The sequence below is a fragment of the Leptodactylus fuscus genome, chromosome 6 (genome assembly GCF_031893055.1).
Source record: "Leptodactylus fuscus isolate aLepFus1 chromosome 6, aLepFus1.hap2, whole genome shotgun sequence".
NCBI classification, from domain to species: Eukaryota; Metazoa; Chordata; class Amphibia; order Anura; family Leptodactylidae; genus Leptodactylus; species Leptodactylus fuscus.
In genome coordinates, this window is record NC_134270.1 from 4,044,381 (window position 1) to 4,188,559 (window position 144,179).

General features: G+C 38.3%; 1 long non-coding RNA gene across 1 annotated transcript; it reads right to left on the reverse strand.

Annotated features, from left to right (window-relative positions):
• Window positions 1-107,315: 107,315 nt before the first annotated feature.
• On the reverse strand, window positions 107,316-110,803 carry LOC142209228 (uncharacterized). The gene is made up of 3 exons (XR_012716931.1): window positions 110,735-110,803; window positions 109,263-109,309; window positions 107,316-107,398 (listed from the first exon to the last, which is right to left on the reverse strand). It is a non-coding gene; the product is annotated as an uncharacterized LOC142209228 (long non-coding RNA).
• Window positions 110,804-144,179: the final 33,376 nt, after the last annotated feature.

Sequence of the window (144,179 nt, forward strand, 5' to 3'; positions counted from 1 at the left end):
GACTGTATATAATATAGGTGACAGTACAGACTATATACAGGAGTAGGTGACTGTATATAATATTATAAGTGACAGTACAGACTATATACAGGAGTATGTGACTGGATATAATATTATAGGTGACAGTACAGACTATATACAGGAGTATGTGACTGTATATAATATAAGTGACAGTACAGACTATATACAGGAGTAGGTGACTGTATATAATATAAGTGACAGTACAGACTATATACAGGAGTATGTGACTGTATATAATATTATAGGTGACAGTACAGACTATATACAGGAGTATGTGACTGTATATAATATTATAGGTGACAGTACAGACTATATACAGGAGTATGTGACTGTATATAATATTATAGGTGACAGTACAGACTATATACAGGAGTATGTGACTGTATATAATATTATAGGTGACAGTACAGACTATAAACTGGAGTATGTGACTGCATATAATATTATATTTGACAGTACAGACTTTATACAGGAGTATGTGACTGTATTTAATATTATAAGTGACAGTACAGACTATATACAGGAGTATGTGACTGTATATAATATTATAGGTGACAGTACAGACTATATACAGGAGTATGTGACTGTATATAATATTATAAGTGACAGTACAGACTATATACAGGAGTATGTGACTGTATATAATATTATAGGTGACAGTACAGACTATATACAGGAGTAGGTGACTGTATATAATATTATAGGTGACAGTACAGACTATATACAGGAGTATGTGACTGTATATAATATAAGTGACAGTACAGACTATATACAGGAGTATGTGACGGTATATAATATTATAGGTGACAGAACAGACTATAAACAGGAGTAGGTGACTGTATATAATATTATAGGTGACAGTACAGACTATATACAGGAGTATGTGACTGTATATAATATTAGAGGTGACAGTACAGACTATATACAGGAGTATGTGACTGTATATAATATAAGTGACAGTACAGACTATATACAGGAGTACGTGACTGTATATAATATTATCAGTGACAGTACAGACTATATACAGGAGTAGGTGACTGTCACGGAGCAAAGGTATACGTCTTCCTCCGGATGGTCTTTTGAATCAACACGGACGCAAGAGGTCGGGAGACAACAGCAATTTATTGTAATCCACAAAGTTAGTAGCCGGCGGCGGTCACATCAACCGTAATAACAATAAGTCCACAGAAGTCACAATCCAATGATAACTTTGGTTCCTTGGTCCTGTAACTATATCCTGGCTCTCTGCAGAGCTGTGCACAGGCCGGCTAACACATACTAACTGCTAGCTACATCTATATACTAAACTGTTACTTCCTATATCTGGAGGTGGGAAGGGCTGAGTCACAGATCCTTCCCCCCTCACCTATGCCAAGGAGAGCAGACTCCCTGTCTCTTTTGAACAATGCACAGTCCAACATCTTCTTGGAGACACTGATCAGATTATCTCCACCCATTGTCCTCACTAGTTAGAGGTATTTGCATACAATGTGCTAACACACTAGACCCTAATCAGCCAACTACACACTGATGTTTACAACAGGTTAGAGAATACATTCCACATGAAATATATATTACACATTGCCTATTGCCGGACTCTAACCATCCCGTGACAACCCCTCCCCCTCTCAAAACATGTGCATGACACAATTGGCCTACACAGGTAAATTGGGGAATGCACATCAGTCTCTATAGCTCATATGTCCTCCTGCCGGGATAACCCATCCGCGTTCTGGTGTTGGCTCCCTCGGCGGTACTGAATGGTAAAGTTGTAGGGTTGAAGGGCTGGCATCTGTCAGAAAATCCGGTGGATCCATGTTGGCTTCTCCCTGAGCTTGGCTTCGGGTCACTGCTTCCACAAAGTGGCACTGTAGATTTCCAACATCGTTGCCTAACAGAACATCGGCCGGCAGCCCGCTCATCACACCAATTGTGCATCGTTTTGGTCCATAACCATAGTCGAGTTCCACGGTAGCTTTAGGAATACGTTTCCGAGTACCCCCTGCCAACTTGATAGAAATGCCAGGGCCCTCCTCTAGGGCCTCGGGTCGCACAACTCGGGGGTCCGCTACCGTTAGGAAAGCTCCCGAGTCCCGGAATCCAACAACTGTTCGGCCATCCAGTAGGACCTCCTGCAAGTGCTTCCGCTGAAGGTTTGCGGGATGTGTGGCGGAGGGCTGAATCCCATAGACCCCTGGAGGTGGAACAGATGGGTCATTCATGGAGTCATCTGGAAATGGGGCCAAACTTTCTGTCCTAGGGGTGGTTCCCAGGTAGTGAATAGGCCGGGATGCCACGGTGGCCCGTGCCCCCATGTTAGCAGGGCAACTAGCTTGCAAATGTCCAGGCCCTCCGCACCCAAAACATCTGCGCTCTAGCATTCTTCCAGTGGGTCGTTGTCTAGGGACAGGGTTGTTCATAGCTGGAGGCCGATGGGCTGGGGCAGGGGTAGAGGGGGAATTGTAATCCTGAGGCCGGACACGAAAGGTGGGTGGCTGGCTGAAGGGTGTCTGGCGGACTGTGGTAGTTTTCCGCTCCTCTGCAAACAACCTCTTCCACTGCGGCTTGATGGTCAGGCCCTCATCTGCAAGGGAAGCAGCTTGCTCCACTGTGGCTGGGTTCCGTTCCAGCACCCACTCACGGATCTCAGCGGGGCACTGGGAAAAGAACTGTTCCTTAAGTATGACTTGGAGGATCTTATCGACTGTGACAGCCTCCTCTCCTTCTAGCCAGCGCTTGCATGCTTGCTTCAACTTGTGGGCGAACATGTGGAAGGAGCTTCCCCCATTGTAAGACAAAGAGCGGAACTGAACTCGGTAGGTCTCTGGAGTGACTGCATAATACTTCTGCACCGCTCTTTTAATGGCCTCATAGTCCCGCTGATCACTAGGGTCCATGGCTCTGAGAGCTTCCGCAGCCCCATCTCGTAGGTGCCCCACCAGATACCGGACCCAATCCTTCTCTGGGACTTCCATCAGGCGGCACTGGTGTTCGAAGTCCTGAAAATATCCATCAACATCCCCAGCCGCTTCATCAAAGGTCTTGAAGTGTTTATGGGAGACATATGGTGGTTCTCTCACTGTTGGGCTGGGGGTCGACGTTTGATTATAATTCCGCGTAGTTATCTCAGCCATTCGCATTTCATGCGCCATTCTTTCCTTTTCATGCGCCATTCTCTGTTCCTCCTTCTCCGTTTCCTGAGCCCTCTGTAACGCTCTACTCCTTTGCTCTGCAGTTGCTCCTAGCCCCAGCACTGCCAATTCCTCCTCATACAAAACAACCCATCTGCTCTTTTGGGTCTGTACCTGCCACTCCCGTATCTCTACTGTCTCCTGGGGGCAGCCCTCCTCATGGTCGCTTTGCAGGGTCATCTCCTCCAGTGCCTCGATCAGTTGATCTTTCGTTCTTCCCTGGTAACTCAGGTTTAGTTCCCGGGCCCTTACTTGTAGACTTGCCATAGTCCAGTTCCTGTATTCTGAGGTTGTGGCTCCATTAATCGCTGGGCTGCTGTAGTCCATCTCGCTGTCCGCTGTTGATCCCACCGCTGCCACCAGTTGTCACGGAGCAAAGGTATACGTCTTCCTCCGGATGGTCTTTTGAATCAACACGGACGCAAGAGGTCGGGAGACAACAGCAATTTATTGTAATCCACAAAGTTAGTAGCCGGCGGCGGTCACATCAACCGTAATAACAATAAGTCCACAGAAGTCACAATCCAATGATAACTTTGGTTCCTTGGTCCTGTAACTATATCCTGGCTCTCTGCAGAGCTGTGCACAGGCCGGCTAACACATACTAACTGCTAGCTACATCTATATACTAAGACTGTTACACCTATATCTGGAGGTGGGAAGGGCTGAGTCACAGATCCTTCCCCCCTCACCTATGCCAAGGAGAGCAGACTCCCTGTCTCTTTTGAACAATGCACAGTCCAACATCTTCTTGGAGACACTGATCAGATTATCTCCACCCATTGTCCTCACTAGTTAGAGGTATTTGCATACAATGTGCTAACACACTAGACCCTAATCAGCCAACTACACACTGATGTTTACAACAGGTTAGAGAATACATTCCACATGAAATATATATTACACATTGCCTATTGCCGGACTCTAACCATCCCGTGACAGTGACTGTATATAATATTATCAGTGACAGTACAGACTATATACAGGAGTAGGTGACTGTATATAATATAAGTGACAGTACATACTATATACAGGAGTATGTGACTGTATATAATATTATAGGTGACAGAACAGACTATATACAGGAGTACGTGACTGTATATAATATTATCAGTGACAGTACAGACTATATACAGGAGTAGGTGACTGTATATAATATAAGTGACAGTACATACTATATACAGGAGTATGTGACTGTATATAATATTATAGGTGACAGTACAGACTATATACAGGAGTATGTGACTGTATATAATATTATAGGTGACAGTACAGACTATATACAGGAGTATGTGACTGTATATAATATATGTGACAGTACAGACTATATACAGGAGTATGTGCCTGTATATAATATTATAGGTGACAGTACAGACTATATACAGGAGTATGTGACTGTATATAATATAGGTGACAGTACAGACTATATACAGGAGTATGTGACTGTATATAATATTATAAGTGACAGTACAGACTATATACAGGAGTATGTGACTGTATATAATATTAAAGGTGACAGTACAGACTATATACAGGAGTATGTGACTGTATATAATATTATAGGTGACAGTACAGACTATATACAGGAGTATGTGACTGTATATAATATTATAGGTGACAGTACAGACTATATACAGGAGTATGTGAATGTATATAATATTATAGGCGACAGTACAGACTATATACAGGAGTATGTGACTGTATATAATATAGGTGACAGTACAGACTATATACAGGAGTATGTGACTGTATATAATATTATAGGTGACAGTACAGACTATATTCAGGAGTATGTGACTGTATATAATATTATATGTGACAGTACAGACTATATACATGAGTATGTGACTGTATATAATATTATAGGTGACAGTACAGACTATATACGGGAGTATGTGACTGTATATAATATTAAAGGTCAAAGTACAGACTATATACAGGACTATGTGACTGTATATAATATAAGAGACAGTACAGACTTTATACAGGTGTAGGTGACAGTATATAATATTATAGGTGACAGTACAGACTATATACAGGAGTATGTGACTGTATATAATATTAAAAGTGACAGTACAGACTATATACGGGAGTATGTGATGGTACATAATATTATAGGTGACAGTACAGACTATATACAGGAGTAGTTGACTGTATATAAAATTATAAGTGACAGTACAAACTATATGCAGGAGTAGGTGACTGTATATAATATTATAGGTGACAGTATAGACTATATACAGGAGTAAGTGACTGTATATAATATTATAGGTGACTGTACAGACTATATTCAGGGGTATGTGACTGTATATAATATTATAGGTGAGAGTTCAGACTATATACAGGAGTATATGACTGTATATAGTATTATAGGTGACAGTACAGACTATATACATGAGTATGTGACTGTATATAATATTATAGGTGACAGTACAGACTATATACAGGAGTATGTGACTGTATATAATATTATACGAAACAGTACAGACTATATACAGGAGTATGTGACTGTATATAATATTATAGATGACAGTACAGACTATATACAGGAGTATGTGACTGTATATAATATAAGTGACAGTACAGACTATATACAGGAGTATGTGACTGTATATAATATTATAGATGACAGTACATACTATATACAGGAGTATGTGACTGTGTATAATATAAGTGACAGTACAGACTATATACAGGAGTATGTGACTGTATATAATATAGGTGACAGTACTGACTATATACAGGAGTATGTGACTTTATATAATATTATAGGTGACAGTACAGACTATATACAGGAGTATGTGACTGTATATAATATTATAGGTGACAGTACAGACTATATACAGGAGTATGTGACTGTATATAATATTATAGGTGACAGTACAGACTATATACAGGAGTATGTGACTGTATATAATATTATATGTGACAGTACAGACTATATACATGAGTATGTGACTGTATATAATATAGGTGACAGTACAGACTTTATACAGGTGTAGGTGACAGTATATAATATTATAGGTGACAGTACAGACTATATACAGGAGTATGTGACTGTATATAATATTAAAAGTGACAGTACAGACTATATACGGGAGTATGTGATGGTACATAATATTATAGTTGAAAGAACAGACTATATACAGGAGTAGGTGACTGTATATAATATTATAAGTGACAGTACAGACTATATACAGGAGTATGTGACTGTATATAATATTATAGGTGACAGTACAGACTATATACAGGAGTAGTTGACTGTATATAAAATTATAAGTGACAGTACAAACTATATGCAGGAGTAGGTGACTGTATATAATATTATAGGTGACAGTATAGACTATATACAGGAGTATGTGACTGTATATAATATTATAGGTGACTGTACAGACTATATTCAGAGGTATGTGACTGTATATAATATTATAGGTGAGAGTTCAGACTATATACAGGAGTATATGACTGTATATAGTATTATAGGTGACAGTACAGACTATATACATGAGTATGTGACTGTATATAATATTATAGGTGACAGTACAGACTATATACAGGAGTATGTGACTGTATATAATATTATACGGAACAGTACAGACTATATACAGGAGTATGTGACTGTATATAATATTATAGATGACAGTACAGACTATATACAGGAGTATGTGACTGTATATAATATAAGTGACAGTACAGACTATATACAGGAGTATGTGACTGTATATAATATTATAGATGACAGTACATACTATATACAGGAGTATGTGACTGTGTATAATATAAGTGACAGTACAGACTATATACAGGAGTATGTGACTGTATATAATATAGGTGACAGTACTGACTATATACAGGAGTATGTGACTTTATATAATATTATAGGTGACAGTACAGACTATATACAGGAGTATGTGACTGTATATAATATTATAGGTGACAGTACAGACTATATACAGGAGTATGTGACTGTATATAATATTATAGGTGACAGTACAGACTATATACAGGAGTATGTGACTGTATATAATATTAAAAGTGACAGTACAGACTATATACACGAGTATGTGACTGTATATAATATAAGTGACAGTACAGACTATATACAGGAGTATGTGACTGTATATAATATAGGTGACAGTACAGACTATATACAGGAGTAGGTGACTGTATATAATATTATAAGTGACAGTACAGACTATATACAGGAGTATGTGACTGGATATAATATAAGTGACAGTACAGACTATATAAAGGAGTATGTGACTGTATATAATATAAGTGACAGTACAGACTATATACAGGAGTATGTGACTGTATATAATATATGTGACAGTACAGACTATATACAGGAGTATGTGACTGTATATAATATCATAAGTGACAGTACAGACTATATACAGGAGTATGTGACTAGATATAATATAAGTGACAGTACAGACTATATACAGGAGTATGTGACTGTATATAATATAAGTGACAGTACAGACTATATACAGGAGTATGTGACTGTATATAATATCATAGGTGACAGTACAGACTATATACAGGAGTATGTGACTGTATATAATATTATAGGTGACAGTACAGACTATATACAGGAGTAGGTGACTGTATATAATATTAAAAGTGACAGTACAGACTATATACAGGAGTATGTGACTGTATATAATATAAGTGACAGTACAGACTATATACAGGAGTATGTGACTGTATATAATATTAAAAGTGACAGTACAGACTATATACAGGAGTATGTGACTGTATATAATATAAGTGACAGTACAGACTATATACAGGAGTAGGTGACTGTATATAATATTATAAGTGACAGTACAGACTATATACAGGAGTATGTGACTGGATATAATATAAGTGACAGTACAGACTATATACAGGAGTATGTGTCTGTATATAATATAAGTGACAGTACAGACTATATACAGGAGTATGTGACTGTGTATAATATAGGTGACAGTACAGACTATATACAGGAGTAGGTGACTGTATATAATATTATAAGTGACAGTACAGACTATATACAGGAGTATGTGACTGGATATAATATAAGTCACAGTACAGACTATATACAGGAGTATGTGACTGTATATAATATAAGTGACAGTACAGACTATATACAGGAGTATGTGACTGTATATAATATTATAAGTGACAATACAGACTATATACAGGAGTATGTGACTGTATATAATATTATAGGTGACAGTACAGACTATATACAGGAGTATGTGACTGTATATAATATTACAAGTGACAGTACAGACTATATACAGGAGTATGTGACTGTATATAATATTATAGGTGACAGTACAGACTTTATACAGGAGTATGTGACTGTATATAATATTATAGGTGACAGTACAGACTATATACAGGAGTATGTGACTGTATATAATATTATAGGTGACAGTACAGACTATATACAGTAGTATGTGACTGTATATAATATAGGTGACAGTACAGACTATATACAGGAGTATGTGACTGTATATAATATTATACGTGACAGAACAGACTATATACAGGAGTATGTGACTGTATATAATATTATAGGTGACAGTACAGACTATAAACTGGAGTATGTGACTGTATATAATATTATATTTGACAGTACAGACTTTATACAGGAGTATGTGACTGTATTTAATATTATAAGTGACAGTACAGACTATATACAGGAGTATGTGACTGTATATAATATTATAGGTGACAGTACAGACTATATACAGGAGTATGTGACTGTATATAATATTATAAGTGACAGTACAGACTATATACAGGAGTATGTGACTGTATATAATATTATAGGTGACAGTACAGATTATATACAGGAGTATGTGACTGTATATAATATTATAAGTGACAGTACAGACTATATACAGGAGTATGTGACTGTATATAATATAGGTGACAGTACAGACTATATACAGGAGTATGTGACTGTATTTAATATTATAGGTGACAGTACAGACTATATACAGGAGTATGTGACTGTATATAATATTATATGTGACAGTACAGACTATATACATGAGTATGTGACTGTATATAATATTATAGGTGACAGTACAGACTATATACGGGAGTATGTGACTGTATATAATATTAAAGGTCACAGTACAGACTATATACAGGACTATGTGACTGTATATAATATAAGTGACAGTACAGACTTTATACAGGTGTAGGTGACAGTATATAATATTATAGGTGACAGTACAGACTATATACAGGAGTATGTGACTGTATATAATATTAAAAGTGACAGTACAGACTATATACGGAAGTATGTGATGGTACATAATATTATAGTTGAAAGAACAGACTATATACAGGAGTAGATGACTGTATATAATATTATAAGTGACAGTACAGACTATATACAGGAGTATGTGACTGTATATAATATTATAGGTGACAGTACAGACTATATACAGGAGTAGTTAACTGTATATAAAATTATAAGTGACAGTACAGACTATATGCAGGAGTAGGTGACTGTATATAATATTATAGGTGACAGTATAGACTATATACAGGAGTAAGTGACTGTATATAATATTATAGGTGACTGTACAGACTATATTCAGGGGTATGTGACTGTATATAATATTATAGGTGAGAGTTCAGACTATATACAGGAGTATATGACTGTATATAGTATTATAGGTGACAGTACAGACTATATACATGAGTATGTGACTGTATATAATATTATAGGTGACAGTACAGACTATATACAGGAGTATGTGACTGTATATAATATTATACGGAACAGTACAGACTATATACAGGAGTATGTGACTGTATATAATATTATAGATGACAGTACATACTATATACAGGAGTATGTGACTGTGTATAATATAAGTGACAGTACAGACTATATACAGGAGTATGTGACTGTATATAATATAGGTGACAGTACTGACTATATACAGGAGTATGTGACTTTATATAATATTATAGGTGACAGTACAGACTATATACAGGAGTATGTGACTGTATGTAATATTATAGGTGAAAGTACAGACTATATACAGGAGTATGTGACTGTATATAATATTATAGGTGACAGTACAGACTATATACAGGAGTATGTGACTGTATATAATATTAAAAGTGACAGTACAGACTATATACAGGAGTATGTGACTGTATATAATATAAGTGACAGTACAGACTATATACAGGAGTATGTGACTGTATATAATATAGGTGACAGTACAGACTATATACAGGAGTAGGTGACTGTATATAATATTATAAGTGACAGTACAGACTATATAAAGGAGTATGTGACTGTATATAATATAAGTGACAGTACAGACTATATACAGGAGTATGTGACTGTATATAATATATGTGACAGTACAGACTATATACAGGAGTATGTGACTGTATATAATATTATAAGTGACAGTACAGACTATATACAGGAGTATGTGACTAGATATAATATAAGTGACAGTACAGACTATATACAGGAGTATGTGACTGTATATAATATAAGTGACAGTACAGACTATATACAGGAGTATGTGACTGTATATAATATCATAGGTGACAGTACAGACTATATACAGGAGTATGTGACTGTATATAATATTATAGGTGACAGTACAGACTATATACAGGAGTAGGTGACTGTATATAATATTAAAAGTGACAGTACAGACTATATACAGGAGTATGTGACTGTATGTAATATAAGTGACAGTACAGACTATATACAGGAGTATGTGACTGTATATAATATTAAAAGTGACAGTACAGACTATATACAGGAGTATGTGACTGTATATAATATAAGTGACAGTACAGACTATATACAGGAGTAGGTGACTGTATATAATATTATAAGTGACAGTACAGACTATATACAGGAGTATGTGACTGGATATAATATAAGTGACAGTACAGACTATATACAGGAGTATGTGTCTGTATATAATATTACAAGTGACAGTACAGACTATATACAGGAGTATGTGACTGTATATAATATTATAAGTGACAATACAGACTATATACAGGAGTAGGTGACTGTATATAATATTAAAAGTGACAGTACAGACTATATACAGGAGTATGTGACTGTATGTAATATAAGTGACAGTACAGACTATATACAGGAGTATGTGACTGTATATAATATAAGTGACAGTACAGACTATATACAGGAGTATGTGACTGTGTATAATATAGGTGACAGTACAGACTATATACAGGAGTAGGTGACTGTATATAATATTATAAGTGACAGTACAGACTATATACAGGAGTATGTGACTGTATATAATATTATAGGTGACAGTACAGACTATATACAGGAGTATGTGACTGCATATAATATTACAAGTGACAGTACAGACTATATACAGGAGTATGTGACTGTATATAATATTATAAGTGACAATACAGACTATATACAGGAGTATGTGACTGTATATAATATTATAGGTGACAGTACAGACTATATACAGGAGTATGTGACTGTATATAATATTACAAGTGACAGTACAGACTATATACAGGAGTATGTGACTGTATATAATATTATAGGTGACAGTACAGACTTTATACAGGAGTATATGACTGTATATAATATTATAGGTGACAGTACAGACTATATACAGGAGTATGTGACTGTATATAATATTATAGGTGACAGTACAGACTATATACAGTAGTATGTGACTGTATATAATATAGGTGACAGTACAGACTATATACAGGAGTATGTGACTGTATATAATATAAGTGACAGTACAGACTATATACAGGAGTATGTGACTGTAAATAATATTTTAGGTGACAGTACAGACTATATACAGGAGAATGTGACTGTGTAAAATATAATAGGTGACAGTACAGACTATATACAGGAGTATGTGACTGTATATAATATTATAAGTGACAGTACAGACTATATACAGGAGTATGTGACTGTATATAATATTATAGGTGACAGTACAGACTATATACAGGAGTATGTGACTGTATATAATATTATAGGTGACAGTACAGACTATATACAGGAGTATGTGACTGTATATAATATAAGTGACAGTACAGACTATATACAGGAGTAGGTGACTGTATATAATATTAGAAGTGACAGTACAGACTATATACAGGAGTATGTGACTGGATATAATATAAGTGACAGTACAGACTATATACAGGAGTATGTGTCTGTATATAATATAAGTGACAGTACAGACTATATACAGGAGTATGTGACTGTGTATAATATAGGTGACAGTACAGACTATATACAGGAGTAGGTGACTGTATATAATATTATAAGTGACAGTACAGACTATATACAGGAGTATGTGACTGTATATAATATTATAGGTGACAGTACAGACTATATACAGGAGTAGGTGACTGTATATAATATTATAAGTGACAGTACAGACTATATACAGGAGTATGTGACTGGATATAATATAAGTCACAGTACAGACTATATACAGGAGTATGTGACTGTATATAATATAAGTGACAGTACAGACTATATACAGGAGTATGTGACTGTATATAATATTATAAGTGACAGTACAGACTATATACAGGAGTATGTGACTGTATATAATATTACAAGTGACAGTACAGACTATATACAGGAGTATGTGACTGTATATAATATTATAGGTGACAGTACAGACTTTATACAGGAGTATGTGACTGTATATAATATTATAGGTGACAGTACAGACTATATACAGGAGTATGTGACTGTATATAATATTATAGGTGACAGTACAGACTATATACAGTAGTATGTGACTGTATATAACATAGGTGACAGTACAGACTATATACAGGAGTATGTGACTGTATATAATATTATAGGTGACAGAACAGACTATATACAGGAGTATGTGACTGTATATAATATTATAGGTGACAGTACAGACTAAAAACTGGAGTATGTGACTGTATATAATATTATATTTGACAGTACAGACTTTATACAGGAGTATGTGACTGTATTTAATATTATAAGTGACAGTACAGACTATATACAGGAGTATGTGACTGTATATAATATTATAGGTGACAGTACAGACTATATACAGGAGTTTGTGACTGTATATAATATTATAAGTGACAGTACAGACTATATACAGGAGTATGTGACTGTATATAATATTATAGGTGACAGTACAGATTATATACAGGAGTATGTGACTGTATATAATATTATAGGTGACAGTACAGACTATATACAGGAGTAGGTGACTGTATATAATATTATAGGTGACAGTACAGACTATATACAGGAGTATGTGACTGTATATAATATTAGAGGTGACAGTACAGACTATATGCAGGAGTATGTGACTGTATATAATATAAGTGACAGTACAGACTATATACAGGAGTAGGTGACTGTATATAATATTAAAAGTGACAGTACAGACTATATACAGGAGTATGTGACTGTATATAATATAAGTGACAGTACAGACTATATACAGGAGTATGTGACTGTATATAATATTAAAAGTGACAGTACAGACTATATACAGGAGTATGTGACTGTATATAATATAAGTGACAGTACAGACTATATACAGGAGTAGGTGACTGTATATAATATTATAAGTGACAGTACAGACTATATACAGGAGTATGTGACTGGATATAATATAAGTGACAGTACAGACTATATACAGGAGTATGTGTCTGTATATAATATAAGTGACAGTACAGACTATATACAGGAGTATGTGACTGTGTATAATATAGGTGACAGTACAGACTATATACAGGAGTAGGTGACTGTATATAATATTATAAGTGACAGTACAGACTATATACAGGAGTATGTGACTGTATATAATATAGGTGACAGTACAGACTATATACAGGAGTATGTGACTGTATATAATATTATAAGTGACAGTACAGACTATATACAGGAGTATGTGACTGTATATAATATTAAAGGTGACAGTACAGACTATATACAGGAGTATGTGACTGTATATAATATTATAGGTGACAGTACAGACTATATACAGGAGTATGTGACTGTATATAATATTGTAGGTGACAGTACAGACTATATACAGGAGTATGTGAATGTATATAATATTATAGGCGACAGTACAGACTATATACAGGAGTATGTGACTGTATATAATATAGGTGACAGTACAGACTATATACAGGAGTATGTGACTGTATATAATATTATAGGTGACAGTACAGACTATATACAGGAGTATGTGACTGTATATAATATTATATGTGACAGTACAGACTATATACATGAGTATGTGACTGTATATAATATTATAGGTGACAGTACAGACTATATACGGGAGTATGTGACTGTATATAATATTAAAGGTCACAGTACAGACTATATACAGGACTATGTGACTGTATATAATATAAGTGACAGTACAGACTTTATACAGGTGTAGGTGACAGTATATAATATTATAGGTGACAGTACAGACTATATACAGGAGTATGTGACTGTATATAATATTAAAAGTGACAGTACAGACTATATACGGGAGTATGTGATGGTACATAATATTATAGGTGACAGTACAGACTATATACAGGAGTAGTTGACTGTATATAAAATTATAAGTGACAGTACAAACTATATGCAGGAGTAGGTGACTGTATATAATATTATAGGTGACAGTATAGACTATATACAGGAGTAAGTGACTGTATATAATATTATAGGTGACTGTACAGACTATATTCAGGGGTATGTGACTGTATATAATATTATAGGTGAGAGTTCAGACTATATACAGGAGTATATGACTGTATATAGTATTATAGGTGACAGTACAGACTATATACATGAGTATGTGACTGTATATAATATTATAGGTGACAGTACAGACTATATACAGGAGTATGTGACTGTATATAATATTATACGAAACAGTACAGACTATATACAGGAGTATGTGACTGTATATAATATTATAGATGACAGTACAGACTATATACAGGAGTATGTGACTGTATATAATATAAGTGACAGTACAGACTATATACAGGAGTATGTGACTGTATATAATATTATAGATGACAGTACATACTATATACAGGAGTATGTGACTGTGTATAATATAAGTGACAGTACAGACTATATACAGGAGTATGTGACTGTATATAATATAGGTGACAGTACTGACTATATACAGGAGTATGTGACTTTATATAATATTATAGGTGACAGTACAGACTATATAGAGGAGTATGTGACTGTATATAATATTATAGGTGACAGTACAGACTATATACAGGAGTATGTGACTGTATATAATATTATAGGTGACAGTACAGACTATATACAGGAGTATGTGACTGTATATAATATTATATGTGACAGTACAGACTATATACATGAGTATGTGACTGTATATAATATAGGTGACAGTACAGACTTTATACAGGTGTAGGTGACAGTATATAATATTATAGGTGACAGTACAGACTATATACAGGAGTATGTGACTGTATATAATATTAAAAGTGACAGTACAGACTATATACGGGAGTATGTGATGGTACATAATATTATAGTTGAAAGAACAGACTATATACAGGAGTAGGTGACTGTATATAATATTATAAGTGACAGTACAGACTATATACAGGAGTATGTGACTGTATATAATATTATAGGTGACAGTACAGACTGTATACAGGAGTAGTTGACTGTATATAAAATTATAAGTGACAGTACAAACTATATGCAGGAGTAGGTGACTGTATATAATATTATAGGTGACAGTATAGACTATATACAGGAGTATGTGACTGTATATAATATTATAGGTGACTGTACAGACTATATTCAGGGGTATGTGACTGTATATAATATTATAGGTGAGAGTTCAGACTATATACAGGAGTATATGACTGTATATAGTATTATAGGTGACAGTACAGACTATATACATGAGTATGTGACTGTATATAATATTATAGGTGACAGTACAGACTATATACAGGAGTATGTGACTGTATATAATATTATACGGAACAGTACAGACTATATACAGGAGTATGTGACTGTATATAATATTATAGATGACAGTACAGACTATATACAGGAGTATGTGACTGTATATAATATAAGTGACAGTACAGACTATATACAGGAGTATGTGACTGTATATAATATTATAGATGACAGTACATACTATATACAGGAGTATGTGACTGTGTATAATATAAGTGACAGTACAGACTATATACAGGAGTATGTGACTTTATATAATATTATAGGTGACAGTACAGACTATATACAGGAGTATGTGACTGTATATAATATTATAGGTGACAGTACAGACTATATACAGGAGTATTTGACTGTATATAATATTATAGGTGACAGTACAGACTATATACAGGAGTATGTGACTGTATATAATATTAAAAGTGACAGTACAGACTATATACAGGAGTATGTGACTGTATATAATATAAGTGACAGTACAGACTATATACAGGAGTATGTGACTGTATATAATATAGGTGACAGTACAGACTATATACAGGAGTAGGTGACTGTATATAATATTATAAGTGACAGTACAGACTATATACAGGAGTATGTGACTGGATATAATATAAGTGACAGTACAGACTATATAAAGGAGTATGTGACTGTATATAATATAAGTGACAGTACAGACTATATACAGGAGTATGTGACTGTATATAATATATGTGACAGTACAGACTATATACAGGAGTATGTGACTGTATATAATATCATAAGTGACAGTACAGACTATATACAGGAGTATGTGACTAGATATAATATAAGTGACAGTACAGACTATATACAGGAGTATGTGACTGTATATAATATAAGTGACAGTACAGACTATATACAGGAGTATGTGACTGTATATAATATCATAGGTGACAGTACAGACTATATACAGGAGTATGTGACTGTATATAATATTATAGGTGACAGTACAGACTATATACAGGAGTAGGTGACTGTATATAATATTAAAAGTGACAGTACAGACTATATACAGGAGTATGTGACTGTATATAATATAAGTGACAGTACAGACTATATACAGGAGTATGTGACTGTATATAATATTAAAAGTGACAGTACAGACTATATACAGGAGTATGTGACTGTATATAATATAAGTGACAGTACAGACTATATACAGGAGTAGGTGACTGTATATAATATTATAAGTGACAGTACAGACTATATACAGGAGTATGTGACTGGATATAATATAAGTGACAGTACAGACTATATACAGGAGTATGTGTCTGTATATAATATAAGTGACAGTACAGACTATATACAGGAGTATGTGACTGTGTATAATATAGGTGACAGTACAGACTATATACAGGAGTAGGTGACTGTATATAATATTATAAGTGACAGTACAGACTATATACAGGAGTATGTGACTGGATATAATATAAGTCACAGTACAGACTATATACAGGAGTATGTGACTGTATATAATATAAGTGACAGTACAGACTATATACAGGAGTATGTGACTGTATATAATATTATAAGTGACAATACAGACTATATACAGGAGTATGTGACTGTATATAATATTATAGGTGACAGTACAGACTATATACAGGAGTATGTGACTGTATATAATATTACAAGTGACAGTACAGACTATATACAGGAGTATGTGACTGTATATAATATTATAGGTGACAGTACAGACTTTATACAGGAGTATGTGACTGTATATAATATTATAGGTGACAGTACAGACTATATACAGGAGTATGTGACTGTATATAATATTATAGGTGACAGTACAGACTATATACAGTAGTATGTGACTGTATATAATATAGGTGACAGTACAGACTATATACAGGAGTATGTGACTGTATATAATATTATAGGTGACAGAACAGACTATATACAGGAGTATGTGACTGTATATAATATTATAGGTGACAGTACAGACTATAAACTGGAGTATGTGACTGTATATAATATTATATTTGACAGTACAGACTTTATACAGGAGTATGTGACTGTATTTAATATTATAAGTGACAGTACAGACTATATACAGGAGTATGTGACTGTATATAATATTATAGGTGACAGTACAGACTATATACAGGAGTATGTGACTGTATATAATATTATAAGTGACAGTACAGACTATATACAGGAGTATGTGACTGTATATAATATTATAGGTGACAGTACAGATTATATACAGGAGTATGTGACTGTATATAATATTATAAGTGACAGTACAGACTATATACAGGAGTATGTGACTGTATATAATATAGGTGACAGTACAGACTATATACAGGAGTATGTGACTGTACATAATATTATAAGTGACAGTACAGACTATATACAGGAGTATGTGACTGTATATAATATTATATGTGACAGTACAGACTATATACATGAGTATGTGACTGTATATAATATTATAGGTGACAGTACAGACTATATACGGGAGTATGTGACTGTATATAATATTAAAGGTCACAGTACAGACTATATACAGGACTATGTGACTGTATATAATATAAGTGACAGTACAGACTTTATACAGGTGTAGGTGACAGTATATAATATTATAGGTGACAGTACAGACTATATACAGGAGTATGTGACTGTATATAATATTAAAAGTGACAGTACAGACTATATACGGGAGTATGTGATGGTACATAATATTATAGTTGAAAGAACAGACTATATACAGGAGTAGATGACTGTATATAATATTATAAGTGACAGTACAGACTATATACAGGAGTATGTGACTGTATATAATATTATAGGTGACAGTACAGACTATATACAGGAGTAGTTAACTGTATATAAAATTATAAGTGACAGTACAGACTATATGCAGGAGTAGGTGACTGTATATAATATTATAGGTGACAGTATAGACTATATACAGGAGTAAGTGACTGTATATAATATTATAGGTGACTGTACAGACTATATTCAGGGGTATGTGACTGTATATAATATTATAGGTGAGAGTTCAGACTATATACAGGAGTATATGACTGTATATAGTATTATAGGTGACAGTACAGACTATATACATGAGTATGTGACTGTATATAATATTATAGGTGACAGTACAGACTATATACAGGAGTATGTGACTGTATATAATATTATACGGAACAGTACAGACTATATACAGGAGTATGTGACTGTATATAATATTATAGATGACAGTACAGACTATATACAGGAGTATGTGACTGTATATATTATAAGTGACAGTACAGACTATATACAGGAGTATGTGACTGTATATAATATAGGTGACAGTACTGACTATATACAGGAGTATGTGACTTTATATAATATTATAGGTGACAGTACAGACTATATACAGGAGTATGTGACTGTATATAATATTATAGGTGACAGTACAGACTATATACAGGAGTATGTGACTGTATATAATATTATAGGTGACAGTACAGACTATATACAGGAGTATGTGACTGTATATAATATTAAAAGTGACAGTACAGACTATATACAGGAGTATGTGACTGTATATAATATAAGTGACAGTACAGACTATATACAGGAGTATGTGACTGTATATAATATAGGTGACAGTACAGACTATATACAGGAGTAGGTGACTGTATATAATATTATAAGTGACAGTACAGACTATATACAGGAGTATGTGACTGGATATAATATAAGTAACAGTACAGACTATATAAAGGAGTATGTGACTGTATATAATATAAGTGACAGTACAGACTATATACAGGAGTATGTGACTGTATATAATATATGTGACAGTACAGACTATATACAGGAGTATGTGACTGTATATAATATTATAAGTGACAGTACAGACTATATACAGGAGTATGTGACTAGATATAATATAAGTGACAGTACAGACTATATACAGGAGTATGTGACTGTATATAATATAAGTGACAGTACAGACTATATACAGGAGTATGTGACTGTATATAATATCATAGGTGACAGTACAGACTATATACAGGAGTATGTGACTGTATATAATATTATAGGTGACAGTACAGACTATATACAGGAGTAGGTGACTGTATATAATATTAAAAGTGACAGTACAGACTATATACAGGAGTATGTGACTGTATATAATATAAGTGACAGTACAGACTATATACAGGAGTATGTGACTGTATATAATATTAAAAGTGACAGTACAGACTATATACAGGAGTATGTGACTGTATATAATATAAGTGACAGTACAGACTATATACAGGAGTAGGTGACTGTATATAATATTATAAGTGACAGTACAGACTATATACAGGAGTATGTGACTGGATATAATATAAGTGACAGTACAGACTATATACAGGAGTATGTGTCTGTATATAATATAAGTGACAGTACAGACTATATACAGGAGTATGTGACTGTGTATAATATAGGTGACAGTACAGACTATATACAGGAGTAGGTGACTGTATATAATATTATAAGTGACAGTACAGACTATATACAGGAGTATGTGACTGTATATAATATTATAGGTGACAGTACAGACTATATACAGGAGTATGTGACTGTATATAATATTACAAGTGACAGTACAGACTATATACAGGAGTATGTGACTGTATATAATATTATAAGTGACAATACAGACTATATACAGGAGTATGTGACTGTATATAATATTATAGGTGACAGTACAGACTATATACAGGAGTATGTGACTGTATATAATATTACAAGTGACAGTACAGACTATATACAGGAGTATGTGACTGTATATAATATTATAGGTGATAGTACAGACTTTATACAGGAGTATATGACTGTATATAATATTATAGGTGACAGTACAGACTATATACAGGAGTATGTGACTGTATATAATATTATAGGTGACAGTACAGACTATATACAGTAGTATGTGACTGTATATAATATAGGTGACAGTACAGACTATATACAGGAGTATGTGACTGTATATAATATTATAGGTGACAGAACAGACTATATACAGGAGTATGTGACTGTATATAATATTATAGGTGACAGTACAGACTATAAACTGGAGTATGTGACTGTATATAATATTATAGATGACAGTACAGACTATATACAGGAGTATGTGACTGTATATAATATTATAGGTGACAGTACAGACTATAAACTGGAGTATGTGACTGTATATAATATTATATTTGACAGTACAGACTTTATACAGGAGTATGTGACTGTATTTAATATTATAAGTGACAGTACAGACTATATACAGGAGTATGTGACTGTATATAATATTATAGGTGACAGTACAGACTATATACAGGAGTATGTGACTGTATATAATATTATAAGTGACAGTACAGACTATATACAGGAGTATGTGACTGTATATAATATTATAGGTGACAGTACAGATAATATATAGGAGTATGTGACTGTATATAATATTATAGGTGACAGTACAGACTATATACAGGAGTAGGTGACTGTATATAATATTATAGGTGACAGTACAGACTATATACAGGAGTATGTGACTGTATATAATATAAGTGACAGTACAGACTATATACAGGAGTATGTGACTGTATATAATATTATAGGTGACAGAACAGACTATAAACAGGAGTAGGTGACTGTATATAATATTATAGGTGACAGTACAGACTATATACAGGAGTATGTGACTGTATATAATATTAGAGGTGACAGTACGGACTATATACAGGAGTATGTGACTGTATATAATATAAGTGACAGTACAGACTATATACAGGAGTATGTGACTGTATATAATATTATAGGTGACAGAACAGACTATATACAGGAGTACGTGACTGTATATAATATTATCAGTGACAGTACAGACTATATACAGGAGTAGGTGACTGTATATAATATAAGTGACAGTACAGACTATATACAGGAGTATGTGACTGTATATAATATTATAGGTGACAGTACAGACTATATACAGGAGTATGTGACTGTATATAATATTATAGGTGACAGTACAGACTATATACAGGAGTAGGTGACTGTATATAATATTAAAAGTTACAGTACAGACTATATACAGGAGTATGTGACTGTATATAATATAAGTGACAGTACAGACTATATTCAGGAGTATGTGACTGTATATAATATTAAAAGTGACAGTACAGACTATATACAGGAGTATGTGACTGTATATAATATAAGTGACAGTACAGACTATATACAGGAGTAGGTGACTGTATATAATATTATAAGTGACAGTACAGACTATATACAGGAAAATGTGACAGGATATAATATAAGTGACAGTACAGATTATATACAGGAGTATGTGACTGTATATAATATAAGTGACAGTACAGACTATATACAGGAGTATGTGACTGTGTATAATATAGGTGACAGTACAGACTATATACAGGAGTAGGTGACTGTATATAATATTAAAAGTGACAGTACAGACTATATACAGGAGTATGTGACTGGATATAATATAAGTCACAGTACAGACTATATACAGGAGTATATAGAAAAAAGGGAAGGAAGGGAAAGGAAAATATACTCAGCCAACTTGTAGTGAAAATCACTCTCCCATATATCGCTTCCCACTCTGAGATCCGTGGATCTATAGACCGGCTCGGAAAAAATATGCTCCCTCGGTCCGGAGCCAAACGATAGTACATCCAACAAGAAATTGATTCCAGCCAGGTTACGTGGAAAGATGCAAAAATACTTCTTCTTTATTGTTAAAAAGTTTACAAAATCACAGCAGCATGAAAAACAGGAATGTGGGCGTCAGACTGACGCGTTTCGGATATGTAATCCTTTGTCAAAGTCTGATCACTTACGACTTGAGTCCCCTCTGATATAGTGCTCAACCACACCTCAAATCAATCAACCTGGTATATGCTAACAGGTGATTTACTAACTGCACAATAATACAGAGAGGACTCAAAATATATAAATAGTTAAAAAACACAAAAACAACCAAACATATTTAAAACCAAAAAATAAATATATAGACCACACGATTGTAGAAAAAAGCTATATCTCCATTCACATAATATAGAATATATACGTATGTGTGATCTCATATTACCAGATATAGACAATATTGAAGTTTAAACAAAAAACACAGCAACACATATATACACAATAAATATAAAACAAACTGAGAAAGACTACAAAAAATATACAGACCATCAGGATCACAATACATGCAAAAAAGAATCTCCATTATAAACGAAATGTGTTCCCACGGACCATCCCGGGATGCCCTGAATAAAAATGGAGGCTCCTCCAACTCACACGAATATGAGCATGCGTGAGGATAAATCATGTGATAAGCCTTCTCCTGTTCTATTAGATGGAATATTTCCTTTGAAATATCCGGCTATATTTCCAAAACAGACACATGTAGCACAAGACATTCTTCTTAATATAGAGGAATATGACAGGAACACATGATATCTACGTCCTCACTTCATTGGATGGAAATGTCCAACATTACATGTGATCCGGAATCATTCATTGAATGGAGATGTTCAACATTGTATGTGATCCAGAATCATTCATTGGATGGAGATGTCCAACATTATATGTAATCCGGAATCACTGTTAAGGTAAGTGCAAAATAAATGTGAGTTTATCACGTATAATATTGAGAAAATTACACCTTTCAACATGGTATAACTTAAAAATTCTTTTATAATATCACAAACCTATATTGTCAATGCCATCTTGTGTGTGTACACACGGTGCATGATATTACACACGGTACATGAAGATATTATATAACTATGGTGAAATTGTTCCACAATATAGATTCGTTCAGAGGATTACAATAGATGTTTAATAGATATAAGATATATCATTTCTATTATTCATGCCCAATGGATACCGTGTTCTCAACTTGAGAATCCAATGGACTTCTCTGATTCTTAAAATACGCTCCCAATCACCACCCCTAATTGGGCGCTTCACTTGTTCTATGCCCCAAAATATCAAACTGGACATGTCACTCTTATGTTTTTCTTTAAAGTGTCTCGACACCCCTGTATTTCTAAGGTTATCCGGATTACTTATACTACGTAAGTGTTCAGAAATACGCGTTTTCAAAGGCCTGATGGTACTGCCAATATATTGTACTTTACACTCCTGACATGCAATCATGTATACAACATGACTGCTGTTGCAATCCATATGATCTTTTATTTTATATGAATGATGCATCTCAGCGTCAGAAAACTTTGTTATTTTCGATGTCCACTGGCAAGTGGAACAACGTACATGTCCACATTTGAAAAAACCCACCATATGTAACCAATTTTGTGTTCCTTCTTCCTTCTTATTAACCAAGAGACTAGGTGAAATATAATTCCCCAGTGTCTTACCCCTCCTGGATATGAAACTACAACCTTTTTTAATCACTTCCCCCAAAATTGGGTCCTGATCCGAAACGCGTCAGTCTGACGCCCACATTCCTGTTTTTCATGCTGCTGTGATTTTGTAAACTTTTTAACAATAAAGAAGAAGTATTTTTGCATCTTTCCACGTAACCTGGCTGGAATCAATTTCTTGTTGGATGTACTATATACAGGAGTATGTGACTGTATATAATATTATAGGTGACAGTACAGACTATATACAGGAGTATGTGACTGTATATAATATTAAAGGTGACAGTACAGACTATATACAGGAGTATGTGACTGTATATAATATTATAAGTGACAGTACAGACTACATACAGGAGTATGTGACTGTATATAATATTATAGGTGACAGTACAGACTTTATACAGGAGTATGTGACTGTATATAATATTATAGGTGACAGTAAAGAATATATACAGGAGTATGTGACTGTATATAATATATAGGTGACAGTACAGACTATATACAGGAGTATGTGACTGTATATAATATAGGTGACAGTACAGACTATATACGGGAGTATGTGACTGTATATAATACTATAGGTGACAGAACAGACTATATACAGGAGTATGTGACTGTATATAATATTATAGGTGACAGTACAGACTATAAACTGGAGTATGTGACTGTATATAATATTATATTTGACAGTACAGACTTTATACAGGAGTATGTGACTGTATTTAATATTATAAGTGACAGTACAGACTATATACAGGAGTATGTGACTGTATATAATATTATAGGTGACAGTACAGACTATATACAGGAGTAGGTGACTGTATATAATATTAAAAGTGACAGTACAGACTATATACAGGAGTATGTGACTGTATATAATATAAGTGACAGTACAGACTATATACAGGAGTATGTGACAGTATATAATATTAAAAGTGACAGTACAGACTATATACAGGAGTATGTGACTGTATATAATATAAGTGACAGTACAGACTATATACAGGAGTAGGTGACTGTATATAATATTATAAGTGACAGTACAGACTATATACAGGAGTATGTGACTGGATATAATATAAGTGACAGTACAGACAATATACAGGAGTATGTGTCTGTATATAATATAAGTGACAGTGCAGACTATATACAGGAGTATGTGACTGTGTATAATATAGGTGACAGTACAGACTATATACAGGAGTAGGTGACTGTATATAATATTATAAGTGACAGTACAGACTATATACAGGAGTATGTGACTGTATATAATATTATAGGTGACAGTACAGACTATATACAGGAGTAGGTGACTGTATATAATATTATAAGTGACAGTACAGACTATATACAGGAGTATGTGACTGGATATAATATAAGTCACAGTACAGACTATATACAGGAGTATGTGACTGTATATAATATAAGTGACAGTACAGACTATATGCAGGAGTATGTGACTGTATATAATATTATAAGTGACAGTACAGACTATATACAGGAGTATGTGACTGTATATAATATTACAAGTGACAGTACAGACTATATACAGGAGTATGTGACTGTATATAATATTATAGGTGACAGTACAGACTATATACAGGAGTATGTGACTGTATATAATATTATAGGTGACAGTACAGACTATATACAGGAGTATGTGACTGTATATAATATTATAGGTGACAGTACAGACTATATACAGTAGTATGTGACTGTATATAACATAGGTGACAGTACAGACTATATACAGGAGTATGTGACTGTATATAATATTATATTTGACAGTACAGACTTTATACAGGAGTATGTGACTGTATTTAATATTATAAGTGACAGTACAGACTATATACAGGAGTATGTGACAGTATATAATATTATAGGTGACAGTACAGACTATATACAGGAGTATGTGACTGTATATAATATTATAAGTGACAGTACAGACTATATACAGGAGTATGTGACTGTATATAATATTATAGGTGACAGTACAGATTATATACAGGAGTAGGTGACTGTATATAATATTATAGGTGACAGTACAGACTATATACAGGAGTAGGTGACTGTATATAATATTATAGGTGACAGTACAGACTATATACAGGAGTATGTGACTGTATATAATATAAGTGACAGTACAGACTATATACAGGAGTATGTGACTGTATATAATATTATAGGTGACTGAACAGACTATAAACAGGAGTAGGTGACTGTATATAATATTATAGGTGACAGTACAGACTATATACAGGAGTATGTGACTGTATATAATATTAGAGGTGACAGTACAGACTATATACAGGAGTATGTGACTGTATATAATATAAGTGACAGTACAGACTATATACAGGAGTATGTGACTGTATATAATATTATAGGTGACAGAACAGACTATATACAGGAGTACGTGACTGTATATAATATTATCAGTGACAGTACAGACTATATACAGGAGTAGGTGACTGTATATAATATAAGTGACAGTACATACTATATACAGGAGTAGGTGACTGTATATAATATAAGTGACAGTACAGACTATATACAGGAATATGTGACTGTATATAATATTATAGGTGACAGTACAGACTATATACAGGATTATGTGACTGTATATAATATAGGTGACAGTACTGACTATATACAGGAGTATGTGACTTTATATAATATTATAGGTGACAGTACAGACTATATACAGGAGTATGTGACTGTATATAATATTATAGGTGACAGTACAGACTATATACAGGAGTATGTGACTGTATATAATATTATAGGTGACAGTACAGACTATATACAGGAGTATGTGACTGTATATAATATAAGTGACAGTACAGACTATATACAGGAGTATGTGACTGTATATAATATTATAGGTGACAGTACAGACTATATACAGGAGTAGGTGACTGTATATAATATAATAAGTGACAGTACAGACTATATACAGGAGTATGTGACTGGATATAATATAAGTGACAGTACAGACTATATACAGGAGTATGTGACTGTATATAATATTATAGGTGACAGTACAGACTATATACAGGAGTAGGTGACTGTATATAATATTTTAAGTGACAGTACAGACTATATACAGGAGTATGTGACTAGATATAATATAAGTGACAGTACAGACTATATACAGGAGTATGTGACTGTATATAATATAAGTGACAGTACAGACTATATACAGGAGTATGTGACTGTATATAATATTATAGGTGACAGTACAGACTATATACAGGAGTATGTGACTGTATAAATTATTATAGGTGACAGTACAGACTATATACAGGAGTATGTGAATGTATATAATATTATAGGCGACAGTACAGACTATATACAGGAGTATGTGACTGTATATAATATAGGTGACAGTACAGAGTATATACAGGAGTATGTGACTGTATATAATATTATAGATGACAGTACAGACTATATACAGGAGTATGTGACTGTATATAATATTATATGTGACAGTACAGACTATATACATGAGTATGTGACTGTATATAATATTATAGGTGACAGTACAGACTATATACGGGAGTATGTGACTGTATATAATATTAAAGGTCACAGTACAGACTATATACAGGACTATGTGACTGTATATAATATAAGTGACAGTACAGACTTTATACAGGTGAAGGTGACTGTCACGGGATGGTTAGAGTCTATACTATAGGCAATGTGTAATATATATTTCATGTGGAATGTATTCTCTAACCTGTTGTATACATCAATGTGTAGTTGGCTGATTAGGGTCTAGTGTGTTAGCACATTGTATGCAAATACCTCTAACTAGTGAGGACAATGGGTGGAGATAATCTGATCAGTGTCTCCAAGAAGATGTTGGATGGTGCATTGTTCATAGTAGACAGGGAGTCTGCTCTCCTTGGCATAGGTGAGGGGGGAAGGATCTGTGACTCAGCCCTTCCCACCCCCAGATATAGGAAGTAACAGTTTAGTATATAGTTGTAGCTTGGAGTTAGTATGTGTTAGCCGGCCTGTGCACAGCTCTGCAGAGAGCCAGAATTTAGTTACAGGACCAAGGAACCAAAGTTATCATTGGATTGTGACTTCTGTGGACTTATTGTTATTACGGTTGATGTGACCGCCGCCGGCTACTAACTTTGTGGATTACAATAAATTGCTGTTGTCTCCCGACCTCTTGCGTCCGTGTTGATTCAAAAGACCTTCCGGAGGAAGACGTATACCTTCGCTCCGTGACAACTGGTTGGCAGCGGTGGGATCAACAGCGGACAGCGAGATGGACTACAGCAGCCCAGCGATTAATGGAGCCACAACCTCAGAATACAGGAACTGGACTATGGCAAGTCTACAAGTAAGGGCCCGGGAACTAAACCTGAGTTACCAGGGAAGAACGAAAGATCAACTGATCGAGGCACTGGAGGAGATGACCCTGCAAAGCGACCATGAGGAGGGCTGCCCCCAGGAGACAGTAGAGATACGGGAGTGGCAGGTACAGACCCAAAAGAGCAGATGGGTTGTTTTGTATGAGGAGGAATTGGCAGTGCTGGGGCTAGAAGCAACTGCAGAGCAAAGGAGTAGAGCATTACAGAGGGCTCAGGAAACGGAGGAGGAACAGAGAATGGCGTATGAAAAGGAAAGAATGGCGCATGAAATGCGAATGGCTGAGATAACTGTGCGGAATTATAATCAAACGTCGACCCCCAGCCCAACAGTGAGAGAACCACCATATGTCTCCCATAAACACTTCAAGACCTTTGATGAAGCGGCTGGGGATGTTGATGGATATTTTCAGGACTTCGAACACCAGTGCCGCCTGATGGAAGTCCCAGAGAAGGATTGGGTCCGGTATCTGGTGGGGCACCTACGAGATGGGGCTGCGGAAGCTCTCAGAGCCATGGACCCTAGTGATCAGCGGGACTATGAGGCCATTAAAAGAGCGGTGCAGAAGTATTATGCAGTCACTCCAGAGTCCTACCGAGTTCAGTTCCGCTCTTTGTCTTACAATGGGGGAAGCTCCTTCCACATGTTCGCCCACAAGTTGAAGCAAGCATGCAAGCGCTGGCTAGAAGGAGAGGAGGCTGTCACAGTCGATAAGATCCTCCAAGTCATACTTAAGGAACAGTTCTTTTCCCAGTGCCCCGCTGAGATCCGTGAGTGGGTGCTGGAACGGAACCCAGCCACAGTTGAGCAAGCTGCTTCTCTTGCAGATGAGGGCCTGACCATCAAGCCGCAGTGGAAGAGGTTGTTTGCAGAGGAGCGGAAAACTACCACAGTCCGCCAGACACCCTTCAGCCAGCCACCCACCTTTCGTGTCCGGCCTCAGGATTACAATTTCCCCTCTACCCCTGCCCCAGCCCATCGGCCTCCAGCTATGAACAACCCTGTCCCTAGACAACGACCCACTGGAAGAATGCTAGAGCGCAGATGTTTTGGGTGCGGGCGGCCTGGACATTTGCAAGCTAGTTGCCCTGCTAACATGGGGGCACGGGCCACCGTGGCATCCCGGCCTATTCACTACCTGGGAACCACCCCTAGGACAGAAAGTTTGGCCCCATTTCCAGATGACTCCATGAATGACCCATCTGTTCCACCTCCAGGGGTCTATGGGATTCAGCCTTCCGCCACACATCCCACAAACCTTCAGAGGAAGCACTTGCAGGAGGTCCTACTGGATGGCCGAACAGTTGTTGGATTCCGGGACTCGGGAGCTTTCCTAACGGTAGCGGACCCCCGAGTTGTGCGACCCGAGGCCCTAGAGGAGGGCTCTGGCATTTCTATCAAGTTGGCAGGGGGTACTCAAAGATGTATTCCTAAAGCTACCGTGGAACTCGACTATGGTTATGGACCAAAACGATGCACAATTGGTGTGATGAGCGGGCTGCCGGCCGATGTTTTGTTAGGCAACGATGTTGGAAATCTACAGTGCCACTTTGTGGGAGCAGTGACCCGAAGCCAAGCTCAGGGAGAAGCCAACATGGATCCACCGGATTTTCTGACAGATGCCAGCCCTTCAACCCTACAACTTTACCATTCAGCACCGCCGAGGGAACCAACACCAGAACGCGGATGGGTTATCCCGGCAGGAGGACATATGAGCTATAGAGACTGATGTGCATTCCCCAATTTACCTGTGTAGGCCAATTGTGTCATGCACATGTTTTGAGAGGGGGAGGGGTTGTCACGGGATGGTTAGAGTCTATACTATAGGCAATGTGTAATATATATTTCATGTGGAATGTATTCTCTAACCTGTTGTATACATCAATGTGTAGTTGGCTGATTAGGGTCTAGTGTGTTAGCACATTGTATGCAAATACCTCTAACTAGTGAGGACCAGTGAGGACAATGGGTGGAGATAATCTGATCGGTGTCTCCAAGAAGATGTTGGACTGTGCATTGTTCAAAAGAGACAGGGAGTCTGCTCTCCTTGGCATAGGTGAGGGGGGAAGGATCTGTGACTCAGCCCTTCCCACCCCCAGATATAGGAAGTAACAGTTTAGTATATAGTTGTAGCTTGGAGTTAGTATGTGTTAGCCGGCCTGTGCACAGCTCTGCAGAGAGCCAGAATTTAGTTACAGGACCAAGGAACCAAAGTTATCATTGGATTGTGACTTCTGTGGACTTATTGTTATTACGGTTGATGTGACCGCCGCCGGCTACTAACTTTGTGGATTACAATAAATTGCTGTTGTCTCCCGACCTCTTGCGTCCGTGTTGATTCAAAAGACCTTCCGGAGGAAGACGTATACCTTCGCTCCGTGACAGTGACAGTATATAATATTATAGGTGACAGTACAGACTATATACAGGAGTATGTGACTGTATATAATATTAAAAGTGACAGTACAGACTATATACGGGAGTATGTGATGGTACATAATATTATAGTTGAAAGAACAGACTATATACAGGAGTAGGTGACTGTATATAATATTATAAGTGACAGTACAGACTATATACAGGAGTATGTGACTGTATATAATATTATAGGTGACAGTACAGACTATATACAGGAGTAGTTGACTGTATATAAAATTATAAGTGACAGTACAGACTATATGCAGGAGTAGGTGACTGTATATAATATTATAGGTGACTGTACAGACTATATTCAGGGGTATGTGACTGTATATAATATTATAGGTGAGAGTTCAGACTATATACAGGAGTATATGACTGTATATAGTATTATAAGTGACAGTACAGACTATATACATGAGTATGTGACTGTATATAATATTATAGGTGACAGTACAGACTATATACAGGAGTATGTGACTGTATATAATATTATACGGAACAGTACAGACTATATACAGGAGTATGTGACTGTATATAATATTATAGATGACAGTACAGACTATATACAGGAGTATGTGACTGTATATAATATAAGTGACAGTACAGACTATATACAGGAGTATGTGACTGTATATAATATTATAGATGACAGTACAGACTATATACAGGAGTATGTGACTGTATATAATATAAGTGACAGTATAGACTATATACAGGAGTATGTGACTGTATATAATATTATAGGTGACAGTACATACTATATACAGGAGTATGTGACTGTGTATAATATAAGTGACAGTACAGACTATATACAGGAGTATGTGACTGTATATAATATAGGTGACAGTACTGACTATATACAGGAGTATGTGACTTTATATAATATTATAGGTGACAGTACAGACTATATACAGGAGTATGTGACTGTATATAATATTATAGGTGACAGTACAGACTATATACAGGAGTATGTGACTGTATATAATATTATAGGTGACAGTACAGACTATATACAGGAGTATGTGACTGTATATAATATTAAAAGTGACAGTACAGACTATATACAGGAGTATGTGACTGTATATAATATAGGTGACAGTACAGACTATATACAGGAGTAGGTGACTGTATATAATATTATAAGTGACAGTACAGACTATATACAGGAGTATGTGACTGGATATAATATAAGTGACAGTACAGACTATATAAAGGAGTATGTGACTGTATATAATATAAGTGACAGTACAGACTATATACAGGAGTATGTGACTGTATATAATATATGTGACAGTACAGACTATATACAGGAGTATGTGACTGTATATAATATTATAAGTGACAGTACAGACTATATACAGGAGTATGTGACTAGATATAATATAAGTGACAGTACAGACTATATACAGGAGTATGTGACTGTATATAATATAAGTGACAGTACAGACTATATACAGGAGTATGTGACTGTATATCATATTATAGGTGACAGTACAGACTATATACAGGAGTATGTGACTGTATATAATATTATAGGTGACAGTACAGACTATATACAGGAGTAGGTGACTGTATATAATATTAAAAGTGACAGTACAGACTATATACAGGAGTATGTGACTGTATATAATATAAGTGACAGTACAGACTATATACAGGAGTATGTGACTGTATATAATATTAAAAGTGACAGTACAGACTATTTACAGGAGTATGTGACTGTATATAATATAAGTGACAGTACAGACTATATACAGGAGTAGGTGACTGTATATAATATTATAAGTGACAGTACAGACTATATACAGGAGTATGTGACTGGATATAATATAAGTGACAGTACAGACTATATACAGGAGTATGTGTCTGTATATAATATAAGTGACAGTACAGACTATATACAGGAGTATGTGACTGTGTATAATATAGGTGACAGTACAGACTATATACAGGAGTAGGTGACTGTATATAATATTATAAGTGACAGTACAGACTATATACAGGAGTATGTGACTGGATATAATATAAGTCACAGTACAGACTATATACAGGAGTATGTGACTGTATATAATATAAGTGACAGTACATACTATATACAGGAGTATGTGACTGTATATAATATTATAAGTGACAATACAGACTATATACAGGAGTATGTGACTGTATATAATATTATAGGTGACAGTACAGACTATATACAGGAGTATGTGACTGTATATAATATTACAAGTGACAGTACAGACTATATACAGGAGTATGTGACTGTATATAATATTATAGGTGACAGTACAGACTATATACAGGAGTATGTGACTGTATATAATATTATAGGTGACAGTACAGACTATATACAGGAGTAGGTGACTGTATATAATATTAAAAGTGACAGTACAGACTATATACAGGAGTATGTGACTGTATATAATATAAGTGACAGTACAGACTATATACAGGAGTATGTGACTGTATATAATATTAAAAGTGACAGTACAGACTATATACAGGAGTATGTGACTGTATATAATATAAGTGACAGTACAGACTATATACAGGAGTAGGTGACTGTATATAATATTATAAGTGACAGTACAGACTATATACAGGAGTATGTGACTGGATATAATATAAGTGACAGTACAGACTATATACAGGAGTATGTGTCTGTATATAATATAAGTGACAGTACAGACTATATACAGGAGTATGTGACTGTGTATAACATAGCTGACAGTACAGACTATATACAGGAGTAGGTGACTGTATATAATATTATAAGTGACAGTACAGACTATATACAGGAGTATGTGACTGGATATAATATAAGTCACAGTACAGACTATATACAGGAGTATGTGACTGTATATAATATAAGTGACAGTACAGACTATATACAGGAGTATGTGACTGTATATAATATTATAAGTGACAATACAGACTATATACAGGAGTATGTGACTGTATATAATATTATAGGTGACAGTACAGACTATATACAGGAGTATGTGACTGTATATAATATTACAAGTGACAGTACAGACTATATACAGGAGTATGTGACTGTATATAATATTATAGGTGACAGTACAGACTTTATACAGGAGTATGTGACTGTATATAATATTATAGGTGACAGTACAGACTATAAGGGAGTATGTGACTGTATATAATATTATAGGTGACAGTACAGACTTTATACAGGAGTATGTGACTGTATATAATATTATAGGTGACAGTACAGACTATATACAGTAGTATGTGACTGTATATAATATAGGTGACAGTACAGACTATATACAGGAGTATGTGACTGTATATAATATTATATTTGACAGTACAGACTTTATACAGGAGTATGTGACTGTATTTAATATTATAAGTGACAGTACAGACTATATACAGGAGTATGTGACTGTATATAATATTATAGGTGACAGTACAGACTATATACAGGAGTATGTGACTGTATATAATATTATATTTGACAGTACAGACTTTATACAGGAGTATGTGACTGTATTTAATATTATAAGTGACAGTACAGACTATATACAGGAGTATGTGACTGTATATAATATAAGTGACAGTACAGACTATATACAGGAGTATGTGACTGTATATAATATTATAGGTGACAGTACAGACTATAAACTGGAGTATGTGACTGTATATAATATTATATTTGACAGTACAGACTTTATACAGGAGTATGTGACTGTATTTAATATTATAAGTGACAGTACAGACTATATACAGGAGTATGTGACTGTATATAATATTATAGGTGACAGTTCAGACTATATACAGGAGTATGTGACTGTATATAATATTATAAGTGACAGTACAGACTATATACAGGAGTATGTGACTGTATATAATATTATAGGTGACAGTACAGATTATATACAGGAGTATGTGACTGTATATAATATTATAGGTGACAGTACAGGCTATATACAGGTGTAGGTGACTGTATATAATATTATAGGTGACAGTACAGACTATATACAGGAGTATGTGACTGTATATAATATAAGTGACAGTACAGACTGTCACGGGATGGTTAGAGTCCGGCAATAGGCAATGTGTAATATATATTTCATGTGGAATGTATTCTCTAACCTGTTGTAAACATCAGTGTGTAGTTGGCTGATTAGGGTCTAGTGTGTTAGCACATTGTATGCAAATACCTCTAACTAGTGAGGACCAGTGAGGACAATGGGTGGAGATAATCTGATCAGTGTCTCCAAGAAGATGTTGGATGGTGCATTGTCCATAGTAGACAGGGAGTCTGCTCTCCTTGGCATAGGTGAGGGGGGAAGGATCTGTGACTCAGCCCTTCCCACCTCCAGATATAGGAAGTAACAGTTTAGTATATAGATGTAGCTAGCAGTTAGTATGTGTTAGCCGGCCTGTGCACAGCTCTGAAGAGAGCCAGGATTTAGTTACAGGAAAAAGGAACCAAAGCTATCATTGAGTTGTGACTTCTGTGGACTTATTGTTATTACGGTTGATGTGACCGCCGCCGGCTACTAACTTTGTGGATTACAATAAATTGCTGTTGTCTCCCGACCTCTTGCGTCCGTGTTGATTCAAAAGACCTTCCGGAGGAAGACGTATACCTTTGCTCCGTGACAACTGGTTGGCAGCGGTGGGATCAACAGCGGACAGCGAGATGGACTACAGCAGCCCAGCGATTAATGGAGCCACAACCTCAGAATACAGGAACTGGACTATGGCAAGTCTACAAGTAAGGGCCCGGGAACTAAACCTGAGTTACCAGGGAAGAACGAAAGATCAACTGATCGAGGCACTGGAGGAGATGACCCTGCAAAGCGACCATGAGGAGGGCTGCCCCCAGGAGACAGTAGAGATACGGGAGTGGCAGGTACAGACCCAAAAGAGCAGATGGGTTGTTTTGTATGAGGAGGAATTGGCAGTGCTGGGGCTAGGAGCAACTGCAGAGCAAAGGAGTAGAGCGTTACAGAGGGCTCAGGAAACGGAGAAGGAGGAACAGAGAATGGCGCATGAAAAGGAAAGAATGGCGCATGAAATGCGAATGGCTGAGATAACTACGCGGAATTATAATCAAACGTCGACCCCCAGCCCAACAGTGAGAGAACCACCATATGTCTCCCATAAACACTTCAAGACCTTTGATGAAGCGGCTGGGGATGTTGATGGATATTTTCAGGACTTCGAACACCAGTGCCGCCTGATGGAAGTCCCAGAGAAGGATTGGGTCCGGTATCTGGTGGGGCACCTACGAGATGGGGCTGCGGAAGCTCTCAGAGCCATGGACCCTAGTGATCAGCGGGACTATGAGGCCATTAAAAGAGCGGTGCAGAAGTATTATGCAGTCACTCCAGAGACCTACCGAGTTCAGTTCCGCTCTTTGTCTTACAATGGGGGAAGCTCCTTCCACATGTTCGCCCACAAGTTGAAGCAAGCATGCAAGCGCTGGCTAGAAGGAGAGGAGGCTGTCACAGTCGATAAGATCCTCCAAGTCATACTTAAGGAACAGTTCTTTTCCCAGTGCCCCGCTGAGATCCGTGAGTGGGTGCTGGAACGGAACCCAGCCACAGTGGAGCAAGCTGCTTCCCTTGCAGATGAGGGCCTGACCATCAAGCCGCAGTGGAAGAGGTTGTTTGCAGAGGAGCGGAAAACTACCACAGTCCGCCAGACACCCTTCAGCCAGCCACCCACCTTTCGTGTCCGGCCTCAGGATTACAATTCCCCCTCTACCCCTGCCCCAGCCCATCGGCCTCCAGCTATGAACAACCCTGTCCCTAGACAACGACCCACTGGAAGAATGCTAGAGCGCAGATGTTTTGGGTGCGGGCGGCCTGGACATTTGCAAGCTAGTTGCCCTGCTAACATGGGGGCACGGGCCACCGTGGCATCCCAGCCTATTCACTACCTGGGAACCACCCCTAGGACAGAAAGTTTGGCCCCATTTCCAGATGACTCCATGAATGACCCATCTGTTCCACCTCCAGGGGTCTATGGGATTCAGCCCTCCGCCACACATCCCGCAAACCTTCAGCGGAAGCACTTGCAGGAGGTCCTACTGGATGGCCGAACAGTTGTTGGATTCCGGGACTCGGGAGCTTTCCTAACGGTAGCGGACCCCCGAGTTGTGCGACCCGAGGCCCTAGAGGAGGGCCCTGGCATTTCTATCAAGTTGGCAGGGGGTACTCGGAAACGTATTCCTAAAGCTACCGTGGAACTCGACTATGGTTATGGACCAAAACGATGCACAATTGGTGTGATGAGCGGGCTGCCGGCCGATGTTCTGTTAGGCAACGATGTTGGAAATCTACAGTGCCACTTTGTGGAAGCAGTGACCCGAAGCCAAGCTCAGGGAGAAGCCAACATGGATCCACCGGATTTTCTGACAGATGCCAGCCCTTCAACCCTACAACTTTACCATTCAGTACCGCCGAGGGAGCCAACACCAGAACGCGGATGGGTTATCCCGGCAGGAGGACATATGAGCTATAGAGACTGATGTGCATTCCCCAATTTACCTGTGTAGGCCAATTGTGTCATGCACATGTTTTGAGAGGGGGAGGGGTTGTCACGGGATGGTTAGAGTCCGGCAATAGGCAATGTGTAATATATATTTCATGTGGAATGTATTCTCTAACCTGTTGTAAACATCAGTGTGTAGTTGGCTGATTAGGGTCTAGTGTGTTAGCACATTGTATGCAAATACCTCTAACTAGTGAGGACAATGGGTGGAGATAATCTGATCAGTGTCTCCAAGAAGATGTTGGACTGTGCATTGTTCAAAAGAGACAGGGAGTCTGCTCTCCTTGGCATAGGTGAGGGGGGAAGGATCTGTGACTCAGCCCTTCCCACCTCCAGATATAGGAAGTAACAGTTTAGTATATAGATGTAGCTAGCAGTTAGTATGTGTTAGCCGGCCTGTGCACAGCTCTGAAGAGAGCCAGGATTTAGTTACAGGACCAAGGAACCAAAGCTATCATTGAGTTGTGACTTCTGTGGACTTATTGTTATTACGGTTGATGTGACCGCCGCCGGCTACTAACTTTGTGGATTACAATAAATTGCTGTTGTCTCCCGACCTCTTGCGTCCGTGTTGATTCAAAAGACCTTCCGGAGGAAGACGTATACCTTTGCTCCGTGACACAGACTATATACAGGAGTATGTGACTGTATATAATATTATAGGTGACAGAACAGACTATAAACAGGAGTAGGTGACTGTATATAATATTATAGGTGACAGTACAGACTATATACAGGAGTATGTGACTGTATATAATATTAGAGGTGACAGTACAGACTATATACAGGAGTATGTGACTGTATATAATATAAGTGACAGTACAGACTATATACAGGAGTATGTGACTGTATATAATATTATAGGTGACAGAACAGACTATACGTGAGTACGTGACTGTATATAATATTATCAGTGACAGTACAGACTATATACAGGAGTAGGTGACTGTATATAATATAAGTGACAGTACATACTATATACAGGAGTAGGTGACTGTATATAATATAAGTGACAGTACAGACTATATACAGGAATATGTGACTGTATATAATATTATAGGTGACAGTACAGACTATATACAGGAGTATGTGACTGTATATAATATTATAGGTGACAGTACAGACTATATACAGGAGTATGTGACTGTATATAATATATGTGACAGTACAGACTATATACAGGAGTATGTGACTGTATATATTATTATAGGTGACAGTACAGACTATATACAGGAGTATGTGACTGTATATAATATAGGTGACAGTACTGACTATATACAGGAGTATGTGACTTTATATAATATTAAAGGGGATAGTACAGACTATATACAGGAGTATGTGACTGTATATAATATTATAGGTGACAGTACAGACTATATACAGGAGTATGTGACTGTATATAATATTATAGGTGACAGTACAGACTATATACAGGAGTATGTGACTGTATATAATATTAAAAGTGACAGTACAGACTATATACAGGAGTATATGACTGTATATAATATAAGTGACAGTACAGACTATATACAGGAGTATGTGACTGTATATAATATAGGTGACAGTACAGACTATATACAGGAGTAGGTGACTGTATATAATATTATAGGTGACAGTACAGACTATATACAGGAGTATGTGACTGTATATAATATTAAAAGTGACAGTACAGACTATATACAGGAGTATGTGACTGTATATAATATAAGTGACAGTACAGACTATATACAGGAGTATGTGACTGTATATAATATAGGTGACAGTACAGACTATATACAGGAGTAGGTGACTGTATATAATATAATAAGTGACAGTACAGACTATATACAGGAGTATGTGACTGGATATAATATAAGTGACAGTACAGACTATATAAAGGAGTATGTGACTGTATATAATATAAGTGACAGTACAGACTATATACAGGAGTATGTGACTGTATATAATATTATAGGTGACAGTACAGACTATATACAGGAGTATGTGACTGTATATAATATTATAAGTGACAGTACAGACTATATACAGGAGTATGTGACTAGATATAATATAAGTGACAGTACAGACTATATACAGGAGTATGTGACTGTATATAATATAAGTGACAGTACAGACTATATACAGGAGTATGTGACTGTATATAATATTATAGGTGACAGTACAGACTATATACAGGAGTATGTGACTGTATATAATATTAAAAGTGACAGTACAGACTATATACAGGAGTATGTGACTGTATATAATATAAGTGACAGTACAGACTATATTCAGGAGTATGTGACTGTATATAATATTAAAAGTGACAGTACAGACTATATACAGGAGTATGTGACTGTATATAATATAAGTGACAGTACAGACTATATACAGGAGTAGGTGACTGTATATAATATTATAAGTGACAGTACAGACTATATACAGGAGTATGTGACAGGATATAATATAAGTGACAGTACAGATTATATACAGGAGTATGTGACTGTATATAATATAAGTGACAGTACAGACTATATACAGGAGTATGTGACTGTGTATAATATAGGTGACAGTACAGACTATATACAGGAGTAGGTGACTGTATATAATAATATAAGTGACAGTACAGAATATATACAGGAGTATGTGACTGGATATAATATAAGTCACAGTACAGACTATATACAGGAGTATGTGACTGTATATAATATTATAGGTGACAGTACAGACTATATACAGGAGTATGTGACTGTATATAATATTATAGGTGACAGTACAGACTATATACAGGAGTATGTGACTGTATATAATATTATAAGTGACAGTACAGACTACATACAGGAGTATGTGACTGTATATAATATTATAGGTGACAGTACAGACTTTATACAGGAGTATGTGACTGTATATAATATTATAGGTGACAGTAAAGACTATATACAGGAGTATGTGACTGTATATAATATTATAGGTGACAGTACAGACTATATACAGTAGTATGTGACTGCATATAATATAGGTGACAGTACAGACTATATACGGGAGTATGTGACTGTATATAATATTATAGGTGACAGAACAGACTATATACAGGAGTATGTGACTGTATATAATATTATAGGTGACAGTACAGACTATAAACTGGAGTATGTGACTGTATATAATATTATATTTGACAGTACAGACTTTATACAGGAGTATGTGACTGTTTTTAATATTATAAGTGACAGTACAGACTATATACAGGAGTATGTGACTGTATATAATATTATAGGTGACAGTACAGACTATATACAGGAGTATGTGACTGTATATAATATAAGTGACAGTACAGACTATATACAGGAGTATGTGACTGTATATAATATTAAAAGTGACAGTACAGACTATATACAGGAGTATGTGACTGTATATAATATTAAAAGTGACAGTACAGACTATATACAGGAGTATGTGACTGTATATAATATAAGTGACAGTACAGACTATATACAGGAGTATGTGACTGTATATAATATTAAAAGTGACAGTACAGACTATATACAGGAGTATGTGACTGTATATAATATAAGTGACAGTACAGACTATATACAGGAGTAGGTGACTGTATATAATATTAGAAGTGACAGTACAGACTATATACAGGAGTATGTGACTGGATATAATATAAGTGACAGTACAGACTATATACAGGAGTATGTGTCTGTATATAATATAAGTGACAGTACAGACTATATACAGGAGTATGTGACTGTGTATAATATAGGTGACAGTACAGACTATATACAGGAGTAGGTGACTGTATATAATATTATAAGTGACAGTACAGACTATATACAGGAGTATGTGACTGTATATAATATTAAAAGTGACAGTACAGACTATATACAGGAGTATGTGACTGTATATAATATAAGTGACAGTACAGACTATATACAGGAGTATGTGACTGTATATAATATAGGTGACAGTACAGACTATATACAGGAGTAGGTGACTGTATATAATATAATAAGTGACAGTACAGACTATATACAGGAGTATGTGACTGGATATAATATAAGTGACAGTACAGACTATATAAAGGAGTATGTGACTGTATATAATATAAGTGACAGTACAGACTATATACAGGAGTATGTGACTGTATATAATATTATAGGTGACAGTACAGACTATATACAGGAGTATGTGACTGTATATAATATTATAAGTGACAGTACAGACTATATACAGGAGTATGTGACTAGATATAATATAAGTGACAGTACAGACTATATACAGGAGTATGTGACTGTATATAATATAAGTGACAGTACAGACTATATACAGGAGTATGTGACTGTATATAATATTATAGGTGACAGTACAGACTATATACAGGAGTATGTGACTGTATATAATATTAAAAGTGACAGTACAGACTATATACAGGAGTATGTGACTGTATATAATATAAGTGACAGTACAGACTATATTCAGGAGTATGTGACTGTATATAATATTAAAAGTGACAGTACAGACTATATACAGGAGTATGTGACTGTATATAATATAAGTGACAGTACAGACTATATACAGGAGTAGGTGACTGTATATAATATTATAAGTGACAGTACAGACTATATACAGGAGTATGTGACAGGATATAATATAAGTGACAGTACAGATTATATACAGGAGTATGTGACTGTATATAATATAAGTGACAGTACAGACTATATACAGGAGTATGTGACTGTGTATAATATAGGTGACAGTACAGACTATATACAGGAGTAGGTGACTGTATATAATATTATAAGTGACAGTACAGAATATATACAGGAGTATGTGACTGGATATAATATAAGTCACAGTACAGACTATATACAGGAGTATGTGACTGTATATAATATTATAGGTGACAGTACAGACTATATACAGGAGTATGTGACTGTATATAATATTATAGGTGACAGTACAGACTATATACAGGAGTATGTGACTGTATATAATATTATAAGTGACAGTACAGACTACATACAGGAGTATGTGACTGTATATAATATTATAGGTGACAGTACAGACTTTATACAGGAGTATGTGACTGTATATAATATTATAGGTGACAGTAAAGACTATATACAGGAGTATGTGACTGTATATAATATTATAGGTGACAGTACAGACTATATACAGTAGTATGTGACTGCATATAATATAGGTGACAGTACAGACTATATACGGGAGTATGTGACTGTATATAATATTATAGGTGACAGAACAGACTATATACAGGAGTATGTGACTGTATATAATATTATAGGTGACAGTACAGACTATAAACTGGAGTATGTGACTGTATATAATATTATATTTGACAGTACAGACTTTATACAGGAGTATGTGACTGTTTTTAATATTATAAGTGACAGTACAGACTATATACAGGAGTATGTGACTGTATATAATATTATAGGTGACAGTACAGACTATATACAGGAGTATGTGACTGTATATAATATAAGTGACAGTACAGACTATATACAGGAGTATGTGACTGTATATAATATTAAAAGTGACAGTACAGACTATATACAGGAGTATGTGACTGTATATAATATTAAAAGTGACAGTACAGACTATATACAGGAGTATGTGACTGTATATAATATAAGTGACAGTACAGACTATATACAGGAGTATGTGACTGTATATAATATTAAAAGTGACAGTACAGACTATATACAGGAGTATGTGACTGTATATAATATAAGTGACAGTACAGACTATATACAGGAGTAGGTGACTGTATATAATATTAGAAGTGACAGTACAGACTATATACAGGAGTATGTGACTGGATATAATATAAGTGACAGTACAGACTATATACAGGAGTATGTGACTGTGTATAATATAGGTGACAGTACAGACTATATACAGGAGTAGGTGACTGTATATAATATTATAAGTGACAGTACAGACTATATACAGGAGTATGTGACTGTATATAATATTATAGGTGACAGTACAGACTATATACAGGAGTAGGTGACTGTATATAATATTATAAGTGACAGTACAGACTATATACAGGAGTATGTGACTGGATATAATATAAGTCACAGTACAGACTATATACAGGAGTATGTGACTGTATATAATATAAGTGACAGTACAGACTATATACAGGAGTATGTGACTGTATATAATATTATAAGTGACAGTACAGACTATATACAGGAGTATGTGACTGTATATAATATTACAAGTGACAGTACAGACTATATACAGGAGTATGTGACTGTATATAATATTATAGGTGACAGTACAGACTTTATACAGGAGTATGTGACTGTATATAATATTATAGGTGACAGTACAGACTATATACAGGAGTATGTGACTGTATATAATATTATAGGTGACAGTACAGACTATATACAGTAGTATGTGACTGTATATAACATAGGTGACAGTACAGACTATATACAGGAGTATGTGACTGTATATAATATTATAGGTGACAGAACAGACTATATACAGGAGTATGTGACTGTATATAATATTATAGGTGACAGTACAGACTAAAAACTGGAGTATGTGACTGTATATAATATTATATTTGACAGTACAGACTTTATACAGGAGTATGTGACTGTATTTAATATTATAAGTGACAGTACAGACTATATACAGGAGTATGTGACTGTATATAATATTATAGGTGACAGTACAGACTATATACAGGAGTATGTGACTGTATATAATATTATAAGTGACAGTACAGACTATATACAGGAGTATGTGACTGTATATAATATTATAGGTGACAGTACAGATTATATACAGGAGTATGTGACTGTATATAATATTATAGGTGACAGTACAGACTATATACAGGAGTAGGTGACTGTATATAATATTATAGGTGACAGTACAGACTATATACAGGAGTATGTGACTGTATATAATATTAGAGGTGACAGTACAGACTATATGCAGGAGTATGTGACTGTATATAATATAAGTGACAGTACAGACTATATACAGGAGTAGGTGACTGTATATAATATTAAAAGTGACAGTACAGACTATATACAGGAGTATGTGACTGTATATAATATAAGTGACAGTACAGACTATATACAGGAGTATGTGACTGTATATAATATAGGTGACAGTACAGACTATATACAGGAGTAGGTGACTGTATATAATATTATAAGTGACAGTACAGACTATATACAGGAGTATGTGACTGGATATAATATAAGTGACAGTACAGACTATATACAGGAGTATGTGACTGTATATAATATAAGTGACAGTGCAGACTATATACAGGAGTATGTGACTGTGTATAATATAGGTGACAGTACAGACTATATACAGGAGTAGGTGACTGTATATAATATTATAAGTGACAGTACAGACTATATACAGGAGTATGTGACTGGATATAATATAAGTCACAGTACAGACTATATACAGGAGTATGTGACTGTATATAATATAGGTGACAGTACAGACTATATACAGGAGTATGTGACTGTATATAATATTATAGGTGACAGTACAGACTATATACAGGAGTATGTGACTGTATATAATATTATAAGTGACAGTACAGACTATATACAGGAGTATGTGACTGTATATAATATTACAAGTGACAGTACAGACTATATACAGGAGTATGTGACTGTATATAATATTATAGGTGACAGTACAGACTTTATACAGGAGTATGTGACTGTATATAATATTATAGGTGACAGTACAGACTATATACAGGAGTATGTGACTGTATATAATATTATAGGTGACAGTACAGACTATATACAGTAGTATGTGACTGTATATAACATAGGTGACAGTACAGACTATATACAGGAGTATGTGACTGTATATAATATTATAGGTGACAGAACAGACTATATACAGGAGTATGTGACTGTATATAATATTATAGGTGACAGTACAGACTAAAAACTGGAGTATGTGACTGTATATAATATTATATTTGACAGTACAGACTTTATACAGGAGTATGTGACTGTATTTAATATTATAAGTGACAGTACAGACTATATACAGGAGTATGTGACTGTATATAATATTATAGGTGACAGTACAGACTATATACAGGAGTATGTGACTGTATATAATATTATAAGTGACAGTACAGACTATATACAGGAGTATGTGACTGTATATAATATTATAGGTGACAGTACAGATTATATACAGGAGTATGTGACTGTATATAATATTATAGGTGACAGTACAGACTATATACAGGAGTAGGTGACTGTATATAATATTATAGGTGACAGTACAGACTATATACAGGAGTATGTGACTGTATATAATATTAGAGGTGACAGTACAGACTATATGCAGGAGTATGTGACTGTATATAATATAAGTGACAGTACAGACTATATACAGGAGTAGGTGACTGTATATAATATTAAAAGTGACAGTACAGACTATATACAGGAGTATGTGACTGTATATAATATAAGTGACAGTACAGACTATATACAGGAGTATGTGACTGTATATAATATTAAAAGTGACTGTACAGACTATATACAGGAGTATGTGACTGTATATAATATAAGTGACAGTACAGACTATATACAGGAGTAGGTGACTGTATATAATATTATAAGTGACAGTACAGACTATATACAGGAGTATGTGACTGGATATAATATAAGTGACAGTACAGACTATATACAGGAGTATTTGACTGTGTATAATATAGGTGACAGTACAGACTATATACAGGAGTAGGTGACTGTATATAATATTATAAGTGACAGTACAGACTATATACAGGAGTATGTGACTGTATATAATATTATAGGTGACAGTACAGACTATATACAGGAGTAGGTGACTGTATATAATATTATAAGTGACAGTATAGACTATATACAGGAGTATGTGACTGGATATAATATAAGTCACAGTACAGACTATATACAGGAGTATGTGACTGTATATAATATAAGTGACAGTACAGACTATATACAGGAGTATGTGACTGTATATAATATTATAAGTGACAGTACAGACTATATACAGGAGTATGTGACTGTATATAATATTACAAGTGACAGTACAGACTATATACAGGAGTATGTGACTGTATATAATATTATAGGTGACAGTACAGACTTTATACAGGAGTATGTGACTGTATATAATATTATAGGTGACAGTACAGACTATATACAGGAGTATGTGACTGTATATAATATTATAGGTGACAGTACAGACTATATACAGTAGTATGTGACTGTATATAACATAGGTGACAGTACAGACTATATACAGGAGTATGTGACTGTATATAATATTATAGGTGACAGAACAGACTATATACAGGAGTATGTGACTGTATATAATATTATAGGTGACAGTACAGACTAAAAACTGGAGTATGTGACTGTATATAATATAGGTGACAGTACAGACTATATACAGGAGTATGTGACTATATATAATATTATAGGTGACAGTACAGACTATATACAGGAGTATGTGACTGTATATAATATTATAGGTGACAGTACAGACTTTATACAGGAGTATGTGACTGTATTTAATATTATAAGTGACAGTACAGACTATATACAGGATTATGTGACTGTATATAATATTATAGGTGACAGTACAGACTATATACAGGAGTATGTGACTGTATATAATATTATAAGTGACAGTACAGACTGTATACAGGAGTATGTGACTGTATATAATATTATAGGTGACAGTACAGACTATATACAGGAGTATGTGACTGTATATAATATTATAGGGGACAGTACAGACTATATACAGGAATATGTGACTGTATATAATATTATAGGTGACAGTACAGACTATATACAGGAGTAGGTGACTGTATATAATATTATAGGTGACAGTACAGACTATATACAGGAGTATGTGACTGTATATAATATAAGTGACAGTACAGACTATATACAGGAGTATGTGACTGTATATAATATTATAGGTGACAGAACAGACTATAAACAGGAGTAGGTGACTGTATATAATATTATAGGTGACAGTACAGACTATATACAGGAGTATGTGACTGTATATAATATTAGAGGTGACAGTACAGACTATATACAGGAGTATGTGACTGTATATAATATAAGTGACAGTACAGACTATATACAGGAGTATGTGACTGTATATAATATTATAGGTGACAGAACAGACTATATACAGGAGTACGTGACTGTATATAATATTATCAGTGACAGTACAGACTATATACAGGAGTAGGTGACTGTATATAATATAAGTGACAGTACATACTATATACAGGAGTAGGTGACTGTATATAATATAAGTGACAGTACAGACTATATACAGGAATATGTGACTGTATATAATATTATAGGTGACAGTACAGACTATATACAGGATTATGTGACTGTATATAATATTATAGGTGACAGTTCAGACTATATACAGGAGTATGTGACTGTATATAATATATGTGACAGTACAGACTATATACAGGAGTATGTGACTGTATATATTATTATAGGTGACAGTACAGACTATATACAGGAGTATGTGACTGTATATAATATTATAGGTGACAGTACAGACTATATACAGGAGTAGGTGACTGTATATAATATTAAAAGTGACAGTACAGACTATATACAGGAGTATGTGACTGTATATAGTATAAGTGACAGTACAGACTATATACAGGAGTATGTGACTGTATATAATATTAAAAGTGACAGTACAGACTATATACAGGAGTATGTGACTGTATATAATATAAGTGACAGTACAGACTATATACAGGAGTATGTGACTGTATATAATATAGGTGACAGTACAGACTATATACAGGAGTAGGTGACTGTATATAATATTATAAGTGACAGTACAGACTATATACAGGAGTATGTGACTGGATATAATATAAGTGACAGTACAGACTATATACAGGAGTATGTGACTGTATATAATATAAGTGACAGTGCAGACTATATACAGGAGTATGTGACTGTGTATAATATAGGTGACAGTACAGACTATATACAGGAGTAGGTGACTGTATATAATATTATAAGTGACAGTACAGACTATATACAGGAGTATGTGACTGGATATAATATAAGTCACAGTACAGACTATATACAGGAGTATGTGACTGTATATAATATAGGTGACAGTACAGACTATATACAGGAGTATGTGACTGTATATAATATTATAGGTGACAGTACAGACTATATACAGGAGTATGTGTCTGTATATAATATTATAAGTGACAGTACAGACTACATACAGTAGTATGTGACTGTATATAATATTATAGGTGACAGTACAGACTTTATACAGGAGTATGTGACGGTATATAATATTATAGGTGACAGTAAAGACTATATACAGGAGTATGTGACTGTATATCATATTATAGGTGACAGTACAGACTATATACAGTAGTATGTGACTGTATATAATATAGGTGACAGTACAGACTATATACAGGAGTATGTGACTGTATATAATATTATAGGTGACAGAACAGACTATATACAGGAGTATGTGACTGTATATAATATTATAGGTGACAGTACAGACTATAAACTGGAGTATGTGACTGTATATAATATTATATTTGACAGTACAGACTTTATACAGGAGTATGTCACTGTATTTAATATTATAAGTGACAGTACAGACTATATACAGGAGTATGTAACTGTATATAATATTATAGGTGACAGTACAAACTATGTACAGGAGTATGTGACTGTATATAATATTATAAGTGACAGTACAGACTATATACAGGAGTATGTGACTGTATATAATATTATAGGTGACAGTACAGATTATATACAGGAGTATGTGACTGTATATAATATTATAGGTGACAGTACAGACTATATACAGGAGTAGGTGACTGTATATAATATTATAGGTGACAGTACAGACTATATACAGGAGTATGTGACTGTATATAATATAAGTGACAGTATAGACTATATTCAGGAGTATGTGACTGTATATAATATTATAGGTGACAGAACAGACTATAAACAGGAGTAGGTGACTGTATTTAATATTATAGGTGACAGTACAGACTATATACAGGAGTATGTGACTGTATATAATATTAGAGGTGACAGTACAGACTATATACAGGAGTAGGTGACTGTATATAATATAAGTGACAGTACATACTATATACAGGAGTAGGTGATTGTATATAATATAAGTGACAGTACAGACTATATACAGGAGTATGTGACTGTATATAATATTATATGTGACAGTACAGACTATATACAGGAGTATGTGACTGTATATAATATATGTGACAGTACAGACTATATACAGTAGTATGTGACTGTATATAATATTATAGGTGACAGTACAGACTATATACAGGAGTATGTGACTGTATATAATATAGGTGACAGTACAGACTATATACAGGAGTATGTGACTGTATATAATATTATATTTGACATTACAGACTTTATACAGGAGTATGTGACTGTATTTAATATTATAAGTGACAGTACAGACTATATACAGGAGTATGTGACTGTATATAATATTATAGGTGACAGTTCAGACTATATACAGGAGTATGTGACTGTATATAATATTATAAGTGACAGTACAGACTATATACAGGAGTATGTGACTGTATATAATATTATAGGTGACAGTACAGACTATAAACTGGAGTATGTGACTGTATATAATATTATATTTGACAGTACAGACTTTATACAGGAGTATGTGACTGTATTTAATATTATAAGTGACAGTACAGACTATATACAGGAGTATGTGACTGTATATAATATTATAGGTGACAGTTCAGACTATATACAGGAGTATGTGACTGTATATAATATTATAAGTGACAGTTCAGACTATATACAGGAGTATGTGACTGTATATAATATTATAAGTGACAGTACAGACTATATACAGGAGTATGTGACTGTATATAATATTATAGGTGACAGTACAGATTATATACAGGAGTATGTGACTGTATATAATATTATAGGTGACAGTACAGGCTATATACAGGAGTAGGTGACTGTATATAATATTATAGGTGACAGTACAGACTATATACAGGAGTATGTGAATGTATATAATATAAGTGACAGTACAGACTATATACAGGAGTATGTGACTGTATATAATATTATAGGTGACAGAACAGACTATAAACAGGAGTAGGTGACTGTATATAATATTATAGGTGACAGTACAGACTATATACAGGAGTATGTGACTGTATATAATATTAGAGGTGACAGTACAGACTATATACAGGAGTATGTGACTGTATATAATATAAGTGACAGTACAGACTATATACAGGAGTATGTGACTGTATATAATATTATAGGTGACAGAACAGACTATACGTGAGTACGTGACTGTATATAATATTATCAGTGACAGTACAGACTATATACAGGAGTAGGTGACTGTATATAATATAAGTGACAGTACATACTATATACAGGAGTAGGTGACTGTATATAATATAAGTGACAGTACAGACTATATACAGGAATATGTGACTGTATATAATATTATAGGTGACAGTACAGACTATATACAGGAGTATGTGACTGTATATAATATTATAGGTGACAGTACAGACTATATACAGGAGTATGTGACTGTATATAATATATGTGACAGTACAGACTATATACAGGAGTATGTGACTGTATATATTATTATAGGTGACAGTACAGACTATATACAGGAGTATGTGACTGTATATAATATAGGTGACAGTACTGACTATATACAGGAGTATGTGACTTTATATAATATTAAAGGGGACAGTACAGACTATATACAGGAGTATGTGACTGTATATAATATTATAGGTGACAGTACAGACTATATACAGGAGTATGTGACTGTATATAATATTATAGGTGACAGTACAGACTATATACAGGAGTATGTGACTGTATATAATATTAAAAGTGACAGTACAGACTATATACAGGAGTATGTGAATGTATATAATATAAGTGACAGTACAGACTATATACAGGAGTATGTGACTGTATATAATATAGGTGACAGTACAGACTATATACAGGAGTAGGTGACTGTATATAATATTATAGGTGACAGTACAGACTATATACAGGAGTATGTGACTGTATATAATATTAAAAGTGACAGTACAGACTATATACAGGAGTATGTGACTGTATATAATATAAGTGACAGTACAGACTATATACAGGAGTATGTGACTGTATATAATATTATAGGTGACAGTACAGACTATATACAGGAGTAGGTGACTGTATATAATATTATAAGTGACAGTACAGACTATATACAGGAGTATGTGACTAGATATAATATAAGTGACAGTACAGACTATATACAGGAGTATGTGACTGTATATAATATAAGTGACAGTACAGACTATATACAGGAGTATGTGACTGTATATAATATTATAGGTGACAGTACAGACTATATACAGGAGTATGTGACTGTATATAATATTATAGGTGACAGTACAGACTATATACAGGAGTAGGTGACTGTATATAATATTAAAAGTGACAGTACAGACTATATACAGGAGTATGTGACTGTATATAATATAAGTGACAGTACAGACTATATTCAGGAGTATGTGACTGTATATAATATTAAAAGTGACAGTACAGACTATATACAGGAGTATGTGACTGTATATAATATAAGTGACAGTACAGACTATATACAGGAGTATGTGACTGTATATAATATAGGTGACAGTACAGACTATATACAGGAGTAGGTGACTGTATATAATATTATAAGTGACAGTACAGACTATATACAGGAGTATGTGACAGGATATAATATAAGTGACAGTACAGATTATATACAGGAGTATGTGACTGTATATAATATAAGTGACAGTACAGACTATATACAGGAGTATGTGACTGTGTATAATATAGGTGACAGTACAGACTATATACAGGAGTAGGTGACTGTATATAATATTATAAGTGACAGTACAGACTATATACAGGAGTATGTGACTGGATATAATATAAGTCACAGTACAGACTATATACAGGAGTATGTGACTGTATATAATATTATAGGTGACAGTACAGACTATATACAGGAGTATGTGACTGTATATAATATTATAGGTGACAGTACAGACTATATACAGGAGTATGTGACTGTATATAATATTATAAGTGACAGTACAGACTACATACAGGAGTATGTGACTGTATATAATATTATAGGTGACAGTACAGACTTTATACAGGAGTATGTGACTGTATATAATATTATAGGTGACAGTAAAGACTATATACAGGAGTATGTGACTGTATATAATATTATAGGTGACAGTACAGACTATATACAGTAGTATGTGACTGCATATAATATAGGTGACAGTACAGACTATATACGGGAGTATGTGACTGTATATAATATTATAGGTGACAGAACAGACTATATACAGGAGTATGTGACTGTATATAATATTATAGGTGACAGTACAGACTATAAACTGGAGTATGTGACTGTATATAATATTATATTTGACAGTACAGACTTTATACAGGAGTATGTGACTGTTTTTAATATTATAAGTGACAGTACAGACTATATACAGGAGTATGTGACTGTATATAATATTATAGGTGACAGTACAGACTATATACAGGAGTAGGTGACTGTATATAATATTAAAAGTGACAGTACAGACTATATACAGGAGTATGTGACTGTATATAATATAAGTGACAGTACAGACTATATACAGGAGTATGTGACTGTATATAATATTAAAAGTGACAGTACAGACTATATACAGGAGTATGTGACTGTATATAATATAAGTGACAGTACAGACTATATACAGGAGTAGGTGACTGTATATAATATTAGAAGTGACAGTACAGACTATATACAGGAGTATGTGACTGGATATAATATAAGTGACAGTACAGACTATATACAGGAGTATGTGTCTATATATAATATAAGTGACAGTACAGACTATATACAGGAGTATGTGACTGTGTATAATATAGGTGACAGTACAGACTATATACAGGAGTAGGTGACTGTATATAATATTATAAGTGACAGTACAGACTATATACAGGAGTATGTGACTGTATATAATATTATAGGTGACAGTACAGACTATATACAGGAGTAGGTGACTGTATATAATATTATAAGTGACGGTACAGACTATATACAGGAGTATGTGACTGGATATAATATAAGTCACAGTACAGACTATATACAGGAGTATGTGACTGTATATAATATAAGTGACAGTACAGACTATATACAGGAGTATGTGACTGTATATAATATTATAAGTGACAGTACAGACTATATACAGGAGTATGTGACTGTATATAATATTACAAGTGACAGTACAGACTATATACAGGAGTATGTGACTGTATATAATATTATAGGTGACAGTACAGACTTTATACAGGAGTATGTGACTGTATATAATATTATAGGTGACAGTACAGACTATATACAGGAGTATGTGACTGTATATAATATTATAGGTGACAGTACAGACTAAATACAGTAGTATGTGACTGTATATAACATAGGTGACAGTACAGACTATATACAGGAGTATGTGACTGTATATAATATTATAGGTGACAGAACAGACTATATACAGGAGTATGTGACTGTATATAATATTATAGGTGACAGTACAGACTAAAAACTGGAGTATGTGACTGTATATAATATTATATTTGACAGTACAGACTTTATACAGGAGTATGTGACTGTATTTAATATTATAAGTGACAGTACAGACTATATACAGGAGTATGTGACTGTATATAATATTATAGGTGACAGTACAGATTATATACAGGAGTATGTGACTGTATATAATATTATAAGTGACAGTACAGACTATATACAGGAGTATGTGACTGTATATAATATTATAGGTGACAGTACAGATTATATACAGGAGTATGTGACTGTATATAATATTATAGGTGACAGTACAGACTATATACAGGAGTAGGTGACTGTATATAATATTATAGGTGACAGTACAGACTATATACAGGAGTATGTGACTGTATATAATATTAGAGGTGACAGTACAGACTATATGCAGGAGTATGTGACTGTATATAATATAAGTGACAGTACAGACTATATACAGGAGTAGGTGACTGTATATAATATTAAAAGTGACAGTACAGACTATATACAGGAGTATGTGACTGTATATAATATAAGTGACAGTACAGACTATATACAGGAGTATGTGACTGTATATAATATTAAAAGTGACAGTACAGACTATATACAGGAGTATGTGACTGTATATAATATAAGTGACAGTACAGACTATATACAGGAGTAGGTGACTGTATATAATATTATAAGTGACAGTACAGACTATATACAGGAGTATGTGACTGGATATAATATAAGTGACAGTACAGACTATATACAGGAGTATGTGTCTGTATATAATATAAGTGACAGTACAGACTATATACAGGAGTATGTGACTGTGTATAATATAGGTGACAGTACAGACTATATACAGGAGTAGGTGACTGTATATAATATTATAAGTGACAGTACAGACTATATACAGGAGTATGTGACTGTATATAATATTATAGGTGACAGTACAGACTATATACAGGAGTAGGTGACTGTATATAATATTATAAGTGACAGTATAGACTATATACAGGAGTATGTGACTGGATATAATATAAGTCACAGTACAGACTATATACAGGAGTATGTGACTGTATATAATATAAGTGACAGTACAGACTATATACAGGAGTATGTGACTGTATATAATATTATAAGTGACAGTACAGACTATATACAGGAGTATGTGACTGTATATAATATTACAAGTGACAGTACAGACTATATACAGGAGTATGTGACTGTATATAATATTATAGGTGACAGTACAGACTTTATACAGGAGTATGTGACTGTATATAATATTATAGGTGACAGTACAGACTATATACAGGAGTATGTGACTGTATATAATATTATAGGTGACAGTACAGACTATATACAGTAGTATGTGACTGTATATAACATAGGTGACAGTACAGACTATATACAGGAGTATGTGACTGTATATAATATTATAGGTGACAGAACAGACTATATACAGGAGTATGTGACTGTATATAATATTATAGGTGACAGTACAGACTAAAAACTGGAGTATGTGACTGTATATAATATAGGTGACAGTACAGACTATATACAGGAGTATGTGACTGTATATAATATTATGGGTGACAGTACAGACTATATACAGGAGTATGTGACTGTATATAATATTATAGGTGACAGTACAGACTTTATACAGGAGTATGTGACTGTATTTAATATTATAAGTGACAGTACAGACTATATACAGGAGTATGTGACTGTATATAATATTATAGGTGACAGTACAGACTATATACAGGAGTATGTGACTGTATATAATATTATAAGTGACAGTACAGACTATATACAGGAGTATGTGACTGTATATAATATTATAGGGGACAGTACAGACTATATACAGGAATATGTGACTGTATATAATATTATAGGTGACAGTACAGACTATATACAGGAGTAGTTGACTGTATATAATATTATAGGTGACAGTACATACTATATACAGGAGTATGTGACTGTATATAATATAAGTGACAGTACAGACTATATACAGGAGTATGTGACTGTATATAATATTATAGGTGACAGAACAGACTATAAACAGGAGTAGGTGACTGTATATAATATTATAGGTGACAGTACAGACTATATACAGGAGTATGTGACTGTATATAATATTAGAGGTGACAGTACAGACTATATACAGGAGTATGTGACTGTATATAATATAAGTGACAGTACAGACTATATACAGGAGTATGTGACTGTATATAATATTATAGGTGACAGAACAGACTATATACAGGAGTACGTGACTGTATATAATATTATCAGTGACAGTACAGACTATATACAGGAGTAGGTGACTGTATATAATATAAGTGACAGTACATACTATATACAGGAGTAGGTGACTGTATATAATATAAGTGACAGTACAGACTATATACAGGAATATGTGACTGTATATAATATTATAGGTGACAGTACAGACTATATACAGGATTATGTGACTGTATATAATATTATAGGTGACAGTTCAGACTATATACAGGAGTATGTGACTGTATATAATATATGTGACAGTACAGACTATATACAGGAGTATGTGACTGTATATATTATTATAGGTGACAGTACAGACTATATACAGGAGTATGTGACTGTATATAATATTATAGGTGACAGTACAGACTATATACAGGAGTAGGTGACTGTATATAATATTAAAAGTGACAGTACAGACTATATACAGGAGTATGTGACTGTATATAGTATAAGTGACAGTACAGACTATATACAGGAGTATGTGACTGTATATAATATTAAAAGTGACAGTACAGACTATATACAGGAGTATGTGACTGTATATAATATAAGTGACAGTACAGACTATATACAGGAGTATGTGACTGTATATAATATAGGTGACAGTACAGACTATATACAGGAGTAGGTGACTGTATATAATATTATAAGTGACAGTACAGACTATATACAGGAGTATGTGACTGGATATAATATAAGTGACAGTACAGACTATATACAGGAGTATGTGACTGTATATAATATAAGTGACAGTGCAGACTATATACAGGAGTATGTGACTGTGTATAATATAGGTGACAGTACAGACTATATACAGGAGTAGGTGACTGTATATAATATTATAAGTGACAGTACAGACTATATACAGGAGTATGTGACTGGATATAATATAAGTCACAGTACAGACTATATACAGGAGTATGTGACTGTATATAATATAGGTGACAGTACAGACTATATACAGGAGTATGTGACTGTATATAATATTATAGGTGACAGTACAGACTATATACAGGAGTATGTGTCTGTATATAATATTATAAGTGACAGTACAGACTACATACAGGAGTATGTGACTGTATATAATATTATAGGTGACAGTACAGACTTTATACAGGAGTATGTGACTGTATATAATATTATAGGTGACAGTAAAGACTATATACAGGAGTATGTGACTGTATATCATATTATAGGTGACAGTACAGACTATATACAGTAGTATGTGACTGTATATAATATAGGTGACAGTACAGACTATATACAGGAGTATGTGACTGTATATAATATTATAGGTGACAGAACAGACTATATACAGGAGTATGTGACTGTATATAATATTATAGGTGACAGTACAGACTATAAACTGGAGTATGTGACTGTATATAATATTATATTTGACAGTACAGACTTTATACAGGAGTATGTCACTGTATTTAATATTATAAGTGACAGTACAGACTATATACAGGAGTATGTAACTGTATATAATATTATAGGTGACAGTACAAACTATGTACAGGAGTATGTGACTGTATATAATATTATAAGTGACAGTACAGACTATATACAGGAGTATGTGACTGTATATAATATTATAGGTGACAGTACAGATTATATACAGGAGTATGTGACTGTATATAATATTATAGGTGACAGTACAGACTATATACAGGAGTAGGTGCCTGTATATAATATTATAGGTGACAGTACAGACTATATACAGGAGTATGTGACTGTATATAATATAAGTGACAGTATAGACTATATTCAGGAGTATGTGACTGTATATAATATTATAGGTGACAGAACAGACTATAAACAGGAGTAGGTGACTGTATTTAATATTATAGGTGACAGTACAGACTATATACAGGAGTATGTGACTGTATATAATATTAGAGGTGACAGTACAGACTATATACAGGAGTAGGTGACTGTATATAATATAAGTGACAGTACATACTATATACAGGAGTAGGTGATTGTATATAATATAAGTGACAGTACAGACTATATACAGGAGTATGTGACTGTATATAATATTATATGTGACAGTACAGACTATATACAGGAGTATGTGACTGTATATAATATATGTGACAGTACAGACTATATACAGTAGTATGTGACTGTATATAATATTATAGGTGACAGTACAGACTATATACAGGAGTATGTGACTGTATATAATATAGGTGACAGTACAGACTATATACAGGAGTATGTGACTGTATATAATATTATAAGTGACAGTACAGACTATATACAGGAGTATGTGACTGTATATAATATTATAGGTGACAGTACAGACTATATACAGGAGTATGTGACTGTATATAATATTATAGGTGACAGTACAGACTATATACAGGAGTATGTGACTGTATATAATATTATAGGTGACAGTACAGACTATATACAGGAGTATGTGACCGTATATAAAATTATAGGTGACAGTACAGACTATATACAGGAGTATGTGACTGTATATAATATAAGTGACAGTATAGACTATATACAGGAGTATGTGACTGTATATAATATTATAGGTGACAGTACATACTATATACAGGAGTATGTGACTGTGTATAATATAAGTGACAGTACAGACTATATACAGGAGTATGTGACTGTATATAATATAGGTGACAGTACTCACTATATACAAGAGTATGTGACTTTATATAATATTATAGGTGACAGTACAGACTATATACAGGAGTATGTGACTGTATATAATATTATAGGTGACAGTACAGACTATATACAGGAGTATGTGACTGTATATAATATTATAGGTGACAGTACAGACCATATACAGGAGTATGTGACTGTATATAATATTAAAAGTGACAGTACAGACTATATACAGGAGTATGTGACTGTATATAATATAAGTGACAGTACAGACTATATACAGGAGTATGTGACTGTATATAATATAGGTGACAGTACAGACTATATACAGGAGTAGGTGACTGTATATAATATTATAAGTGACAGTACAGACTATATACAGGAGTATGTGACTGGATATAATATAAGTGACAGTACAGACTATATAAAGGAGTATGTGACTGTATATAATATAAGTGACAGTACAGACTATATACAGGAGTATGTGACTGTATATAATATATGTGACAGTACAGACTATATGCAGGAGTATGTGACTGTATATAATATTATAAGTGACAGTACAGACTATATACAGGAGTATGTGACTGTATATAATATAAGTGACGGTAACGACTATATACAGGAGTATGTGACTGTATATAATATTAGAGGTGACAGTACAGACTATATACAGGAGTATGTGACTGTATATAATATTATAGGTGACAGTACAGACTATATACAGGAGTATGTGACTGTATATAATATTATAGGTGACAGTACAGACTATATACAGGAGTATGTGACTGTATATAATATTATAGGTGACAGTACAGACTATATACAGGAGTATGTGACTATATATAATATAGGTGACAGTACAGACTATATACAGGAGTATGTGACTATATATAATATTAAAAGTGACAGTACAGACTATATACAGGAGTATGTGACTGGACATAATATAAGTGACAGTACGGACTATATACAGGAGTATGTGACTGTATATAATATAAGTGACAGTACAGACTATATACAGGAGTATGTGACTGTATATAATATTATAGGTGACCGTACAGACTATATACAGGAGTATGTGACTGTATATAATATAGGTGACAGTACAGACTATATACAGGAGTATGTGACTGTATATAATATTATAGGTGACAGTACAGACTATATACAGGAGAATGTGACTGTATATAATATTATAGTTGACAGTACAGACTATATACAGGAGTATGTGACTGTATATAATATTATAGGTGACAGTACAGACTATATACAGGAGTATGTGACTGTATATAATATTATAAGTGACAGTACAGACTATATACAGGAGTATGTGACTGTATGTAATATTATAGGTGACAGTACAGACTATATACAGGAGTATGTGACTGTATATAATAGTATAGGTGACAGTACAGACTATATACAGGAGTATGTGACTGTATATAATATAAGTGACAGTACAGACTATATACAGGAGTATGTGACTGTATATAATATTATAGATGACAGTACAGACTATATACAGGAGTATGTGACTGTATATAATATAAGTGACAGTACGGACTATATACAGGAGTATGTGACTGTATATAATATAGGTGACAGTACTGACTATATACAGGAGTATGTGACTTTATATAATATTATAGGTGACAGTACAAACTATATACAGGAGTATGTGACTGTATATAATATTATACGGAACAGTACAGACTATATACAGGAGTATGTGACTGTATATAATATTATAGATGACAGTACAGACTATATACACGAGTATGTGACTGTATATAATATAAGTGACAGTACAGACTATATACAGGAGTATGTGACTGTATATAATATAGGTGACAGTACTGACTATATACAGGAGTATGTGACTTTATATAATATTATAGGTGACAGTACAAACTATATACAGGAGTATGTGACTGTATATAATATTATAGGTGACAGTACAGACTATATACAGGAGTATGTGACTGTATACAATATTATAGGTGACAGTACAGACTATATACAGGAGTATGTGACTGTATATAATATTATAGGTGACAGTACAGACTATATACAGGAGTATATGACTGTATATAATATTATAAGTGACAGTACAGACTATATACAGGAGAATGTGACTGTATATAATATTATAAGTGACAGTACAGACTATATACAGGAGTATGTGACTGTATATAATATTATAGGTGACAGTACAGACTTTATACAGGAGTATGTGACTGTATATAATATTATAGGTGACAGTACAGACTATATACAGGAGATTGTGACTGTATATAATATTATAGGTGACAGTACAGACTATATACAGGAGATTGTGACTGTATATAATATTATATGTGACAGTACAGACTATATACAGGAGTATGTGACTGTATATAATATTATAGGTGACAGTACAGACTATATACAGGAGTATGTGACTATATATAATATTAAAAGTGACAGTACAGACTATATACAGGAGTATGTGACTGTATATAATATAAGTGACAGTACAGACTATATACAGGAGTATGTGACTGTATATAATATAAGTGACAGTACAGACTATATACAGGAGTATGTGACTCTATATAATATAGGTGACAGTACAGACTATATACAGGAGTAGGTGACTGTATATAATATTATAAGTGACAGTACAGACTATATACAGGAGTATGTGACTGGACATAATATAAGTGACAGTACGGACTATATACAGGAGTATGTGACTGTATATAATATAAGTGACAGTACAGACTATATACAGGAGTATGTGACTGTATATAATATTATAGGTGACAGTACAGACTATATACAGGAGTATGTGACTGTATATAATATAGGTGACAGTACAGACTATATACAGGAGTATGTGACTGTATATAATATTATAGGTGACAGTACAGACTATATACAGGAGTATGTGACTGTATATAATATTATAGGTGACAGTACAGACTATATACAGGAGTATGTGACTGTATATAATATTATAAGTGACAGTACAGACTATATACAGGAGTATGTGACTGTATGTAATATTATAGGTGACAGTACAGACTATATACAGGAGTATGTGACTGTATATAATAGTATAGGTGACAGTACAGACTATATACAGGAGTATGTGACTGTATATAATATAAGTGACAGTACAGACTATATACAGGAGTATGTGACTGTATATAACATTATAGGTGACAGAACAGACTATATACAGGAGTAGGTGACTGTATATAATATAAGTGACAGTACATACTATATACAGGAGTATGTGACTGTATATAATATAAGTGACAGTACAGACTATATACAGGAGTATGTGACTATATAATATTATAGGTGACAGTACAGACTATATGGGAGTATGTGACTGTATATAATATTATAGGTGACAGTACAGACTATATACAGGAATATGTGACTGTATATAATATAAGTAACAGTACAGACTATATACAGGAGTATGTAACTGTATATAATATTACAGGTGACAGTACAGACTATATACGGGAGTATGTGACTGTATATAATATTATAGGTCACAGTACAGACCATATACAGGAGAATGTGACTGTATATAATATAAGTGACAGTACAGACTATATACAGGAGTATGTTACTGTATATAATATTATAGGTGACAGTACAGACTATATACAGGAGTATGTGACTGTATATAATATTAAAAGTGACAGTACAGACTATATACGGGAGTATGTGATGGTATATAATATTATAGTTGACAGTACAGACTATATACAGGAGTAGGTGACTGTATATAATATTTTAAGTGACAGTACAGACTATATACAGGAGTATGCGACTGTATTTAATATTATAGGTGACAGTACAGACTATATACAGGAGTAGGTGACTGTATATAAAATTATAAGTGACAGTACAGACTATATACAGGAGTATGTGACTGTATATAATATTATAGGTGACAGTACAGACTATATACAGGAGTATGTAACTGTATATAATATTTTAAGTGACAGTACAGACTATATACAGGAGTATGTGACTGTATATAATATTATAGGTGACAGTACAGACTTTATACAGGAGTATGTGACTGTATATAATATTATAGGTGACAGTACAGACTATATACAGGAGATTGTGACTGTATATAATATTATAGGTGACAGTACAGACTATATACAGGAGATTGTGACTGTATATAATATTATATGTGACAGTACAGACTATATACAGGAGTATGTGACTATATATAATATTAAAAGTGACAGTACAGACTATATACAGGAGTATGTGACTGTATATAGTATAAGTGACAGTACAGACTATATACAGGAGTATGTGACTGTATATAATATAAGTGACAGTACAGACTATATACAGGAGTATGTGACTCTATATAATATAGGTGACAGTACAGACTATATACAGGAGTAGGTGACTGTATATAATATTATAAGTGACAGTACAGACTATATACAGGAGTATGTGACTGGACATAATATAAGTGACAGTACGGACTATATACAGGAGTATGTGACTGTATATAATATAAGTGACAGTACAGACTATATACAGGAGTATGTGACTGTATATAATATTATAGGTGACAGTACAGACTATATACAGGAGTATGTGACTGTATATAATATTATAAGTGACAGTACAGACTATATACAGGAGTATGTGACTGTATGTAATATTATAGGTGACAGTACAGACTATATACAGGAGTATGTGACTGTATATAATAGTATAGGTGACAGTACATACTATATACAGGAGTATGTGACTGTATATAATATAAGTGACAGTACAGACTATATACAGGAGTATGTGACTGTATATAACATTATAGGTGACAGAACAGACTATATACAGGAGTAGGTGACTGTATATAATATAAGTGACAGTACATACTATATACAGGAGTATGTGACTGTATATAATATAAGTGACAGTACAGACTATATACAGGAGTATGTGACTATATAATATTATAGGTGACAGTACAGACTATATGGGAGTATGTGACTGTATATAATATTATAGGTGACAGTACAGACTATATACAGGAATATGTGACTGTATATAATATAAGTGACAGTACAGACTATATACAGGAGTATGTAACTGTATATAATATTACAGGTGACAGTACAGACTATATACGGGAGTATGTGACTGTATATAATATTATAGGTCACAGTACAGACTATATACAGGAGAATGTGACTGTATATAATATAAGTGACAGTACAGACTATATACAGGAGTATGTTACTGTATATAATATTATAGGTGACAGTACAGACTATATACAGGAGTATGTGACTGTATATAATATTAAAAGTGACAGTACAGACTATATACGGGAGTATGTGATGGTATATAATATTATAGTTGACAGTACAGACTATATACAGGAGTAGGTGACTGTATATAATATTTTAAGTGACAGTACAGACTATATACAGGAGTATGCGACTGTATTTAATATTATAGGTGACAGTACAGACTATATACAGGAGTAGGTGACTGTATATAAAATTATAAGTGACAGTACAGACTATATACAGGAGTATGTGACTGTATATAATATTATAGGTGACAGTACAGACTATATACAGGAGTATGTAACTGTATATAATATTTTAAGTGACAGTACAGACTATATACAGGAGTATGTGACTGTATATAATATTATAGGGGACAGTACAGACTATGTACAGGAGTATGTGACTGTATATAATATTATAGGGGACAGTACAGACTATATACAGGAGTATGTGACTGTATATAATATAGGTGACAGTACAGACTATATACAGGAGTATGTGACTGTATATAATATAGGTGACAGTACAGACTATATACAGGAGTTTGTGACTGTATATAATGTTATATGTGACAGTACAGACTATATACAGGAGTATGTGACTGTATATAATATTATAGGTGACAGTACAGACTATATACAGGAGTATGTGACTGTATATAATATAAGTGACAGTACAGACTATATACAGGAGTATGTTACTGTATATAATATTATAGGTGACAAAACAGACTATATACAGGAGTAGGTTACTGTATATAATATAAGTGACAGTACATACTATATACAGGAGTATGTGACTGTATATAATATAAGTGACAGTACAGACTATATACAGGAGTATGTGACTGTATATAATATTATAGGTGACAGTACAGACTATATACAGGAGTATGTGACTGTATATAATATTAAAAGTGACAGTACAGACTATATACGGGAGTATGTGACTGTATATAATATTATAGGTGACAGTACAGACTATATACAGGAGTAGGTGACTGTATATAATATTATAGTTGACAGTACAGACTATATACAGGAGTAGGTGACTGTATATAATATTTTAAGTGACAGTACAGACTACATACAGGAGTATGCGACTGTATTTAATATTATAGGTGACAGTACAGACTATATACAGGAGTAGGTGACTGTATATAATATTATAGGGGACAGTATAGACTATATACAGGAGTATGTGACTGTATATAGTATTATAGGTGACAGTACAGACTATATACAGGAGTATGTGACTGTATATAATATTATAGGGGACAGTATAGACTATATACAGGAGTATGTGACTGTATATAGTATTATAGGTGACAGTACAGACTATATACAGGAGTATGTGACTGTATATAATATTATAGGGGACAGTACAGACTATATACAGGAGTATGTGACTGTATATAATATTATAGGGGACAGTACAGACTATATACAGGAGTATGTGACTGTATATAATATTATAGGTGACAGTATAGACTATATACAGGAGTGTGTGACTGTATATAATATTATAGGTGACAGTACAGACTATATACAGGAGTATGTGACTTTATATAATATATAGGTGACAGTACAGACTATAAACACGAGTAGGTGACTGTATATAATATTATTGGTGACAGTATAGACTATATACAGGAGTATGTGACTGTATATAATATATAAGTGACAGCACAGACTATATACAGGAGTATGTGACTGTATATAATATTATAGGGGACAGTACAGACTATATACAGGAGTATGTGACTGTATATAATATTATAGGGGACAGTACAGACTATATACAGGAGTATGTGACTGTATATAATATTATAGGTGACAGTACAGACTATATACAGGAGTATGTGACTGTATATAGTATTATAGGTGACAGTATAGACTATATACAGGAGTATGTGACTGTATATAATATAAGTGACAGTACAGACTATATACAGGAGTATGTGACTGTATATAATATAAGTGACAGTACAGACTATATACAGGAGTACGTGACTTTATATAATATTATAGGTGACAGTACAGACTATATACAGGAGTATGTGACTGTATATAATATTATAGGTGACAGTACAGACTATATACAGGAGTATGTGACTTTATATAATATTATAGGTGACAGTACAGACTATATACAGGAGTATGTGACTTTATATAATATTATAGGTGACAGTACAGACTATATACAGGAGTATGTGACTGTATATAATATTATAGGTGACAGTACAGACTATATACAGGAGTATGTGACTGTATATAATATTATAGGTGGCAGTACAGACTATATACAGGATTATGTGACTGTATATAATATAAGTGACAGTACAGACTATATACAGTAGTATGTGACTGTATATAATATTATAGGTGACAGTACAGACTATATTCAGGAGTATGTGACTGTATACAATATTATAGGTGACAGTACAGACTATATACAGGAGTATGTGACTGTATATAATATTATAGGTGACAGTACAGACTATATACAGGAGTATGTGACTGTATATAATATTATAGGTGACAGTACAGACTATATACAGGAGTATGTCACTGTATATAATATAAGTGACAATACAGACTATATACAGGAGTATGTGACTGTATATAGTATAGGTGACAGTACTGACTATATACAGGAGTATGTGACTGTATATAATATTATAGGTGACAGTACAGCCTATATACAGGATTATGTGACTATATAATATTATAGGTGACAGTACAGACTATATACAGGAGTATGTGACTGTATATAATATTATAGGTGACAGTACAGACTATATACAGGAGTATGTGACTGTATATAATATTATAGGTGACAGTACAGACTATATACAGGAGTATGTGACTGTATATAATATTATAGGTGACAGTACAGACTATATACAGGATTATGTCACTGTATATAATATAAGTGACAGTACAGACTATATACAGGAGTATGTGACTGTATATAGTATAGGTGACAGTACTGACTATATACAGGAGTATGTGACTGTATATAATATTATAGGTGACAGTACAGCCTATATACAGGATTATGTGACTATATAATATTATAGGTGACAGTACAGACTATATACAGGAGTATGTGACTGTATATAATATTATAGGTGACAGTACAGACTATATACAGGAGTATGTGACTGTATATAATATTATAGGTGACAGTACAGACTATATACAGGAGTATGTGACTGTATATAATATTATAAGTGACAGTACAGACTATATACAGGAGTAGGTGACTGTATATAATATTATAAGTGACAGTACAGACTATATACAGGAGTATGTGACTGTATATAATATAGCTGACAGTACTGACTATATACAGGAGTATGTGACTGTATATAATATTATAGGTGTCAGTACAGACTATATACAGGAGTATGTGACTGTATATAATATAGCTGACAGTACTGACTATATACAGGAGTATGTGACTGTATATAATATTATAGGTGTCAGTACAGACTATATACAGGAGTATGTGACTGTATATAATATAGCTGACAGTACTGACTATATACAGGAGTATGTGACTGTATATAATATTATAGGTGACAGTACAGACTATATACAGGAGTATGTGACTGTATATAATATTATAGGTGACAGTACAGACTATATACAGGAGTAGGTTGTCACGGGATGGTTAGAGTCTATACTATAGGCAATGTGTAATATATATTTCATGTGGAATGTATTCTCTAACCTGTTGTAAACATCAGTGTGTAGTTGGCTGATTAGGGTCTAGTGTGTTAGCACATTGTATGCAAATACCTCTAACTAGTGAGGACCAGTGAGGACAATGGGTGGAGATAATCTGATCAGTGTCTCCAAGAAGATGTTGGACGGTGCATTGTCCACAGGAGACAGGGAGTCTGCTCTCCTTGGTATAGGTGAGGGGGGAAGGATCTGTGACTCAGCCCTCCCCACCCACAGATAGAGGAAGTAACAGTCTTAGTATATAGTTGTAGCTAGCAGTTAGTATGTGTTAGCCGGCCTGTGCACAGCTCTGCAGAGAGCCAGGATATAGTTACAGGACCAAGGAACCAAAGTTATCATTGGATTGTGACTTCTGTGGACTTATTGTTATTACGGTTGATGTGACCGCTGCCGGCTACTAACTTTGTGGATTACAATAAATTGCTGTTGTCTCCCGACCTCTTGCGTCCGTGTTGATTCAAAAGACCATCCGGAGGAAGACGTATACCTTTGCTCCGTGACATATGTGACTGTATATAATATTATAGGTGACAGTACAGACTATGTACAGGAGTATGTGACTGTATATAATATTATAGGTGACAGTACAGACTATATACAGGAGTATGTGACTGTATATAATATTATAAGTGACAGTACAGACTATATACAGGAGTATGTGACTGTATATAATATTATAGGTGACAGTACAGACTATATACAGGAGTATGTGACTGTATATAATATTATAAGTGACAGTACAGACTATATACAGGAGTATGTGACTGTATATAATATTATAGGTGACAGTACAGACTATATACAGTAGTATTTGGGGACAATAAGTATTTATTTAGCTCCCAATTGTGCAAGTTCTCCCCCTTACAAGGATGAGCTCGGCCTGTAAGTGACATCCTAGGTTAACCTCAACTACGAGAGAAAAAATGAGAAAAGTAATCCAGAAAATCCCATTGTCTGATCTGGGAATTTATTTGCAAATTATGGAGGAAATTAAGTATTTGTTTAGTAAGAAAAGTTCCTGTTACTCCTTTGTTCTGTTTCCTTTGTTGGCAGTGACAGAGGTCAGACGTTCTGTGTAAGTCCTCACATGGTTGGCGCACACTGGTGCGGGTATGTCGGCCCGTCCTCCATGCAGATCCTCTAGAGCAGCGATCAGTCATTTCCCTATTTTGCAGTTGTTGCCCTGGGAAGACCCATCAGCCCTGCAGACGGCCCCGCACATGTAAGTGTCCATACTGCGCTATTAGGGGAATGCTGCTACTAGGGGGTCAGTGCAGACTGTACACATTTATATGTAGTTACCTCCCCCTAGTGGTGGACACATGTAGCCACAATTCATCATGTAACAGAAATGAGCAGCAGATGGACACGTCCAGTATATACTCTGCAATGTGACTACAACTCCTCTGTATATAGTGCGGTGTCCATGATGGGAGTCTAATACTAGATATTGTTTGTATATACAGGACGGAGCAGATCTTGGACCTGGATGATCACCTGATGCCATATATAAAGAAAATTTTCCTAATAATTTTATTAAATTTGATGGCCTCATTTTTAAAATAAATTTTAGTCTGGCTCAACAACCTGTTGGATCTGATGGACTACAAGGACCTGAAGACCCAAATCCTGTCCAGTCGGAGACAATCACTATGGAACTTCAAGACGTACATGCTCTTTTACATTATACTATAAAATTTGGACAAGTTGTTGTTCCTGGTGGATCATCTGGTGTCAGAGATTCGGTATCTGCAGACTCCAATCCCATCCTGTCCCGGGGTGTTACTACTAACCAAATAGGCATCAATATAATAGTAGAGATTCCGGTCATTGAACATAAGAGACGTCACAGAATTATGAATATAGTTTTCATGCCCCTGAGAATTCCTCCAGATGGACGAGCGGCTGTGACTGGTGCCCTGGAAGGACCTGAGGACGGGGACACCTGAAATCCTGCACAAGTACAGGTAACAGCTGAGGATTTCTGTGCAGCTCTTACCTGAAGAGATGGAAGAGGTCGGGGGCATTATTTAGGGGTCTGTTATTAATTAGAGGGTCTGGTCTAGTATTTGTATTAGCTTAGGGACCTCAGGTCTATAGTATAAGGGGCTGGGCTCTGTATTAGTTTGGGGGTCTGTATTAGCTTATATTTATATCTCTATACTGTGTAGGGGACTGGAGAATAGGAAATCACTAAGTCACATTTTCTTCTTTTTCTCTTCTAGACACGGCAATGGATTCCTGACCAGGCTATGCCGAGTCCTCCGACTGATTTCCCCCCGATGATTTTGCCCCTCCTCCTCTTCTTCCATGAATCATCAAATTCTCTACCAATGATGTCACTTCCTTCCATATCTCACAATCAATAAAGTAGAATAGATCAGCACATCGCGTATTGGGGTCACTTTTTTTTTTTTTTTAAAATAAACCATTACCTGCAATTAGAAAAACATGGCTACTCTCTTTTAATAACAGGAGGGGATGAGAAGTCTCTTGCTACTGTCACAACATCCACCACTACAAGTACTAACAACACGAATGTGGGTGGTAACAGCAACACATCTGTTCTGGCAGCACCGCAGGGTTGTACTTCCTGAGAATGAAGATGACATTTTTATTACTTGGCTCACTCATATCAGTCAGTAGAGAGTATTACTTTCGAAAGTAAGTGCAGCTTGAGTCAAGGTTCTGTGTGTTCCTCTTCTTACTCGGCTGTTGTATCACGTGGCTTCAGGTGGTGGCTCTGGCAGACAATGTGCAGTGGCTGCGTGTTATCATCTCTGATATGTACAGGTCAAACAACAAATTCATGTAAATGTGCAAGATCTGCAAGAAGAATACAAGCAATGGCCATGTAGGCACAAATGTAGGAGATTGGTCTCTCCATACTCACAAGAAATGGCATCACCAGCTATTTGGCATCATAGAATTGGCAGTGTCACTGGCAGACCAAGTGAACGAGAACCTATTTCTGATAATTGAACCAAATATTCCACAATCTCATCTTCTTCCTCCATAATGTTGCACCATTCCTACTGCAAGCACAGGACAACTGCGACCTACTGCGACTACTGATGTCCGGATGGCAGCCAGTCATATAGTGTAGGTGTTCCAGACTGTAGCGATAGATATCGTAACGTGCCGCGTGATGTGGCACGTATACGCTGTGTGAGATTTTGTGGGTCGTATACGCTCCCATTGATTTCACGTTACTCTGTGTGAACTCACCCTAACAGTGTCATCTACATATTCCAGAAGCCATAACTTTCTCATTTTTCGGTTTACGTAGTCCGATGAGGACTTGATGTTTGTGTGACCGCTCGTACTGCACACTGGCGCCATTTATTATTCTGTACAATGTACCGGGAAGTAGAAGCAAATTCAGAATGAGGTGGAATTGAGAAAAAACACTCAGTACTGCCAGATTCTTATGTCTTTTTTGAGTTCCACACTACCGTAATAATGTTTCATTGTCTCTATTCTGCAGGTCGGTCCGATCACGGTGATATCAAAGTTATAGAATTTTTTTTCGTGTTTTAATAACTTTACAAAAAAAATTTAAGAAAAAAGAAATTTTTTTGGAAATACGGAATATTAAATGGTAACTGTCACGGGATGGTTAGAGTCTATACTATAGGCAATGTGTAATATATATTTCATGTGGAATGTATTCTCTAACCTGTTGTATACATCAATGTGTAGTTGGCTGATTGGGGTCTAGTGTGTTAGCACATTGTATGCAAATACCTCTAACTAGTGAGGACAATGGGTGGAGATAATCTGCTCAGTGTCCCCAAGAAGATGTTGGATGGTGCATTGTCCATAGTAGACAGGGAGTCTGCTCTCCTTGGTATAGGCGAGGAGGGAAGGATCTGTGACTCAGCCCTTCCCACCCACAGATATAGGTGTAACAGTCTTAGTATATAGTTGTAGCTAGCAGTTAGTATGTGTTAGCCGGCCTGTGCACAGCTCTGCAGAGAGCCAGGATTTAGTTACAGGACCAAGGAGCCAAAGCTATCATTGGATTGTGACTTCTGTGGACTTATTGTTATTACGGTTGATGTGACCGCCACCGGCTACTAACTTTGTGGATTACAATAAATTGCTGTTGTCTCCCGACCTCTTGCGTCCGTATTGATTCAAAAGACCATCCGGAGGAAGACGTATACCTTTGCTCCGTGACAACTGGTTGGCAGCGTTGGGATCAACAGCGGACAGCGAGATGGACTACAACAGCCCAGCGATTAATGGAGCCACAACCTCAGAATACAGGAACTGGACTATGGCAAGTCTACAAGTAAGGGCCCGGGAACTAAACCTGAGTTATCAGGGAAGAACGAAAGATCAACTGATCGAGGCACTGGAGGAGATGACCCTGCAAAGCGACCATGAGGAGGGCTGCCCCCAGGAGACTGGAGAGATACGGGAGTGGCAGGTACAGACCCAAAAGAGCAGATGGGTTGTTTTGTATGAGGAGGAATTGGCAGTGCTGGGGGTAGGAGCAACTGGAGAGCAAAGGAGTAGAGCATTACAGAGGGCTCAGGAAACGGAGAAGGAGGAACAGAGAATGGCGCATGAAAAGGAAAGAATGGCGCATGAAATGCGAATGGCTGAGATAACTACGCGGAATTATAATCAAACGTCGACCCCCAGCCCAACAGTGAGAGAACCACCATATGTCTCCCATAAACACTTCAAGACCTTTGATGAAGCGGCTGGGGATGTTGATGGATATTTTCAGGACTTCGAACACCAGTGCCGCCTGATGGAAGTCCCAGAGAAGGATTGGGTCCGGTATCTGGTGGGGCACCTACGAGATGGGGCTGCGGAAGCTCTCAGAGCCATGGACCCTAGTGATCAGCGGGACTATGAGGCCATTAAAAGAGCGGTGCAGAAGTATTATGCAGTCACTCCAGAGACCTACCGAGTTCAGTTCCGCTCTTTGTCTTACAATGGGGGAAGCTCCTTCCACATGTTCACCCACAAGTTGAAGCAAGCATGCAAGCGCTGGCTAGAAGGAGAGGAGGCTGTCACAGTCGATAAGATCCTCCAAGTCATACTTAAGGAACAGTTCTTTTCCCAGTGCCCCGCTGAGATCCGTGAGTGGGTGCTGGAACGGAACCCAGCCACAGTTGAGCAAGCTGCTTCCCTTGCAGATGAGGGCCTGACCATCAAGCCGCAGTGGAAGAGGTTGTTTGCAGAGGAGCGGAAAACTACCACAGTCCGCCAGACACCCTTCATCCAGCCACCCACCTTTCGTGTCCGGCCTCAGGATTACAATTCCCCCTCTACCCCTGCCCTAGCCCATCGGCCTCCAGCTATGAACAACCCTGTTCCTAGACAACGACCTACTGGAAGAATGCTAGAGCGCAGATGTTTTGGGTGCGGGCGGCCTGGACATTTGCAAGCTAGCTGCCCTGCTAACATGGGGGCACGGGCCACCGTGGCATCCCGGCCTATTCACTACCTGGGAACCACCCCTAGGACAGAAAGTTTGGCCCCATTTCCAGATGACTCCATGAATGACCCATCTGTTCCACCTCCAGGGGTCTATGGGATTCAGCCCTCTGCCACACATCCCGCAAACCTTCAGCGGAAGCACTTGCAGGAGGTCCTACTGGATGGCCGAACAGTTGTTGGATTCCGGGACTCGGGAGCTTTCCTAACGGTAGCGGATCCCCGAGTGGTTCGACCCGAGGCCCTAGAGGAGGGCCCTGGCCTTTCTATCGAGTTGGCAGGAGGTACTCGGAAACGTATTCCTAAAGCTACCGTGGAACTCGACTATGGTTATGGACCAAAACGATGCACAATTGGTGTGATGAGCGGGCTGCCGGCCGATGTTCTGTTAGGCAACGATGTTGGAAATCTACAGTGCCACTTTGTGGGAGCAGTGACCCGAAGCCAAGCTCAGAGAGACGCCAACATGGATCGACCGGATTTTCTGCCAGATGCCAGCCCTTCAACCCTACAACTTTACCATTCAGTACCGCCGAGGGAACCAACACCAGAACGCAGATAGGTTATCCCGGCAGGAGGACATATGAGCTATAGAGACTGATGTGCATTCCCCAATTTACCTGTGTAGGCCAATTGTGTCATGCACATGTTTTGAGAGGGGGAGGGGTTGTCACGGGATGGTTAGAGTCTATACTATAGGCAATGTGTAATATATATTTCATGTGGAATGTATTCTCTAACCTGTTGTATACATCAATGTGTAGTTGGCTGATTGGGGTCTAGTGTGTTAGCACATTGTATGCAAATACCTCTAACTAGTGAGGACAATGGGTGGAGATAATCTGCTCAGTGTCCCCAAGAAGATGTTGGACGGTGCATTGTCCATAGTAGACAGGGAGTCTGCTCTCCTTGGTATAGGCGAGGAGGGAAGGATCTGTGACTCAGCCCTTCCCACCCACAGATATAGGATGTAACAGTCTTAGTATATAGATGTAGCTAGCAGTTAGTATGGGTTAGCCGGCCTGTGCACAGCTCTGCAGAGAGCCAGGATTTAGTTACAGGACCAAGGAGCCAAAGCTATCATTGGATTGTGACTTCTGTGGACTTATTGTTATTACGGTTGATGTGACCGCCGCCGGCTACTAACTTTGTGGATTACAATAAATTGCTGTTGTCTCCCGACCTCTTGCGTCCGTGTTGATTCAAAAGACCATCCGGAGGAAGACGTATACCTTTGCTCCGTGACAGTACATTACAAAGTACAATGTGTCCAGCAAAGTCCTCGTATGATTCTGGTAACAGAGAAATAAACACACATATGGGGTTTGGAAGGTGGGAAGGAGTTAAAGGGGTGTGCAGTGTTAATTTTTTTTATTTGTCTATAGAACTCAAAATCATAAAATTTTCTAACATATTGTTTTTAAAATTCTGCTTCTATACATTTATATCAGTGCAGACCCCTTTCTGCAGAGTAGAATGGAACAACCCATAGATCAATGCTATGTAATACATCCATGAGTAAGAAGATTAAACATGGTGTCAGTCATGTGACCCCTGACATGTATGTAATATACATGTGTTTTGTTTGGAGACAGATTTTTATTCTTACTACTAGAGATGAGTAAGTAAGTATTCGATCGAATACTACGGTATTCGAAATACTCGTACTCGCTATTCGAATGGAAAAGTTTGATGCAGAACCAGCATTGATTGGCCGAATGCTATACAGTCAGCCAATCAACGCTGGTTCTTCTCCTACCTTTAGAAGTCTTCTCCTTGCAGCTTCCCCGCGGCGTCTTCCGGCTCTGAATTCACTCTGCCAGGCATCGGGCCTGGGCAGAGCCGACTGCGCATGTCCGCTTGTAGTGTGGGCATGCGCAGTCGGCTCTGCCCAGGTCCGATGCCTGGCAGAGTGAATTCAGAGCCAGAAGGCCCCGCGGGGAAGCTGCAAGGAGAAGACTGCTCGGAGGATCCAGCCCGACCCTCACTTGTGGACTTGGTAAGTGTAATTTGATCGAACATTGCCTACCCCTGAAACGAGCATTTACCCCCCATAGAGTATAATAGGGTTCAATATTCTATTCGAGTAGTCGAATATTGAGGGGCTACTCGAAACGAATATCGAACCTCGAACATTTTACTGTTCGCTCATCTCTACTTACTACCACACTGTGTATTTCCATGGCCGCCTGTCTCTAGGTGATCTTGTTAGTAAAGTTAGCTGAAATTAAATCAACAAAATGTTGAAAGAAAAAAGCTGGATCCCAGAGAGTTTAGCTCCTCCCCCCCATCCTGAGATCAGATACCAGGCAGGAGACCTAGACAACATAGTGTAGATAATGGGGTGGAATAATGTAACATAGCAGATAAATGAAGCAGCGTTACTAAAGTGATGTATTTAGGAAGACTCCTGAATTTACATAAGATAGAAGCTTAAACAAGATCCTTGAGGTGGGAATATCCCTTTAATGACTGATCGCAATATGTCTGGTGTCTGTATGATACAGGTTAGAGTTACTCACGCAATGATTTGCAAAACTGGAAATAAAACAAACACCATATGAAGAATTTTGGCCCAGCAAATAATCTTACTGGTTAATGATCTTGGCATCGTTCCTCCTTTTGCAAATGTTAAACAGTGTGCGCTGTGTCCTAGTATTAAATATAGTGCAGCATCACCCGGTGCAGGTATCTACACCTGAGCTTAGATTATTCCGGTGAAGACGTCACCCGTCATTCCCACCATGAAGGCGGCCGCTCTTCTCCTCCTTGTGCTCCTTTCCAGCTTCTTTGGTAAGTCTATACATCAAATGTACATCAAGACTCCATATTTATAGTGTTGATTTTTCAAGACTCCTGCAGATCCCCCTGTCGTGCCATATCAACGCCTGGGCCAAGTCCTGACTATTGACCCCATCCCCCCTACGCCCAACAGCAGCACAACTGGGGTATTCCTGCCCCTGTGAGCTGTTAGGACAGGTGGAACTTTTAATTAACTAACAGCTTTAACCCCCTATAAGAGGCCGAGAGACCTCCTCCCCCCTGTGTGTTTTTTTCTGTCCTATGCGACAGGACAGGTGGTGGTGGTGGGGGGGAAGGAGAGGTGTCTCGACCTCTGATAGGGGTTCCCTGTCCCCCCCCCCCCCCCCCCCGTTCTCTTACTTGTTTTCTCGCCTCTCTCCCGGTCGGGTGTAGGGGTGGTATCTGTCCTCCTCTTCGCTTGCTTGCTTCTGCCAGTTCTCCGCTGGGAGGGAGGTGGGGAAACCTTACTGCTCCGCTCGGTGGAGCAGAACTCTTCGTCTGTGGCTTGTGTTGCCCAGGGACTGCGGGACTTCCGCTTCCAGGCTGGCCACGCATGCGTCGTAGATATGGCGCATTAGACTCCGACCGCGTTCTGCGGTCCTGGGTGCTTATTCTCTGCCCCCCTTCCTCCTCAGTATTAGGGTGGTCCTGCTGCTACTCCCCAGTTCTTCGGTGGGCACATACGGCCCGCAGTTTGGGGGAATTTTTGTTAGACTTCGGGGGGGGGGGGGGGGGGGGGGGGTGTCTCGGCTGGCCTCGCCTCTCTCTCCTCCTTTTGGCTATCTATCTATCTATCTATCTATCTATCTATCTCCTATCTATCATCTATCTATCTCCTATCTATCTATCTATCTATCTATCTATCTATCTATCTATCTATCTATCTATCTATCTATCTCCTATCTATCTATCTATCTATCTATCATCTATCTATCTATCTATCTATCTATCTATCTCCTATCTATCTATCTATCTATCTATCTATCTATCTATCTATCTATCTCCTATCTATCTATCTCCTATCTATCTCCTATCTATCTATCTCCTATCTATCTATCTATCTCTCTATCTATCTATCTATCTATCTATCTATCTATCTCTCTATCTATCTATCTCTCTATCTATCTATCTATCTATCTATCTCCTATCTATCTATCTATCTCTCTATCTATCTCCTATCTATCTATCTATCTATCTATCTATCTATCTATCTATCTATCTATCTATCTCCTATCTATCTATCTCCTATCTATCTCCTATCTATCTATCTCCTATCTATCTATCTCTCTATCTATCTATCTATCTATCTATCTATCTATCTATCTATCTATCTATCTATCTATCTCTCTATCTATCTATCTCTCTATCTATCTATCTATCTCTCTATCTATCTATCTATCTATCTATCTATCTATCTATCTATCTCCTATCTATCTATCTATCTATCTATCTATCTATCTATCTATCTCCTTGCTGCCGTGATTTTGAATCATGGCCGCAAAATAACGCGGTGTATACGATCCTAACTCCCATTGAAATCAATGGGAGCGTTTACGGCGCGCAAACTCTCACACACTGTAAATGTGCTATATTACGCGGCACGTTACATTGTGTGAATGCACCCTAAGAGAAGGAGTCATAAAACCCATAGTAGTTGTCACCCAGCTTTCCTACAGACAGATATGACTGTAAATTACAAAAATATTCTGAATATTCTGTCCTGACATTTCTGGTCCTTTTTTTGCCCTATTTTGCAGTTGCTACTCGGGGAATCCCTATCAACCCTGCCGGAGACATCAGTCCTGTAAGTGTCTATTCTGTGTTATGGGGCAAATTGTGCTAGCCGGGGTCAGTGCAGACTGTACAGATTTATATGCAGTTACCTCCCCCTAGTGGTGGACACCTGTAGCCACAATTCATCATGTAACTATCTCTACTGTATGTAATGGGGATCAGTAAATGTCCCCCCCTCCCCCTATACAGATATATAGTGTAGAGCGGCTTCTGGTACCACAAATCCCCGGCCGGCCCAAATCTCTCCTCACACTCCGATCTGATGACTAGACCACAATGGCTGACGATGTATCTATAGTGTATTCATCCATAGGATGGTCGGCTGTCACATCCCATCATCATTCCTGGCCCTAGGGTCACCCTGTTGTCCAGCTCTCCCTCCTATCCTGGGATGGGGGTAGCGGGGGCTTCTGTACCTAGTGCTTTATACAGCAGTAGTAATAGTAGTCAGACATTGGGGGGTCACAGTCACTTGTGCCAGATGACAATGTAACACTCAGGAGGGCCAGGGCTGGTATCACGGGTAATATATCAGATGTGGCCGGCTTTCAGGGGGTCCCTGGGTCCCAAATGTGCACAAAATCTCCTTTTTGATGTCCCCGACTACCCACCCCCACTCTGATATCTGACAATGACAACAGACAACCAGGCTTCGGGGGTAATCGTTGCTCTTTTACTAGCAGGACAAGGTAATACAAATGTACATATGGAGTAATTCTTCACATACAATACAGCGATCTTTGTAGGTAGTGTCCAGTTAGCAGGTGATGGAGGCAGAATGCTTTGGATAGTTTAGTTAGTAGTTGTTTGGGTAGTTAAACTTGTATATACTTGTAAAGATGACCTGTATCCAGGGGGTTAGTCCACAACAACTGGGTACACGTATGTAGAATAGCAAATACAATTTTTTTCAGCAGCGGGAGACCCTCAATTTCTGCCAGACTAGCTATGGGCTTCTTAAATATAGATTTGTCCCAAAGACTTACTTGAATAGAGAGATACGTGTGAGGTCCCAGATGTATGGATAGGCAGGTCCATCAACGTTAGTGCTTGTAGGCTTGGAGCTTCAGAGGAAAACACTCTCTGAGGAGAATCTTGAGAACAGAGGAAAATCCATCTCTGTGGGAAGTGCTCTCAGAGTTGGCTGCCATTTTCAGCTCTCCATGTGCTGCTAGGTCCACATGTCTTGTCTTGTCGCTCCACACAAAAGCCCAGACAAAAGGTCCCCAACCCCCCTAGAGGGGGCGGTAACTCCTCCTCCTCCAGGCCAGTCACCTGATCATACTGGACACTCCTTCACAGTGCCAACTGAAATTACAATGGCAAAGTATAGGCAGGTGTAGTTCACAAAAACATCCACAAGATGGCGCATTAATAGACCCCCTGTGTGCTGGCTCAGGTAGAATAGAAATATATAGAAGGAATGAAGGGGGAGGAAACGCTTTACCTTATATGCAAATGTCCATACCATCTCGGTCTGCACGGACTATTAAAGGGAATGAGACGAGCAGTACCGGGACATTACAACAAGACTTTTGGATATGGGATGTTGCTCACTCCTTCCTAAAACCACCCAAACTACATTAAATATTGACTTTGGAATAAATGCACAAAACACTTTCTTTTGGGTGTCAAAATGGCCACAGCTTTATTAAACTCACAGAAGTAAAATAATAACAGAAGGAGTCAGGTGCTAGACCATTGGGATTCACGAATACTGTGAGATCCACGGCGGTCTGACATACAGCACCCGGCCAGACAGCAATAAATAAATAAAGGGGGCGGCCGCTCCGGCTTGTAATTCTACCAGAGCCCGTACACTTTAAGGGCACCAACGACCCTGTTTTATTTGTATATTGTTTGTATATATACAGAGCGGAGCAGATCCTGGACCTGATAGAACTGATGCACTGTCCAGTCCTGTCCTGCCTGAGACAATTACTTTGGAACTTCAAGACGTACGTGGTCTTGGATATTATGGTATAAAGTTTACACAAGTTGTTGTTCCTGGTGGATCATCTGGTGTCAGAGATTCGGTATCTGCAGACCCCAATCCCGTCCTGTCCCAGGGTGTTACTACTAACCAAAAAGGCATCAATATAATAGTAGAGATTCCGGTCATTGAACATAAGAGACGTCACAGAATTATGAATATAGTTTTCATGCCCCTGAGAATTCCTCCAGATGGACGAGCGGCTGTGACTGGTGCCCTGGAAGGACCTGAGGACGGGGACATCTGAAATCCTGCACAAATACAGGTAACAGCTGAGGATTTATGTGCAGCTCTTACCTGAAGGGATGGAAGAGGTCGGGGGCATTATTTAGGGGTCTGTTATTATAGATGTGTAGGGGACTGGATAATAGGAAATCACTAAGTCACATTTTTCTCTTCTAGACGCGGCAATGGATTCCTGACCAGGCTATGACGAGTCCTCGGACTGATTTCCCCCTGATGATTTTGCCCCTCCTCCTCCTCCTCTTCCATGAATCAGCATATTCTCTACCAATGATGTCACTTCCTTCCATGTCCCACAACCAATAAAATACAATATATCAGCACATGGCGTATTGGGGTCACTTATTTAAAAAAAACAAACAATTACCTGTGATTAGTAAAACATGGCTACTCTCTTTTAACAACAGCGCCCCCGTCTGCCTAAAGGTTGTCACTGGTATTACAGCTCAGCTTCATTGACTCCAATAAATCTGACACCAGGTTCACACTAGGGTTAGGGGGTCTGTTCTTTGAGTCCATAAAAATGGAAACTCTATCCACCCTAAAAAGCGGTTACCCCCAGACAGACTATAATGGGGTTCGCCGGGTTTCTGCCAATTTAAGGGTGCGTTCACACGATGTAACGTGCCGCGTGATATGGCACGTATACGGCGTGTGAGAGGTTGCGCGCCGTAAAAGCTTCCATTAATTTTGCGGCCGCAAAATAGTGCAGCATATACAATCCTAACTCCCATTGAAATGAATGGGAGCTTTTCCGGCGCGCAAACTCTGACACGCCGTATACGTGCCAGATCACGCTACACGTTACATCGTGTGAAGGCAGCCTAAAGTTTACGTAGGAGCGATCCTAGGACCCCGTCCTGACAGGCCAGGTAATGTCACAGCGACAGCACCACATATGGCTATAGGGAGACGTTTGGTAACAAAGAGCCTGTATAATAACACACTGCACATCGTTTGCTAATAGTTTTCTCCTTTGATAGAATATTCTGGAAATATATTCCTAAGTCACAGCCGGTGTTTCGGGAGTGAAGGGGACTTGTCTGCGCCCTGACCGCTCTTATGAATATGCACATTATAAAGCAATGTTAATAAAAGCCGCGGCCGACTACGTCCACTTAAGAGTTAAACTGTTGTCCTGTTTCCATTTACCACTTTATTGCAGCACTGGAGTCCTGGGTTTGAATCCTGCTAATATCAGCAAAGAGTCTGTATGTTCTCCCCATGTCCTGTGGGTTTCTACCGGACCCTCTGGTTTCCTCCCTGTCACGGGATGGTTAGAGTCCGGCAATAGGCAATGTGTAATATATATTTCATGTGGAATGTATTCTCTAACCTGTTGTAAACATCAGTGTGTAGTTGGCTGATTAGGGTCTAGTGTGTTAGCACATTGTATGCAAATACCTCTAACTAGTGAGGACCAGTGAGGACAATGGGTGGAGATAATCTGATCAGTGTCTCCAAGAAGATGTTGGATGGTGCATTGTCCATAGTAGACAGGGAGTCTGCTCTCCTTGGTATAGGTGAGGGGGGAAGGATCTGTGACTCAGCCCTTCCCACCCACAGATATAGGTGTAACAGTTTTAGTATATAGTTGTAGCTAGCAGTTAGTATGTGTTAGCCGGCCTGTGCACAGCTCTACAGAGAGCCAGGATTTAGTTACAGGACCAAGGAGCCAAAGCTATCATTGGATTGTGACTTCTGTGGACTTATTGTTATTACGGTTGATGTGACCGCCGCCGGCTACTAACTTTGTGGATTACAATAAATTGCTGTTGTCTCCCGACCTCTTGCGTCCGTGTTGATTCAAAAGACCATCCGGAGGAAGACGTATACCTTTGCTCCGTGACAACTGGTGGCAGCGGTGGGATCAACAGAGGACAGCGAGATGGACTACAGCAGCCCAGCGATTAATGGAGCCACAACCTCAGAATACAGGAACTGGACTATGGCAAGTCTACAAGTAAGGGCCCGGGAACTAAACCTGAGTTACCAGGGAAGAACGAAAGAGCAACTGATCGAGGCACTGGAGGAGATGACCCTGCAAAGCGACCATGAGGAGGGCTGCCCCCAGGAGACTGGAGAGATACGAGAGTGGCAGGTACAGACCCAAAAGAGCAGATGGGTTGTTTTGTATGAGGAGGAATTGGCAGTGCTGGGGCTAGAAGCAACTGCAGAGCAAAGGAGTAGAGCATTACAGAGGGCTCAGGAAACGGAGAAGGAGGAACAGAGAATGGCGCATGAAAAGGAAAGAATGGCGCATGAAATGCGAATGGCTGAGATAACTACGTGGAATTATAATCAAACGTCGACCCCCAGCCCAACAGTGAGAGAACCACCATATGTCTCCCATAAACACTTCAAGACCTTTGATGAAGCGGCTGGGGATGTTGATGGATATTTTCAGGACTTCGAACACCAGTGCCGCCTGATGGAAGTCCCAGAGAAGGATTGGGTCCGGTATCTGGTGGGGCACCTACGAGATGGGGCTGCGGAAGCTCTCAGAGCCATGGACCCTAGTGATCAGCGGGACTATGAGGCCATTAAAAGAGCGGTGCAGAAGTATTATGCAGTCACTCCAGAGACCTACCGAGTTCAGTTCCGCTCTTTGTCTTACAATGGGGGAAGCTCCTTCCACATGTTCGCCCACAAGTTGAAGCAAGCATGCAAGCGCTGGGTAGAAGGAGAGGAGGCTGTCACAGTCGATAAGATCCTCCAAGTCATACTTAAGGAACAGTTCTTTTCCCAGTGCCCCGCTGAGATCCGTGAGTGGGTGCTGGAACGGAACCCAGCCACAGTGGAGCAAGCTGCTTCTCTTGCAGATGAGGGCCTGACCATCAAGCCGCAGTGGAAGAGGTTGTTTGCAGAGGAGCGGAAAACTACCACAGTCCGCCAGACACCCTTCAGCCAGCCACCCACCTTTCGTGCCCGGCCTCAGGATTACAATTCCCCCTCTACCCTTGCCCCAGCCCATCGGCCTCCAGCTATGAACAACCCTGTCCCTAGACAACGACCTACTGGAAGAATGCTAGAGCGCAGATGTTTTGGTTGCGGGCGGCCTGGACATTTGCAAGCTAGTTGCCCTGTTAACATGGGGGCACGGGCCACCGTGGCATCTCGGCCTATTCACTACCTGGGAACCACCCCTAGGACAGAAAGTTTGGCCCCATTTCCAGATGACTCCATGAATGACCCATCTGTTCCACCTCCAGGGGTCTATGGGATTCAGCCTTCTGCCACACATCCTGCAAACCTTCAGCGGAAGCACTTGCAGGAGGTCCTACTGGATGGCCGAACAGTTGTTGGATTCCGGGACTCGGGAGCTTTCCTAACGGTAGCGGACCCCCGAGTTGTGCGACCCGAGGCCCTAGAGGAGGGCCCTGGCATTTCTATCAAGTTGGCAGGGGGTACTCAAAGACGTATTCCTAAAGCTACCGTGGAACTCGACTATGGTTATGGACCAAAACGATGCACAATTGGTGTGATGAGCGGGCTGCCGGCCGATGTTCTGTTAGGCAACGATGTTGGAAATCTACAGTGCCACTTTGTGGGAGCAGTGACCCGAAGCCAAGCTCAGAGAGATGCCAACATGGATCCACCGGATTTTCTGACAGATGCCAGCCCTTCAACCCTACAACTTTACCATTCAGCACCGCCGAGGGAACCAACACCAGAACACAGATGGGTTATCCCGGCAGGAGGAAATATGAGCTATAGAGACTGATGTGCATTCCCCAATTTACCTGTGTAGGCCAATTGTGTCATGCACATGTTTTGAGAGGGGGAGGGGTTGTCACGGGATGGTTAGAGTCCGGCAATAGGCAATGTGTAATATATATTTCATGTGGAATGTATTCTCTAACCTGTTGTAAACATCAGTGTGTAGTTGGCTGATTAGGGTCTAGTGTGTTAGCACATTGTATGCAAATCCCTCTAACTAGTGAGGACCAGTGAGGACAATGGGTGGAGATAATCTGATCCGTGTCTCCAAGAAGATGTTGGACTGTGCATTGTTCAAAAGAGACAGGGAGTCTGCTCTCCTTGGCATAGGTGAGGGGGGAAGGATTTGTGACTCAGCCCTTCCCACCCCCAGGTATAGGAAGTAACAGTTTAGTATATAGATGTAGCTAGCAGTTAGTATGTGTTAGCCGGCCTGTGCACAGCTCTACAGAGAGCCAGGATTTAGTTACAGGACCAAGGAGCCAAAGCTATCATTGGATTGTGACTTCTGTGGACTTATTGTTATTACGGTTGATGTGACCGCCGCCGGCTACTAACTTTGTGGATTACAATAAATTGCTGTTGTCTCCCGACCTCTTGCGTCCGTGTTGATTCAAAAGACCATCCGGAGGAAGACGTATACCTTTGCTCCGTGACACTCCCACACCCCAAAGACTGATAGGGAATGTATATGGTGAGCCCTATAGGGGACAGTGACTGACAATATCTGTACAGCGCTGTGGCATATGATGTCTATAGCAAATAAATAAATCAGAAAACCAGGACAATGGACATCAAAGTTGCCTGGTCTGTAATAATTGAAAGCCATCCCATCATATAAATACAAAGTCCTTCCTTTTTCTATCACATTTGTATATATTAGTAGCCGACTCCTTGTGCCAGGTCACACACAGTATAGATTCAGCAGCGGCTTCACCTATAGAATGAGAAATATATCTGCAATGAAACAAAGGGCAAAACATCAACTCAATGTGCTCAGTTATGGCGGCGACCTCGGAATCTCACAGGAAGAGGTCACACAAGACAAGAGATAAAAGAGATAATATATAGTACAAGTAGTACAAGTACACAGTACATGAAGATGGATGAAGGAACAGAGTCAGCCACAGTCACCCCATAACAGACCCAGCCACAGTCACCCCATAACAGACCACGCCACAGTCACCCCATAACAGAGCCCGCCACAGTCACCCCATAACAGACCACGCCACAGTCACCCCATAACAGAGCCCGCCACAGTCACCCCATAACAGACCACGCCACAGTCACCCCATAACAGAGCCCGCCACAGTCACCCCATAACAGACCACGCCACAGTCACCCCATAACAGACCCAGCCACAGTGTACCCCATAACAGAGCCAGCCACAGTGTACCCCATAACAGAGCCAGCCACAGTCACCCCATAACAGAGCCCGCCACAGTCACCCCATAACAGACCACGCCACAGTCACCCCATAACAGACCACGCCACAGTCACCCCATAACAGACCACGCCACAGTCACCCCATAACAGACCCAGCCACAGTCACCCCATAACAGACCACGCCACAGTCACCCCATAACAGACCCAGCCACAGTCACCCCATAACAGACCCAGCCACAGTCACCCCATAACAGACCCAGCCACAGTCAACCCATAACAGACCCAGCCACAGTCACCCCATAACAGACCCAGCCACAGTCAACCCATAACAGACCACGCCACAGTCACCCCATAACAGACCCAGCCACAGTCACCCCATAACAGAGCCAGCCACAGTGTACCCCATAACAGGGCCAGTCACAGTCACCCCATAACAGAGCCAGCCACAGTATACACCATAACAGAGCCAGCCACAGTGTACCCCATAACAGACCCAGCCACAGTCACCCCATAACAGAGCCAGCAACAGTGTACCCCATAACAGAGCCAGCCACAGTGTACCCCATAACAGAACCAGCCACAGTGTACCCCATAACAGAGCCAGCCACAGTGTACCCCATAACAGAGCCAGCCACAGTGTACCCCATAACAGAGCCAGCCACAGTGTACCCCATAACAGAGCCAGCCACAGTGTACCCCATAACAGAGCCAGCCACAGTGTACCCCATAACAGAGCCAACCACAGTGTACCCCATAACAGAGTCAGCCACAGTCACCCTATAACAGAACCAGCCACAGTGTACCCCATAACAGAGCCAGCCACAGTGTACCCCATAACAGAGCCAGCCATAGTGTACCCCATAACAGAGCCAGCCATAGTGTACCCCATAACACGGCCAGCCACAGTGTACCCCATAACAGACCCAGCCACAGTGTACCCCATAACAGAGCCAGCCACTTTTTACCCGATAACAGACCCAGCCACAGTGTACCCGATAACAGACCCAGCCACAGTGTACCCCATAACAGTGCCAGCCACATGTACCTCATAACAGGGCCAGCCACAGTGTACCCCATAACAGGGCCAGCCACAGAGTAGTCAGGTGAGACAATGTAACTAGTTTGTATATGACATCCCCTAATACACAAGTATAGGGTCATGGAAGGTAAAGCGGATCACACGTCTCTTCCTGTAAGCGATCACCTTATGTCATGTTCTGTCTCTGCTGAATTTCCTGGTACTGGATCCAGTAAGGAAACTGAACAGACCCCGGGGGTAAGGAGGGAAATATTTGTTGTGTAGGCGGATTAGACAGTCATCGATGTCAGGAGAGATTCATTATAGTACAGCAAATAGATGGTGAGTCCTACTACTGTCACTATGTAACCTCAGAGATCACAGCATAATATGTCACTTGCATCATACCAGGAGGTAGCACAGATCCCCCATAACAGTGTCATCTACAGATACCCCCATAACAGTGTCACCTACAGATCCCCCATAACAGTGTCATCTACAGATACCCATAACAGTGTCATCTACAGATCCCCCATAACAGTGTCACCTACAGATCCCCCATAACAGTGTCATCTACAGATCCCCCATAACAGTATCATCTACAGATCCCCCATAACAGTATCATCTACAGATCCCCCATAACAGTGTCATCTACAGATCCCCCATAACAGTGTCACCTACAGATCCCCCATAACAGTATCATCTACAGATCCCCCATAACAGTATCATCTACAGATCCCCCATAACAGTATCATCTACAGATCCCCCATAACAGTATCATCTACAGATCCCCCATAACAGTATCATCTACAGATCCCCCATAACAGTATCATCTACAGATCCCCCATAACAGTGTCATCTACTGATCCCCCATAACAGTATCATCTACAGATCCCCTATAACAGGATATCATCTACAGATCCCCCATAACAGTGTCATCTACAGATCCCCCATAACAGTGTCATCTATAACATTGATGGTGAATCTTTTAGAGACCAAGTGCAGCTCAAAGCCCATTAATTTATCGCCAAGTGTCAGCGCAGCAATGTCACCGTAATATTGATGTTTTATTTTACATCTCACATCATCTTGTATCTTCGCCCTTACATGAGACATTTTTCATTTATGTGTTTTTGTATTTTACTCCTTATATTCCAGACACCAGAACTGTCTCATTTTTCTGTTTCTGTAGTTATATGGGGGTTTGGTTTTTGTGTGACTGCTCGTACTTCACACTGCTGCCATTTATTATTCTGTACAATGTGTCGGGAATTGAGAAAAAAAAAAAAAAAAAAAACACAAAAAAACCCAAAACCAAAACAAAACACAGCACCGCTATTTTTTCGCCCATTTTATTACAGAGGTAATTTTTCAGCCATTCTGATTTTTTTTTTTCCACTACAGTCTTCACCGTCTGGGACAAAGGTTTTTATATTTTAATAGTTTGGACTTTTTTGGCATTGGTAATCCTAATGTGGTTAACCAGAAATGGTTATAAGGCTGTGGCCCCATGGGAGGTAAATGTCGCGATCTGTCCACGGCATTTTACATTAAAGGCAAATTTGGTATTGCCGGAACCGTACTGACCCATAGAATAAAGATGGCTGGTCAGTTTGGCTGCACAGGGAGTTCCGCAAACACAAAGCCCATCAGAAAGTTGCGGGAACGCATTTTTTCTCCATTTCCACCCCATTCTGAATTATTTTCCAGCTTCTCAGGACATCATATGGAATATATAATAGTAACGTTACAAAGTACAATGTGTCCAGCGAAGTCCTCGAGTGAATCTGGCAATAGAGAAATAAACTTACGTATGGGGTTTGGAAGGCGGGAAGGAGTTAAAAAAATTAACACTGCACACCCCTTTATTTGTCTATAGAACTCAGAATCATTAAATTTTCTAACATATTGTTTTTAAAATTCAGTTTACATACATTTATAGCAAGTATACACCACTAAATATAGGGCAAAAATTGGCAAAGCAATGTAAATAGAACACTATGCTAAAAAAGCGCACTGCCACAGAAAATGTTTAGCAAAAAATATATAAAGCTTTATTTAAATACATTTTAAAACATATATAAGACAGAAATAATGAATGGGGTGATACAACCAAACAGAACAATGAAGGCCCAAGATGGAATACTAATGGCTGATGATGAATAAATGACACTTACATTACATATATATAAGGATATGTGAAACATCCATAGTTTCTAAAGTGCATATATAACATACATAGTTTTTTAAAGTGCGAATATTCTGTGAAATAACATGATACCAAGTAATAAATTACCTATGGGTGGACCTTCATGTAGTGAACGCGCCCCGACACGCGTTTCGCCACTACCGTGGCTTCATCAGGGGGAAAAAGATGATGTGGCCATGAGGTTTGTATGGAGAATATATAGGGTCATACTTGATGAGCAAATTGAAGCAGCTGATAGTATTGGAAAAAGCTGGTGGACATGTGAAGCGTTGTAGCTGAGCTTACTGAAACACAAGCCTGGGTTGTTGTATCTCAAGCATATATGTATACAAGTACTAGAAAAACGCTAAGTGTGAATAAGTACAAAGAATCAAGGTGCACATAGAGCAATTATTATACTATAACTGGGAGCAAAAAGTCACAAAGTAAAACATTAGGTGTGAACAAGGACCTTGATATTACATGGGATTACATCAGCTGGTATGGAAGATACATAGATGATCTGTTGCTTGTTTGGCACGGAAACGTTGACTTGGTGCCCAAATTTGTGGAATATGTGAATGACAATCGGTTCAATCTCAGATTCACACACAAAATAGAAAAAATTTCCATTGATTTCTTGGATATTAATCTGGTGCACGTCCACAGGAATAAAAAATTGAAGATCCAGCGTATCCGTAAAAAATCTTTTTCTTACTTTATTAAATGGTTCGTAGCCACATTAAAATTGGGTCACAGACATGGATGGTATAGGCAAGATGGAAACAGCATTAAGTCTGACTGACGCGTTTCGAGAATATAGTTCTCTTAGTCATAGTCTACCGGACAACTGAGCACAGAGTTTAAATACATGTCTACCTTGCACCTGTCTCAGCTGTACCGAATATAAATTAACCAATCCTGATCATACATAGAAACAAACAGTTAAAACCAATACTAACACACAAAAGAAATACAAAATGCTGCTCCAAACCAACATGATTACAATAAAACATATAAATAAACATATATAAATATATACAACAGACACAAGTACAAAAAAACACATTGTATATTGTCTTGACACTCGATGTCTTTAATTGGGACGATTAAATATCCATACGATGTAAGTCCAACAACTCTAGAAAAGCAAACACACAGTCACATGATAAGATGATTCAATATTACCTTGTATGTTTCCACAATCCCATAAAAAGGACATGCCCGTGTATCCTGCTCCCGTAACGTATTATGCCCATATGAAAGATGGCGTCCGAACTAACTGAGTTTAACAATGCACATGCGCATCCCGATATCGTGTTTGCCCATATTAAACATGGCGCTGCCATCGTTCAAGTATCATAATGCGCATGCGCATCATGTCAGACAGCGAAAACTGTATTCTGCCCTTAATAAACGTGATGTTCATATTACCAATACCCCGCACTGCGCATGCCTTAGGTCCTGCTTACAACGAGATGCAAACCGGACTCAATCACGGAAACTACAGCAGATCGTGGGCCTCACAAACAGATAAGAACTCACAGGATAACCCTTCAATGACACAAAGAAAAATCATGAATGATAATAAACACGCTATGCACAGGTAAGTATATCACATTTTGAAGATAGAAAAAATATATATGTATATGGAAACAAATGTATCCAAATGATGACCACCTAGTATAACTAATGTTATTAAATGGAGTGGATATTGTAATGTAATGTACAGGAAACCATGTTGATGTCATAGCGTATACCCAATACCTGGGACGAAACATTGGTTCCTGAAAATAAGTCAGACAATGTATCTAAACATAATATACAAAAAAAGTATTCAACTCCATTAATAAATGTATAACAAATCATTCCGCTTATTAAGGCCATGTGGAAAGCGTGTATTGAGTTTGAATATCCATTTGGCTTCCAATAATTTTAATTGATACTCCCTATCTCCTCCACGGACAGATTTCCTCACCTGGTCAATAGCTTTAAAAGAAAATGTGCTAATATCACTATTATGGTTAGTAATAAAATGTTGTGAGACTCCTGTTGATTTTGCACAATTTTTGTTCACTATGCTATAAATGTGTTCCGCTACCCTGATCTTTACAGCACGTGTGGTACATCCCACATACTTTTTATTACATTCGGTACAAGTTATCATATAGACAACATGTGTACTTGAGCAATTTAAAAATTGTCTTATTTGATAGATGCGCTTCTCCTCAGAATCCTTAAAAATAGGAGTCTTATCCACAAATCTGCACATATTGCATCTATTAGTACCACACTTGAAAAAGCCTTTCAGATGTAACCATGTTTCACTCTGTACTGATGTATTACTATTGTAAAGGCTCGGTGATAACATGTTCCCCAGCGTCTTACCTCTTTTGGAAACATACTTGCACCCTTGTGCTAAGATGGATCCAAGGACCTCATCCTGATATAAAATTGGCATGTTCTTTTTAATAATATCAACAACCTGTTTATAATTGTGGCTGAAGGTGGTAGAAAAATAAACATTCATATTATCAATTTTGGTAGTATTTGTTTCTTTAGGAATAAGCAAAGTTTTCCTATCATAATTTGCCACAATTGTTTCTGCTCTCTTAATGGTCCACTGGGGATAGCCCCTATCTCTAAATCTCTTACCAATCTGTACCCTGTTATTATGAAAATTTTGTTCCGTGGTACAGGCTCTTTTGGCCCTAATCAGTTCGCCTAAAGGAAGTGATTTTTTGGTATGAGTGGGATGCTGGCTGTCTGCATGGAGTAGAGTATTCCCAGACAAAGGCTTCCTATAAAGACTAGTCTTAACTGTACCAGTGTCTGTGTCCGCAACTAAGGTTATGTCCAGGAAATCAATACTGATATCCTCCACTCTATGCGTGAATTTGAGATTGAAATCATTGTTATTAAGATAACTCATAAATGCAGGAATATCCTCGTTCCTTCCACACCACACGATTAAAAGGTCATCTATATAACGGCCAAACCAGGCCACTGCTTGTCTGAAAGGGTTTTGAATATTGTATATAAAAAGGTGTTCCCAGAATGCCATAACCAAGTTTGCCAATGAGGGCGAAACTGATTAGGGCCAAAAGAGCCTGTACCACGGAACAAAATTTTCATAATAACAGGGTACAGATTGGTAAGAGATTTAGAGATAGGGGCTATCCCCAGTGGACCATTAAGAGAGCAGAAACAATTGTGGCAAATTATGATAGGAAAACTTTGCTTATTCCTAAAGAAACAAATACTACCAAAATTGATAATATGAATGTTTATTTTTCTACCACCTTCAGCCACAATTATAAACAGGTTGTTGATATTATTAAAAAGAACATGCCAATTTTATATCAGGATGAGGTCCTTGGATCCATCTTAGCACAAGGGTGCAAGTATGTTTCCAAAAGAGGTAAGACGCTGGGGAACATGTTATCACCGAGCCTTTACAATAGTAATACATCAGTACAGAGTGAAACATGGTTACATCTGAAAGGCTTTTTCAAGTGTGGTACTAATAGATGCAATATGTGCAGATTTGTGGATAAGACTCCTATTTTTAAGGATTCTGAGGAGAAGCGCATCTATCAAATAAGACAATTTTTAAATTGCTCAAGTACACATGTTTTCTATATGATAACTTGTACCGAATGTAATAAAAAGTATGTGGGATGTACCACACGTGCTGTAAAGATCAGGATAGCGGAACACATTTATAGCATAGTGAACAAAAATTGTGCAAAATCAACAGGAGTCTCACAACATTTTATTACTAACCATAATAGTGATATTAGCACATTTTCTTTTAAAGCTATTGACCAGGTGAGGAAATCTGTCCGTGGAGGAGATAGGGAGTATCAATTAAAATTATTGGAAGCCAAATGGATATTCAAACTCAATACACGCTTTCCACATGGCCTTAATAAGCGGAATGATTTGTTATACATTTATTAATGGAGTTGAATACTTTTTTTGTATATTATGTTTAGATACATTGTCTGACTTATTTTCAGGAACCAATGTTTCGTCCCAGGTATTGGGTATACGCTATGACATCAACATGGTTTCCTGTACATTACATTATAATATCCACTCCATTTAATAACATTAGTTATACTAGGTGGTCATCATTTGGATACATTTGTTTCCATATACATATATATTTTTTCTATCTTCAAAATGTGATATACTTACCTGTGCATAGCGTGTTTATTATCATTCATGATTTTTCTTTGTGTCATTGAAGGGTTATCCTGTGAGTTCTTATCTGTTTGTGAGGCCCACGATCTGCTGTAGTTTCCGTGATTGAGTCCGGTTTGCATCTCGTTGTAAGCAGGACCTAAGGCATGCGCAGTGCGGGGTATTGGTAATATGAACATCACGTTTATTAAGGGCAGAATACAGTTTTCGCTGTCTGACATGATGCGCATGCGCATTATGATACTTGAACGATGGCAGCGCCATGTTTAATATGGGCAAACACGATATCGGGATGCGCATGTGCATTGTTAAACTCAGTTAGTTCGGACGCCATCTTTCATATGGGCATAATACGTTACGGGAGCAGGATACACGGGCATGTCCTTTTTATGGGATTGTGGAAACATACAAGGTAATATTGAATCATCTTATCATGTGACTGTGTGTTTGCTTTTCTAGAGTTGTTGGACTTACATCGTATGGATATTTAATCGTCCCAATTAAAGACATCGAGTGTCAAGACAATATACAATGTGTTTTTTTGTACTTGTGTCTGTTGTATATATTTATATATGTTTATTTATATGTTTTATTGTAATCATGTTGGTTTGGAGCAGCATTTTGTATTTCTTTTGTGTGTTAGTATTGGTTTTAACTGTTTGTTTCTATGTATGATCAGGATTGGTTAATTTATATTCGGTACAGCTGAGACAGGTGCAAGGTAGACATGTATTTAAACTCTGTGCTCAGTTGTCCGGTAGACTATGACTAAGAGAACTATATTCTCGAAACGCGTCAGTCAGACTTAATGCTGTTTCCATCTTGCCTATACCATCCATGTCTGTGACCCAATTTTAATGTGGCTACGAACCATTTAATAAAGTAAGAAAAAGATTTTTTACGGATACGCTGGATCTTCAATTTTTTATTCCTGTGGACGTGCACCAGATTAATATCCAAGAAATCAATGGAAATTTTTTCTATTTTGTGTGTGAATCTGAGATTGAACCGATTGTCATTCACATATTCCACAAATTTGGGCACCAAGTCAACGTTTCCGTGCCAAACAAGCAACAGATCATCTATGTATCTTCCATACCAGCTGATGTAATCCCATGTAATATCAAGGTCCTTGTTCACACCTAATGTTTTACTTTGTGACTTTTTGCTCCCAGTTATAGTATAATAATTGCTCTATGTGCACCTTGATTCTTTGTACTTATTCACACTTAGCGTTTTTCTAGTACTTGTATACATATATGCTTGAGATACAACAACCCAGGCTTGTGTTTCAGTAAGCTCAGCTACAACGCTTCACATGTCCACCAGCTTTTTCCAATACTATCAGCTGCTTCAATTTGCTCATCAAGTATGACCCTATATATTCTCCATACAAACCTCATGGCCACATCATCTTTTTCCCCCTGATGAAGCCACGGTAGTGGCGAAACGCGTGTCGGGGCGCGTTCACTACATGAAGGTCCACCCATAGGTAATTTACTACTTGGTATCATGTTATTTCACAGAATATTTGCACTTTAAAAAACTATGTATGTTATATATGCACTTTAGAAACTATGGATGTTTCACATATCCTTATATATATGTAATGTAAGTGTCATTTATTCATCATCAGCCATTAGTATTCCATCTTGGGCCTTCATTGTTCTGTTTGGTTGTATCACCCCATTCATTATTTCTGTCTTATATATGTTTTAAAATGTATTTAAATAAAGCTTTATATATTTTTTGCTAAACATTTTCTGTGGCAGTGCGCTTTTTTAGCATAGTGTTCTATTTACATTGCTTTGCCAATTTTTGCCCTATATTTAGTCGTGTATACTTGATATAAATGTATGTAAACTGAATTTTAAAAACAAGATGTTAGAAAATTTAATGATTCTGAGTTCTATAGACAAATAAAAAAATTAACACTGCACACCCCTTTAACTCCTTCCCGCCTTCCAAACCCCATACGTAAGTTTATTTCTCTATTGCCAGATTCATTCGAGGACTTCGCTGGACACATTGTACTTTGTAATGTTACTATTATATATTCCATATGATGTCCTGAGAAGCTGGAAAATAATTCAGAATGGGGTGGAAATGGAGAAAAAATGCGTTCCCGCAACTTTCTGATGGGCTTTGTGTTTGCGGAACTCCCTGTGCAGCCAAACTGACCAGCCATCTGTATTCTATGGGTCAGTACGGTTCCGGCAATACCAAATTTGCCTTTAATGTAAAATGCCGTGGACAGATCGCGACATTTACCTCCCATGGGGCCACAGCCTTATAACCATTTCTGGTTAACCACATTAGGATTACCAATGCCAAAAAAGTCCAAACTATTAAAATATAAAAACCTTTGTCCTAGACGGTGAAGACTGTAGTGGAAAAAGAGAAATCAGAATGGCTGAAAAATTACCTCCATAATAAAATGGGCGAAAAAATAGCGGTGCTGTGTTTTTGGTTTTTTTTTTTTCTCAATTCCCGACACATTGTACAGAATAATAAATGGCAGCAGTGTGAAGTACGAGCAGTCACACAAAAACCAAACCCCCATATAACTACAGAAACAGAAAAATGAGACAGTTCTGGTGTCTGGAATATAAGGAGTAAAATACAAAAACACATAAATGAAAAATGTCTCATGTAAGGGCGAAGACACAAGATGATGTGAGATGTAAAATAAAACATCAATATTACGGTGACATTGCTGCGCTGACACTTGGCAATAAATTAATGGGCTTTGAGCTGCACTTGGTCTCTAAAAGATTCACCATCAATGTTATAGATGACACTGTTATGGGGATCTGTAGATGACACTGTTATGGGGGATCTGTAGATGATACTGTTATGGGGGATCTGTAGATGATACTGTTATGGGGGATCTGTAGATGATACTGTTATGGGGGATCTGTAGATGATACTGTTATGGGGGATCTGTAGGTGACACTGTTATGGGGGATCTGTAGATGACACTGTTATGGGGGATCTGTAGGTGACACTGTAAATGGGGGATCTGTAGATGACACTGTTATGGGGGATCTGTGCTACCTCCTGGTATGATGCAAGTGACATATTGTTCTGTGATCTCTGAGGTTACATAGTGACAGTAGTAGGACTCTGTCACGGAGCAAAGGTATACGTCTTCCTCCGGAAGGTCTTTTGAATCAACATGGACGCAAGAGGTCGGGAGACAACAGCAATTTATTGTAATCCACAAAGTTAGTAGCCGGCGGCGGTCACATCAACCGTAATAACAATAAGTCCACAGAAGTCACAATCCAATGATAGCTTTGGCTCCTTGGTCCTGTAACTAAATCCTGGCTCTCTACAGAGCTGTGCACAGGCCGGCTAACTCATACTAACTGCTAGCTATATCTATATACTAAACTGTTACTTCCTATATCTGGGGGTGGGAAGGGCTGAGTCACAGATCCTTCCCCCCTCACCTATACCAAGGAGAGCAGACTCCCTGTCTCTTTTGAACAATGCACAGTCCAACATCTTCTTGGAGACAAGGATCAGATTATCTCCACCCATTGTCCTCACTGGTCCTCACTAGTTAGAGGTATTTGCATACAATGTGCTAACACACTAGACCCCAATCAGCCAACTACACACTGATGTTTACAACAGGTTAGAGAATACATTCCACATGAAATATATATTACACATTGCCTATAGTATAGACTCTAACCATCCCGTGACAGACTCGCCATCTATTTGCTGTATGTCACGGAGCAAAGGTATACGTCTTCCTCCGGAGGATATCTTGAATCAACACGGACGCAAGAGGTCAGGAGACAACAGCAATTTATTGTAATCCACAAAGTTAGTAGCCGGTGGCGGTCACATCAACCGTAACAACAATAAGTCCACAGAAGTCACAATCCAATGATAGCTTTGGCTCCTTGGTCCTGTAACTAAATCCTGGCTCTCTACAGAGCTGTGCACAGGCCGGCTAACACATACTAACTCCAGCTACAACTATATACTAAGACTGTTACACCTATATCTGTGGGGGGGGGAGGGCTGAGTCACAGATCCTTCCCCCCTCACCTATACCAAGGAGAGCAGACTCCCTGTCTACTATGGACAATGCACCATCCAACATCTTCTTGGAGACACTGATCAGATTATCTCCACCCATTGTCCTCACTAGTTAGAGGTATTTGCATACAATGTGCTAACACACTAGACCCTAATCAGCCAACTACACATTGATGTATACAACAGGTTAGAGAATACATTTCACATGAAATATATATTACACATTGCCTATAGTATAGACTCTAACCATCCCGTGACAACCCCTCCCCCTCTCAAAACATGTGCATGACACAATTGGCCTACACAGGTAAATTAAGGAATGCACATCAGTCTCTATAGCTCATATGTCCTCCGGCTGGGATAACCCATCTGCGTTCTGGTGTTGGTTCCCTCGGCGGTACTGAATGGTAAAGTTGTAGGGTTGAAGGGCTGGCATCTGGCAGAAAATCCGGTCGATCCATGTTGGCGTCTCTCTGAGCTTGGCTTCGGGTCACTGCTCCCACAAAGTGGCACTGTAGATTTCCAACATCGTTGCCTAACAGAACATCGGCCGGCAGCCCGCTCATCACACCAATTGTGCATCGTTTTGGTCCATAACCATAGTCGAGTTCCACGGTAGCTTTAGGAATACGTTTCCGAGTACCTCCTGCCAACTCGATAGAAAGGCCAGGGCCCTCCTCTAGGGCCTCGGGTCGAACCACTCGGGGGTCCGCTACCGTTAGGAAAGCTCCCGAGTCCCGGACTCCAACAACTGTTCGGCCATCCAGTAGGACCTCCTGCAAGTGCTTCCGCTGAAGGTTTGCGGGATGTGTGGCGGAAGGCTGAATCCCATAGACCCCTGGAGGTGGAACAGATGGGTCATTCATGGAGTCATCTGGAAATGGGGCCAAACTTTCAGTCCTAGGGGTGGTTCCCAGGTAGTGAATAGGCCGGGATGCCACGGTGGCCCGTGTCCCCATGTTAACAGGGCAACTAGCTTGCAAATGTCCAGGCCGCCCGCACCCAAAACATCTGCGCTCTAGCATTCTTCCAGTAGGTCGTTGTCTAGGGACAGGGTTGTTCATAGCTGGAGGCCGATGGGCTGGGGCAGGGGTAGAGGGGGAATTGTAATCCTGAGGCCGGGCACGAAAGGTGGGTGGCTGGATGAAGGGTGTCTGGCGGACTGTGGTAGTTTTCCGCTCCTCTGCAAACAACCTCTTCCACTGTGGCTTGATGGTCAGGCCCTCATCTGCAAGGGAAGCAGCTTGCTCCACTGTGGCTGGGTTCCGTTCCAGCACCCACTCACGAATCTCAGCGGGGCACTGGGAAAAGAACTGTTCCTTAAGTATGACTTGGAGGATCTTATCGACTGTGACAGCCTCCTCTGCTTCTAGCCAGCGCTTGCATGCTTGCTTCAACTTGTGGGCGAACATGTGGAAGGAGCTTCCCCCATTGTAAGACAAAGAGCGGAACTGAACTCGGTAGGACTCTGGAGTGACTGCATAATACTTCTGTACCGCTCTTTTAATGGCCTCATAGTCCCGCTGATCACTAGGGTCCATGGCTCTGAGAGCTTCCGCAGCCCCATCTCGTAGGTGCCCCACCAGATACCGGACCCAATCCTTCTCTGGGACTTCCATCAGGCGGCACTGGTGTTCGAAGTCCTGAAAATATCCATCAACATCCCCAGCCGCTTCATCAAAGGTCTTGAAGTGTTTATGGGAGACATATGGTGGTTCTCTCACTGTTGGGCTGGGGGTCGACGTTTGATTATAATTCCGCGTAGTTATCACAGCCATTCGCATTTCATGCGCCATTCTTTCCTTTTCATGTGCCATTCTCTGTTCCTCCTTCTCCATTTCCTGAGCCCTCTGTAATGCTCTACTCCTTTGCTCTGCAGTTGCTCCTAGCCCCAGCACTGCCAACTCCTCCTCATACAAAACAACCCATCTGCTCTTTTGGGTCTGTACCTGCCACTCCTGTATCTCTACTGTCTCCTGGGGGCAGCCCTCCTCATGGTCGCTTTGCAGGGTCATCTCCTCCAGTGCCTCGATCAGTTGCTCTTTCGTTCTTCCCTGATAACTCAGGTTTAGTTCCCGGGCCCTTACTTGTAGACTTGCCATAGTCCAGTTCCTGTATTCTGAGGTTGTGGCTCCATTAATCGCTGGGCTGCTGTAGTCCATCTCGCTGTCCGCTGTTGATCCCACCGCTGCCAACCAGTTGTCACAGAGCAAAGGTATACGTCTTCCTCCGGAGGATATCTTGAATCAACACGGACGCAAGAGGTCAGGAGACAACAGCAATTTATTGTAATCCACAAAGTTAGTAGCCGGTGGCGGTCACATCAACCGTAACAACAATAAGTCCACAGAAGTCACAATCCAATGATAGCTTTGGCTCCTTGGTCCTGTAACTAAATCCTGGCTCTCTGCAGAGCTGTGCACAGGCCGGCTAACACATACTAACTCCAGCTACAACTATATACTAAGACTGTTACACCTATATCTGTGGGGGGGGGAGGGCTGAGTCACAGATCCTTCCCCCCTCACCTATACCAAGGAGAGCAGACTCCCTGTCTACTATGGACAATGCACCATCCAACATCTTCTTGGAGACACTGATCAGATTATCTCCACCCATTGTCCTCACTAGTTAGAGGTATTTGCATACAATGTGCTAACACACTAGACCCTAATCAGCCAACTACACATTGATGTATACAACAGGTTAGAGAATACATTTCACATGAAATATATATTACACATTGCCTATAGTATAGACTCTAACCATCCCGTGACACTGTACTATAATGAATCTCTCCTGACATCGATGACTGTCTAATCCGCCTACACAACAACTATTTCCCTCCTTACCCCCGGGGTCTGTTCAGTTTCCTTACTGGATCCAGTACCAGGAAATTCAGCAGAGACAGAACATGACATAAGGTGATCGCTTACAGGAAGAGACGTGTGATCCGCTTTACCTTCCATGACCCTATACTTGTGTATTAGGGGATGTCATATACAAACTAGTTACATTGTCTCACCTGACTACTCTGTGGCTGGCCCTGTTATGGGGTACACTGTGGTTGGCTCTGTTATGGGGTACACTGTGGCTGGCCCTGTTATGAGGTACATGTGGCTGGCACTGTTATGGGGTACACTGTGGCTGGGTCTGTTATCGGGTACACTGTGGCTGGGTTTGTTATGGGGTACACTGTGGCTGGCTCTGTTATGGGGTGACTGGCTGGGTCTGTTATCGGGTAAAAAGTGGCTGGCTCTGTTATGGGGTACACTGTGGCTGGGTTTGTTATGGGGTACACTGTGGCTGGGTCTGTTAAGGGGTACACTGTGGCTGGCCGTGTTATGGGGTACACTGTGGCTGGCTCTGTTATTGGGTACACTATGGCTGGCCCTTTTATTTGGGTCACTGTGGCTGGCCCTGTTCTGGGGTACACTATGGCTGGCTCTGTTATGGGGTACACTGTGGCTGGCTCTGTTATGGGGTACACTGTGGCTGGTTCTGTTATGGGGTACACTGTGGCTGGTTCTGTTATAGGGTGACTGTGGCTGGCTCTGTTATGGGGTACACTGTGGCTGGCTCTGTTATGGGGTACACTATGGCTGGCTCTGTTATGGGGTACACTGTGGCTGGTTCTGTTATAGGGTGACTGTGGCTGGCTCTGTTATGGGGTACACTGTGGCTGGTTCTGTTATAGGGTGACTGTGGCTGGCTCTGTTATGGGGTACACTGTGGCTGGTTCTGTTATAGGGTGACTGTGGCTGTCACTGTTATGGGGTACACTGTGGCTGACCCTTTTATTTGGGTCACTGTGGTTGGCTCTGTTATGGGGTACACTGTGGCTGGCTCTGTTATGGGGTCACTGTGGCTGGTTCTGTTATGGGGTCACTGTGGCTGGCTGTTATGGGGTACACTGTGGCTGGCTCTGTTATGGGGTATACTATGGCTGGCCCTGTTATGGGGTACATTGTGGCTGGCTCTGTTATTGGGTACACTGTGGCTGGCCCTTTTATTTGGGTCACTGTGGCTGGCTCTGTTATAGGGTACACTGTGGCTGGCTCTGTTATAGGGTGACTGTGGCTGGCTCTGTTATGGGGTATACTGTGGCTGGCCCTGTTATGGGGTACACTGTGGCTGGCTCTGTTATGGGGTGACTGTGGCTGTCACTGTTATGGGTTACACTGTGGCTGACCCTTTTATTTGGGTCACTGTGGTTGGCTCTGTTATGGGGTACACTGTGGCTGACCCTTTTATTTGGGTCACTGTGGTTGGCTCTGTTATGGGGTACACTGTGGCTGGCTCTGTTATGGGGTACACTGTGGCTGGCTTTGTTATGGGGTACACTGTGGCTGGCCCTGTTATGGGGTACACTGTGGCTGGCCCTGTTATGGGGTACACTGTGGCTGGCCCTGTTATGGGGTACACTGTGGTTGGCTCTATTATGGGGTGGCTGTGACTGGCCCTATTATGGGGTACACTGTGACTGGCTCTGTTATGGGGTACACTGGTTGGCTATGTTATGGGGTGACTGTGGCTGACTCTGTGCCTTCATCCACACTGTTATGGGGGATCTGTAGAATACACTGTTATGGGGGATCTGTAGATGACACTGTTATGGGGGATCTGTAGATGACACTGTTATGGGGGCAGGGGCGGATCCAGGGCCGGGCGAGCCGGGCAACCGCCCAGGGCCCCGCGCTTAGAGGGGCCCCGCGGCCCGGCCCTAACAAAATGGTCCCGGTCAGCCTCGGCATAGTCGCACATTGCCGGGGCCCACAGAGCCCCGGCACTTACCTGTCACGATTTCAGCTCATCGGCGTCCGTCCGCCGATGAGCTGAATACATACGCGATGCAGGAGTTGTGAGATCAGCTCCTGCTTTAAAGCTCCGGCCCGGTTTGCGTGTGTAGGCGCGATGATGTCATCACATCACGCTTACACACGCAAGCCGGGCCGGAGCAAAGCAGGAGCTGAGATCACAGCTCCTGCATCGCGTATGTGACTGGAGTGGGAGAGAGGAGCGTCGGGGGAACGATGGAAGGTGAGTGTAAGTGTTTGTTTTGTATTAAATATTAAGGTGGATCATAATGAAGGGGGCCCATCAAACTGGGGGGCAAATGAAGGGGAGGGGGGGGGAACGGCATGACACTGGGGAAGATGAAGGGGGTGGGGAGAGAACGGCATGAAACTGGGGACAAAGATGGAGTGGGCCCAAAGAAACTGGGGGGCAAATGAAGGGGAGGGGGGAACAGCATGACACTGGGGCAGATGGAGGGGGGGAGAACGGCATGACACTGGGGCGGATGGAGGGGGGAGAACGGCATGACACTAGGGCGGATGGAGGGGGGGAGAACGGCATGACACTGAGGCGGATGAAGGGGGGAGAATGGCATGACACTGGGGCAGATGAAGGGGGGGAGAACGGCATGACACTGGGACAGATGAAGGGGGGAGAACGGCATGACACTGAGGCAGATGAAGGGGGGAGAATGGCATGACACTGGGGCAGATGAAGTGGGGGATGGCATGACACTGGGGCAAATGAAGGGGGGGGAGAACGGCATGACACTGAGGCAGATGAAGGGGGGAGAATGGCATGACACTGGGGCAGATGAAGGGGGGGAGAATGGCATGACACTGGGGCAGATGAAGGGGGGGAGAATGGCATGACATTGGGGCAGATGAAGGGGGGAGAACGGCATGACACTGGGGCAGAGACGGGGGGGGACATGAAACTGTGGGCAGATAAAGGGGGAGAATGGCATGAAACTGGGGACAGAGATAGAGGGGGGGACATGAAACTAGGGGTAGATGAAGGGTGTATATGAAAATGGGGAGAGATGGAGGGGGGACATATAATTTAAGGGTGACTGTAGGAGGATTATACTGTGTGGAATCACATGAAAAATGAATGAGAATGGGCGGAGTCAACATAAAAGTGGGTGGGGCCTAATTTGCTGCGGCGAGCTGCGCATAAGGCCCCGCCAAAGTCAATTGCCCAGGGCCCCGCAAACCCTGGATCCGCCACTGTATGGGGGATTTGTGCTACCTCCTGGTATGATGCAGGTGACATATTGTGCTGTGATCTCTGAGGTTACATAGTGACAGTAGTAGGACTTGCCATCTATTTGCTGTACTGTAATGAATTTCTCCTGACATCAGTGACTTTGTCTAATCCGCCTACACAACAAATATTTCCCTCTTTACCCCCGGGGTCTGTTCGGAGTAAAGACTTATGTGTGAACGTCATGGAAGACAAAAAAACAAAACCCATAGAAACTAGTTACATTGTCTCACCTGACTACTCTGTGACTGGCTCTGTTATGGGGTGACTGTGGCTGGTTCTGTTAAGGGGTACACTGTGGCTGGCTCTGTTATGGGGTACTCTGTGATTGACTCTGTTATGGGGTACACTGTGGTTGGCTCTATTATGGGGTGGCTGTGACTGGCCCTGTTATGGGGTACACTGTGGTTGGCTCTATTATGGGGTGGCTGTGACTGGCCCTGTTATGGGGTACACTGTGGCTGGGTCTGTTATGGGGTACACTGTGGCTGGCTCTGTTATGGGGTGACTGTGGCTGGCTCTTTTTTGGGGTACACTGTGGCTGGGTCTGTTATGGGGTGACTGTGGCTGGCTCTGTTATGGGGTGACTGTGACTGGCTCTGTTATGGGGTACACTGTGGCTGGCTCTGTTATGGGGTGACTGTGGCTGACCCTGTGATGGGGTACACTGTGGCTGGGTCTGTTATGGGGTATGCTGTGGCTGGCTCTGTTATGGGGTTTGCTGTGGCTGACTCTGTTATGGGGTACGCTGTGGCTGGCTCTGTTATGGGGTGACTGTGACTGGCTCTGTTATGGGGTACACTGTGGCTGGGTCTGTTATGGGGCACACTGTGGCTGGCTCTGTTATGGGGTACACTGTGACTGGCCCTGTTATGGGGTACACTGTGGCTGGGTCTGTTATGGGTTGACTGTGGCTGGCTCTGTTATGGGGTGACTGTGGCTGGGTCTGTTATGGGGTGACTGTGGCGTGGTCTGTTATGGGGTGACTGTGGCGGGCTCTGTTATGGGGTGACTGTGGCTGGCTCTGTTATGGGGTACACTGTGGCTGGCTCTGTTATGGGGTACACTGTGGCTGGCTCTGTTATGGGGTGACTGTGGCGGGCTCTGTTATGGGGTGACTGTGGCGTGGTCTGTTATGGGTTGACTGTGGCGGGCTCTGTTATGGGGTGACTGTGGCTGGGTCTGTTATGGGGTGACTGTGGCTGGGTCTGTTATGGGGTGACTGTGGCTGGGTCTGTTATGGGGTACACTGTGGCTGGCTCTGTTATGGGGTGACTGTGGCGTGGTCTGTTATGGGTTGACTGTGGCTGGCTCTGTTATGGGGTGACTGTGGCTGGGTCTGTTATGGGGTGACTGTGGCTGGGTCTGTTATGGGGTGACTGTGGCTGGGTCTGTTATGGGGTACACTGTGGCTGGCTCTGTTATGGGGTGACTGTGGCGTGGTCTGTTATGGGTTGACTGTGGCTGGCTCTGTTATGGGGTGACTGTGGCTGGGTCTGTTATGGGGTGACTGTGGCTGGGTCTGTTATGGGGTACACTGTGGCTGGCTCTGTTATGGGGTGACTGGCGGGCTCTGTTATGGGGTGACTGTGGCTGACTCTGTTCCTTCATCCATCTTCATGTACTGTGTACTTGTACTACTTGTACTATATACTATCTCTTTTATCTCTTGTCTTGTGTGACTTCTTCCTGTGAGATTCCGAGGTCGCCGCCATAACTGAGCACATTGAGTTGATGTTTTGCCCTTTGTTTCATTGCAGATATATTTCTCATTCTATAGGTGAAGCCGCTGCTGAATCTATACTGTGTGTGACCTGGCACAAGGAGTCGGCTACTAATATATACAAATGTGATAGAAAAAGGAAGGACTTTGTATTTATATGATGGGATGGCTTTCAATTATTACAGACCAGGCAACTTTGATGTCCATTGTCCTGGTTTTCTGATTTATTTATTTGCTATAGACATCATATGCCACAGCGCTGTACAGATATTGTCAGTCACTGTCCCCTATAGGGCTCACCATATACATTCCCTATCAGTCTTTGGGGTGTGGGAGGAAACCAGAGGGTCCGGTAGAAACCCACAGGACATGGGGAGAACATACAAACTCTTTGCTGATATTAGCAGGATTCAAACCCAGGACTCCAGTGCTGCAATAAAGTGGTAAATGGAAACAGGACAACAGTTTAATTCTTAAGTGGACGTAGTCGGCCGCGGCTTTTATTAACATTGCTTTATAATGTGCATATTCATAAGAGCGGTCAGGGCGCAGACAAGTCCCCTTCACTCCCAAAACACCGGCTGTGACTTAGGAATATATTTCCAGAATATTCTATCAAAGGAGAAAACTATTAGCAAACGATGTGCAGTGTGTTATTATACAGGCTCTTTGTTACCAAACGTCTCCCTATAGCCATATGTGGTGCTGTCGCTGTGACATTACCTGGCCTGTCAGGACGGGGTCCTAGGATCGCTCCTACGTAAACTTTAGGCTGCCTTCACACGATGTAACGTGTAGCGTGATCTGGCATGTATACGGCGTGTCAGAGTTTGCGCGCCGGAAAAGCTCCCATTCATTTCAATGGGAGTTAGGATTGTATATGCTGCACTATTTTGCGGCCGCAAAATTAATGGGAGCTTTTACGGCGCGCAACCTCTCACACGCCGTATACGTGCCATATCACGCGGACGTTACATCGTGTGAACGCACCCTTAAATTGGCAGAAACCCGGCGAACCCCATTATAGTCTGTCTGGGGGTAACCGCTTTTTAGGGTGGATAGAGTTTCCATTTTTATGGACTCAAAGAACAGACCCCCTAACCCTAGTGTGAACCTGGTGTCAGATTTATTGGAGTCAATGAAGCTGAGCTGTAATACCAGTGACAACCTTTAGGCAGACGGGGGCGCTGTTGTTAAAAGAGAGTAGCCATGTTTTACTAATCACAGGTAATTGTTTGTTTTTTTTAAATAAGTGACCCCAATACGCCATGTGCTGATATATTGTATTTTATTGGTTGTGGGACATGGAAGGAAGTGACATCATTGGTAGAGAATATGCTGATTCATGGAAGAAGAGGAGGAGGGGCAAAATCATCAGGGGGAAATCAGTCCGAGGACTCGTCATAGCCTGGTCAGGAATCCATTGCCGCGTCTAGAAGAGAAAAATGTGACTTAGTGATTTCCTATTATCCAGTCCCCTACACATCTATAATAACAGACCCCTAAATAATGCCCCCGACCTCTTCCATCCCTTCAGGTAAGAGCTGCACATAAATCCTCAGCTGTTACCTGTATTTGTGCAGGATTTCAGGTGTCCCCGTCCTCAGTTCCTTCCAGGGCACCAGTCACAGCCGCTCGTCCATCTGGAGGAATTCTCAGGGGCATGAAAACTATATTCATAATTCTGTGACGTCTCTTATGTTCAATGACCGGAATCTCTACTATTATATTGATGCCTATTTGGTTAGTAGTAACACCCCGGGACAGGACGGGATTGGGGTCTGCAGATACCGAATCTCTGACACCAGATGATCCACCAGGAACAACAACTTGTGTAAACTTTATACCATAATATCCAAGACCACGTACGTCTTGAAGTTCCAAAGTAATTGTCTCAGGCAGGACAGGACTGGACAGTGCATCAGTTCTATCAGGTCCAGGATCTGCTCCGCTCTGTATATATACAAACAATATACAAATAAAACAGGGTCGTTGGTGCCCTTAAAGTGTACGGGCTCTGGTAGAATTACAAGCCGGAGCGGCCGCCCCCTTTATTTATTTATTGCTGTCTGGCCGGGTGCTGTATGTCAGACCGTCGGGGATCTCACAGTATTCGTGAATCCCAATGGTCTAGCACCTGACTCCTTCTGTTATTATTTTACTTCTGTGAGTTTAATAAAGCTGTGGCCATTTTGACACCCAAAAGAAAGTGTTTTGTGCATTTATTCCAAAGTCAATATTTAATGTAGTTTGGGTGGTTTTAGGAAGGAGTGAGCAACATCCCATATCCAAAAGTCTTGTTGTAATGTCCCGGTACTGCTCGTCTCATTCCCTTTAATAGTCCGTGCAGACCGAGATGGTATGGACATTTGCATATAAGGTAAAGCGTTTCCTCCCCCTTCATTCCTTCTATATATTTCTATTCTACCTGAGCCAGCACACAGGGGGTCTATTAATGCACCATCTTGTGGATGTTTTTGTGAACTACACCTGCCTATACTTTGCCATTGTAATTTCAGTTGGCACTGTGAAGGAGTGTCCAGTATGATCAGGTGACTGGCCTGGAGGAGGAGGAGTTACCGCCCCCTCTAGGGGGGTTGGGGACCTTTTGTCTGGGCTTTTGTGTGGAGCGACAAGACAAGACATGTGGACCTAGCAGCACATGGAGAGCTGAAAATGGCAGCCAACTCTGAGAGCACTTCCCACAGAGATGGATTTTCCTCTGTTCTCAAGATTCTCCTCAGAGAGTGTTTTCCTCTGAAGCTCCAAGCCTACAAGCACTGACGTTGATGGACCTGCCTATCCATACATCTGGGACCTCACACGTATCTCTCTATTCAAGTAAGTCTTTGGGACAAATCTATATTTAAGAAGCCCATAGCTAGTCTGGCAGAAATTGAGGGTCTCCCGCTGCTGAAAAAAATTGTATTTGCTATTCTACATACGTGTACCCAGTTGTTGTGGACTAACCCCCTGGATACAGGCCATCTTTACAAGTATATACAAGTTTAACTACCCAAACAACTACTAACTAAACTATCCAAAGCATTCTGCCTCCATCACCTGCTAACTGGACACTACCTACAAAGATCGCTGTATTGTATGTGAAGAATTACTCCATATGTACATTTGTATTACCTTGTCCTGCTAGTAAAAGAGCAACGATTACCCCCGAAGCCTGGTTGTCTGTTGTCATTGTCAGATATCAGAGTGGGGGTGGGTAGTCGGGGACATCAAAAAGGAGATTTTGTGCACATTTGGGACCCAGGGACCCCCTGAAAGCCGGCCACATCTGATATATTACCCGTGATACCAGCCCTGGCCCTCCTGAGTGTTACATTGTCATCTGGCACAAGTGACTGTGACCCCCCAATGTCTGACTACTATTACTACTGCTGTATAAAGCACTAGGTACAGAAGCTCCCGCTACCCCCATCCCAGGATAGGAGGGAGAGCTGGACAACAGGGTGACCCTAGGGCCAGGAATGATGATGGGATGTGACAGCCGACCATCCTATGGATGAATACACTATAGATACAACGTCAGCCATTGTGGTCTAGTCATCAGATGGGAGTGTGAGGAGAGATTTGGGCCGGCCGGGGATTTGTGGTACCAGAAGCCGCTCTACACTATATATCTGTATAGGGGGAGGGGGGGACATTTACTGATCCCCATTACATACAGTAGAGATAGTTACATGATGAATTGTGGCTACAGGTGTCCACCACTAGGGGGAGGTAACTGCATATAAATCTGTACAGTCTGCACTGACCCCAGCTAGCACAATTTGCCCCATAACACAGAATAGACACTTACAGGACTGATGTCTCCGGCAGGGTTGATAGGGATTCCCCGAGTAGCAACTGCAAAATAGGGCAAAAAAAGGACCAGAAATGTCAGGACAGAATATTCAGAATATTTTTGTAATTTACAGTCATATCTGTCTGTAGGAAAGCTGGGTGACAACTACTATGGGTTTTATGACTCCTTCTCTTAGGGTGCATTCACACAATGTAACGTGCCGCGTAATATAGCACATTTACAGTGTGTGAGAGTTTGCGCGCCGTAAACGCTCCCATTGATTTCAATGGGAGTTAGGATCGTATACACCGCGTTATTTTGCGGCCATGATTCAAAATCACGGCAGCAAGGAGATAGATAGATAGATAGATAGATAGATAGATAGATAGATAGATAGGAGATAGAGAGATAGATAGATAGATAGATAGATAGGAGATAGATAGATAGATAGATAGATAGATAGATAGATAGATAGATAGATAGAGAGATAGATAGGAGATAGATAGATAGATAGATAGATAGAGAGAGAGATAGATAGATAGATAGATAGATAGATAGATAGATAGATAGAGAGAGAGAGAGAGAGAGAGAGATAGATAGATAGATAGATAGATAGATAGATAGATAGATAGATAGATAGATAGGAGATAGATAGATGATAGATAGGAGATAGATAGATAGATAGATAGATAGATAGATAGATAGCCAAAAGGAGGAGAGAGAGGCGAGGCCAGCCGAGACACACACACACACACACACACCCCCCCCCGAAGTCTAACAAAATTTCCCCCAAACTGCGGGCCGTATGTGCCCACCGAAGAACTGGGGAGTAGCAGCAGGACCACCCTAATACTGAGGAGGAAGGGGGGCAGAGAATAAGCACCCAGGACCGCAGAACGCGGTCGGAGTCTAATGCGCCGTATCTACGACGCATGCGCGGCCAGCCTGGAAGCGGAAGTCCCGCAGTCCCTGGGCAACACAAGCCACAGACGAAGAGTTCTGCTCCACCGAGCGGAGCAGTAAGGTTTCCCCACCTCCCTCCCAGCGGAGAACTGGCAGAAGCAAGCAAGCGAAGAGGAGGACAGATGCCGCCCTACACCCGACCGGGAGAGAGGCGAGAAAACAAGTAAGAGAACGGGGGGGGGGGACAGGGAACCCCTATCAGAAGTCGAGACACCTCTCCTTCCCCCCCCCCACCACCACCTGTCCTGTCGCATAGGACAGAAAAAAACACACAGGGGGGAGGAGGTCTCTCGGCCTCTTATAGGGATGTAAAGCTGTTAGTTAATTAAAAGTTCCACCTGTCCTAACAGCTCACAGGGGCAGGAATACCCCAGTTGTGCTGCTGTTGGGCGTAGGGGGGATGGGGTCAATAGTCAGGACTTGGCCCAGGCGTTGATATGGCACGACAGGGGGATCTGCAGGAGTCTTGAAAAATCAACACTATAAATATGGAGTCTTGATGTACATTTGATGTATAGACTTACCAAAGAAGCTGGAAAGGAGCACAAGGAGGAGAAGAGCGGCCGCCTTCATGGTGGGAATGACGGGTGACGTCTTCACCGGAATAATCTAAGCTCAGGTGTAGATACCTGCACCGGGTGATGCTGCACTATATTTAATACTAGGACACAGCGCACACTGTTTAACATTTGCAAAAGGAGGAACGATGCCAAGATCATTAACCAGTAAGATTATTTGCTGGGCCAAAATTCTTCATATGGTGTTTGTTTTATTTCCAGTTTTGCAAATCATTGCGTGAGTAACTCTAACCTGTATCATACAGACACCAGACATATTGCGATCAGTCATTAAAGGGATATTCCCACCTCAAGGATCTTGTTTAAGCTTCTATCTTATGTAAATTCAGGAGTCTTCCTAAATACATCACTTTAGTAACGCTGCTTCATTTATCTGCTATGTTACATTATTCCACCCCATTATCTACACTATGTTGCCTAGGTCTCCTGCCTGGTATCTGATCTCAGGATGGGGGGGAGGAGCTAAACTCTCTGGGATCCAGCTTTTTTCTTTCAACATTTTGTTGATTTAATTTCAGCTAACTTTACTAACAAGATCACCTAGAGACAGGCGGCCATGGAAATACACAGTGTGGTAGTAAGTAGAGATGAGCGAACAGTAAAATGTTCGAGGTTCGATATTCGTTTCGAGTAGCCCCTCAATATTCGACTACTCGAATAGAATATTGAACCCTATTATACTCTATGGGGGGAAAATGCTCATTTCAGGGGTAGGCAATGTTCGATCAAATTACACTTACCAAGTCCACAAGTGAGGGTCGGGCTGGATCCTCCGAGAAGTCTTCTCCTTGCAGCTTCCCCGCGGGGCCTTCTGGCTCTGAATTCACTCTGCCAGGCATCGGACCTGGGCAGAGCCGACTGCGCATGCCCACACTACAAGCGGACATGCACAGTCGGCTCTGCCCAGGCCCGATGCCTGGCAGAGTGAATTCAGAGCCGGAAGACGCCGCGGGGAAGCTGCATGGAGAAGACTTCTAAAGGTAGGAGAAGAACCAGCGTTGATTGGCTGACTGTATAGCATTCGGCCAATCAATGCTGGTTCTGCATCAAACTTTTCCATTCGAATAGCGAGTACGAGTATTTCGAATACCGTAGTATTCGATCGAATACTTACTTGCTCATCTCTAGTAGTAAGAATAAAAATCTGTCTCCACCATTAGTCCCACATAGTTATCTCATGAAGGGCTCCTGTGCACCAAACAAACACATGTATATTACATACATGTCAGGGGTCACATGACTGACACCATGTTTAATCTTCTTACTCATGGATGTATTACATAGCATTGATCTATGGGTTGTTCCATTCTACTCTGCAGAAAGGGGTCTGCACTGATATAAATGTATAGAAGCAGAATTTTAAAAACAATATGTTAGAAAAATTTATGATTTTGAGTTCTATAGACAAATAAAAAAAATTAACACTGCACACCCCTTTAACTCCTTCCCACCTTCCAAACCCCATATGTGTGTTTATTTCTCTGTTACCAGAATCATACGAGGACTTTGCTGGACACATTGTACTTTGTAATGTTACCATTTAATATTTCGTATTTCCAAAAAAATTTCTTTTTTCTTAAATTTTTTTTGTAAAGTTATTAAAACACGAAAAAAATTCTATAACTTTGATATCACCGTGATCGGACCGACCTGCAGAATAGAGACAATGAAACATTATTAAGGTAGTGTGGAACTCAAAAAAGACATAAGAATCTGGCAGTACTAAGTGTTTTTTCTCAATTCCACCTCATTCTGAATTTGCTTCTACTTCCCGGTACATTGTACAGAATAATAAATGGCACCAGTGTGCAGTACGAGCGGTCACACAAACATCAAGTCCTCATCGGACTACGTAAACCGAAAAATGAGAAAGTTATGGCTTCTGGAATATGTAGATGACACTGTTAGGGTGAGTTCACACAGAGTAACGTGAAATCAATGGAAGCGTATACGACCCACAAAATCTCACACAGCGTATACGTGCCACATCACGCGGCACGTTACGATATCTATCGCTACAGTCTGGAACACCTACACTATATGACTGGCTGCCATCCGGACATCAGTAGTCGCAGTAGGTCGCAGTTGTCCTGTGCTTGCAGTAGGAATGGTGCAACATTATGGAGGAAGAAGATGAGATTGTGGAATATTTGGTTCAATTATCAGAAATAGGTTCTCGTTCACTTGGTCTGCCAGTGACACTGCCAATTCTATGATGCCAAATAGCTGGTGATGCCATTTCTTGTGAGTATGGAGAGACCAATCTCCTACATTTGTGCCTACATGGCCATTGCTTGTATTCTTCTTGCAGATCTTGCACATTTACATGAATTTGTTGTTTGACCTGTACATATCAGAGATGATAACACGCAGCCACTGCACATTGTCTGCCAGAGCCACCACCTGAAGCCACGTGATACAACAGCCGAGTAAGAAGAGGAACACACAGAACCTTGACTCAAGCTGCACTTACTTTCGAAAGTAATACTCTCTACTGACTGATATGAGTGAGCCAAGTAATAAAAATGTCATCTTCATTCTCAGGAAGTACAACCCTGCGGTGCTGCCAGAACAGATGTGTTGCTGTTACCACCCACATTCGTGTTGTTAGTACTTGTAGTGGTGGATGTTGTGACAGTAGCAAGAGACTTCTCATCCCCTCCTGTTATTAAAAGAGAGTAGCCATGTTTTTCTAATTGCAGGTAATGGTTTATTTTAAAAAAAAAAAAAAAAGTGACCCCAATACGCGATGTGCTGATCTATTCTACTTTATTGATTGTGAGATATGGAAGGAAGTGACATCATTGGTAGAGAATTTGATGATTCATGGAAGAAGAGGAGGAGGGGCAAAATCATCGGGGGGAAATCAGTCGGAGGACTCGGCATAGCCTGGTCAGGAATCCATTGCCGTGTCTAGAAGAGAAAAAGAAGAAAATGTGACTTAGTGATTTCCTATTCTCCAGTCCCCTACACAGTATAGAGATATAAATATAAGCTAATACAGACCCCCAAACTAATACAGAGCCCAGCCCCTTATACTATAGACCTGAGGTCCCTAAGCTAATACAAATACTAGACCAGACCCTCTAATTAATAACAGACCCCTAAATAATGCCCCCGACCTCTTCCATCTCTTCAGGTAAGAGCTGCACAGAAATCCTCAGCTGTTACCTGTACTTGTGCAGGATTTCAGGTGTCCCCGTCCTCAGGTCCTTCCAGGGCACCAGTCACAGCCGCTCGTCCATCTGGAGGAATTCTCAGGGGCATGAAAACTATATTCATAATTCTGTGACGTCTCTTATGTTCAATGACCGGAATCTCTACTATTATATTGATGCCTATTTGGTTAGTAGTAACACCCCGGGACAGGACGGGATTGGAGTCTGCAGATACCGAATCTCTGACACCAGATGATCCACCAGGAACAACAACTTGTCCAAATTTTATAGTATAATGTAAAAGAGCATGTACGTCTTGAAGTTCCATAGTGATTGTCTCCGACTGGACAGGATTTGGGTCTTCAGGTCCTTGTAGTCCATCAGATCCAACAGGTTGTTGAGCCAGACTAAAATTTATTTTAAAAATGAGGCCATCAAATTTAATAAAATTATTAGGAAAATTTTCTTTATATATGGCATCAGGTGATCATCCAGGTCCAAGATCTGCTCCGTCCTGTATATACAAACAATATCTAGTATTAGACTCCCATCATGGACACCGCACTATATACAGAGGAGTTGTAGTCACATTGCAGAGTATATACTGGACGTGTCCATCTGCTGCTCATTTCTGTTACATGATGAATTGTGGCTACATGTGTCCACCACTAGGGGGAGGTAACTACATATAAATGTGTACAGTCTGCACTGACCCCCTAGTAGCAGCATTCCCCTAATAGCGCAGTATGGACACTTACATGTGCGGGGCCGTCTGCAGGGCTGATGGGTCTTCCCAGGGCAACAACTGCAAAATAGGGAAATGACTGATCGCTGCTCTAGAGGATCTGCATGGAGGACGGGCCGACATACCCGCACCAGTGTGCGCCAACCATGTGAGGACTTACACAGAACGTCTGACCTCTGTCACTGCCAACAAAGGAAACAGAACAAAGGAGTAACAGGAACTTTTCTTACTAAACAAATACTTAATTTCCTCCATAATTTGCAAATAAATTCCCAGATCAGACAATGGGATTTTCTGGATTACTTTTCTCATTTTTTCTCTCGTAGTTGAGGTTAACCTAGGATGTCACTTACAGGCCGAGCTCATCCTTGTAAGGGGGAGAACTTGCACAATTGGGAGCTAAATAAATACTTATTGTCCCCAAATACTACTGTATATAGTCTGTACTGTCACCTATAATATTATATACAGTCACATACTCCTGTATATAGTCTGTACTGTCACTTATAATATTATATACAGTCACATACTCCTGTATATAGTCTGTACTGTCACCTATAATATTATATACAGTCACATACTCCTGTATATAGTCTGTACTGTCACTTATAATATTATATACAGTCACATACTCCTGTATATAGTCTGTACTGTCACCTATAATATTATATACAGTCACATATGTCACGGAGCAAAGGTATACGTCTTCCTCCGGATGGTCTTTTGAATCAACACGGACGCAAGAGGTCGGGAGACAACAGCAATTTATTGTAATCCACAAAGTTAGTAGCCGGCAGCGGTCACATCAACCGTAATAACAATAAGTCCACAGAAGTCACAATCCAATGATAACTTTGGTTCCTTGGTCCTGTAACTATATCCTGGCTCTCTGCAGAGCTGTGCACAGGCCGGCTAACACATACTAACTGCTAGCTACAACTATATACTAAGACTGTTACTTCCTCTATCTGTGGGTGGGGAGGGCTGAGTCACAGATCCTTCCCCCCTCACCTATACCAAGGAGAGCAGACTCCCTGTCTCCTGTGGACAATGCACCGTCCAACATCTTCTTGGAGACACTGATCAGATTATCTCCACCCATTGTCCTCACTGGTCCTCACTAGTTAGAGGTATTTGCATACAATGTGCTAACACACTAGACCCCAATCAGCCAACTACACACTGATGTTTACAACAGGTTAGAGAATACATTCCACATGAAATATATATTACACATTGCCTATAGTATAGACTCTAACCATCCCGTGACAACCTACTCCTGTATATAGTCTGTACTGTCACTTATAATATTATATACAGTCACCTACTCCTGTATATAGTCTGTACTGTCACTTATAATATTATATACAGTCACATACTCCTGTATATAGTCTGTACTGTCACCTATAATATTATATACAGTCACATACTCCTGTATATAGTCTGTACTGTCACCTATAATATTATATACAGTCACATACTCCTGTATATAGTCTGTACTGTCACCTATAATATTATATAGTCACATAATCCTGTATATAGGCTGTACTGTCACCTATAATATTATATACAGTCACATACTCCTGTATATAGTCAGTACTGTCACCTATACTATATACAGTCACATACTCCTGTATATAGTCTGTACTGTCACTTATATTATATACAGTGACATAATCCTGTATATAGTCTGTACTGTCACCTATAATATTATATACAGTCACATACTCCTGTATATAGTCTGTACTGTCACCTATAATATTATATACAGTCACATACTCCTGTATATAGTCTGTACTGTCACCTATAATATTATATACAGTCACATACTCCTGTATATAGTCTGTACTGTCACCTATAATATTATATAGTCACATAATCCTGTATATAGGCTGTACTGTCACCTATAATATTATATACAGTCACATACTCCTGTATATAGTCAGTACTGTCACCTATACTATATACAGTCACATACTCCTGTATATAGTCTGTATTGTCACTTATATTATATACAGTGACATACTCCTGTATATAGTCTGTACTGTCACCTATAATATTATATACAGTCACATACTCCTGTATATAGTCTGTACTGTCACCTATAATATTATATACAGTCACATACTCCTGTATATAGTCTGTACTGTCACCTATAATATTGTATACAGTCACATACTCCTGAATATAGTCTGTACTGTCACCTATAATATTATATACAGTCACATACTACTGTATATAGTCTGTACTGTCACTTATATTATATACAGTCACATAATCCTGTATATAGTCTGTACTGCCACCTATAATATTATATACAGTCACATACTCCTGTATATAGTCTGTACTGTCACCTATAATATTATATACAGTCACATACTCCTGTATATAGTCTGTACTGTCACCTATAATATTATATAAAGTCACATACTCCTGTATATAGTCAGTACTGTCACCTATATTATATACAGTCACATACTCCTGTATATAGTCTGTACTGTCACTTATATTATATACAGTCACATACTCCTGTATATAGTCTGTACTGTCACTTATATTATATACAGTCACATACTCCTGTATATAGTCTATACTGTCACCTATAATACTATATACAGTCACATACTCCTGTATATAGTCTGTACTGTCACCTATAATATTATATACAGTCACATACTCCTGTATATAGTCTGTACTGTCCCCTATAATATTATATACAGTCACATACTCCTGTATATAGTCTGTACTGTCCCCTATAATATTATATACAGTCACATACTCCTGTATATAGTCTGTGCTGTCACTTATATATTATATACAGTCACATACTCCTGTATATAGTCTATACTGTCACCAATAATATTATATACAGTCACCTACTCGTGTTTATAGTCTGTACTGTCACCTATAATATTATATACAGTCACATACTCCTGTATATAGTCTGTACTGTCACCTATAATACTATATACAGTCACATACTCCTGTATATAGTCTATACTGTCACCAATAATATTATATACAGTCACCTACTCGTGTTTATAGTCTGTACTGTCACCTATAATATTATATACAGTCACATACTACTGTATATAGTCTGTACTGTCACTTATATTATATACAGTCACATAATCCTGTATATAGTCTGTACTGCCACCTATAATATTATATACAGTCACATACTCCTGTATATAGTCTGTACTGTCACCTATAATATTATATACAGTCACATACTCCTGTATATAGTCTGTACTGTCACCTATAATATTATATAAAGTCACATACTCCTGTATATAGTCAGTACTGTCACCTATATTATATACAGTCACATACTCCTGTATATAGTCTGTACTGTCACTTATATTATATACAGTCACATACTCCTGTATATAGTCTGTACTGTCACTTATATTATATACAGTCACATACTCCTGTATATAGTCTGTGCTGTCACTTATATATTATATACAGTCACATACTCCTGTATATAGTCTGTACTGTCACCTATAATACTATATACAGTCACATACTCCTGTATATAGTCTATACTGTCCCCTATAATATTATATACAGTCACATACTCCTGTATATAGTCTGTACTGTCACCTATAATACTATATACAGTCACATACTCCTGTATATAGTCTATACTGTCCCCTATAATATTATATACAGTCACCTACTCCTGTATATAGTCTGTACTGTCACCTATAATATTAAATACAGTCGCATACTCCTGTATATAGTCTGTACTGTCACTTAAAATATTATATACAGTCACCTACTCCTGTATATAGTCTGTACTGTCAACTATAATATTATATACAGTCACCTACTCCTGTATATAGTCTGTACTGTCACCTATAATATTATATACAGTCACATACTCCCGTATATAGTCTGTACTGTCACTTTTAATATTATATACAGTCACATACTCCTGTATATAGTCTGTACTGTCACCTATAATATTATATACAGTCACATACTCCTGTATATAGTCTGTACTGTCACTTATATTATATACAGTCACATACTCCTGTATATAGTATGTACTGTCACTTATATTATATACAGTAACCTACTCCTGTATATAGTCTGTTCTGTCACCTATAATATTATATACAGTAACATACTCCTGTATATAGTCTGTACTGTCACTTATATTATATACAGTCACATACTCCTGTATATAGTCTGTACTGTCACCTATAATATTATATACAGTCACATACTCCTGTGTATAGTCTGTACTGTCACCTATAATATTATATACAGTCACATACTCCTGTATATAGTCTGTACTGTCACATATAACATTATATACAGTCACAAACTCCTGTATATAGTCTGTACTGTCACCTATATTATATACAGTCACATACTCCTGTATATAGTCTGTACTGTCACCTATATTATATACAGTCACATACTCCTGTATATAGTCTGTACTGTCCCCTATAATATTATATACAGTCACATACTCCTGTACATAGTCTGTACTGTCCCCTATAATATTATATACAGTCACATACTCCTGTATATAGTCTGTACTGTCACTTAAAATATTATATACAGTTACATACTCCTGTATATAGTCTGTACTGTCACCTATAATATTATATACAGTCACATACTCCTGTATATAGTCTGTACTGTCACTTATAATTTTATATACAGTCACCTACTCCTGTATATAGTCTGTACTGTCACCTATAATATTAAATACAGTCGCATACTCCTGTATATAGTCTGTACTGTCACTTAAAATATTATATACAGTCACCTACTCCTGTATATAGTCTGTACTGTCAACTATAATATTATATACCATCACATACTCCCGTATATAGTCTGTACTGTCACTTTTAATATTATATACAGTCACATACTCCTGTATATAGTCTGTACTGTCACCTATAATATTATATACAGTAACATACTCCTGTATATAGTCTGTACTGTCACTTATATTATATACAGTCACATTCTCCTGTATATAGTCTGTACTGTGACCTATAATATTATATACAGTCACATACTCCCGTATATAGTCTGTACTGTCACCTGTAATATTATATACAGTTACATACTCCTGTATATAGTCTGTACTGTCACTTATATTATATACAGTCACATATTCCTGTATATAGTCTGTACTGTCACCTATAATATTATATACAGTCACATACTCCCATATAGTCTGTACTGTCACCTATAATATTATATAGTCACATACTCCTGTATATAGTCTGTACTGTCACTTATATTATATACAGTCACATACTCCTGTATATAGTATGTACTGTCACTTATATTATATACAGTCACCTACTCCTGTATATAGTCTGTTCTGTCACCTATAATGTTATATACAGTCACATACTCCTGTATATAGTCTGTACTGTCACTTATATTATATACAGTCACATACTCCTGTATATAGTATGTACTGTCACCTATACTATTATATACAGTCACATACTCCTGTATATAGTCTGTACTGTCACCTATAATATTACATACAGTCACATACTCCTGTATATAGTCTGTACTGTCACTTATAATATTATATACAGTCACATACTCCTGTATATAGTCTGTACTGTCACCTATAATATTATATACAGTCACATACTCCTGTATATAGTCTGTACTGTCACTTATATTATATACAGTCACATACTCCTGTATATAGTCCGTACTGTCACTTATATTATGTCCAGTCACATACTCCTGTATATAGTCTGTACTGTCACTTATAATATTATATACAGTCACCTACTCCTGTATATAGTCTGTACTGTCACCTATATTATATAGAGTCACATACTCCTGTATATAGTCTGTACTGTCACTTATATTATATACAGTCACATACTCCTGTATATAGTCTGTACTGTCACTTATACTATATACAGTCACATACTCCTGTATATAGTCTGTACTGTCACTTTTAATATTATATATAGTCACATACTCCTGTATATAGTCTGTACTGTCACCTATAATATTATATACAGTCACATACTCCTGTATATAGTCTGTACTGTCACATATAATATTATATACAGTCACAATCTCCTGTATATAGTCTGTACTGTCACCTATAATATTATATTGTCACGGGATGGTTAGAGTCTATACTATAGGCAATGTGTAATATATATTTCATGTGGAATGTATGCTCTAACCTGTTATATACATCAGTGTGTAGTTGGCTGATTCGGGTCTAGTGTGTTAGCACATTGTATGCAAATACCTCTAACTAGTGAGGACAATGGGTGGAGATAATCTGATCAGTGTCTCCAAGAAGATGTTGGATGGTGCATTGTCCATAGTAGACAGGGAGTCTGCTCTCCTTGGCATAGGTGAGGGGGGAAGGATCTGTGGCTCAGCCCTTCCCACCCCCAGGTATAGGTGTAACAGTTTAGTATATAGTATATAGCTAGCAGTTAGTATGTGTTAGCCGGCCTGTGCACAGCTCTGCAGAGAGCCAGAATTTAGTTACAGGACCAAGGAACCAAAGCTATCATTGGATTGTGACTTCTGTGGACTTATTCTTATTACGGTTGATGTGACCGCCGCCGGCTACTAACTTTGTGGATTACAATAAATTGCTGTTGTCTCCCGACCTCTTGCGTCCCTGTTGATTCAAAAGACCTTCCGGAGGAAGACGTATACCTTTGCTCCGTGACAACTGGTGGCAGCGGTGGGATCAACAGCGGACAGCGAGATGGACTACAGCAGCCCAGCGATTAATGGAGCCACAACCTCAGAATACAGGAACTGGACTATGGCAAGTCTACAAGTAAGGGCCCGGGAACTAAACCTGAGTTATCAGGGAAGAACGAAAGAGCAACTGATCGAGGCACTGGAGGAGATGACCCTGCAAAGCGACCATGAGAAGGGCTGAGCCACAGATCCTTCCCCCCTCACCTATGCCAAGGAGAGCAGACTCCCTGTCTACTATGGACAATGCACCATCCAACATCTTCTTGGAGACACTGATCAGATTATCTCCACCCATTGTCCTCACTAGTTAGAGGTATTTGCATACAATGTGCTAACACACTAGACCCGAATCAGCCAACTACACACTGATGTATATAACAGGTTAGAGAATACATTCCACATGAAATATATATTACACATTGCCTATAGTATAGACTCTAACCATCCCGTGACATATATACAGTCACAATCTCCTGTATATAGTCTGTACTGTCACCTATAATATTATATACAGTCACATACTCCTGTATAAAGTCTGTACTGTCACCTATAATATTATATACAGTCACATACTCCTGTATATAGTCTGTACTGTCACTTAAAATATTATATACAGTTACATACTCCTGTATATAGTCTGTACTGTCACCTATAATATTATATACAGTCACATACTCCTGTATATAGTCTGTACTGTCACTTATAATTTTATATACAGTCACCTACTCCTGTATATAGTCTGTACTGTCACCTATAATATTAAATACAGTCGCATACTCCTGTATATAGTCTGTACTGTCACTTAAAATATTATATACAGTCACCTACTCCTGTATATAGTCTGTACTGTCAACTATAATATTATATACCATCACATACTCCCGTATATAGTCTGTACTGTCACTTTTAATATTATATACAGTCACATACTCCTGTATATAGTCTGTACTGTCACCTATAATATTATATACAGTAACATACTCCTGTATATAGTCTGTACTGTCACTTATATTATATACAGTCACATTCTCCTGTATATGGTCTGTACTGTGACCTATAATATTATATACAGTCACATACTCCCGTATATAGTCTGTACTGTCACCTGTAATATTATATACAGTTACATACTCCTGTATATAGTCTGTACTGTTACTTATATTATATACAGTCACATATTCCTGTATATAGTCTGTACTGTCACCTATAATATTATATACAGTCACATACTCCCATATAGTCTGTACTGTCACCTATAATATTATATAGTCACATACTCCTGTATATAGTCTGTACTGTCACTTATATTATATACAGTCACATACTCCTGTATATAGTATGTACTGTCACTTATATTATATACAGTCACCTACTCCTGTATATAGTCTGTTCTGTCACCTATAATGTTATATACAGTCACATACTCCTGTATATAGTCTGTACTGTCACTTATATTATATACAGTCACATACTCCTGTATATAGTCTGTACTGTCACCTATACTATTATATACAGTCACATACTCCTGTATATAGTCTGTACTGTCACCTATAATATTACATACAGTCACATACTCCTGTATATAGTCTGTACTGTCACTTATAATATTATATACAGTCACATACTCCTGTATATAGTCTGTACTGTCACCTATAATATTATATACAGTCACATACTTCTGTATATAGTCTGTACTGTCACCTATAATATTATATACAGTCACATACTCCTGTATATAGTCTGTACTGTCACCTATATTATATACAGTCACATACTCCTGTATATAGTCTGTACTGTCACCTATAATATTATATACAGTCACATACTCCTGTATATAGTCTGTACTGTCACTTATATTATATACAGTCACATACTCCTGTATATAGTCCGTACTGTCACTTATATTATGTCCAGTCACATACTCCTGTATATAGTCTGTACTGTCACTTATAATATTATATACAGTCACCTACTCCTGTATATAGTCTGTACTGTCACCTATATTATATAGAGTCACATACTCCTGTATATAGTCTGTACTGTCACTTATATTATATACAGTCACATACTCCTGTATATAGTCTGTACTGTCACTTATATTATATACAGTCACATACTCCTGTATATAGTCTGTACTGTCACTTTTAATATTATATATAGTCACATACTCCTGTATATAGTCTGTACTGTCACCTATAATATTATATACAGTCACATACTCCTGTATATAGTCTGTACTGTCACATATAATATTATATACAGTCACAATCTCCTGTATATAGTCTGTACTGTCACCTATAATATTATATACAGTCACAATCTCCTGTATATAGTCTGTACTGTCACCTATAATATTATATACAGTCACATACTCCTGTATAAAGTCTGTACTGTCACCTATAATATTATATACAGTCACATACTCCTGTATATAGTCTGTACTGTCACTTATAATATTATATACAGTCACATTCTCCTGTATATAGTCTGTACTGTCACTTATAATATTATATACAGTCATATACTCCTGTATATAGTCTGTACTGTCACCTATAATATTATATACAGTCACATACTCCTGTATATAGTCTGTACTGTCACCTATAATATTGTATACAGTCACATACTCCTGTATATAGTCTGTACTGTCACCTATAATATTATATACAGTCACATACTCCTGTATATAGTTTGTACTGTCACCTATAATATTATATAAAGTCACATACTCCTGTATATAGTCAGTACTGTCACCTATATTATATACAGTCACATACTCCTGTATATAGTCTGTACTGTCACTTATATTATATACAGTCACATACTCGTGTATATAGTCTGTACTGTCATCTATAATATTATATACAGTCACATACTCCTGTATATAGTCTGTACTGTTCCGTATAATATTATATACAGTCACATACTCCTGTATATAGTTTGTACTGTCACCTATAATATTATATAAAGTCACATACTCCTGTATATAGTCAGTACTGTCACCTATATTATATACAGTCACATACTCCTGTATATAGTCCGTACTGTCACTTATATTATATACAGTCACATACTCCTGTATATAGTCTGTACTGTCATCTATAATATTATATACAGTCACATACTCCTGTATATAGTCTGTACTGTCACTTATATTATATACAGTCACATACTCCTGTATATAGTCTGTACTGTCACCTATACTATTATATACAGTCACATACTCCTGTATATAGTCTGTACTGTCACCTATAATATTACATACAGTCACATACTCCTGTATATAGTCTGTACTGTCACTTATAATATTATATACAGTCACATACTCCTGTATATAGTCTGTACTGTCACCTATAATATTATATACAGTCACATACTCCTGTATATAGTCTGTACTGTCACCTATAATATTATATACAGTCACATTCTCCTGTATATAGTCTGTACTGTCACCTATAATATTATATACAGTCACATACTCCTGTATATAGTCTGTACTGTCACCTATATTATATACAGTCACATACTCCTGTATATAGTCTGTACGGTCACCTATAATATTATATACAGTCACATACTCCTGTATATAGTCTGTACTGTCACTTATATTATATACAGTCACATACTCCTGTATATAGTCCGTACTGTCACTTATATTATGTCCAGTCACATACTCCTGTATATAGTCTGTACTGTCACTTATAATATTATATACAGTCACCTACTCCTGTATATAGTCTGTACAGTCACCTATATTATATACAGTCACATACTCCTGTATATAGTCTGTACTGTCACTTTTAATATTATATATAGTCACATACTCCTGTATATAGTCTGTACTGTCACCTATATTATATATAGTCACATACTCCTGTATATAGTCTGTACTGTCACCTATAATATTATATACAGTCACATACTCCTGTATATAGTCTGTACTGTCACCTATAATATTATATACAGTCACATACTCCTGTATATAGTCTGTACTGTCACCTATAATATTATATACAGTCACATACTCCTGTATATAGTCTGTACTGTCACCTCTAATATTATATACAGTCACATACTCCTGTATATAGTCGTTACCGTCACTTATATTATATACAGTCACATACTCCTGTATATAGTCTGTACTGTCACTTATAATATTATATACAGTCACATACTCCTGCATATAGTCTGTACTGTCACATATATTATATACAGTCACATACTCCTGTATATAGTCTGTACTGTCACTTATATTATATACAGTCACATACTCCTTTATATAGTCTGTACTGTCACTTATATTATATCCAGTCACATACTCCTGTATATAGTCTGTACTGTCACTTATAATATTATATACAGTCACCTACTCCTGTATATAGTCTGTACTGTCACCTATATTATATACAGTCACATACTCCTGTATATAGTCTGTACTGTCACTTATATTATATACAGTCACATACTCCTGTATATAGTCTGTACTGTCACTTTTAATATTATATACAGTCACATACTCCTGTATATGGTCTGTACTGTCACCTATAATATTATATACAGTCACATACTCCTGTATATAGTCTGTACTGTCACCTATAATATTATATACAGTCACATACTCCTGTATATAGTCTGTACTGTCACCTATAATATTATATAAAGTCACATACTCTTGTATATAGTGAGTACTGTCACCTATATTATATACAGTCACATACTCCTGTATATAGTCTGTACTGTCACTTATATTATACACAGTCACATACTCCTGTATATAGTATGTACTGTCACCTATAATATTATATACAGTCACATACTCCTGTATATAGTCTATACTGTCACTTATATTATATACAGTCACATACTCCTGTATATAGTCTGTACTGTCACCTATAATTTTATATACGGTCACATACTCCTGTATATAGTCTGTACTGTCACCTATAATATTATATACAGTCACATACTCCTGTATATAGTCTGTACTGTCACCTATAATATTATATACAGTCACATACTCCTGTATATAGTCTGTACTGTCACCTATAATATTATATACAGTCACATACTCCTGTATATAGTCTGTACTGTCACTTATAATATTATATACAGTCACATACTCCTGTATATAGTCTGTACTGTCACCTATATTATATACAGTCACATACTCCTGTATATAGTCTGTACTGTCACCTATAATATTATATACAGTCACATACTACTGTATATAGTCTGTACTGTCACATATATTATATACAGTCACATACTCCTGTATATAGTCTGTACTGTCACATATAATATTATATACAGTCACATACTCCTGTATATAGTCTGTACTGTCACTTATATTATATACAATCACCTACTCCTGTATATAGTATGTACTGTCACTTATATTATATACAGTCACCTACTCCTGTATATAGTCTGTACTGTCACCTCTAATATTATATACAGTCACATACTCCTGTATATAGTCTGTACTGTCACCTATAATATTAAATACAGTCACCTACTCCTGTTTATAGTCTGTTCTGTCACCTATAATATTATATACAGTCACATACTCCTGAATATAGTCTATACTGTCACTTATATTATATACAGTCACATACTCCTGTATATAGTCTGTACTGTCACCTATAATATTATATACAGTCACCTACTCCTGTATATAGTCTGTACTGTCACCTATAATATTATATACAGTCACATACTCCTGTATATAATCTGTACTGTCACCTATAATATTATATACAGTCACATACTCCTGTATATAGTCTGTACTGTCACTTATAATATTATATACAGTCACATACTCCTGTACATAGTTTGTACTGTCACCTATAATATTATATACAGTTACATACTCCTGTATATAGTCTGTACTGTCACTTATAATATTAAATACAGTGACATACTCCTGTATAAAGTCTGTACTGTCAAATATAATATTATATACAGTCACATACTCCAGTTTATAGTCTGTACTGTCACCTATAATATTATATACAGTCACATACTCCTGTATATAGTCTGTTCTGTCACCTATAATATTATATACAGTCACATACTCCTGTATATAGTCTGTACTGTCACCTATATTATATACAGTCACATACTACTGTATATAGTCTGTACTGTCACCTATAATATGATATACAGTCACATACTCCTGTATATAGTCTTTACTGTCACCTATAATATTATATACAGTCACATACTCCTGTATAAAGTCTGTACTGTCACCTATAATATTATATACAGTCACATACTCCTGTATGTAGTCTGTACTGTCACTTATAATATTATATACAGACACATACTCCTGTATATAGTCTGTACTGTCACCTATAATATTATATACAGTCACATACTCCTGTATATAGTCTGTACTGTCACCTATATTATATACAGTCACATACTCCTGTATATAGTCTGTACTGTGACTTATATTATATCCAGTCACATACTCCTGTATATAGTCTGTACTGTCACTTATAATATTATATACAGTCACCTACTCCTGTATATAGTCTGTACTGTCACCTATATTATACACAGTCACATACTCCTGTATATAGTCTGCACTGTCACTTATATTATATACAGTCACATACTCCTGTATATAGTCTGTACTGTCACTTATATTATATCCAGTCACATACTCCTGTATATAGTCTGTACTGTCACCTATAATATTGTATACAGTCACATACTCCTGAATATAGTCTGTACTGTCACCTATAATATTATATACAGTCACATACTACTGTATATAGTCTGTACTGTCACTTATATTATATACAGTCACATAATCCTGTATATAGTCTGTACTGCCACCTATAATATTATATACAGTCACATACTCCTGTATATAGTCTGTACTGTCACCTATAATATTATATACAGTCACATACTCCTGTATATAGTCTGTACTGTCACCTATAATATTATATAAAGTCACATACTCCTGTATATAGTCAGTACTGTCACCTATATTATATACAGTCACATACTCCTGTATATAGTCTGTACTGTCACTTATATTATATACAGTCACATACTCCTGTATATAGTCTGTACTGTCACTTATATTATATACAGTCACATACTCCTGTATATAGTCTATACTGTCACCTATAATACTATATACAGTCACATACTCCTGTATATATTCTGTACTGTCACCTATAATATTATATACAGTCACATACTCCTGTATATAGTCTGTACTGTCCCCTATAATATTATATACAGTCACATACTCCTGTATATAGTCTGTACTGTCCCCTATAATATTATATACAGTCACATACTCCTGTATATAGTCTGTGCTGTCACTTATATATTATATACAGTCACATACTCCTGTATATAGTCTATACTGTCACCAATAATATTATATACAGTCACCTACTCGTGTTTATAGTCTGTACTGTCACCTATATATTATATAAAGTCACATACTCCTGTATATAGTCTGTACTGTCACCTATAATATTATATACAGTCACACACTCCTGTATATAGTCTATACTGTCACCTATAATATTATATACAGTCACATACTCCTGTATATAGTCTGTACTGTCCCCTATAATATTATATACAGTCACATACTCCTGTATATAGTCTGTACTGTCCCCTATAATATTATATACAGTCACATACTCCTGTATATAGTCTGTACTGTCACCTATAATACTATATACAGTCACATACTCCTGTATATAGTCTATACTGTCCCCTATAATATTATATACAGTCACATACTCCTGTATATAGTCTGTACTGTCACCTATAATACTATATACAGTCACATACTCCTGTATATAGTCTATACTGTCCCCTATAATATTATATACAGTCACCTACTCCTGTATATAGTCTGTACTGTCACCTATAATATTAAATACAGTCGCATACTCCTGTATATAGTCTGTACTGTCACTTAAAATATTATATACAGTCACCTACTCCTGTATATAGTCTGTACTGTCAACTATAATATTATATACAGTCACCTACTCCTGTATATAGTCTGTACTGTCACCTATAATATTATATACAGTCACATACTCCCGTATATAGTCTGTACTGTCACTTTTAATATTATATACAGTCACATACTCCTGTATATAGTCTGTACTGTCACCTATAATATTATATACAGTCACATACTCCTGTATATAGTCTGTACTGTCACTTATATTATATACAGTCACATACTCCTGTATATAGTATGTACTGTCACTTATATTATATACAGTAACCTACTCCTGTATATAGTCTGTTCTGTCACCTATAATATTATATACAGTAACATACTCCTGTATATAGTCTGTACTGTCACTTATATTATATACAGTCACATACTCCTGTATATAGTCTGTACTGTCACCTATAATATTATATACAGTCACATACTCCTGTGTATAGTCTGTACTGTCACCTATAATATTATATACAGTCACATACTCCTGTATATAGTCTGTACTGTCACATATAACATTATATACAGTCACAAACTCCTGTATATAGTCTGTACTGTCACCTATATTATATACAGTCACATACTCCTGTATATAGTCTGTACTGTCACCTATATTATATACAGTCACATACTCCTGTATATAGTCTGTACTGTCCCCTATAATATTATATACAGTCACACACTCCTGTACATAGTCTGTACTGTCCCCTATAATATTATATACAGTCACATACTCCTGTATATAGTCTGTACTGTCACTTAAAATATTATATACAGTTACATACTCCTGTATATAGTCTGTACTGTCACCTATAATATTATATACAGTCACATACTCCTGTATATAGTCTGTACTGTCACTTATAATTTTATATACAGTCACCTACTCCTGTATATAGTCTGTACTGTCACCTATAATATTAAATACAGTCGCATACTCCTGTATATAGTCTGTACTGTCACTTAAAATATTATATACAGTCACCTACTCCTGTATATAGCCTGTACTGTCAACTATAATATTATATACCATCACATACTCCCGTATATAGTCTGTACTGTCACTTTTAATATTATATACAGTCACATACTCCTGTATATAGTCTGTACTGTCACCTATAATATTATATACAGTAACATACTCCTGTATATAGTCTGTACTGTCACTTATATTATATACAGTCACATTCTCCTGTATATAGTCTGTACTGTGACCTATAATATTATATACAGTCACATACTCCCGTATATAGTCTGTACTGTCACCTGTAATATTATATACAGTTACATACTCCTGTATATAGTCTGTACTGTCACTTATATTATATACAGTCACATATTCCTGTATATAGTCTGTACTGTCACCTATAATATTATATACAGTCACATACTCCCATATAGTCTGTACTGTCACCTATAATATTATATAGTCACATACTCCTGTATATAGTCTGTACTGTCACTTATATTATATACAGTCACATACTCCTGTATATAGTATGTACTGTCACTTATATTATATACAGTCACCTACTCCTGTATATAGTCTGTTCTGTCACCTATAATGTTATATACAGTCACATACTCCTGTATATAGTCTGTACTGTCACTTATATTATATACAGTCACATACTCCTGTATATAGTATGTACTGTCACCTATACTATTATATACAGTCACATACTCCTGTATATAGTCTGTACTGTCACCTATAATATTACATACAGTCACATACTCCTGTATATAGTCTGTACTGTCACTTATAATATTATATACAGTCACATACTCCTGTATATAGTCTGTACTGTCACCTATAATATTATATACAGTCACATACTCCTGTATATAGTCTGTACTGTCACTTATATTATATACAGTCACATACTCCTGTATATAGTCCGTACTGTCACTTATATTATGTCCAGTCACATACTCCTGTATATAGTCTGTACTGTCACTTATAATATTATATACAGTCACCTACTCCTGTATATAGTCTGTACTGTCACCTATATTATATAGAGTCACATACTCCTGTATATAGTCTGTACTGTCACTTATATTATATACAGTCACATACTCCTGTATATAGTCTGTACTGTCACTTATACTATATACAGTCACATACTCCTGTATATAGTCTGTACTGTCACTTTTAATATTATATATAGTCACATACTCCTGTATATAGTCTGTACTGTCACCTATAATATTATATACAGTCACATACTCCTGTATATAGTCTGTACTGTCACATATAATATTATATACAGTCACAATCTCCTGTATATAGTCTGTACTGTCACCTATAATATTATATTGTCACGGGATGGTTAGAGTCTATACTATAGGCAATGTGTAATATATATTTCATGTGGAATGTATGCTCTAACCTGTTATATACATCAGTGTGTAGTTGGCTGATTCGGGTCTAGTGTGTTAGCACATTGTATGCAAATACCTCTAACTAGTGAGGACAATGGGTGGAGATAATCTGATCAGTGTCTCCAAGAAGATGTTGGATGGTGCATTGTCCATAGTAGACAGGGAGTCTGCTCTCCTTGGCATAGGTGAGGGGGGAAGGATCTGTGGCTCAGCCCTTCCCACCCCCAGGTATAGGAAGTAACAGTTTAGTATATAGATGTAGCTAGCAGTTAGTATGTGTTAGCCGGCCTGTGCACAGCTCTACAGAGAGCCAGGATTTAGTTACAGGACCAAGGAGCCAAAGCTATCATTGGATTGTGACTTCTGTGGACTTATTGTTATTACGGTTGATGTGACCGCCGCCGGCTACTAACTTTGTGGATTACAATAAATTGCTGTTGTCTCCCGACCTCTTGCGTCCGTGTTGATTCAAAAGACCATCCGGAGGAAGACGTATACCTTTGCTCCGTGACACTCCCACACCCCAAAGACTGATAGGGAATGTATATGGTGAGCCCTATAGGGGACAGTGACTGACAATATCTGTACAGCGCTGTGGCATATGATGTCTATAGCAAATAAATAAATCAGAAAACCAGGACAATGGACATCAAAGTTGCCTGGTCTGTAATAATTGAAAGCCATCCCATCATATAAATACAAAGTCCTTCCTTTTTCTATCACATTTGTATATATTAGTAGCCGACTCCTTGTGCCAGGTCACACACAGTATAGATTCAGCAGCGGCTTCACCTATAGAATGAGAAATATATCTGCAATGAAACAAAGGGCAAAACATCAACTCAATGTGCTCAGTTATGGCGGCGACCTCGGAATCTCACAGGAAGAGGTCACACAAGACAAGAGATAAAAGAGATAATATATAGTACAAGTAGTACAAGTACACAGTACATGAAGATGGATGAAGGAACAGAGTCAGCCACAGTCACCCCATAACAGACCCAGCCACAGTCACCCCATAACAGACCACGCCACAGTCACCCCATAACAGAGCCCGCCACAGTCACCCCATAACAGACCACGCCACAGTCACCCCATAACAGAGCCCGCCACAGTCACCCCATAACAGACCACGCCACAGTCACCCCATAACAGAGCCCGCCACAGTCACCCCATAACAGACCACGCCACAGTCACCCCATAACAGACCCAGCCACAGTGTACCCCATAACAGAGCCAGCCACAGTGTACCCCATAACAGAGCCAGCCACAGTCACCCCATAACAGAGCCCGCCACAGTCACCCCATAACAGACCACGCCACAGTCACCCCATAACAGACCACGCCACAGTCACCCCATAACAGACCACGCCACAGTCACCCCATAACAGACCCAGCCACAGTCACCCCATAACAGACCACGCCACAGTCACCCCATAACAGACCCAGCCACAGTCACCCCATAACAGACCCAGCCACAGTCACCCCATAACAGACCCAGCCACAGTCAACCCATAACAGACCCAGCCACAGTCACCCCATAACAGACCCAGCCACAGTCAACCCATAACAGACCACGCCACAGTCACCCCATAACAGACCCAGCCACAGTCACCCCATAACAGAGCCAGCCACAGTGTACCCCATAACAGGGCCAGTCACAGTCACCCCATAACAGAGCCAGCCACAGTATACACCATAACAGAGCCAGCCACAGTGTACCCCATAACAGACCCAGCCACAGTCACCCCATAACAGAGCCAGCAACAGTGTACCCCATAACAGAGCCAGCCACAGTGTACCCCATAACAGAACCAGCCACAGTGTACCCCATAACAGAGCCAGCCACAGTGTACCCCATAACAGAGCCAGCCACAGTGTACCCCATAACAGAGCCAGCCACAGTGTACCCCATAACAGAGCCAGCCACAGTGTACCCCATAACAGAGCCAGCCACAGTGTACCCCATAACAGAGCCAACCACAGTGTACCCCATAACAGAGTCAGCCACAGTCACCCTATAACAGAACCAGCCACAGTGTACCCCATAACAGAGCCAGCCACAGTGTACCCCATAACAGAGCCAGCCATAGTGTACCCCATAACAGAGCCAGCCATAGTGTACCCCATAACACGGCCAGCCACAGTGTACCCCATAACAGACCCAGCCACAGTGTACCCCATAACAGAGCCAGCCACTTTTTACCCGATAACAGACCCAGCCACAGTGTACCCGATAACAGACCCAGCCACAGTGTACCCCATAACAGTGCCAGCCACATGTACCTCATAACAGGGCCAGCCACAGTGTACCCCATAACAGGGCCAGCCACAGAGTAGTCAGGTGAGACAATGTAACTAGTTTGTATATGACATCCCCTAATACACAAGTATAGGGTCATGGAAGGTAAAGCGGATCACACGTCTCTTCCTGTAAGCGATCACCTTATGTCATGTTCTGTCTCTGCTGAATTTCCTGGTACTGGATCCAGTAAGGAAACTGAACAGACCCCGGGGGTAAGGAGGGAAATATTTGTTGTGTAGGCGGATTAGACAGTCATCGATGTCAGGAGAGATTCATTATAGTACAGCAAATAGATGGTGAGTCCTACTACTGTCACTATGTAACCTCAGAGATCACAGCATAATATGTCACTTGCATCATACCAGGAGGTAGCACAGATCCCCCATAACAGTGTCATCTACAGATACCCCCATAACAGTGTCACCTACAGATCCCCCATAACAGTGTCATCTACAGATACCCATAACAGTGTCATCTACAGATCCCCCATAACAGTGTCACCTACAGATCCCCCATAACAGTGTCATCTACAGATCCCCCATAACAGTATCATCTACAGATCCCCCATAACAGTATCATCTACAGATCCCCCATAACAGTGTCATCTACAGATCCCCCATAACAGTGTCACCTACAGATCCCCCATAACAGTATCATCTACAGATCCCCCATAACAGTATCATCTACAGATCCCCCATAACAGTATCATCTACAGATCCCCCATAACAGTATCATCTACAGATCCCCCATAACAGTATCATCTACAGATCCCCCATAACAGTATCATCTACAGATCCCCCATAACAGTGTCATCTACTGATCCCCCATAACAGTATCATCTACAGATCCCCTATAACAGGATATCATCTACAGATCCCCCATAACAGTGTCATCTACAGATCCCCCATAACAGTGTCATCTATAACATTGATGGTGAATCTTTTAGAGACCAAGTGCAGCTCAAAGCCCATTAATTTATCGCCAAGTGTCAGCGCAGCAATGTCACCGTAATATTGATGTTTTATTTTACATCTCACATCATCTTGTATCTTCGCCCTTACATGAGACATTTTTCATTTATGTGTTTTTGTATTTTACTCCTTATATTCCAGACACCAGAACTGTCTCATTTTTCTGTTTCTGTAGTTATATGGGGGTTTGGTTTTTGTGTGACTGCTCGTACTTCACACTGCTGCCATTTATTATTCTGTACAATGTGTCGGGAATTGAGAAAAAAAAAAAAAAAAAAACACAAAAAAACCCAAAACCAAAACAAAACACAGCACCGCTATTTTTTCGCCCATTTTATTACAGAGGTAATTTTTCAGCCATTCTGATTTTTTTTTTTCCACTACAGTCTTCACCGTCTGGGACAAAGGTTTTTATATTTTAATAGTTTGGACTTTTTTGGCATTGGTAATCCTAATGTGGTTAACCAGAAATGGTTATAAGGCTGTGGCCCCATGGGAGGTAAATGTCGCGATCTGTCCACGGCATTTTACATTAAAGGCAAATTTGGTATTGCCGGAACCGTACTGACCCATAGAATAAAGATGGCTGGTCAGTTTGGCTGCACAGGGAGTTCCGCAAACACAAAGCCCATCAGAAAGTTGCGGGAACGCATTTTTTCTCCATTTCCACCCCATTCTGAATTATTTTCCAGCTTCTCAGGACATCATATGGAATATATAATAGTAACGTTACAAAGTACAATGTGTCCAGCGAAGTCCTCGAGTGAATCTGGCAATAGAGAAATAAACTTACGTATGGGGTTTGGAAGGCGGGAAGGAGTTAAAAAAATTAACACTGCACACCCCTTTATTTGTCTATAGAACTCAGAATCATTAAATTTTCTAACATATTGTTTTTAAAATTCAGTTTACATACATTTATAGCAAGTATACACCACTAAATATAGGGCAAAAATTGGCAAAGCAATGTAAATAGAACACTATGCTAAAAAAGCGCACTGCCACAGAAAATGTTTAGCAAAAAATATATAAAGCTTTATTTAAATACATTTTAAAACATATATAAGACAGAAATAATGAATGGGGTGATACAACCAAACAGAACAATGAAGGCCCAAGATGGAATACTAATGGCTGATGATGAATAAATGACACTTACATTACATATATATAAGGATATGTGAAACATCCATAGTTTCTAAAGTGCATATATAACATACATAGTTTTTTAAAGTGCGAATATTCTGTGAAATAACATGATACCAAGTAATAAATTACCTATGGGTGGACCTTCATGTAGTGAACGCGCCCCGACACGCGTTTCGCCACTACCGTGGCTTCATCAGGGGGAAAAAGATGATGTGGCCATGAGGTTTGTATGGAGAATATATAGGGTCATACTTGATGAGCAAATTGAAGCAGCTGATAGTATTGGAAAAAGCTGGTGGACATGTGAAGCGTTGTAGCTGAGCTTACTGAAACACAAGCCTGGGTTGTTGTATCTCAAGCATATATGTATACAAGTACTAGAAAAACGCTAAGTGTGAATAAGTACAAAGAATCAAGGTGCACATAGAGCAATTATTATACTATAACTGGGAGCAAAAAGTCACAAAGTAAAACATTAGGTGTGAACAAGGACCTTGATATTACATGGGATTACATCAGCTGGTATGGAAGATACATAGATGATCTGTTGCTTGTTTGGCACGGAAACGTTGACTTGGTGCCCAAATTTGTGGAATATGTGAATGACAATCGGTTCAATCTCAGATTCACACACAAAATAGAAAAAATTTCCATTGATTTCTTGGATATTAATCTGGTGCACGTCCACAGGAATAAAAAATTGAAGATCCAGCGTATCCGTAAAAAATCTTTTTCTTACTTTATTAAATGGTTCGTAGCCACATTAAAATTGGGTCACAGACATGGATGGTATAGGCAAGATGGAAACAGCATTAAGTCTGACTGACGCGTTTCGAGAATATAGTTCTCTTAGTCATAGTCTACCGGACAACTGAGCACAGAGTTTAAATACATGTCTACCTTGCACCTGTCTCAGCTGTACCGAATATAAATTAACCAATCCTGATCATACATAGAAACAAACAGTTAAAACCAATACTAACACACAAAAGAAATACAAAATGCTGCTCCAAACCAACATGATTACAATAAAACATATAAATAAACATATATAAATATATACAACAGACACAAGTACAAAAAAACACATTGTATATTGTCTTGACACTCGATGTCTTTAATTGGGACGATTAAATATCCATACGATGTAAGTCCAACAACTCTAGAAAAGCAAACACACAGTCACATGATAAGATGATTCAATATTACCTTGTATGTTTCCACAATCCCATAAAAAGGACATGCCCGTGTATCCTGCTCCCGTAACGTATTATGCCCATATGAAAGATGGCGTCCGAACTAACTGAGTTTAACAATGCACATGCGCATCCCGATATCGTGTTTGCCCATATTAAACATGGCGCTGCCATCGTTCAAGTATCATAATGCGCATGCGCATCATGTCAGACAGCGAAAACTGTATTCTGCCCTTAATAAACGTGATGTTCATATTACCAATACCCCGCACTGCGCATGCCTTAGGTCCTGCTTACAACGAGATGCAAACCGGACTCAATCACGGAAACTACAGCAGATCGTGGGCCTCACAAACAGATAAGAACTCACAGGATAACCCTTCAATGACACAAAGAAAAATCATGAATGATAATAAACACGCTATGCACAGGTAAGTATATCACATTTTGAAGATAGAAAAAATATATATGTATATGGAAACAAATGTATCCAAATGATGACCACCTAGTATAACTAATGTTATTAAATGGAGTGGATATTGTAATGTAATGTACAGGAAACCATGTTGATGTCATAGCGTATACCCAATACCTGGGACGAAACATTGGTTCCTGAAAATAAGTCAGACAATGTATCTAAACATAATATACAAAAAAAGTATTCAACTCCATTAATAAATGTATAACAAATCATTCCGCTTATTAAGGCCATGTGGAAAGCGTGTATTGAGTTTGAATATCCATTTGGCTTCCAATAATTTTAATTGATACTCCCTATCTCCTCCACGGACAGATTTCCTCACCTGGTCAATAGCTTTAAAAGAAAATGTGCTAATATCACTATTATGGTTAGTAATAAAATGTTGTGAGACTCCTGTTGATTTTGCACAATTTTTGTTCACTATGCTATAAATGTGTTCCGCTACCCTGATCTTTACAGCACGTGTGGTACATCCCACATACTTTTTATTACATTCGGTACAAGTTATCATATAGACAACATGTGTACTTGAGCAATTTAAAAATTGTCTTATTTGATAGATGCGCTTCTCCTCAGAATCCTTAAAAATAGGAGTCTTATCCACAAATCTGCACATATTGCATCTATTAGTACCACACTTGAAAAAGCCTTTCAGATGTAACCATGTTTCACTCTGTACTGATGTATTACTATTGTAAAGGCTCGGTGATAACATGTTCCCCAGCGTCTTACCTCTTTTGGAAACATACTTGCACCCTTGTGCTAAGATGGATCCAAGGACCTCATCCTGATATAAAATTGGCATGTTCTTTTTAATAATATCAACAACCTGTTTATAATTGTGGCTGAAGGTGGTAGAAAAATAAACATTCATATTATCAATTTTGGTAGTATTTGTTTCTTTAGGAATAAGCAAAGTTTTCCTATCATAATTTGCCACAATTGTTTCTGCTCTCTTAATGGTCCACTGGGGATAGCCCCTATCTCTAAATCTCTTACCAATCTGTACCCTGTTATTATGAAAATTTTGTTCCGTGGTACAGGCTCTTTTGGCCCTAATCAGTTCGCCTAAAGGAAGTGATTTTTTGGTATGAGTGGGATGCTGGCTGTCTGCATGGAGTAGAGTATTCCCAGACAAAGGCTTCCTATAAAGACTAGTCTTAACTGTACCAGTGTCTGTGTCCGCAACTAAGGTTATGTCCAGGAAATCAATATTGATATCCTCCACTCTATGCGTGAATTTGAGATTGAAATCATTGTTATTAAGATAACTCATAAATGCAGGAATATCCTCGTTCCTTCCACACCACACGATTAAAAGGTCATCTATATAACGGCCAAACCAGGCCACTGCTTGTCTGAAAGGGTTTTGAATATTGTATATAAAAAGGTGTTCCCAGAATGCCATAACCAAGTTTGCCAATGAGGGCGAAACTGATTAGGGCCAAAAGAGCCTGTACCACGGAACAAAATTTTCATAATAACAGGGTACAGATTGGTAAGAGATTTAGAGATAGGGGCTATCCCCAGTGGACCATTAAGAGAGCAGAAACAATTGTGGCAAATTATGATAGGAAAACTTTGCTTATTCCTAAAGAAACAAATACTACCAAAATTGATAATATGAATGTTTATTTTTCTACCACCTTCAGCCACAATTATAAACAGGTTGTTGATATTATTAAAAAGAACATGCCAATTTTATATCAGGATGAGGTCCTTGGATCCATCTTAGCACAAGGGTGCAAGTATGTTTCCAAAAGAGGTAAGACGCTGGGGAACATGTTATCACCGAGCCTTTACAATAGTAATACATCAGTACAGAGTGAAACATGGTTACATCTGAAAGGCTTTTTCAAGTGTGGTACTAATAGATGCAATATGTGCAGATTTGTGGATAAGACTCCTATTTTTAAGGATTCTGAGGAGAAGCGCATCTATCAAATAAGACAATTTTTAAATTGCTCAAGTACACATGTTGTCTATATGATAACTTGTACCGAATGTAATAAAAAGTATGTGGGATGTACCACACGTGCTGTAAAGATCAGGGTAGCGGAACACATTTATAGCATAGTGAACAAAAATTGTGCAAAATCAACAGGAGTCTCACAACATTTTATTACTAACCATAATAGTGATATTAGCACATTTTCTTTTAAAGCTATTGACCAGGTGAGGAAATCTGTCCGTGGAGGAGATAGGGAGTATCAATTAAAATTATTGGAAGCCAAATGGATATTCAAACTCAATACACGCTTTCCACATGGCCTTAATAAGCGGAATGATTTGTTATACATTTATTAATGGAGTTGAATACTTTTTTTGTATATTATGTTTAGATACATTGTCTGACTTATTTTCAGGAACCAATGTTTCGTCCCAGGTATTGGGTATACGCTATGACATCAACATGGTTTCCTGTACATTACATTATAATATCCACTCCATTTAATAACATTAGTTATACTAGGTGGTCATCATTTGGATACATTTGTTTCCATATACATATATATTTTTTCTATCTTCAAAATGTGATATACTTACCTGTGCATAGCGTGTTTATTATCATTCATGATTTTTCTTTGTGTCATTGAAGGGTTATCCTGTGAGTTCTTATCTGTTTGTGAGGCCCACGATCTGCTGTAGTTTCCGTGATTGAGTCCGGTTTGCATCTCGTTGTAAGCAGGACCTAAAGCATGCGCAGTGCGGGGTATTGGTAATATGAACATCACGTTTATTAAGGGCAGAATACAGTTTTCGCTGTCTGACATGATGCGCATGCGCATTATGATACTTGAACGATGGCAGCGCCATGTTTAATATGGGCAAACACGATATCGGGATGCGCATGTGCATTGTTAAACTCAGTTAGTTCGGACGCCATCTTTCATATGGGCATAATACGTTACGGGAGCAGGATACACGGGCATGTCCTTTTTATGGGATTGTGGAAACATACAAGGTAATATTGAATCATCTTATCATGTGACTGTGTGTTTGCTTTTCTAGAGTTGTTGGACTTACATCGTATGGATATTTAATCGTCCCAATTAAAGACATCGAGTGTCAAGACAATATACAATGTGTTTTTTTGTACTTGTGTCTGTTGTATATATTTATATATGTTTATTTATATGTTTTATTGTAATCATGTTGGTTTGGAGCAGCATTTTGTATTTCTTTTGTGTGTTAGTATTGGTTTTAACTGTTTGTTTCTATGTATGATCAGGATTGGTTAATTTATATTCGGTACAGCTGAGACAGGTGCAAGGTAGACATGTATTTAAACTCTGTGCTCAGTTGTCTGGTAGACTATGACTAAGAGAACTATATTCTCGAAACGCGTCAGTCAGACTTAATGCTGTTTCCATCTTGCCTATACCATCCATGTCTGTGACCCAATTTTAATGTGGCTACGAACCATTTAATAAAGTAAGAAAAAGATTTTTTACGGATACGCTGGATCTTCAATTTTTTATTCCTGTGGACGTGTATGAATACTTCTGACCGGAGGAGCGGAGAAGTCCGTGCGCATATTCCGTGTCTGGGACTACAGATAGATGGGTCAGTAATCCAATCTTATGAATTTTGGAATTTGATATCGATATATTATTCTAAGAACAAATATTGAGCGGGAGGCTGTGTATTTTCCTTTTTTTTTCCCTCTCCCTGCATGCAAACTATTAATCTGGTGGGAGATGCGGATAAGGGCGTAGTTCACACTAGCCTTTTCCGCAAGAAAGAAGCGGGTAATGCATTATTGCACGCAAAAAGTTCCCATCCAGTACACACCATGCGTGCATTGCCAGTAGGAGAATATGTGCGACTCAGGAGAGCGTGTAGTGACGACACTACCTATGAATCACAATCGAAGGATTTTTTCAAACGTTTAAAACAAAGGGGCTATTCTAATTGGTCAATAAATCAAGCTAGAAGAATAGTTGAAAAAATGGATAGAAAAACCCTACTGTCATCTAAAAAAACTAAACAGAAATCTTTTACAACTAGCGATACCAATCTGCATTTTTCAACTAGGTTCAGTACAGATTACAATGAGGTAATAAAACTAATTAAAAAGAACATGGGTATATTACACCAGGATGATACACTGAGCACTTTACTTACAGGAGGTGTGAAATGTATTTCTAGGAAAGGAAAAACAATAAGTAATTACTAGAGATGAGCGAACACTAAAATGTTCGAGGTTCGAAATTCGAATCGAACAGCCGCTCACTGTTCGTGTGTTCGAACGGGTTTCGAACCCCATTATAGTCTATGGGGAACAGATACTCGTTAAGGGGGAAACCCAAATCCGTGTCTGGAGGGTCACCAAGTCCACTATGACACCCCAGGAAATGATGCCAACACCTCTGGAATGACACTGGGACAGCAGGGGAAGCATGTCTGGGGGCATCTAACACACCAAAGACCCTCTATTACCCCAACATCACAGCCTAACAACTACACACTTTACACACTCAATACCACCTCTCTGACAGTAGGAAAACACCTTGAAACATGTGTATTTGGCACTTGCAGTGAGGAGAGCTTGTCACCAGCAGTGAATTTGGCCCTTGTAGTAAGTTGAGGTTGGCACCAACATTTGTTTTGAAAATCAGGGTGGATTGAGCCTCTAACCAGCAGAGTTTGGGCAAATTCATGGTGGAGGGAGCCTCTAAAAACCCCAGTTTGGACCAATTCATGGTGGAGGGAGACTCTAAACACCCCAGTTTGGACCAATTCATGGTGGAGGGAGCCTCTAAACACCCCAGTTTGGACCAATTCATGGTGGAGGGAGCCTCTAAAAACCCCAGTTTGGACCAATTCATGGTGGAGGGAGCCTCTAAACAGCCCAGTTTGGGCAAATTCATGGTGGAGGGAGCCTCTAAAAACCCCAGTTTGGACCAATTCATGGTGGAGGGAGCCTCTAAAAACCCCAGTTTGGACCAATTCATGGTGGAGGGAGCCTCTAAAAAACCCAGTTTGGACCAATTCATGGTGGAGGGAGCCTCTAAACAGCCCAGTTTGGGCAAATTCATGGTGGAGGGAGCCTCTAAAAACCCCAGTTTGGACCAATTCATGGTGGAGGGAGCCTCTAAAAACCCCAGTTTGGACCAATTCATGGTGGAGGGAGCCTCTAAAAAACCCAGTTTGGACCAATTCATGGTGGAGGGAGCCTCTAAACAGCCCAGTTTGGACCAATTCATGGTGGAGGGAGCCTCTAAAAACCCCAATTTGGACCAATTCATGGTGGAGGGAGCCTCTAACCAGCCCAGTTTGGACCAATTCATGGTGGAGGGAGCCTCTAACCAGCCCAGTTTGGACCAATTCATGGTGGAGGGAGCCTCTAACCAGCCCAGTTTGGACCAATTCATGGTGGAGGGAGCCTCTAAACAGCCCAGTTTGGACCAATTCATGGTGGAGGGAGCCTCTAAAAACCCCAATTTGGACCAATTCATGGTGGAGGGAGCCTCTAACCAGCCCAGTTTGGACCAATTCATGGTGGAGGGAGCCTCTAACCAGCCCAGTTTGGACCAATTCATGGTGGAGGGAGCCTCTAAAAACCCCAGTTTGGACCAATTCATGCTGGAGGGAGCCTCTAAACAGCCCAGTTTGGGCAAATTCATGGTGGAGGGAGCCTCTAAAAACCCAGTTTGGACCAATTCATGGTGGAGGGAGCCTCTAAACAGCCCAGTTTGGGCAAATTCATGGTGGAGGGAGCCTCTAAAAACCCCAGTTTGGACCAATTCATGGTGGAGGGAGCCTCTAAAAACCCCAGTTTGGACCAATTCATGCTGGAGGGAGCCTCTAAACAGCCCAGTTTGGGCAAATTCATGGTGGAGGGAGCCTCTAAAAACCCCAGTTTGGACCAATTCATGGTGGAGGGAGCCTCTAAAAACCCCAATTTGGACCAATTCATGGTGGAGGGAGCCTCTAAAAACCCCAGTTTGGACCAATTCATGGTGGAGGGAGCCTCTAAAAACCCCAGTTTGGACCAATTCATGCTGGAGGGAGCCTCTAAACAGCCCAGTTTGGGCAAATTCATGGTGGAGGGAGCCTCTAAAAACCCCAGTTTGGACCAATTCATGGTGGAGGGAGCCTCTAAAAACTCCAGTTTGGACCAATTCATGCTGGAGGGAGCCTCTAAACAGCCCAGTTTGGGCAAATTCATGGTGGAGGGAGCCTCTAAAAACCCCAGTTTGGACCAATTCATGGTGGAGGGAGCCTCTAAAAACCCCAATTTGGACCAATTCATGGTGGAGGGAG